The sequence below is a fragment of the Lytechinus variegatus genome, chromosome 3 (assembly GCF_018143015.1).
Source record: "Lytechinus variegatus isolate NC3 chromosome 3, Lvar_3.0, whole genome shotgun sequence".
Taxonomy (NCBI): Eukaryota; Metazoa; Echinodermata; class Echinoidea; order Temnopleuroida; family Toxopneustidae; genus Lytechinus; species Lytechinus variegatus.
The window spans coordinates 14,270,757-14,414,935 of NC_054742.1; the positions used below are offsets into that span (position 1 = coordinate 14,270,757).

General features: G+C 35.5%; 4 protein-coding genes across 11 annotated transcripts; 2 read left to right on the plus strand and 2 right to left on the minus strand.

The window, feature by feature from the left end:
- The first annotated feature begins 37,341 nt into the window (after positions 1–37,341).
- On the plus strand, positions 37,342–69,172 carry LOC121410283 (ATR-interacting protein-like). Of its 4 annotated transcripts, none has more exons than XM_041602267.1 (14): positions 37,342–37,457; positions 53,703–54,551; positions 55,050–55,220; positions 56,139–56,490; positions 57,668–57,781; positions 58,955–59,132; positions 59,532–60,060; positions 61,498–61,718; positions 62,245–62,387; positions 62,543–62,631; positions 64,612–64,698; positions 65,909–65,985; positions 67,168–67,325; positions 67,860–69,172. In XM_041602267.1, the coding sequence occupies exons 2-14, from the start codon at positions 53,721–53,723 to the stop codon at positions 67,940–67,942; spliced, it is 3,033 nt and encodes a 1,010-aa protein (XP_041458201.1). In that variant the 5' UTR covers positions 37,342–37,457; positions 53,703–53,720; the 3' UTR covers positions 67,943–69,172. The 4 variants fall into 4 exon arrangements, with proteins under 4 accessions (XP_041458201.1, XP_041458200.1, XP_041458204.1 ...); XM_041602266.1 differs by having other exon boundaries at positions 53,708–54,551; XM_041602268.1 differs by lacking the exon at positions 37,342–37,457 and adding an exon at positions 37,635–37,767 and having other exon boundaries at positions 53,708–54,551.
- A 3,634-nt stretch (positions 69,173–72,806) lies between these two features.
- On the minus strand, positions 72,807–90,132 carry LOC121410285 (nuclear envelope integral membrane protein 1-like). Of its 4 annotated transcripts, none has more exons than XM_041602275.1 (8): positions 89,974–90,132; positions 85,294–85,430; positions 84,622–84,838; positions 81,316–81,325; positions 79,857–79,950; positions 78,425–78,747; positions 77,710–77,883; positions 72,807–74,765 (listed from the first exon to the last, which is right to left on the minus strand). In XM_041602275.1, the coding sequence occupies exons 1-8, from the start codon at positions 90,029–90,031 to the stop codon at positions 74,597–74,599; spliced, it is 1,182 nt and encodes a 393-aa protein (XP_041458209.1). In that variant the 5' UTR covers positions 90,032–90,132; the 3' UTR covers positions 72,807–74,596. The 4 variants fall into 4 exon arrangements, with proteins under 4 accessions (XP_041458209.1, XP_041458208.1, XP_041458207.1 ...); XM_041602274.1 differs by having other exon boundaries at positions 72,807–74,744; positions 81,316–81,388; XM_041602273.1 differs by having other exon boundaries at positions 81,316–81,388.
- A 135-nt stretch (positions 90,133–90,267) lies between these two features.
- On the plus strand, positions 90,268–105,462 carry LOC121410284 (speckle targeted PIP5K1A-regulated poly(A) polymerase-like). 2 transcript variants are annotated; one of them, XM_041602271.1, is made up of 8 exons: positions 90,268–90,350; positions 95,422–95,612; positions 98,668–98,889; positions 99,545–99,820; positions 100,375–100,589; positions 101,775–102,007; positions 102,483–102,575; positions 103,588–105,462. In XM_041602271.1, the coding sequence occupies exons 1-8, from the start codon at positions 90,272–90,274 to the stop codon at positions 104,775–104,777; spliced, it is 2,499 nt and encodes an 832-aa protein (XP_041458205.1). In that variant the 5' UTR covers positions 90,268–90,271; the 3' UTR covers positions 104,778–105,462. The 2 variants fall into 2 exon arrangements, with proteins under 2 accessions (XP_041458205.1, XP_041458206.1); XM_041602272.1 differs by lacking the exons at positions 90,268–90,350; positions 95,422–95,612 and having other exon boundaries at positions 98,816–98,893.
- A 17,542-nt stretch (positions 105,463–123,004) lies between these two features.
- LOC121412179 lies at positions 123,005–125,818 on the minus strand. The gene has a single exon (XM_041605085.1). The coding sequence runs from the start codon at positions 125,801–125,803 to the stop codon at positions 124,274–124,276; it is 1,530 nt and encodes a 509-aa protein (XP_041461019.1). The 5' UTR covers positions 125,804–125,818; the 3' UTR covers positions 123,005–124,273.
- Positions 125,819–144,179: the final 18,361 nt, after the last annotated feature.

The window sequence follows — 144,179 nt, forward strand, 5'->3', positions numbered from 1 at the left end:
CTAAGTGTCGGCAGGATCATCATGCAATCCTCTATCCGAATCCAGTTCTCTATTATCACAGGGGTTATGATAAAAAATCATTAATATCTCTGACAGGATAATTAATGTTGCTCCGGAGGAAGTCTGTTATGTGGGCGTAGGAATAAAAAACATTGTCTGTGAAGTTTGAAAATCTTTTAATGATAAAGCGCTCACAGAACTTATAGCATGTTTCCATTAACAATCTTGAGAAGATTTGAATGTTTATGGAATGATATGAATTCTAGCTTGTGGTATCATAAACGAATAGAATTATGTAGATCCATATTTCTTGTAGTGTGTGATAGGGCTTTGGAAAAACCTAAATGTATTACTAGTAAAATAAAAAGATTTTAAAAATTCACTTGCATGTTATATGAATTCATCAACGGTACTCCTAGCTCTATAAACAGCATAATCCTAATTTCAATGAATATTAATGAAGGGATATTACAATTTCCTGAAGCAGGTTTTGCGGTCCCAATCCGATTGATGTAGGTTAGTACGATTGCTTTTTATGACATAACTCCCATCACGGGATTATTAATTCATTGGTATATTAAAAAAAAAGGAAAAGAAAATAGAAGGTAAGTAATTTCGGAGGCTGATAGCACCATTCAACAACATATCATTTTAATTGGGCTACAAAACACTACAAAAAATATTGGGTAAAAATCATCCATTAGGGCAATCATGTATCCAACCAAAATTGAGAATTTCTTTTGGGGCATTTTTATTTATCCAGTGTGATGAAAGATCTGCCCATTCTAAAGTAATTGCTGTTTATTTTTTAACCTTACTGGACAATATGCTTCCTCCATTGGGTAAAATTCTGCCCAAAATTGCTTGGACACATAATTGCCCTCGTGCTGGTTAATATTTTACCCAATATTTTTGTACAGTGAAGGTACAGCAAGTAATTATTATTTTTAATAATACTTAACAGCTCTTCCCCATTATCTGGGTTTTGGTATGACTAATTACATGTATTTTATGACTCCAAACACGAGACTCTAAAAGACTCTTCCTTTTTGTATGAAACATTTTTTTTCTTAATATACTACCGACCACTCCAGATTATTAATGCTTTTAATTACATTATAGGGTATATTTCATTATAATGCCAGAGAGCACCAGGTAGAATGTTCTCAAATTGGTGACACTATTGTATGTTTACGTGTAAGATAAGCGGCATTCGAGTTTTAGAAGATGCCAGAGATTTATACACTCTTAAAGTAGTTGGAAAAACATGCCCAACTTTTAACCTACCCTGGGTAACATACTGTCCTCACAACTATTGGTTAAAATCTGCACAAATTCGATAGTAGAAACTAATAATATGGAATTAAATTTGCTCAATTGGATAATAATTGGCCAGAATACATTTTTACCAAAATACTTTACCCAACACAGTGGACAGTAAGTTGCCAAACATTTCAAGTGTGTAGTTTAACAAAATTATTTCGTCTTATTCAGTCTAGCGATGAATATATTATGCATGATTGTATTAATGATGTGAATTCTTCTCATTCATCCAGTCGTGATCAATATTATCTCAAACATTATAAGGGTGTCCCTTCATCTGAATCGTCATTCGCCTGAACAAGTTAATTTATAATTGGCGAAACGTTGCAACAGTGAATTGTTTTTCAGTTCTTTGATTTGATATCTTATATCATAGTTATTAATATCTATATCAATATTTTCTAAATGATATTTCTATGGCAATAGTCCTATCGACATTGATAAAAGAAAAATTCCCCTAAGTTCGCCTTCAGGCTATTAAAGTTTAAATGGACTGTGAGGTACAGAATTCTCGATAGTCAGTGGGCAAACATACTAGATCCGTCTTTCTCACGATGTCGTTGTACTTTTATCTGGAAGCGAAAATAATTCCATATGCACTCGTCCATACGATCTGAGCTAGAAAAGAGGTATGAATCAACGCGCAGTTGAAATTATATCTGAAGTCAGCCATTAAAATACATATGCATGTGGTGTGATTTACATTTCGTTGTCAAATACACTTATGAATTATTAATGTCATAGAAGACTCCTTAATCATTACAACCATTCATCCCATTCATCTTTCATGAATATAGGTATGCATTTGAAATTAATTCTTCAGTATGATGTCAAGTTGGTAAATCGTGTTGACAATGAGAGAATTATGAAGCATTTCTGAGGGGAAAATTATTCTAAACGATATAAGGGAATGACCAGTTTTCACTTGTCTTGAATATATCACACACCATCAACAAGAATAAGAACATGCCTTAAAAGTTGATTTTATCATTCCAATTAGGCACATATTGATATAAAATATTTCGAAAGGTTATTCTAGATAGATTTTCTACATCTTATTTGATTACAAAATAGTAGAACATGAAATAATTTACTGCAAGATTAATCAATCAATCAAAATTTCTCAAATCAGTCTACAACAATCAAAATGGCACTATAACTCACATTTTCTTTTTTTACTAAAGAAGAATCACTATTTTAAATCGCGATTTTTTAATCTATCAGTGTATGACACATACTTGTACATGAGAATATAGCATAATCAAGATGTATTAAATTTACAAACATTTCATACAGATGATATTTTTAGTTACTTTACTTACATGTCTACGTTAAAATTTGATTTGTTATCTACATGTAGAAAACAAATATCACTTTGAACTTCTTCATAACAAATAAGCCATTAGGGGAAGGCGGGGTAAGTTGAGCATAGGGGCAAGTTAAGCCACCAGCCCCAGGCCAATAATGAATGAGTCAGACATTATGGTGGTGTCATGTATTGATGACCCATAGCATAACCCCTAACCCCACCACTTTTTTTCCACTTTGAAACAAAAAGTAGTTTTTTAGAGGGAAAAGTATGAATTTCAGTCAAAAAGTAAAAAAGAGTGTGAAATACATAAGTGCTTTATTCACACACACGTCTTTCAATATAGTAAAGACATGATGACAACATTGTTAGTCCAGGTATGGATCTTCATTCTTGTCACAGTCTTTTATATGATGGATGCATAATAAATGTGTGGATATAAAATTATCGCACGAAGTTCGGACTGGGGTAAGTTGAGCCAAACAGCATGGGGCAAGTTGAGCCATGGTAATTCTTATGGTAATGTATCATAAAAACCCCCATAAAAGTCGATTGAAATGCAGGCTGAAAGGAGCAAATGTACATGACTGCTCTTTTCCTTTTAAAGGATGTTAGTATTTATAGAGAATTAGCAAGTGAAAAAACTTTAAACAAAAAATTGACATGCTGGTTCTCCCCCATACATTTTGTACGTAGTTTTTGTGGCTCAACTTACCCCAGACGGTGGCACAACTTACCCCATATATGGGGCAAGTTGAGCCATTTGACTTCGGTTTTTTCGAAGGTCACGATGATTTTCAGTGTGGGGGTAGAAAGTTATATGTAGGTGAAAAACATTTCCCAAGAATCAAATTTAAAGGCAAGGTACTTATTTCTACAATAGTACTAGTCATATCAATTCTAACATGCAAAATGCAAGAAGTGTCACAACTTACCCCGCCTTCCCCTATATGTCAATATTTTTTTAATGATTTTCACATTCTGTGGACACTTTTCTATTGGCTTACAGAGGAGTCCTTTTTACACTGATGATTTTGTTCAACAGGTTGTTTGTACATCTTACTTGAGGTCTTCCGTTTGAGAGATCTCTTTAGAGTTCTTTGGAAGTTCCGATTACTCCATAGATATACATAGGGTACCAGTGATGGGAACAGAGGATAAAGTAACCCCAACCTAACCAGGCCATGAATATGAAGCTCCTTTAAATCAAATACATCGGTCATCATAATAAGTGTTGGTACCCACGTGATGATCAGAATGACATAGACTGATATCATCAGTCGGATAAGACGAAGTTCTCCGCGACGACGACCTAGCCGTGGTCGTTGAGGTCCATTTTCGACTTCATCGGAGCACGTGCAGAGCATCCTTAGAAGCCCTCTTTCACTCTTTTGCGGACCGGTCCTGTCTGCCTCTCGACCATTACTTGAAGAAGTCGGAGGAGGGTTGATGACTATAGCAGCAGCACGTAGAGATTGATTGACTAACTGAAATGTGGTTTCTACCATTTCTGCATCCGAACGAGAATACAAAAGACCAGATGCTGCAGCAGTAATTGGAATGCTGATGTCAAGATGTGTCCCCGAAGGAGTCTTCGACTGATCTTTAGCAGCCTTTTGTCGACTTGCCATGACAGCTTCGGCAGCTCGCTGGACACGTCGGGTACTTGACCTCATGGTATAAAGTGTAAGGGAATGCATGATCGGTACAACAATCATAGGTGGCACGAAGATAACCAGAGAGTAAATTACGACTAGTTCCATGGAAGTAATGCGGTGTTTGTGAAAATTGCACTTGGTCACGTGTTCATGATTAGCTCCAGTACGACTGAACCATGTCAATTGAAGCCACAGAGAAAAATGAAGCAAAAATGCAAGAAGCCATATTGAAATAAGAACCATGGCGATGGATCGGCCCGTACAAAACCTGCGAAACGTAGTTGTTGGACGTGCGATAAGTAAATACCTATTGACTGATATCGCTACAAGATTATAGAGAGATATCGTAAAACACATCCAGAAGGACATTGCCAGTAAACAATTTATGGTTTTGTTCTCGATAAGATCCGGGTCATAATTCTTCATCAATGCAAACGGGTTCGCAATACACACATGAATCAAATTTACAACGGCCATGTGAAACATTATGATATTGACAGTAACTCGTCGAAGTTTTGGTCCCCTGTAGAAGGCAACAATAATCAAACCATTTCCGATGATTCCGAAGACAATAACTAATATGTAAAATATTGTAACGAATGAAAGGAAGCCTGTCGACATTGGTGTTCCATATCGAGTCCTGTTAACGATGAGACAAGAATTGTTGGCGATCTTCGTAAAATTTAATGAGCTAAACGATATGACTAATGTGTCGCTCCCGTTCGAAATTCTTGTTGCATTATTCGCCATATTAAAGGTTTCAAAATTGTTTTTAGATATAAAAAATAGTCTTTCTGCCGATGTGACAAATGTTCAGAATCTTTACATGTGGATGTAAAGTCGCATGTGTCTCCACAATGGCTAATATGCGGTCTGAAATCCACTCGGACTAGAAAACTGGCAAGGCGTGATTCATACATCAAATATGACCTTAATATCTTGCTCTGTTATTCTTGAGACATTGCTCGTAGCCAAGAGATATTTCAAATCATAAATATTTATAGCATCCTACAGTTGAATTCACAATCTTGACATTCTGCAGATAGATACAGCTAATCCCTTGGTGACTCGTGATTTTAATCAAGCACGCAAAGTTTTCTTGATCGTGAAATCAAAGTTGGTATGAAAGTGATACAAAAGCTTTAAAACTGTTAGGTCCAATAGTAATTAGAATGAAGAACTGTATTTAGGTTTTATGTTTAGAGCTGGTCAGTATCTGGTTCTAAAGTAAAGGCACTGTCAACAAACATCAACACATTGTCATTTTACACTTTGCGCACTCGAGAAAGATGAAACTATAAAAATCCAACGGGACCGACCGTTTTGCATGTTACTCATTAATGGACCTTCAAATTATCCATTGAACAATGATCAACATTAATTGGCTGATTAGAATCACAATACCAAGAGGGGACTCATTCTTCTTTAATAAGGAGTCTATATTGATGTGAAGCCGAAGTAAAAACAGCTTTTGAAGAACGTTTTGCACATCGAGTGCAGCTTCTTTTCCTGAAAAGATTAAATATGTTACATTAATGAGCCTTCAATGAACTCCTCTATTCCAAAGCAAATCAATATTATGGTTTCTTAGATCTCCAAGTTCACACCGATATTAAATCCATTCTAGATCACAGAACTTTTTAGGAAGCGACGAAAAAAGATCAAGGCGTAATTTGACCATGTTTCGTATCACACCGCCAAATCCTTTAAGAGAAAAACCCACCTCTTACTAGTGCAAAGAGCAAACGCAAAACTGAGATGAGATGTAAAAGGAGAACGTTCGAGCGTTGTATTACCACAGCTGCGGTTTGGCACGATATTTCTACTTCTACACAAGACGAATAAAATGCAGCGCGCGCAAATTTCCCCTTTTCTCACCATCTCCTTCTTAAAAATGGCTGAAAACAGTCCATTTCCCCAGGGACTGTACTAGTTTTCTACAGGTACTGATAAACATGGAATTTTATTCAGTGGAAGATGATATTGTTTCAGATGCTATGAACATGATGAATTAACGGAGAGAGCATTTCACTTCAGCTCGGCGTATGTTAGATATCTTATTATCCTTTGGCAAGCTAGAACTTACTTTCCTATCTTGTTATTCCATTTGAAATTTCAATTTTTTATAGCAACATTGTTTCTCAGCCAAACAAATTAAAGAAAAGTTGTCACATCTGACAAATTGTAGGACAGAAATGTTGATAAAACGCTCCCTAGATCGTTGATATTCGTTTCTATGATCACCTCATTCAATTGTTGAAAAATGTCTCGGAAAATGACATTGATATAATTATATTTGAGAATTAATCGACTCGGGTGTATTCTAGGATTCAGGTAACATCGCTTAATTTTCGCTTTGATAGGAATAATTTTGATTTTTATTTTATGAGGCCGAACATGCCTTCCTCTTATCTTCTTCATGTTCTTTTCAAACAGCCTAAGGCTGATTTTGAATCGTCAAAAATCATTCTATTATCAAGTCATAAACTCTTTAAATATAATATATATATATATATATATATATATATATATATATATATATATATATATATATATTGTATAATTAAGGTCATAAATTATGCCACTGGTAAAAGAACTCTTGCATTATGTTTGCGGGGATGCAGTTTGGTGCGTGCGTCGACTTACAACGAAATGTCCATGGTGCATGTGAGTAATTTACCTTTAATATACATATCTCGTCAAACCAAATCTCTTCTTAATTACATCGCTCACGAACCCAATCTTTATTACCACAACCGAAGTGTGTATGATCATGATGATGGGAATAACATAATTATGGTTCTCAGTGCTTATTTAGATACTTACGGTTACGGTTCGGTGAGATTTAGATTATTCTATCGATCATTATTTTCTCTGCTTTTAATTCCATGTTTAATACTATCGCCTTACAGCTCTATCCCAGAATAGCTTCCCGTATTAACTGAACTACATCAAGTATCAACTATTTACATTATACATCAATATAATTTATCTTGAGGTTCATACAATTACAATGAAGCATATCGCAAACCATCTGTTCTGCCCAACAGTAGTGAACACCTTTAACACCTTAAAAATGCATCATTTAATGTGACAAACTATCAATAACATGATCAAAATGTGATCAACCTCTGCACATTATAGGCTCACATAATTAATGTCCTAAATAACAGTCTTCTATAGCGCTTGATGGTCATGCGGCGTTTGACACAATCGATTATTATAGTCTTCTTGAATAAGTAGGCAAAATACTTTGAATTTTGTGTCCTAAGTCAGTTCCTTTGTTAGACGAGGTGATCCTGTCTCATTGGCTGTAGTATAGAATTCGGACTTCGAGAGGGGGACACAAGAAGACATGCTTGCAAACAAGACTCCATTTTAAAAACTGTTATTCTTATTCTAACTACAATGATTCTGCTCTCACTTGTTGTGATGATATTGTGCATTTAAATGAATACTTTGTAAAATCGTTGGCTACTCGATGACAGAGAACATTATTCTAAAAAAATTATCGTTCTCATAAAATGATCACAAGTTACATCACAATAACACCAAACATGATAAATTCAAATCCCCTATTGTAAGGTTATTAACCATCTTGCCTTGAAAGTACATGGAATTATCATTGTATACACACACAGCTTTCAATCAATTCATTTTGTGAATCGACTTTTAAACTGATGGTGATCAACGATGTTGATCTTGGAGATCAAGCATCCATAGCACAGACAGGAGTTATTAGAAGAGACAGGCAAGCGAAACACTATTTATTGAGCACACACGAATTTGGCGCCATCTTAAAACATGACTTGAGCACGTGACTTCAATTTGTCTTGACAATAGGACAGAAACACCATCATGACCATATGGCAGATCAGCGAGAGCATCGATGGATACTGTGTTTTGTTAGCACGACTATTTTAAAGAGAGAGTCGAGTTTCAATAGTGGCTGGAAGTGTTTTCCACAACTTCAAGGAATTCAATTCAAACATCATTTCAGTGGACCATGATGAAATATTGAAAGAGACACAACTGGCGCAATTTGACACTTTTATAATTATCAACCAAAAAACTATTATGATAGGAGTTGATTTGGAAACACTGAACTCACAATTGTAAAGGAAATTGGTATCTTCCTCCCTCGATATTTCATGGTTACTTCCTGTGTGCTCTTCATAAGTGTCTTTACTATCTCTCGGGATACTGGGCATTGGGATCCATACTTACTAAAGTCGCCTTGATGAAGGATGAGAAGCATACATCCATAAATTCCAACTAAAAACATATCACACGGGGGATTTCTTTCATGCCACGGGTCAGCAATTTACCCGGTCAGCCCTGTTGAAATTACATCGCTCATCTTCATACTGGACGATGAATAAAAATGGATCAACTTTGACAGGATGATGTATAATAATAAGGGGTGTTAATTTCAATGACGAACGTTGGAAGATGTTCCTTTCAATACTCAACATCTCGTCTGTCGATATTAGAATCTAATGTAAAGCCAGCTATGTACATGCACCATTACTGTCTGTATAATTTAACAGACCGATACAATAAAATGCAGCTTCTACTGGTTATATATAAGGAAGTATAGTCTAGAATTTTTTGGAAGGGGTATAGGTATATCTCTAGAAATCTTTTCACCAATTAAAGTGCACCGTGTCCCTCTGCAGTGTATGTGTGTGTATGAGAGAGAGAGAGAGCAAGTGTGGGTGTGTGTGCGGAGGGATGGGGGGCGAAGAGGAGGCGAAGCGGGCTACTACATTACTTTACCGTAAGTTAAAGTTTATTCAAGTTCATCTGCATGGAACGATACCTAGCGATCAACATTTAATTATGCCTTGACTTGATAGACGTTTGAAGCTGCTTGGACGAACAGCGACAAATTATTCTCCTACTTTTCTCTCGACTTTACAGTCGAACATAATGTAATATACAATTCTTCGATGAAACATGGAACTAATATGGTTAGAATTTCCCGAAGGACTTCCGACAATATAGTCGTAAGACGGATAAGTTGTTTTTAGCCAACATGATTGCTCTTTGTTGAAGATTCTGTGAAATATTAAAAACTTTGATTTCAAGAAATGAAAAGTACAGTGATAGTCATTTTGATTACATCATTAGCCCGATCATTAGCCATGTTTGTATTTTTTTATCGAAAATTGTGCGCTACTCAGCCACCGGCTTCAAGGCATAATTCAAATAAACCATTAATACTAATAAGAAAAAAGAAGGAAATCAATAACAACAAAGTAAATACCAATTAATATAATAAAAAAATTAATGAACTGTATGACTCTGCAGGTTCTCTGTGGATAATCGAAGTTGCAACGACCGAATACTTTTATAGTTTTTATTAATTCTCAGACGTTTAGATTGTATTGAAAATATTTGATAATCCTCTTGATAAAACGGTAATGGTGTATTTTTAAAAACCCACCTTAATTCAACAATGTTTCGAAATATGTGTGTGAACAATACGTAGGATGTGAAAGAAGATGTGCCTATACATATATCCTCCATTGTTCTTTCTAATACAAAATGTCACTGTCGATAGACACATTTTCTTTGGTTTAAAACAAAGATTGCAGATTCGAAAATCCAGGGCGAAAACCTGTCACTTCTAATTTGGCGATTTTATATTTTTTAATCATGTTCACTGGGGTACGATGTTACGTATCATTGCCATTGATTCTCTTCTGTCTCAGGTTTGTGGCTCTTAACAGGAAACCGTTTTCCCCCATTATTTCTATAGCGGTCTGTATCCCTGCATAATATCCATTATTAAAATGTTTAAGGTGATAACCGAACTGTCACCTTAATTTGACAACTTCAATTTAGATTTGATTATTGAATTATTCCTATATTAAGTTCAGGGAATATGAAACCAAGTAAATGTAGGATGATGGCATGAAAGAGAGAGAGAGAAGCAGAGGGGTGGAGATAGAAAGTGTGCGTGTGTGTGTTGGTTTTGTGTTTGAGGGAAGGAAGAACTTGGGACGGACGGTAGAATAATTTAAATTATACATCAAGTACTCCGACCAACTTAAAAAAAACAACGTATGAACAAAATTATTTTTTAATTTTTAATCACGAGCATCAATAATGAGGCAAAACACACCATTATTTGAGGAAGCCATAAGTCCCAGACATATTATTAAAGACAATAACAAAAAAACAAAATGTGAAAACTTGGGTTGATACGATAGTCATTACAACATGAATTGAATATGCGGACTCTACATGTATATTATGCGAGAAAAATCTCACGATAATCTCAAGATATCTATTGACTTCTTGTTGCTTGGCGAAAATCCATCGGATTTTATATCGCTTCGCAGAGACAGTCCTGGATATTGAATCCTAAAAGAAGTCGCTTTCAACTTCGAAAATGATGTCTATTACAAGATTCTATATCTAGATATTATTCGACATCAAATGTGCAGGAAATATGGGATAATTTCAACGGATGGTATATGAGATATGTAATAACACACTAGTCGAAGAAGTTCTACAGATGAACAAGGGAAATCTGTTTAGTTCATCCCAACACTCTGAGGAGAGGAACTATAACTGTAGAATTAGGAAATAAGGTGTGATGGCGTCTTTTCACAGGATAACACGTAAATAAAACACCGGCCTTAGCCCAAGGGGTCAGTATACATTCAGGGAATTCCTCCTGACATGCACATACCCATCTACCTTACCTGTGTTGAGTGCAATATATCAGAATGCGGATGATATTCTTGCTGACAGAAGGCAGGGATTTGAACCTATGTTTATCTCGTTTATGAAGACAAATGTCTTTGTAATGTGTTTTAATTGTTTTATATAATTTAAACTTTTGATATGGACAATTATTGTTATTCTTTTTAGAGTAATTTGGGTCTGTCGTATATTACTAGGAAATTTTCTCCTTCTTGGCTGTTTCCCTCTCAATGTTTCCTTTTCTTGTAAAGTTATACGTCTTAGATGTTATGTATATTTTGTTCTTCATATATTTTATCATATGTTCATTTTATGCAGAGAGAAAAAATAAACCTGAATTGAATTTCAATAGGGAAAAAATTATAACTTCGCAAAATAGAAAAGCTATTTTTTTTTATTTAGAAAATCACCTAAATATTGATTGCCACAATCTAAAAATTCGAATGTTAAATCAACATTCGAAAGGTCGGAGTGACAACCTTTTCCAAATGTTACATCGAACCTTGTATAAAGCTGAATCCAACATTTAAGTGTTGGGTAGAACCATTTAAAGCGGTAAATGCAACATATAGAAAATGTTGTCACTCCTCCAACCTTTCAATGCAGCGGTATACGATCAAAAACATTAAGGTATTTTTTTTCCTTTTAATTTTTTTTTAAATAAATCACCTTTTATTCATATGAAAAAAGGGAATCGATTACAATAATGGGCCCAGGTTATCAGTTCTAAATGAACGTAATACAGGGCAAAATAAAATGATTACAGTGTAGTATACATTAACAAACATCAAACAAGAGATAATTATTTAAATATCAAACACGTCTATTCAATTCATAACAAAATTCATACTTAGAATGATGAGAAGGGGAAGGATGCATTGGCGGCGGAAGCAAACAATTTTAGGAGGGGACAACCAAAAAATTTTTGACAAGCCAAAAAAAAAAAAAAAAAAAAAATGGTTCTCAACCCCAAAATTTTAGGGTGGACGTAGGAATATAAATTGACAAGCAAAAAAAAAAGAGAATCAACAACAAATTTAGGGGGGACCGTCCCCCCTGTCCCCCCGCTTCCGCCGCCATGGAAGGATGGATATGCTATCTCGTACTTTAACTTCAGTTGTTCTGATTTTAAAATGAGTTCATTGTGCTAGCATACTGGTAATACAAAATATATAAATCATGCAATTATGAATATATGAACAGATAAAAGGTAAATCCACATAAGTTGGCCTAAATCTTACGTATAGAATAAAAGTTAGGGATCTTAAAACCAAATTTCATGAAAGTCATTACTCACTTGGAAATTGTGAGAAGAGTCCCGCAGTAAAAGGGTTGCAATCTTCAGATAATTTTATTCACAACTTATTTTCTTTGAATTTGGATTCGCCGTATGTTGGATAGGTTGTCACTATTCATTTATTGAACACCATCTGGGTGATTCGCTTCCGAGTGTATGTTAATGCGAAGCAAACTCGGTGAGTGAACGGTACTGAGAAAAAGGATGCGTAAATTCCTTCGCAAGGCAGTCAATTTCTTCGAAATATTCAGGCATTACTGGGAATGATGATGAGGCGATAAGAGTTGAAATAGAAATATTTGATACATCGAAAATCGTTAGATGTTTCTCAGAATGCATTGCAAACCTTAACATTTGAACATTGTCCTCAATCAGATTATAAAACAAACGTTTTGATATCGGTAAATAATAAGCATAAAAAGAAGAAAAAGTCGGTTATACGTGTGAGGGTGGGAGGTGATGTGTTCATTTTTTCCCTTATCCCTTTCCAATTAGCGAGAGTAAATTATTTAAAACTTACAATTACACTTATCACAGTCAGGTAGGATATATCTTTCTGTTATTTGAATGAGAAAGTCAAATATTGTTAAAGTTATTGTCGACAATTACTCCAAACATGAACAAACCTCTGGATGAAACTTCATCCGATAAAGATATTTGAATAGATATCACCTGCCAACTTATGACACTTTTAAGCTTTCATATATGTCAATGCAATTAGGATGTTATATTAATCTGGCAGCATTTCACATGGTTAGTCATATTATTTATTCATTACTGTAGTCATTACATACACGATTTTTTTTTCGATTCTGTAATAATATCTTGAATGAATTAAAATTCAGTTGGGAAGAGCTAATATTTTATATCACTAAATATTTACACAGGCCATAAGTTAGCATACATTTATTAATTTTCGTCACATCAGTTGTTTCCATCACAGAATGATCTAGAATCTACTGTAAACGAGGTTAAAATGGCAAGCCGTGACACCTGGGGGTTGGTAATACACTCTCCTTATCTTATACATCGACAGCTCTAATTTCACCTCAGTCACATCCTCAATCTTACACCGATGGATCAACATTCTCACCATAAATGGTCAATATTAATCTGTATTCATTCTGTGATTGGCCTTATCGAGTGTGACAGGGATGCATAATGGGTGTATGTGACTATAAATACCCCAAACTCTATCCCGGTCGCACGTGGATTAGACTACGGATATGCCATCTGGAAGAGGTGATGCCCTATAATTGAACGAGGCTAAAAACACGGATAAATATTAGATTACAAATTCATGCCCTTTCGATGATTCATTATTGTTACAGGCCATTTATAATATTACAACGGATCATAAAGCCTAGGCCTGCTCTTTTAAAATAGGCTTTAAAAACGCAAAATGCAATTTATACTAAAGTGTTAACTTATTCCCATTTAAGAGGTCACATAAATGTAGCATATTAATACTTTCTTTGTTTTAGGCCCAACGCCTTATGCAGAGATATGTTACTATGATGCGTAATTACATGAGTCAGACAACTAAGCAACAGAGCATTTTGAGATTTTTTTGTTATATTTTCCTTCAGAAATTTTAAGTAAAGATAATGGTTTTCCTATAAAATGATGTGTGGGGCATTACACACATACACCCTATACCCCAATGTCCAATAAACTGTAGTTCATCCCATTTAAATATCAGTTGCAAGATCTTGATAAAAATTCACCCGAGATATTGATAATTTCAAATCATGGTTCCACATCTACCTTAGATAGCAACTTGCTTCAATTCTATAAATTCTTGTTTTATTCAGAAATCATCACAAGAATAGTATACATTTTTAAATATTTCTTATACTTGGTGGATTTATAGATTTAAGATATAATTTTTTCATTGTTTCACATCTACCTAACATGGATAACATGTTTCGAATAAATTAGAATAATATTTAACACAGTTTGTGGGAAAGTTTCGATATCAAAATGCTAAAAAAACAGACCTTGTTCCTTTTCTTACTTCATCGGTTTTTTTTTTTATATATATGTGGTCATTTAGTGTAGAAAGTAACCAATTTTTCACTTAAGTTATGACATAGTTTGACGTACACTTTTGGCACTCAATGCCTCAGTCAGAACCATGGTGATGTTGACACACTTTTTATTTGATTAATTGATTCGAATTCAAGAAAGTGCATGAATTTCAGGTACAACATAATATAAATTATGTGAGATATTAAGAGAAGCCATCAAATATTATCATAGCAATATCATGGGAGTTCTTTAGTTCAAACTTTTTGTCTTTTACTATGATTTTTTTTCATACATCTTATATTAATTAGTTCACATCTACGTAAGATAAATGATTAATGTTCTAGATGTCACAATACCCCAATGTCCAAGGAACTGTAGTTCATCCTATTTAAATATCAGTTACAAGATCTTGATAAAAATTCTCCCTAGATATTGATAAATTCAAATAATGGTTCCACATCTACCTTAGATAGCAACTTGCTTCAATTCTATAAATTCTTGTTTTATTCAGAAATCATCACAAGAATAGTATACATTTTTAAATATTTCTTATACTTGGTGGATTTATAGATTTAAGATATATTTCTTATTATTGTGTCACATCTTTCTAACATGGATAACATTTTTCGAATAAATTAAAATAATATTTAACACAGCTTGTGGGAAAGTTTTCATATAAAAATGCTTGATTTTTTTGGCCTTGTTCAGACCTTTTCTTACTTCATTGTTATTTTTCAATTTCTTTAAATATACATTGCTATCTTCTGTAGAAAGTAACTAATTTTCACAAAAGTTATGACAATTGATGTGAATTCGAGAAAGCGCATATATTTCAGGTACAACCTCTGAATATAAATTAATATTTCAAATTATTTGGTTGTTTAACATCTACCTATAACAACCAAATCCCTTTCTAAAAGAGAAGCCATCAGATATTATCATAGCAATATCATGGGAGTTCTTTAGTTCAAACTTGTTGTCTTTTACTATGAGTTTTTTTTTGTCGTACATCTTATATTAATTAGTTCACATCTACAAAAGATAAATAATTACTGTTCTAGTGCGTCACAAAGATATAACACTACAGAGAAAGCCCATACATTTACTCCTTACAGAGGGACGAATTTCACATTAATCTTAGCCTCTTTCCCCTTTCTTACTTCACAAGTTCAAAGGATGATTCGTTTTCGATAGGTCATGATTGACGCACCTTTGCTTGAAATATGAATCGATTCGAGATCTATAGGGTAGTGGGTCGATAGTAAACAAAATCGTTAGTAAACAATGCCTTAAACAAATTAAAAACTTTTAAAATGTAATTTCAAACTGTTTGTATCCTTATATTGTATAAATCTATATAGTATTTCTTATGTATCTTAGCACTGTATATATAGTTTCTTAAGTGATCTATGCTTTTTAATAGATCACCTTAGTTCTGCATTTTAATTATTGTTAATTCATTCTTACTTCTTTGATGACATGTACATGTATAATGTTTTGCAGAATTGAAATTAACTTGAACTTGAATTCGGGAAAATTTCATGCCGTCGAATATTTACATATAGAAGTATAAAATCTGTTACATTTTTCTTTATAAACACATTCATTTAGGATCACACCTTGAATGCTAATATTTGTGAAAAATATATATGCTCAGCTTATACCGATTAATTTGTTTCAGAATTACGTGTTTTTTTTAAGGAAGGAGATATGACCCAATTAAGAAAACATCTTTGTATCATAAGTACGGGGATATAGGAAGAATATTAATACCTTATGTTTTGAAATAAAATCATAAGTTTTAGCCATAAATAATTATTATCTACGTTTTAAAAGTCGGTCAAAATTAAAAGAATTTAGAGCATAATGATTTCCATTACGATAAAATCTGTATTCAATCACCATGAATAAAAAGAATTAACATCCAATATTTTTTTTTGTTTATTACAAAAACACATTCAGCAATAAAAGTTTAAAAATAAATGTAGTAATAAATAAATAAAATAAATAAATCGAGGTATCTTAAGAAGACATCATAGAATAAGCCAGATTTCTTTCTTTCATCTTCCATCATGGATCCATTAAAGGCCTAGGTGCAAGCTGTCATTTCAACTCATCTGCCTGACTTAACACATGCGGAGCGCTGAAAGGAATCAACATAATAGGTATCTCGGAGTTTAAGGGGATGAAGAAATAAAGACTCCCCAAAATGGCTAGCAAACAAATCCAATATTATACTTCCATCATTTCGAAGTTTTCATTTTTCTACAATTCATTAAATTATTGAATGACACATACATTGACCTTAATACTGCCAGACAATACATGCCTAATTGTCTGATATTCTGAACCGGTCACCCCTTTTGTAATTTACTGGCGATGCCCGCGTGAAAGATTATATGCATTTTGGTAATCACTATAAGTGCAGGGCATTTCCCTTTCAAAGCGTGCTTTTGGGTGATTGGTAATACCTGTCATGAAACTTAGCAGGATGGCATTCTAGCCCAAGGTTATATATGGGGAGATTATAATTATAATATGGAGGTGCGAGTATCACTTACGCACAAAATATAATGATAATCAAATATTGTTTGCCAGCTATTTTAGAAATGTTGGTCGCATTCATTTCTCCCACACCTTCACCTCCGAAGTAATACTCCGGGTAATACTTTATACATCGGAACAGATCTTTAAGGATTATTACCGTGTATCTTTGTCATCGGATCCTTGCTTGCATCCACAAATTGTACTTTCTAATCTTCTGCTCACACCCCAGCTCAGCTAGGCGGATGAGTTAAAAAAAAACGTAACGCTCTCTTAATATCAATGTTATTTGCACAAGTGATTTTTCTCTATCATCCATAATTCATTATATCTCAATGCAGCAAAATATTTCTGACAGAGGTTAACATGCCTATAATTCCCAGTATCAGTTTTTCATCGTTTTAATAGATCGAGTAGTATACTCAGTAGTTAGTCTGAAAATAAAACAATGTACATGATCTAAGGTAAGTGCTGTTGAGCTATGTAGACCCATACTACATGTCTTATCTGCTTCTTTATCTGTTTCCCCACTTGATTTCTCACTCTTGATCGACTTAAAAAACATTATTGGGGTCGTTAATCTTGCCCATGTGAGCTATACCGTATACCCCAAACCAATATTACCCGCATGTATAGAAATGTAGTTTCTTTAACCTTGACATTGCATTGAAATAGATAGCTCTCTTGATATTTTTTACAAATTCTGGATTCGCCTCTCGCTGCAAGGTGTTGACTGACCTCATCCCTCCTCATGGGAGGGATTTTTTTTTCTAATCGATATAGTATTCAACATACCCTCTAGTTATATCTTCTGTGCTTAATAATATATTGAAATTCTAATTGGAAATTAGTAGGTAAGGACTGAGGCAGAGAAGAACGAGTCAAGGAGATTTAGGTAACAAACCGATTCCCCTGTTTCCAGTCGGGTGACTATGATGTGAGTTTTTCCATCATTCATAAGTTGCTTCTTAGATTCAGAATGTGATTAAGAATGATTTATCAATTTCATAGTCAAATATAATCTTAAAACATTTTTTATTACAATCCTGATGCTTAATTCTTTTATCGACTAGGGTAGAGTACAATCAAAATTCTAAGGATTTGAAATAAATTTAGATCGACTGTGAATAGTGACCAACCTAATATTAGATTAAGATTTAAACCTTTAGGATTTAAACATAAAACAAACAGATTTGAATTCAAATCATTTGAGATTTAAAAGTTTATCCTGAAGATTGAAAATAAATACAAAATTTGGCTGGTCACCATTCACAGCCGATCTGGATTTATTTTAAATCCTTAGAATTAATAATAATAATACTATAGGGTATTTATATTGCGCACATATCCACCTTGTTAGGTGCTCAAGGCGCTCCTATATTACCCGGCTCAGCTAGGCGTTATAGCGCACACAGCTTTTAAGGAATTACTTCCTACCGGTACCCATTTACCTCACCTCGGTTGAGTGCAGCACATTGTAGATCAATTTCTTGCTGAAGGAAATTACGCCATGGCTGGGATTCGAACCCACGACCCTCTGTTTCAAAGTCTGAAGACTAATCCACTGGGACACAACGCTCCACAATATTAGAGTGTGTATTAGAAGGTAATAAATATGTGGCGAAGTTTTTCCAAACTTTATGTGTTAAATGTTTCATATTTTATACGATAAAATACAAAAGAAACAGTGAATAGATGACATCATCAATCTTCTCATTTAAACATCGACTAGGATGTGCATACTGTTTTGTGAAATTAAACGAAACCTTAAGATGTCATACCTTTCTCATTTTACATCCGATTTCGATGAAATATTCTGTGTTATGTTAGTTGGATTTTTCTCTTTTTTATTGTGTTGGGGTGGATTTGTGCTTTAAAGTAACAAAAGGTATATAACTGATAAAATAGGTCTACATCCATAATCACAAGCATGCCAACCATTACGGAAGTTGAATACAGAAAACTTCTTTTGAATTGTAAAGCAGTGCTTTTGCCAACCCTCCACTTACAAATGCCATGACATTTTCTTGGAATCCCTCTCTAGGTGCATTTAGTACTTGGAGAGTCGAGTTAAAATGTCAGTTCTTTGTATAGTGACAGCTCTAGCATATTTATCTAAATTCCGGAAGAAAATATACCACATAATTAGTAAGACTTAGATAAGAACAGACCACACGGAGAGGGAGAACCCCATTTCTCTTATCGCTTGGAAGCACTTTTATGATTTACCAATTGATCGTTTCACCTGTTAACATTTGACAAATCGATTGTGAATTTACTTCCCTGTATAACGATTCAGAAAATGGTTTCGTCGACACGGACTTCCTTCCGAATGGTGAAATCGCCGGAGGCACATTTCTCAATCAAGAAGGGTGTTCTTCCCCGTTTCACGTCGTTCTTCTCTTTTATTAGCACCCATTTATTACCAGTGGAACTGGTTATAAAGAGGAAAATGGAAGAAATCTAAACCCGTTTCCAACTGTCCAAACGAAATAACAAGCACCTGACCTGTAGAATTGCTCTAAAAAATGTGACCTCTGGTTGAACGTAATATAAATGGCGCCTTATGAGACCGTATCTGTACATTGTGGATACAATCTCTCGAAATCTTAAGTTCAAACCTTTTATATTCAATTTACTGTTATTAACGATCCTCATAAAGTAAGTATAATCTTGCTTGTATAGTTTTAGAGAGGACCTGATGTGAAATTCCATTGCAAAGGAAGTATGTAAAATGTATAAAAATATAGAAATCATGGAACTTCTGGCCCCATCTGTTTAATGAAGCGAATTAACTTTAACTTGTTTCAAATTTATAGGCTATAAAACTCGAAATGTCCAACTGGTTGCGATTCCTCTTTTCATTAATTTTTGTAATTGATTTAATATTAGTCATTTTAGTAATGAACCTTTGATTTCAATCTTCAGCAGAACTTGTAATTGGCCTAAATCATATACATTTCATTTCAATGACAAGAAGAAAAAAAACTAAAATCGTATTCTGATACATGAACTTCAATAATTTATCAAGAATAGACCCTGTTTTATAGAGTCCATGTAGGCCTATGACCTGTCTAGCCTTCATCTTGTTATCATTAATATCCAATTGAATGGCTATTATGTTCGGGGCCGTTCCACAAAGCTATTCGTATATATCGTGACATAAAGAACGACTGATGATCCTTTCTTATGGAGCTTAATCATCCCCAGTGAACATCTTGGTGTATACCTTTTACCAAAAGGCAAGAAAGGATACCAGTCCGATTCGTAAAGTCGCTCGTAACTTACGAACAGCTTTATGAAACACACACCAAGTCTTTTCATTGAAATAATAGTAACTTGACATGAATAGGCTTCAATTTTTCAAAATTCAACATCTACACGGCTCGCAATCTACATGCCATCACCGGAACAATCATGACGCGAACCGACTTTGACAGATAATTATACCTCGAATTTTTTATTAAACACAGCCGTCTAGTTGATACCCCTACAAAACGGAAATCTGCATGTATATGGATGAATGATGTGAAGAAAAAAAATAAATAATAGGGAGCAATAGTATGCCGACATATGGAGAAGACAAAATATTGACACGATTCCGCCCGGCAAGGCTTTGTGAGGACAATGAAAAAAAAACGAAAAAGAGCTATGTTTTCGGTATTCATGTTTTATTATTATTCTTATTATTATTATCATTTATTTTGCTGCTTATTTTTCTTTTGTTACATGTATACTGATTCGATGTTTGTAAACCTTTGAAAATCAATCAAACATATTTTTTAAAAAGATCGGAATGGGAACGAGATATGATTGGTTTACCCCCGCTCCTTAACATCCATTGACTTTCGTATTCACGGTATCAGGCTACGTTAATACCTCTATTGATCTTTTTTTCAGAAGTGAAAGTCGTTTTCCAATAATAAGAGTGTTATAGGCCTATAATTCTCTTATTTATTACCTGTTTGATGTATCGGTTAAAAAGTAATCTTAATGTTCTAAGATACAAATTAAAAATTATTTCAGTTGATAACATTGCTGCATGCTTTATTGTACCACACGAATAAAATTGTTGATAGAGAATTTCTTACGCCTGAAATGTATAACTTCATAATGCGATTTGTTTTACGTATACAGTGCGTCCCAGAAAAAACGAAACCGAGATTTAGCGATCATTTATCATAACTTAATCATAAATAGAATAGACAAATGACCTCCAATTTAAAGCTTAGAATCTCCTCTTTCATCTGATATTATTTAGGTTATTTCTTAATCACGCATGAGTGAGCAAAAACAATTTGAAGAAAGGATACCAAAAACTCATTTGGCGGGGGGTATCTGGGTTTCAAAAGGAAAACCACATTTCTGAAAAGTTCAATATCTGCTCTTTAATTTGGTACCTAAATTACAGAAAATGGTCAAGAAATAAAAAAAAGTTCTGGTCATTTGAAATAAGGCTTGTATTTCCATAATTTCATGAGATAAACGTGTTTTCACCGGTTTCCCTGTAGAAGCTTTTGCATGGTGAACAAAAGATTTAATGCATGGCTGATCGTCAACAAAACGGAGTGTCGAGTGAGTTTGAAAGCCAGCCTGGAGAACCTCTTCATTTTATGAAATTATTGAAATTCAAGCCTTATTTCAAATGACCAGAACTTTGTTATTTCTTGACATTTTCTGTAATTTAGGTACAAAATTAAAGAGCAGATATTGAACTTTTCAGAAATGTGTTTTTTTTTAAACAAAGATACCCCCCGCCAAATGAGTTTTTGGTATCCTTTCTTCAAAATTGTTTTTGCTTACTCATGCGTGAATAAGAAATAATCTAAGTAATATCATACGAAAGAGGGGATTCTAAGCTTTAAATTGGTAGGTCATTAATTGTCTATTCTATTTATGATTAAGTTATGATAAGTGATCACTAAATCTCGGTTTCGTTTTTTCTGGGACGCACTGTACATACAACGTAAAAATAGCGTGTTCTTTGAAAAAAACTTCGTATAAGCCCTCAATGTTTTATTTGAAATACCCTTAAGAGGATGAGGGAAGGGGGTAATTTAAAAAGAGTGAATACGGCTTCCTGTCTGGTATCTAACTTTTAGAATTACATCCATTATGGTGCCAAATAAATGATGACAACATGCGTTTAAACGGACTTTGGTCCACATCTTATGTTTGTCAGAACCAAACGCTTTACAAAATGAAATGGTTGTTTGATGGGAAAACATATCCAGCTGCGTTGTCAAGCAACCACGCGATTTCGATGTCATATTCTTTGTACATACACTCTAAAAACAAATCAGTCAAACATGACTAGTTAATAGGGTCAGCTGGGTGCAACTGTTATTCTAGTCATATTTGACTATTTTCTAGTCATATTGTACTAGAAAAGAGTTATTTCTGACTAGAATATTATGTCAGAAATGTGAATATCAGTGATTGCCATATCAGTTGCTCCCAGCTTACTACTGGTCTAGTCAATTTGACTGATTTGTTTTAAGAGTGTAACAAAGAAGTAACTACTTAAAGCTCTTATATTGCTAAAATACTGAATCTACCTTTTGATTCTATAATCATATTGAAATAGGACTTTAGCTTACGCTAGACGAATTCAGTTTCAGAGAATTTTAGTTCAAGTTGATAGCCATAAATTACGTAAAAACATAGAAGACTACATGAGCGGTAGACTTTGCGAGGAGGGGGGGGGCTCCTATAAGGCTGATGATGGAGACATTGGACATTTTTTAAAATCATTAGATGCGTCTCAAAGCGCTTTCAATACTTCATTTATACGTCACATATAAAATTAAGTTTCAGTTCATGGTTGCTGTATTGCTAAACTCTTTCAAGAAAATTGCCAGCTGTACATTAGTTTACATCCGATTTTGATGAAATTTTCAGAGTTATGCTTCTTTGATTTTTCTTTATTGATTCAAATCAACATTTTTCTGTTCACTATACATTTAACAAAATTATTTTAGTGGTCAATGTACGAATACAAAAAAAAATTGGTTTCCAATCGCTTTAAAAATACACTAAGATGAAAAGTACAATAACAAAATTAAAATACTTGAAATGAACAATCAACTGTCTGCAATTACTTTAATATCCCTAACATTCATAATGCATGTGGATGGTGATCTGTATGCTGCTATAATATCCCATCCTTTATGCAGAATTTATTCATCATTAAATTTCAAACACAATCAATGTCGAAGAAATAGTATGCATATAGCACTTGTGCAAGACAATGGTGAAAGTAGGTTAGAGTCTAGAGAGGAGAGGAAAAGAGAGAGAGAGAGAGAAATAAGAAGATGAAGAAGGTTAAGAAAAAAAGATTAAAGATACAATAAGCATAAGGAGAAAGGAGAAGAGGGAAAAATAAGAATATGACATCATCGTTTTACTTTTGGGCATATAATTTATTTATATCCAGTGTGATGAAAATTTTGCCCATTCTAAAGTGATTGCTGCTTATTTTTAGCCTTACAATATGCTGTTTGCATCGGGTAAAATACTCCTCAAATTTGGCACATAATTACACTCGTGCTGGTTAAAATTTTACTTAATATCTTTTACAGTGTATATTCATGTACCTGGTCAATGATATTTCCGTGAATGCGGAATGGTTCGTAAATAATATTGTAGCATCCAGTGTTTCCACAGCTCAAAAATAAATTTCCTGAAACTGAAACCCAAATTTCCTGAAATTCATAGATATTTCCTGGAATTTTCAAGATTGATTTTACACGAAAATCGGGCAATAATACAGCAAGCCTAAATTCGGCCTAGGTGGCCAAAATCAAGGATTTTTTCAGTTTTTTGTTCACGCCCTCTTTAAAAAGGAACAAAATTACAAATGCGAGCGCGGAGCGCGAGCGGAAAATTTTGAGCTACGTATGGCTGTAAAACATTATTAGAATATAACCTGAATATCATGAATATTGATAATTTCTATGTTTAATTGTTGTTTAATTGTAATTTTCGGATTTCCCGGAATTTCCTGGAATTTTTTCATTTCCCGGAAATTACCTGGAAAACGTCTGGATTTCCCGGAATTCGGATAATTTCCTTCAAAGTGGAAACACTGGTAGCATCCTCCGAAAATCAATGATAATTTCTTTGGTATTATCGGTATTCAATATCAGATATTGGTCGTCACACCAACTGACAAAATCGTTAATCTGGGAGACAGGGGTGGATCCAAGATTTTTCAAAGGGGGGGGGGCATATTTTCCAAAGGAAAAAAAATGGACAAGCAAAAAAAAAAATTAACCAGAAATGATGTACAATTCGTCTACGAAGAAGATTGACAAGCAAAAAAAAGTCTTCTATTATAAATGGGAAAAGGGAGGGGATCACTTCTATTTCAACGGCATTTTTTAAAACATTATTTACACATTTTAATTGTGCCTCACAAAGTGAAAGGGGGGCACGGGTCGGCTTTAGGTTTGAAATTGATGTGAAGTAATATTTGTTACGCAATATTCAAGATGGGCCGGTGACCGAGTTTTTTCTGACCCAGTTTATGATCCAACCACTTCCCCAGGGTAGTATGATTTATTCTCTGTTTTCTCTATCAATATATTATGCTTATAATATCAAATTTAACAGTCAGATTAAAATATGCATATATTATGGCGACAATGCTGCATCATTTTGCCACAAAGAGGGGTTTCATTAGTTCACAAGAGCTTCACAATAAAATTATTGTATTAACCTTAAATGTAAAGACACTTTTGCTGATTTACTGATTGTAGCTTGACCAAAACAACGGACTAATGTTCTATGAACACGAATCAATCGAACAAAATAATTAGTTCCAATATATTGGTTTGATACAACGTTGGAAATTCTAAATATTCACTTCTAAACTTGTTTGTAATCAGTTGTAAAACCAAAGTGAGATTTATTTATGATGCATAATAATCATATTTTACTGAACACTATCAGATTGTAACGTAATGAAGGCAAAGTGCAATATGGAATGTTATAAGATCAAAGACCGGTATGCAAAAATAATGCTTATCGCAGATTATTTTATACACCTTATAAAGGCCTATCCAAGTTTTCTGAGCTTTACTGGCATAACATTATTCATCAAATCCCAAAACTATCGAATGGCTTGGAAAATGTAACCATTCCTATAAAAGTTTCTGTTCATTTCGCTTATTCTGCTATATAATTCCCCGTAAATCCTAAAACCACCGAAAACTGACTTTCTGATTCTAACGATTATGCTGCAGCTAACTCTCCACTGTGTTTTCATTATTACCGAGAGATAAGTTTCTGTTTCTACCCTTTATGCTACTTTATCCACACTATTTTGAACAATGCTGAGAACTGAGTTTCTGTTTCTACCCATTATGCTGCTAACTCCCCGGTATTTGTAACAAAACCGAAAACTGAGTCACTGCATTAAATGCTATAACATTTACTATTCATTGTAGGCAAAGTATAGGCTTTTTACTCTAACGTAGCTTTAACTTTTTGTTTGTTTCAATTGATCTGTTCAGTTCTCTATTCAAGGGCGTAGCTAGGCTGGTTTGAGTATTGGGAGGTGCACATCCTGATGGGGCGGTCAACTAAACTAAATCTCTTCGTGAATTCTAACTTTTTAGGGCAATTTATAGCGTTTATCGAAGCTCGCATTTTGTTCGTGAGATTCATGCCCTCTTCATCAATTCAACGGTGCTCTAAATTTTCAAGTTAGTACTGGAAATACTGTATAAAAGTGATATTTCATACTTATACAGCAACCTTGCCAACTCTTTTTAATAAAGATGTTTTGAATACAAAGAATGAAGCGAAAAATGGTAGACGTGTAGCTTTAACCAAGGTTCCCCAGATTTAGTCCAGATTTGAAGAGGCATAGAATTGTGTTTTCATGTATACAATATCCTTTGATGTTTTTTTTGGTCAATTCGATAGTTCTGCTTCCGAATCTGAATGATGCCACTCGTGTAACCTTGAACATTTTCCCCAAATTGACAAAAATCCAGTATGGCCGCCAAAATAAACCATATGAAAATCCTAAAATTGTCCATAATATTGCATGAGCGAAATTCTCTCTGAAAAAAGAAAAACTTTTTGACAAAATATTTATTTCATTGATAAAGAAAATGGCCGCCATTGGCCCCTACATACACTCTATTATGTAGTTAATTTTAAACAAGAGCGATATTATTGCATGTAATTTTGAGTGGACATGTCTGAAATATAATTGCTAACGAAACATTTGATATGTCATACATGTGATAAATGATATATTTTGATATTCAAAATGGCATCCAAACGCCTTAACACCATGCATTATGTGTATAGGGACTAAACCCCCCACAAGATCGAGCACTAAAGTGCATTTTATTAAGATAAACGAATGGAATACTGACTAAAAACATATTGTTAACGAAATTTATTATTTTATATGCCATTTGAGATAAATCCTGTATATTTTTTTTAAATTCAAAATGGCCGCCAAAGCCCTAACAATCACCCCAAACAATCACAAGAGTGAGCACTAAAATGTATGTATTTGTGGTATATTAGTGGTATATTAGTGGAATATTAGTGGTATATTAGTGGAATACTGCCTAAAATATATTTTTTAACGAAATATATCATTCAGGTTTCACGTTTGTGTTAACTACTTTATTTTCATTTTCAAAATACCTGCCTTATAGACATTGACTGTATTATGTATAATTGAACTCAAAAGCCAATTTTTACAGGAGTTCGCACCATGAGCACCTATGAGTAAAATATTGTCTGAAAACATAATTCCTAACAAGAATTGCCAGGAAGGTGATAAATACTGTATTTTTAAAGTAAAAATAGCCGCTACATGCCCTAACTGTATTATGTACAATGTGAATGGGAACAAATTAATTCAAATGGTCTTGTGTGAGTGAAATATCGTCAAAAAACATGATTAATATAATCAAATACTGGGTGATAATTGCTATATTTTAAAATTCAAAATGGCTGCAATCTGCCATTTCGTGAAAATTATCTGTCCCCATTCAAATTGAACACGATACGGGCATTATGGCGACCATTTTCAATTTCAAAGTTTATCACCGCATTTATTACTTAATACATTATTATGATATATTTCGTTAGAAACCATGGTTTTAGACATTACATGTATATGCAAAATCTATAGTAAAAAAAGCAAAATTCTGTGAAAATTATCTGCACCACTGTTACAATGTACATCACTTTTAGTGCCTATGGCAGCCAGGTTGAATTTCAGAGTACAGCATTATCACCTTCATTACCAATATGTGATGTATTTAGTTAGAAATCATGTTCAAGACAATATTATACTCATACGTCACAGTTACACGCATTTCACGGTTCTCATTCTGGTGAAAATTAGTTTTCCTACGCATATAACATAATTAATTAGGGCTTGTAGCGGCCATTTTGAAAGTCAAAATACAGCATTAATCACCTACATGGCAGAAAAAATCATAACAAGTGGGGCGCCTCTGGCTGTCTCACGTGCATCACGCGATTCAATATAGCAGCAGTGTTAACTTTGAAAACTACTATATATAAAATAATTATTCACAAAAAACACTATTCATGATAAAATACCGTACAATAAATGACATTTATAACCTTAATCATGCGACCTAAGACTTGTCAGTGATTCTTGATTACCCGGTATATCCACATTTAATGAACTATAAACTTTGAAAGTTATGTCAGCAGTCTAACAATAATTAACATGGCCAAAGTCCATTGACCTCTGACCTTGTTCATGTGACCTGACATTCGCACAAGATGTTTAACGATACTTGATTACTCTTATGTCCAAGTTTTATGAACTAGACCAATAAACTTTCAAAGTTATGATGGTAATTCAACAAATACCACAAACTTGGCCAAAGTTCATTGACCTTATATGACCTTTGACCTTGGTCATGTGACTTGAAACTCCGGCAAGATATACACTAATACTTGATTAACTTCATGTCCAAGTTTCATGAAGTATAGGTCCATATATTTTTCAAGTAATGATGACATTTCAAAAACTTAACATTTGGTTAAGATGTTGATGTTGCTTCCCCCAACATGGTCTAAGTTCATTGACTCCAAACGACCTAATGACAATAGTCATGTGACATGAAACTCAGACAGGATTTTCAGTAATGCTTGATTAATCTTATGTTCAAGTTTCATGAACTAGGTTCATATACTTTCTAAGTTATGATGTCATTTCAAAAACTTAACCTTCGGTTAAAATTTTGTGTTGACGCCGCCGCCGCAGCCGTCGGAAAAGCGGCGCCTATTATAGTCTCACTCTGCTATGCAGGTGAGACAAAAATTACGTTTTCAAACAATATTTTACTCTTACAACAGAATTATATGGATTTCATATTCAAGTAAATCCAAATTCTTACAAAATTATCTCTCCCCATTTACACAGCAGATAATAGGCCGACTGATACAGGTTATATACTAGGGGCCATTTTGAATTTCACAATACAGCATTTATGCATGACCAAAAAAAAACGATGTTTCGCAAGAAAACATGTTTTTACATGTTTTTAAGACAGTATTTTTCTCGTAGATCACGATAAAATGCCTTTTATGGTTCTTACTCTTTACTTATGAAAATAAGTTTCTTCATTCGCATTGTACATAATACAGATAGGGCCTATGGTGGCCATTTTAATGTCAAAATACAGCTTTAATTACCGAAATGGCAAATGAAATAAATGATGTATTTTCCGTTGGAAATCATCTTGTCAGACATTGTTACACCAATATTTCGCAATTATTGGCATTTTATGGTCATGCAAATCCAAATGTTGTCAAAATTATTTGTCCCCTTTTACATTGTACATATGACAGCCACTTTGAATATCATTATACAATATTTACCATTATAATATATGAAATGGCATTTTTTTTTAAATCATTTTTTTCAGACAGTACTCATATATCACAATTACATACAATAATAGTGCTCTTGTTTTAAAATTATTTTCCTCATTCATATTCTACATAATAGAATATACAGGGGCCTATTGCGGCCATTTTGAATATCAAGGAAATCTTAATATATATTGTCTTATTTATTTTTGTATTTTTTTATTTCACTCCTGCAACACAACTACATGCAATTTATAGTCAATATGCGTGCAATTTTATGATTTTCATGAGTAATTTGCATATTTTGGCCGCCATATTTAATTTTGTCAATTTGTAGAAAATGCTCAAGGTTAAAAGGGTGGCATCATTGAGATTCGGAATCATCACCCTCGAATTGACAAGAAATCCTTAATGAAAATTGTATATACGAAAAACAAGGTTTAGTCCGTTTTCTTTGAGGCCTAGCCTGGACTATGACGATCATGCTCATTGAGTTCTTATACCCGGGGGGCGTTTCATGAAAGGACTTGTCGGACGTTTTATCCGACAAGTCCCATTTTATCCGACAGTTACCATAGGAACAGTGCCTCTCAGCCAATAAAAATTATGGAAAGATGTCAGGTCTGACAACTTGTCGGATGAAAATATTGATGAAACACTCCCCCGTATACACTTCTGCTTATCAAGAATATGTGTATAGGATTGAGGATGGTAATAGACCAGTTCGTAGTTACTTCATGGGCAATTTTTGTCAAAGGACCTTTTCTTTCATTATGATAGGCAGATTTCAAAGCAAGATATTACGTAAGCATGCCTTGCATAGCAGTATGAAGAAATTGAATAGACAAGGTGAATAGAATAGCACACAAATGGAACTCTATAATAAAGGTATTGTGACATTTCTCCTTTTAATATACATTTTAGCATGTTGTACATTTTACTTGGCAAACTGCATACCAGTCGTTCGAGGACGCATTGTTGTTTTTTTGTGGATGAAAAACACAATGCAAAAGAATATATGAATAATCAAGACATCAAAGTTGGTGCTTATCTCATTAAATTTTTGTATGACCTTCCTCTGATCATGCCCAGAATCTTCTGATCATACGCAGAGAAGAATTACGAACTAGCTTATTGATTTTGAGCATCTTAGGGAATCCAGCCTTTGCCACACAGTAAAAACGCTGTTTAAAAATTTTGTACAACGCTGTTTACTATATTATGAACCTTACATTAATTGTTTAAACAGTTTAAACAAGTGTTTGAATCTTATACAACAAAGTTTAATTTTCAATATCTAATCTTCAATAAATTAGACATGATTGTTTAAACTGTTAAACAACTACTGTAAGGTTCATATACTAAACAGCGTTGTATAAAATCTTAAACAGCGTTTTTACTGTGCATAATGTTGTGTTGGGAAGGATAAAAAAACTAATAAATTTTACAGAATGGTGAAAATTTGAAAGAAATCGGACAAGCAATAAGAAAGTTATAGCTGCTTTAAAGGCTCTCGACTTTGGGGCACTCATAATACTATCAAAGATTCCCCAAGCCTAAATTCTTTTAAATTTAAGTTGAAAAAGTTTCTCCAAGATACTCGTTAGTTTATTTAACTCTTCATCACTCATACATTTACATTATATTTTCATATACTCAGCACTACGGACTGTGAAATATGATATTTTTCGTTTTATTCCTATTGATCCGTAATATTCGCTGTGAGTGTCGGGGCAAGAATCTGGAGACCATTGATCTCGCAAGTTCAAATTTCTATCATTTTGTATTTGTGTTTTGTTTACATTGTTGATACGAATATGTTATAGGAGGCTGCATTCTATAATACCTTGGTCACATTTGCTCTACGGCGGATGTCCGGCGAGTTGAAAACAGCCGTTTTCACATTTTATGTACGAGCTAATAGAGGTGGTTTGTTTAAAAATGAATAAAACGGCTGTTTCCGACTCGCCGTACGGCCACCATAGAATGTGACCATGGTATAAGCTTCGCTTTTTAGCAGCTTCTTCCTCCGTTTCCGACCTGTTATCTTGATTATTATGCATAACAAGTATCTTTGTTTTATTGATTATGATTATACCAAGATGTATGTAACAAATTTTATTGTAAATGGTTTTTGGAAATGGAAAATAAATGAATGAAATGAATGAAAATTGAGATCACTAATGCTTTGTAGATTTCAAATTGGCAACTGCGTATAAACTTTTATGATTTTGTCCTAAGTACCCATTCCCATGGGGCAGTAATCTAACTATAACACAGGCAGTATATTGTTTTATGTCCTCATGAACGAAAGATATACTTTGAAATAAAACTTGGGAAAATGTATCTATCATATTATGCATTGGAGTACATGGAAGAGTATATTGCCTTACATCTCTATTGGAGCAATGCAAGAAACTTGAGATCAATTATTGTAAGTCTGTTTTTAGCCATGTTCTACATGTAGAGCTAATTGATCTATCGATTACAAAATATTGCAACAGATAATTTTCGATTGATCGCAAATATTTTCTTACAACAGCCCCTATGTCATCTAATATGCGGCCAGTTTGAAGTCTTCATGGGTATAGTGATTATCAATATCTATAACTTAAAAAAATTAATAACTTTCTTGTTGTTTGTCCAATATTGTTCAAACTTTCACCTATCAACTTGACTGATTTATCTTTTTCTCATAGAAACAAGTTTTTATTTGGGTAGGATTCCCCTTTAACTCTTTGTTATTGAGGCTTTGTTCTGACACCCCCCCCGTGACTCTGTATTGCTTTTCCTCACCATTGTACTTGACTCGTGAGGGCGACTGTAAAGCAATGATTTATTGGATTTATTGACTTGATCCTTGTGCCTCTCATCGTATGCTGAGAAGGTCATACTAGTACATTCAAATTCCCATTTTCAAAAATTCACTAGTTCCTAAGCTGATCGGATATTATTTTTTGTATCTATATAAATGATTTGAGCTTTTCTTCATCCCTTTCTTTTTATAGTTTTTGCCGACGACACCAACTTAATTGCATTTTATAAAGATTTGAATAGATTCATATTACAGGTAAATCCGGGCGGTAAATATAGAATTAGAAAAGGTTGTAACAATGGTTTGATGCTAATGAATTAATTGTAAACAATTACAAAACTTGTGTACTATATTTCAATAGAAAATCCCACCCATACAATATTATTGTAATGATATTAGAATACTACCATGTTAATTTAAATGTGTGTACTTCAGTTAAATGTTTAGGAATAATTCTCGGTGATATTCTTTCTTTCCAGGACCATCGACTGTATATTGCAAACAAAATATCTAAAAAGATTGCACTGTAAAAAATGTGGTGTTAAAACTGACACCAATTGGTGTTAATAGAGGACCACACCCTAAGGTGTTAAAATAACATCCTAGAGATTGAACATAACACCAAAGAGAGTAAATGTAACAACCATAGGTGTTGTAATAACACCTATAAGTGTAAATCTAACACCACCAATTTAACACCGGTGTAAAATAACTGGTGTGGTCCTTTATGTACACCGGTTAACTCCACAGTTTTTGTTGTGTGGTATCCTCCGTAAATTACATGTATCCCTACCTCAAAATGTAGTTTACTGTTTAATTTTACCATACTTATATCATTGTAAAATTTCCTTGGCAGCAGTGGGGAAAACTAAATTAGAATTTATATAGACTGCAAAAAGGCTCTAAGAATATGTACAAATTATCATTCCCAAGCTCTCTCTCGTCCTTTATTTTTTAGGTAAGTAAAGGAACACTTACGATTTATTGATACATATACATTCCAAGTAATTTTTCAAATGTTTACTCTTGATAAATCTATCCATTGCCACAATACCCGCTCATGTATAAAACACCATTACCCAAATGTTTCATCTTAGTCCTATATCCCGGTTCTAATTCAACTCTTTCTTCTCGGTTACATTTCTTTTCGATTTCCATCCATCATTTCCGTACTCCATCCATAACAATAGCATTTAGGATTTTTTTCTCGTTCTTGTATTTATACTTGTACCTTAACGGTCTTTTAACTTATTCTTTGAGAAATCCACTCTCAGCAAGCCTTGCTTTTTAGTGGATCCCTCCTTTTGAATATTATTCAAATAGTAAAGATTAATAAAAGAAGTTATGTGCAAAATGCTTTATCATGAATATTCTACAGTTATTATTATCATGACTATTTAGTTCATTGTAAATATCACCATTATTGAATTGATTATCATATTCTTTAGTGTCTCTTGGAAATATTTATTTATCTATGTCAATATGGTTGACTTTGCCATAGCAAGATCGAGTTGTGAACATGGACATATTCAAATGAACAGCGAGACTTGGTGAATTAATTTTAATAATATTTACAGTCAAATTGAAGGAATTGGATAAAATTTTTACACTTATTAATAGTTATAAAGATATATCCAGAATTCTGCAATACTACGTTCATGAAACCACTATTCCCTGCACAGCAAAAACCGAGGTGTCAGCGGTGTACATAGAGGACCACACCAGTTATTTTACACCGGTGCATTGGTGGTGTTAGTTTTACACCTATAGGTGTTATTACAGCACCTATGGTTGTTACATTTACACTCTTAGGTGTTATTTTCAATCTCTAGGGTGTTATTTTAACACCTCAGGGTGTCCTCTATTAACACCAATTGGTGTCAGTTTTAACACCACAGTTCTTACAGTGTGTGTTGTATAGCTGTGTGTGTGGACTTTCGGACACCAAATGCACGCGACCAACCATTATGCTGTCATAACTTTAAAAGTTTATGGACATAATAATTTATGAAATGTGATAGACTATAGGGGTAATCAATTATCACTGACAATTCTTATCAAGGTCAAATATCATTTAGGGTCCACCATGAATGGTGTAGTAGGCCTATGTCGAATTCAGTGCTCCCCTCTATTGTCGTCCCCCTTTATCATAATAAATCATTGTAATATGGTTTCATCTCACTGTGTACAATATAAGTGATACTTCATGTTCTTATATATTTAATACCCTTAAAAACCGATTTTCAAACAAACTGCAAGTGAAGAACTTAAGAAGAAGAAGAAGCTAACGGCCGCTAATGAACATTTGAAATGGGAAGCTGCAAAAGAATTGAATGCAAAGTTTTGGATAGCAGTAAAATATACAATTTATGACTTGTCCTGATAAAATGAACATGATAATAAGAAAATGATCAAGATGTTGAATTCAAAACTCACAAAAAATGCTTCTTTTATTTATTTCTTGACCGATTTGATATTTTTTTTTTAGTATAGCCGAGAGCATGATGATTGTGGTTCTACACAGAATTCAGATATTTTGACTTGAAAATTATTTGCTTAATACGAAATTTATTCATAAATCACAAAAAATGCTTCTTCTCTCTGTCATATTTCTTCAAATCTTCATCAATTTCTTATATATTTAATACCCTTAAAAACCGATTTTCAAACAAACTGCAAGTGAAGAACTTAAGAAGAAGAAGAAGCTAACGGCCGCTAATGAACATTTGAAATGGGAAGCTGCAAAAGAATTGAATGCAAAGTTTTGGATAGCAGTAAAATATACAATTTATGACTTGTCCTGATAAAATGAACATGATAATAAGAAAATGATCAAGATGTTGAATTCAAAACTCACAAAAAATGCTTCTTTTATTTATTTCTTGACCGATTTGATATTTTTTTTTTAGTATAGCCGAGAGCATGATGATTGTGGTTCTACACAGAATTCAGATATTTTGACTTGAAAATTATTTGCTTAATACGAAATTTATTCATAAATCACAAAAAATGCTTCTTCTCTCTGTCATATTTCTTCAAATCTTCATCATTTCAATTTTGTTTCCTCAATTTACCGTAAGTCACCAATATGCAATATGCAGTGTCAAGGGTGTATCGGACTGAATTCAAGGGGAAGTTCACCCTGACAAAAAGTTTATCATAGCAGAAAAAATAATAAAAATATAGCCGAAGGTTTGAGAAAAATTCATCAAACAATTAAAAAGTTATTAGAATGTCAATTATTTGATTTGTGACGTCATATGCGAGCAGCATTCCTACATAGCGAATGGTAAAAAATCAATGAAATGTCATTTTCTCAGAAAATTGAAAATGGTTTTCACTGTAACTTTTGTATATCAATAGACAAATCATTTCACACCCGATCATGAAAAGAAAACAAAATTAAGTCATCAGGAACCATACAAAATTTGAAATTCATACATTTTATATTACATAACACATGGGGCAGCTGCTCGTTTATGACGTCACAAATCCAAAATTTTGAACTCTAACAACTTTCTTACTCTTTAACGGATTTTCCTCAAACCTTCACCAATATTTACTATTTTTTCTGCTATTTTTCCCGGGGGGCCACTTACATTGACGAGTGGATACCATGCGCGACCAAAAAAACACGTAAAAAGGATGTCTTTTTCACGATAGGGCACGTTACGTACGTAACGTGATAAGGGTGTCAAAAACACAAAAAAATAATGAAAAAAGGGTATCTATTTCGCTAGGAAAATTACGTGTTTATAGGGTCGAATTTGAGGGGATGATAAAACAAAATTAAATGTTTTATAAAGGATGTCCTTTTTGCCCCAACACTACGTGTTTAGAGTCCGATTTGCGCGAGGTGTAGAAGGTGGGGTCGTACTAAACCAAATAAGGTAAAGCCGATGATTTTTAATTTTTATCAATGATTTACCATATTGCACAGACAAACTCAAGTTTATTTTGTTTGCTGATGACACCAACATTTTAATCTCCTGTGATTCATTTTCTTCATTAAATACTTTACTTAATACTGAACTGAAGAAAGTCTCACTTTGGTTCTCTTCAAATAAACTTTTATTGAATACAGAAAAATCTAATTATGTATATTTTCATATCAACTCAAAAAATTCACCACAGCAATCTTTGGATAATTTTCAAATCAAAATGAATGATAAAATTATTGAACGTGTCCATCATACAAAGTTTTTAGGTGTTTTAATAGATGAAAAATTATCATGGAGTATTCATATTTCTACTATTACAAATAAGGTAGCAAAAAATGTTGGTGTTATCAGCAAACTCCGTCATATTCTCCCTCAACGAGTTCTTTTGACTTTATATAATACATTAATCTTATCTTACCTAAGTTATTGCAATATTGTATGGGCTAATACTTATCATTCAAAACTACAACCATTGTATCTTCTCCAAAAGAAAGTAGTCAGAATATGCACTCATTCTCATTATTTGGCACATACAAAAGATCTTTTTATTCAACTGAATGTACTTAATATATTTAATCTAAATGATTACCAATGTGCAATACTTATATTTAAAAATGAAAATAATATTCTTCCTAGCACAGTTTCATATATGGTAAATAAAAATTGTAATATACATACTTATAACACAAGAACTAGGGAAAATTATCATTTATACCCAGTTGCAAAAAATTATACACTTCAATCTTTTCGACATCGTGCCCCAAAAGTTTGGAATAGTCTTTCAATTGAAATTCGATCTTGTAAAACACTTAACGTATTTAAAAGGAAGCTTAAGAAATATTTGCTGACATCTTGAATATTTTAGATATGCTGCTTTGTATAGGGTTGTGTGGTATCTGTCCTATTCTTCTGTTAATTTAATTTCAATATAGTTTCATATCTGGTTTTATTTCAATATTGACAATAATTTATTTCCCCCTACTAGGGTAGCCTGCTCGACAAGCCATCTGGCTTTTTTTGGCTTTCCCCTAATTCCTGTAAATTGCAATATGTTAACATTATTCGTATATACCATGTATACCAAATTATTGTTTAATCCTTGTTTCTATTGTGTGTAGATATATGTATTTTCTTAATGTTATTTTTATATGGAATTTGAAATAAAATGAACTGAACTGAACTGAACTGAAGGACCCGTAACAATAAAACATTCCTGTACTTGTTTAGGGGTTCATTTCAGGGAATATTTGCCAAGAGTATCGTTTTGTGGGGTTTCACACGCCAATACTTGTTAAGGGGTGCATTTTCAGAATATGGAAATTACGTGTTTAGCCTTTAGGGTGTTTTTCGAGACCCCATGGTCGCGCATGGTGTCCACTCGTGAATGGAAGTGCCCCCCCGGGCTATTTTTACAACAAAGTTTTCTTGAGGGTGAACTTCCCCTAGAAGTCCGATACCACTCTAGCTAGCTCTATCAGAGCGCACGGCTGGTGCAGCTATGTTGTTTTGGTATACCCATAGAGTTATATATTTAACTCTATGGGTATACCTCGTACCTGTTGTTTTGACCAAAGTCTATTCCTTTTTAAAAAAGGGGAAGAGGGGGAAGAGTATGCTATTAAACCATGTAAACGTTTTAAAAGGAAACACAAATAATTACTGCGATATATATGCCCATGATAAATAATTATTGAATTGAACTATTGAACGGGGGAGGGGGGGGGGTGATTTTTTTCTCTTGTTACAACACATTTCCCCCTAAATCGCGCACCTCTTGCTTTAATTACCACCCCCATGTGTTAAAGTACAACCTCCCGACGTACGTCGATCTTCGAAAAACATGGCGCTGAAAAGCAAGTGATGTTGCTGTACGATTGTAACGTGAACATGTGACCAGGAACAACACCGCACTGTTGGTTCAAACCAAGTAAAACTGGTAAATAACGTGTGATTTTCATCCTGATTATTAGTGTGGTCTACTCGTAGAAAATAGCAAAATATTGGATTTGTCATTAGTCGGTTCATGCTGTTTCATGATTGATGAGGCTTACCGGTATACCGTACCTCAAGTTAACTCCTGCGGCTGCGAACGCAGCGAAGTGCGATGTTCGTGCAGGCTTCACTCCACTTCACTACCGTACGATACCGCTACACTACACTCCACCTACCCGAGCGTAGCGGTAGCTGTAGACTGTAGTGAAGTGGAGGGGATAGGAGGAGCCTGCACGAACATCGCTGAGCCTGAGGTATGATGGGGTCAGGGGGGTGGGGGTACTCGACCAAAAAAGTAGTTATCATGGATGGTAGTATGGTACTAGTCAGTAGTACGGTACCGTAAGGGCACTAGTATGGCAGTGAGTCCAAACTTCGCGCGTGTCCAAACTTCGCGGACGGTCATTATCTCCAAAACTAGCCAATATCCTTAAAATCTGACATCATCAATGTGAAAAGCGACCTAAAATTACCCTTCGCTGAAAGTTTCTTTAGGATTAGTCCAATATTCATGAAAATATTGGCAAAAGATCGGCAAATTTGTCACCGTTAGCGCCCGTTTTGAAGAAAGCAACAAGCATCACGATATCACCATTTTACAAGCAGAAATCATAAAAAATGTGAGTTAAATGTGGTACTAACTGATTCCATAGCATTTTGCCATCAATCTGATATAAATATTTCACTTTTTGAGCTTGAGTGTTTGTTTAAATCTCCACAAAAGCTTTGGTGCGCGAAGTTAGGTCACACTTTTTCTGAACGGTTTCCAGCACAGCCCGCATTCGCCGATCGGAATAGAATTTTGAGATCGCTATACCGGCGAAACCCCGTGACCTACTTTACATTTTCGTCCATGATTTTATAGTTTACGATCTTGCCGTCAATGTGGTAACTATTTCTTGAATTGGTTTTGTATAAATTATCAATAATTTGTGGACAAAATTAAGCCTGGTGAATATTTTTGAAAAGTGCGCGAAGTTTGGACACCCCATCATAGTAGTAGTAGTATTCAACCCGGCATAATTCAAAGATTTTGACATATTTCCAAAAATATTTAGAAATATGGAAACTATCTTAATTTCATACCTTCATAACCTTGGCTCACTCACACAATCAGTTTTGTGAATTTGATGCGTACTGGTCACTGGATAGATTACGGGACAAGTTTTCTGTTTTTCAGTGTTTTATCTTCAACCTGGTGCACTATTTCTGTTATAATCTGCTGATTAACACTTCATAGTAAAGACTGGTCACGAAATATCTGCAGAAAAGTAAGCTAAAATTGTGATTTTCAATGAGATTTATGAAGTGAATTTGTGTTATCTGTACTACGATATACGTAAGCCCATATGCAACACGTTGTACGGTACGTTGCATTCACGGCTTAGTACAGTTCATGCCCGTTATAGCAACATGGGTGCATTTGCATATGAATGGTAAACATTTCGAACAAGTATGATGATGGTGTCTTGGAAGCGTCCATGGCCGTGGAGCTTACATATTGCATGTTTCATGCTCTACATTGGCTTGTCAATAACTATTTGCAATAATTCAGATGGATTTCTTGCTCCAAAACCTAAAGCTCGATACTCCAATCTCTACATCCAGAAAGGATACTTGAAATCTCGTATCCCATATTATAGTAACGCTATCGCTAGTCTCAACATTAGGATCATCTGCTGTGGTGACGTGAATCCTAATCCAGGCCCATGTGTTAGATCACGTCTCTGATAAAACTCAAATTCGATCAACTAGTAAGCAATTGAGTTGCATTCTGCTAAATGCCAGAAGTCTACGTCAGAAAGTACCCGAGTTCGAATCATATATTTGCACTTCCCGACCAGACATCATATGTATTAATGAAACATGGTTGAATGATGATGTTTACGATGCCTCCTTGGGTATTCCACAAGATTACCTTATATTTCGTCGTGATCGCCCTGATAATCGGCGTGGAGGTGGCGTCTTGCTTGCTATAAAGCAGTACCTGATACCGGAACGGAAGGTAAACAACAGCTGTCTTGAAATCATCTGGGCCTCCTTCAAGAATGGTTCTGACTCATGGCTGATTGGTGTATTATATAGACCTCCTAATAGCAACACATCTTATTGGGATAGGTTGCAAGCTGAATTAGATTTGATCAAACCTGATGATTATGATGGATGTCTCCTTCTAGGTGACTTCAATGTTGATATGTCGCCAAATGTTCATTCTTCAAATCGGATTCACTTGTCATCAATGATGAATGAGCTTGATCTGATTCAGATGGTTTCCTCTCCAACTAGATTGTCGAATGGATCTTCCACTGAGGGATCAATCATCGATCTTGTCTTCACCAACCGTCAATACGCTCTTCTGGATGTTAATACCATGGCTAATCATGTGGAGTCTGACCACCTAGCAGTAAGTGTTCGCCTGCGATCACCGAAGCCTGCTCCGACGCCTTCAGTTCTCCGATCGTTTCTTCATTTGAAACAGGCAGACTTTGGTCATCTTCGGCATACTCTACACCTATTACCATGGAATTCTCTATTGGATCCGGCTGACATTGAGGAAAGCTACGAACTATTTCTTGACCTGTTTCATGCTGCCGTCAATGATGCTATCCCACGTACCTTGAAGAAGAAGTCTAAATGTTCACCTTGGATCTCAACAGAACTAAAGAAACTTGTCTTGCTGAAACATTCTTTGTTTAGAAACGCTAGATGGTCTAAAAGACCTGACGATTGGACTGCTTACAAAGCTCTTAGAAATAAGGTAAAGAAAGAAACTAGGAAATCTTACTGGACTTATGTGAACTCTCTCTTTACTTGTAAAGATAACAGGCGTAAATTCTGGTCATTTATACGTAATAAAAAGCATGCTGTACCACCTCCTAAATTCAAGTTAAATGATATTAACATGTGTAAACCTTGTGACATTGCTAATGCTTTGTGTTGTGCAGAGTGCTTGAGAAGATGATCGTGAAGGCTATTGATAATCATGTCGAATCGTTTGGTCTCCTTAATAGAAACCAGCATGGTTTTACGAGAGGGAAGAGTTGTGTTACTCAGCTGGTGAATGTGCTCCATAGATGGGCGACTGTCTTGGATAAGAGATCCCCACCACGAATCGACGCAGTTTTTCTAGACATGTCGAAAGCTTTCGACAAAATGCCTCACAATGCTCTTCTTGCCAAGCTATCCTCTCAATTCAACATTCAGGGTAACCTGTGGAGATGGATTTGTTCTTTCCTTTCTAACCGCTATCAGTCTGTTCTCTTTCAGGGTTCAAGCTATTCAATCTCTTCATTAACGACATCTCCATCTCCCTTTCTTCTGAAGCTGTTCTCTTTGCAGATGATCTTCTCTTATTCCGTGTTATTTCTTCTGATGCTGACGAAACCATAGTCCAAAATGACTTAGATAGCTTGATACAGTGGACTGCCAGCAATGGTATGTCCTTTAATGCACACAAGACTAAAGTTATGCATGTGACCAGGAAGAAAAGAATCCAAACTCCTCATTACTATTTAGGAAACGCATGCATATCATCCGTATCTTCATTCTTGTACTTGGGTATTACAATTAGTTCAGACCTATCATGGAACCCACACATTGATTCAATTGTCTCTAGGTCGAACCGTCTGCTTGGTTTTATCCGAGTTGTTGCACGTGGTGCCTCTACCAATGCCATATTTGCATTATATAAAGCTCTCATCTTGCCAATCCTCGAATATGGCATTCCTGCCTGGCACCCGACGACCTTAACTCAATCTAGGAAAATTGAAAAGATTCAGTGAGCAGCAACCCGCTTAGCTCTCAAGCAGAGGCGAGGCGAAATGCCGTATGATGAAAGACTTCTGGCACTTAACTGGTCATCACTCACATCTCGTAGGGACTACTTGTTATGCTCATTTGCATACAAGTGCCTGTCGGGTTTATGTGACTGTGAATCTCTTCTTGAAAACATACTCATTAACCCCCGTCATATGGAAGTTCTTTCCTTTCGACATCTTTCTTCTAGGACACAATCCCTCTTCTGCACCCCCTCCAGAAGACTACCTCGACTGTGGGACACACTACCCAACGACATCAAGGATGTTGCTGTTCTTTCTCCTACTTTCCTCAGTTCTGTAAAGCAAGCAATTCTATTTCCTGATTAAGACCTTTATGCTTTTCTACTTTTCCTGCTTAATACAATGATTCTGGTTCTGCCTTGGAGACATTTTCTTTTCATTATCTCTGCCTCTCTCTCTCTCTCTCTCTCTCTCTTCTCCTTTTTACTTTGTATAAATTATATCTTTCTCTCCTATCAAAATTATGCAATTATACATTATGCACTTAATGCATGCTTTTCTCTAGATTTTATCTTGTATTTTATCTTGTAAATTATCTTAATTATTTTAAGGCTATAGTACAGTGATATTCTTATCCTTTCTCTTTATCTCCTCGATTCGTTAATCCAATGCTTTCTTATCCCAATTTCCTATCCTGATAAGTTTTATCATGTTATGTTTTTTCACTGTACATGTATCGTTATGATAAATCAAGTGATTATATCCTGAAAAAGTTTTCGATATTAATTACATTTTACTTTGGACTTTTACCCCCCTTATTTTTTCAGATCTCCAGTTACACCAGATCTGATAATCATATATATTATTTACAATTGCAAGTTTATTTAAAAATACCCCTTTCATTACTGTTCAGCACCGAGGTGTTATTTTTTACTATGTTATATTTTTCCAATTTTGCAGTGGTATTTTTTTATGCATCTCAATACTATCTAATTAATTATTTTGGCACCCTTTTCAGTATTCCCTTTTTAAACGTGCAATATTTTGTGTAATAGTATTTATATATTTTTATTTATGTCTTGGGAGCGGCATGTGTGGGGGCTCATGCCTTCGGGCAACAGTGATGAATTTCGCTTTTGTGCCCCCTGACCCACATGCCGTTCCCGCATTCTTTGCATGTTAATGTACTGTAAATTTTCTAATGTAATGTGTATGTACTTTTTTATATTGGTCAAATAAATAATAATAATAATAATAATAACAACATGCGAGGTTAGTAATACTAACCTCGCACAACGCATGTGGTTTCATAGTGGACTTTGACGTTTTCATTCATCACACGAATGTGAGGGAATGAAAAACGCCAAACATTTCAGTATTTCTCCACTATGGAATTTTTTTTTAATCATTTAAGTTTGTGTTAAAAATGAATTGGAAATTATTTATAAAAGTGTTTTTATCGCTTACCTCCAAGTCTCAACCAGGATACTCCGTTCGATCCGTCCTTAATACTGCGGTGGAAAGTACGCAAACAACAATCGAAAAGCAATTTTTCGTATCGAACATTCTCAATTCAAGTCGTCAGCGCATAATAGGAAATTGTACCAAAAATCAACAGGTTGCATCTCATGTATGTACTTATTGGTAAAGTACGCCATCTTTTGACAAGATGATGATGAAAGTGGATTGAACGAGCAAGAAAATAATGCTGATCGCCTAGAATGCAGCTAGCTTGCAACACCGTAAACAAAGGTACCGTACGGTAGGCACTAGGCAGTTTTAAAAGGACACTCATAAAATTACGTCACTCTCGCGATGAATATTCATTAGATCGTGGTCGTGCGTGTTCAATACAAACTCTCTGCATGCATGCACTCAGTGTGTATTGAACACGCACGACCACGATCTAATGAATATTCATCGGCGAGAGTGACATAATTTTACGAGTATCCTTTTAAACTTCGTTCTTAAGTGCCTACCGGCTTGTGAATATCGCGCGCCCTCTTTAGGCAAAAATTGATATCCACGCTGAGCAGAAGGTATCTACGTGAAGATCACGAAAAATGCTCTTATTTTGTTAAAAAAAACGGCAAAGAGAATTCAACAAACGATCCATATGGTTCGGTAAGTGTCATAGCGTAAATGTAATGCTTAGCTACGATGTAAAGTCAGTTATTTTAGTAAAAAGGGTGTGAAAGATTCGCGTGCACCAGGTGCATATGAATCCTTCACACACGAGACGATTTGAAACCATGAGTGACCTTGGCTTTGTTATTTCCAGGGTCATGAGGGTAATCTGTTGTCGATATTTTCTTTATCAATCTGTCGACTGTATGCGCGTAGGATCGAATTATGCGCCGATGGCCTTTTGCACTGAATTGCACTAGTATTCAACCTAGTGAGGATAGATAGCAAATCTCAGAAGGGTTTATATTGGTAAATTAGATCTAGATCTATGTAAGTCTCTGGCTTTGATTAATTCCCTGTTTGGTCTCATCTCAAATGGTCTAGTCCATAGTCGGATGGGACAAGGGCAGATTGAGAGACAGGACCATCTTTCATCGCTAGGTTGAATACTAGTGCAAAAAACCGTCGCCGTATAATTCAATCGCCCGCGCGCACAGTCGACTGGTTGGAGAAAAAAATAACGGAAAAAGAATAACCAACATTTGCTCTTAGAAATATTATAAGACGGGTCTGAAATTCAGGTAAATTCTATGTTTCTATATATTTGAGGAAACTCTCCAAACAGGTTGAATACTAGTGCCCTTACGGTAGTAGGAATGTGCCGCGGGCGCGACAAAAAATGGGGGCCTAGCCCTAGATCTAGGCCTAGTTGGAATTGGAGCGGGCTTATTCATTGCAAAAAAAGGAACTGTTCTCGGAACGGGCGTCGTTAGGAACTAAAATTAAATTTAAAATGTTTGTGAAAACGGGTGTCCTGACCTTGAACGGGTCGCCTGAGTCTGCACATGCCATGATGAGTGCGTATTCATCCCTAAATACATGTATACCCAGTTGTGTATCCGGACGGGTTGTGTGTCCGGACGATCAATTTTAGAATGTCGTTTGGAAAAATTTACCAGCGAAGTTTCATCAATTTTTAGTACAAAATGTTAGGAAATATTATAAAGAACAAAATAGAAAATGATTACAAGTAATGAATTCATATTTTTAGTGTAATCCACAGACAAAGAAGGCTTCAAAAAGATAAGTGTCCGGCCCCCCATCCTATATCTGGCCATGGGCATGGAATGGGCATACGTGCATGAAGCTAGCCCGGCTGCACGGGCGCCGGTTGCGCTAGCGGAGAGGCGATGGTTGGACAGAGCTTTGTGGTTGCTTTTCACTGAAAATGCGGCTCATTGTAGCAGATCAATATGGCCGGAACGGCGTAACGGAAAATGTGCGAAGCTTTGGAGCAGATTTCTTTCTTTTTCCTCGATAAGTAGAAAATGCTTTGCTTTCGAGCGGCTTTAACTTTGTTCTTTTTCTCAAATAGACAAAAATGCTATGTCTTGGAATGGAAATTTGAGTGTAGAAATGGGGATCCCCTCCTGAGTGCCCCCCCCCCCCGGGATGTGGTGACCAAATTTTGATGTTCATAAATATATATTCATTTTGATGTTCGGCAATATATATCATATATATTCATGGTAGTAAAGTCTTCACTTTTATCATCAAAATATATACATGTATATATATGTATATGATATATATTGCTGAATCATAAAATGCCTAAAAAGATACCTATTCATGAGCATAAAGTTTTAATCTTTTGTTTGTAAACTGATTAAGCTTAATTTCTTTTCATGTGTTTGCATGCTGTAACTTAAGATTGGAAGAAATCATGTAACTGGTGAACACTTTACTAACATGAATATCAGTGTGTGGGACTAGAGTGAAATTTCATGGTATCTTTGGAAGAGTTTTTAAAGGTGAAGAAATAAAATATCATCATTGATTTTAACATATTTTGTCAATATCATACCAATAATTAACATACACGAAAATCAAGTAAAAAAATTATTTGTCCGGGGGTCAAAATCAAGGTCAAAGTTAAGGTCAAAGGTCATGACCTTATAAATTGCTCCAATACATTATTTGATGCATGTTTTGGATTTTGGATTCCTCTCTGAATTTCCTATCAAATGGTACCAGTTTCATGAAAATTGGTCAACACGTAACGACGCATTGAAAGTTGAAGGTCACGCCCATTTTTGTCAAAACAAGGAGAAAAGGACGGGCCGTAGCGCGAGAACCGACGGACCGATTGGACTAATTTTTTTGTTTTGTGCTTGGGCCATGGTGAATTTTATGTATACCAAATTACAACGAATTCCGAGATGGTCGGGTGCAAAATTGCACATTCATTGGGTGAATTGGCATGGAATGACCCTTCAGTGGAACAACCAATATAATAGAGATGGAAGCCTTTGGTCTAGGCGATGCCATAAAATTTTTGATAAAATGCGTAAATTCCATTGGAAACGTGTAATGTAGCAGAGCGATAGAACATTTTGACTCAATGACTGAGCGCAATTTCAATGTGCGCGGTCAGTCAAACTGTCGTATTGGCCATCTGTACTGCATTGACTTAGCACGTGAAAAGTGATACGTTTTGATTGACTGCGCGCATTGAAATTGTGGTCAGGGATGTTGTATTCCTATGATGGCATTTTTGTACAGGGGAAATCTAAACCGAAATAACCAGCATAGAGCTCTTTTGCAATTTTTTCTCTGATCCTTGGTTTTGTGTAAAAATAAAGATACCATAGTCAAGCAATTGTCTTGTTCTTTCCAAACATGTATTCATGATAGGACTATTTGGGGATTGTTTCATATTTGCGCAGATCTCGATTTATAGTCCTATCATGAATATTCTTATTTTTGAGCTGCGATTTCTGCACATGTGCAATTTGCATTTGCAATGTTTTGGAATCGGCAGTGAATTAATACGTGTGAGGAAACCGATACTGGCTCTAAATCACCAATTTTTAGACTAACCAGAGGATGGATATGGAGTGAAACTACATGTAGAATGAAAAGTAAGAATATTAGTTTTGTTTTTAAGGTCGTTTGCATGAGTTTTATATTTCCCCCCCATAAAATCCCACCTTTGTCACTCGGAGTATCGGTGGAGCCTACACGAACATCTCTTGATGCACTTGTTCACTGCAACCATCCTGCCTGTGGGGAATCTACAGGTAGGACTATGGTATGCCAATGTTGTACATAACACACACTTTGAAAAATCATTAAAATATCACTTTTGGGACCAAATTACTAATTTCCATACAGTTGCAATTTATTTTTCATTAGTAACTTGGGAATACTTTTTGTATTCACCAGAGCACTCAAAAACTTGAATTTTGGGCATATTTTGTGTACGCCCTCTATTGGTGGAAAGTAAGATGGCAAGAAAATTTTCATTTTTCAATCTCTATTTTCATTTAAGAAAAAAATAATTTAAAGAATCAAATTTACATAAGTGCCAAGTTATATGTTGAATAGCTGTTATGAAAAATGACAGTGTCTCATATAAAAAGAGGAATTAAGCCAAACATTGCCACACATGGGGATGTAACTGAGAACGGTTACACTTCGTAATTCCAAGGTTCTTTATTCCGAAGGTTCGTAATTCCGAAACACGTAAATTGCCTATACCTCGATGTTCGTTAATCCGAAAACGAAAAAGGGTTCGTTAATCCGAACATTTGTGGCATTATTCCGACGGTTCGTTATTCCGAAGGTTCGATAATCCGAAAACGAAATAAGGTTCGTTGTTCCGAAGGTTCGATAATCCGAAAACGAAATAAGGTTCGTTGTTCCGAAGGTCCGTTAATCCGAAAACGAAATAAGGTTCGTTGTTCCGAAGGTTCGTTAATCCGAAAACGAAATAAGGTTCGTTGTTCCGAAGGTTCGTTAATCCGAAAACGAAATAAGGTTCGTTGTTCCGAAGGTTCGTTAATCCGAAAACGAAATAAGGTTCGTTTTTCCGAAGGTTCGTTAATCCGAAAACGAAATAAGGTTCGTTAATCCGAAAACGAAATAAGGTTCGTTAATCCGAAAACAAAATAAGGTTCGTTAATCCGAAAAATGAAAACCGGGAAAGCAGAGGCAAGGGGGATGGGGGCGGGGGACACTGTTGCCGTTCAATTGTTATGAGGATGGGAAGGCAAGGGCGGCCAAACGAATTTTCGTTTGGGGGGTAAAGCCAAAAAATGAAACTCATACGTCAAAATGGACACTTTGGTGATATTTTCCCCTTAAGATTATCATCTGCTTGAAGTCATTATGTGTTTGATAGTGATTAAGTAGAGAAAAACCTTTTTTGAAGTGATTTCTTATTATGGCAAAACGTATATTTAGGCTTTATTTTTCGGGAGAGAGTGTAATGAGCGAGCGGCTTGGTAAAACAAATTCAAAGGTGAAGTTGTAAAACGTTTTGGGGGTCAATTATTCTTAAAATGGCATAATTGCGAGGTGTTGCGAGCGTGAATCACAAGCTAAAACTTTAGGGTATTTCAATAAAATAAAAATCCGAGCAGATTTCTGCTGTCATTAAAAAGATGTGCATCTAACTAAAAAATTAACACGAGCGCAAAACGCAGCTTAAACATACTGACAAGAAAAGGAACCTGTTAAAGAAAGCATTTAGTGACCTCTTTAGGATGCATATTTCACCAATCGAATGAGAGTGCGAAGCGCAAGCTGAAAATGTGCAATATTCCAGCCTGAAAACTTAACTTGTATACTTTAAAAAGAGTATTTTATTTCGAAAAAAACACGAAAAACGGCATATTTATTTTTGAAAAAGGAACTTTCCCATTTTGGAAAATATTCATTTCCCTGTTTTTTATTTCATTTTGGGGGTGCAAGTACCCCCTCCCTCCCGGCGGATCCAACTTTCGTCAAATAGGGGGGGGCAATATTTTTTTCAGCCACATTTTCCTCGATCGGCAGCTTAAAGTTGATTTTTGTTTGTTTCTTTGAAAGGGTAGTCCTAACAGTCAATAATTAGCTTTATACTTATAAAATAAAGTAAATATGTAATAACATGATAAACCCTTTTTAAATAATGCGAGCGCGAGCTATATATTTTGTTTAAATATGATGGGCAATATGTTTGTGATCTTCAAAACGAAATGCCTATGTAACTAACTTTAGATAATAACTGCGAGCAAGATCGCAAACAGAAATTTTAAATATATAAGCTCTGACCTGATCTAAAGGGGACATTTAAAGAACTTTTTGCAGTTAGCCATGAAGAAGATGCGTGTTTCAACCAGTGGCGGCGGAATATATTTTCCTGGGGGGGGGGGGGCAAAGCCAAAAAAGGGCCAATAGGGGCAATTTGGTGCAAACGTATATTTTCACCATGAGATTATCATCTGTGTAAAGAGGTTGTGTGTTTTGTAGTAATTGAATTGAGCAAAAAAATTTAAGTGATCACTGATTGATAAATTAAATAAATTTACGTTTCATTTCTGCGAGCGTAGCGAGCAAGCGGTTTGGGGGAAAGAAATCAAATCTGAAGATGTAAAATTCGCCTTTTTGGTCAATTACTGTTAAAAGGGCATCCTTGTGAGATGTTGCGAGCGAATCACGTGCTCAAACTTTTGGAAATTTCATGTAGGCCTAGAATGATATAGATATTATTTACCCAGGGAAGCCACTTCAGTTCTGAAAACTGTTCTCCCAGCTATTATTTTTTTTACAAGAATGCTTAGAATGTCCAGTTTTCAGGTTGGAAATCGGAAAATTTTGGCTCACGTTTCTCGCTCGCATCAAGTATTGTTTATTGAGGAACTCATTCTATTCCTGGTTACAAAAAAATATAAAATGTCCAGTTTTCAGGTGGAATATCACAAATTTTAAGCTTGCGGTTCGCGCTCTCATTATTTAGTTCGTGAGATATATATTCTATTCATGAGTCACTAAATGCAGTCCTTAAAACAGGTCGGTATATAAACAAATTACAGCTCACCCTCGAGTTAGAAATTTCTTTAGAAAGATACACATCTTTCTCACGATTAAAAAAACTGTTCAGAATGTTTAAGTTCACGTCTTGTTACATGAAATGTCTACTAGTTTGAGCTTGCGATTCGCGCTTTCAACATCTCACAAGGATCATTATTATAGTATTATTTTTATTACCAGCAGAAGCTGTTATTAAAAATGACATCCCCTCCAATACAAATCCTATTATCTAGAGGTTACTCGCACGCGACCAACACACTTGATCCCCTGCATCTTTAAACCATTTGCTTAGGCAGCAATTGCTCAGATAAAATCGAAATTAGCCTATGCTTGATCAGGGCGCCTATTCTTAATGAAATACATGCTTTTGGCCACAACACATGCATGTATCATCGATCGTCATTGCATAATATCGTGTAATCTTGTAATGACAACACCGTTTTTGTTACCAAAATGAATAATTTTTCATTTTCGGAAATACGAACCTTATTTAATTTTCGGATTAACGAACCTTATTTCGTTTTCGGATTAACGAACCTTATTTCGTTTTCGGATTAACGAACCTTATTTCGTTTTCGGATTAACGAACCTTATTTCGTTTTCGGATTAACGAACCTTATTTCGTTTTCGGATTGACTAACCTTCGGAATTACGAACCTCATTTTGTTTTCGGATTAACGAACCTTCGGAATTACGAACCTTATTTCGTTTTCGGAATAACGAACCTTCGGAATGACAAACCTTATTTCGTTTTCGGATTGACGAACCTTCGGAATTACAAACCTTATTTCGTTTTCGGATTGACGAACCTTCGGAATTACGAACCTTCGGAAATATGACTCTTAGGAAATACGAACCTTCGGAATAACCAAACCTTCGGAATTACGAAGCTTCGGAATTACGAATGTACGCGCTGAGAACAAGGTTATATCATAACCTTGTTCATTGAATGAGTGACTTGAGGTATGAGTAAACCTACAATGTATTGTCACTGCACTGAGTAGCAGTCGGCCTTCTGCTGAGTAGGTGTAGCGGGAATTAAGTGTAGTGGAGCCTACACGAACCATTGCCTGAAGTAGATCATGATCGGGGGGGGGGGGCACTCAAATTATATTTTGATGGGGATTTGCCTCACAAAACACTAAAAATGGGGTCTAAGGAATGGACCACAAGGGTAAAATATGGGGTCTTTCTTGCTAACTAAACAGATGCGCAAAGCCAATATTGGAGACTCTCTCCAATAATATGGGAAACAATCTCCCATATTGGAGACTTGCTTTATTTGGCCTTTGCAAAAGGACAAAAGAAACACCAACTAGAACATGCTTTTTTTCCATCCAAAATTTTGTCTCACTGAGTCTGAGGTCAGTAGCCCATTTGTTTAATAATGTGTGAATGACAACAAAAATCCGTATTAAAACAAAAGTAGATGGTGAACTTTAAAAGTAGACCGTGATAAGGGTATGTTTTGATGAGGGATCTGCTTATCACATTTCCATTTGCCACAAAGGCACTCATTCATTGAACAAGGTTATATATGATATAATATTGTTCTTTGTTACTACTCCATGTGTAGCAAAATAAGGTTGGCAATGTTTGGCTTATTTTCTCTTTTTCTTTGAGACAAATGCTTGATTTTTTTTACACTGTCTGTTTCCATTACAGCTATTCATCATATAACTTGGCTCCTTAGTAAATGATAAGGAATTGGGATAATATTAGTTGATATTCCGTTTATTCACATGGTATGCATGGAAAGTGACATGGTATTTTGAGAAGGCTTTTCACTTTTTTCATGAAAGGGGAAGTTCACCCTGACAAAAAGTTTATTGTAAAAATAGCAGAAAAACAAAAAATATTTCTGATGGTTTGCAAAAAATCCATCGAAGAATTAAAAAGTTATTAGAATTTTGATTTGTGACGTCATATGCAAGCAGCATTCCCATATAGCGAATGGTAAAATATCAATGAAATATTACATGAAATATCATTTTCTCAGAAATGGTTTTAACTGAACCGTTTGTATATCAATAGACAAAATCATTTCACACCCGATTGTGAATAGAAAACAAAAATAAGTCCTCAGGAACCATTAAAAATGAAATTCTTGCATTGTATATTAGTATGGGGCAGCTGTTTGTTTATGACGTCACAAATCCAAAACTTAAAATTTTAATAACTTTCTTAATCTTTAACAAATTTTCCTCAAAGCTTCGCCAATATTTTTAATAATTTTAATGCTATTTTTACAACAAACTTTTGTTCAGGGTGAACTTCCCCTTTGAATATAAAGTGGTACTCCTGCCAAATCTTATAACCCCAAAGGCAGCAAAGGACTGAAATATTTTTGGTTTGATATGGAAGCTTGAAAGTGCCATCGAGATGTTGAGATAATTATCTCGGGAAGTCGACATTTTGATAGCAAAAGATAAGATGACGAGATCCCAGATCTCATCATGTCGACATCTTTTAGAAGAGATGATGAGATGACAAGATCCCGGATCTCGTCATGTCGTCATCTTTTAGAAGAGATGATGAGATGACAAGATCCCGGATCACATCATGTCAACATCGTATAGAAGAGATGATGAGATGACAAGATCCAGGATCTCATCATGTTGACATCTTTTAGAAGAGATGATGAGATGACAAGATCCTGGATCTCATCATGATGACATCTTTTGGAAGAGATGATGAGATGACAAGATCCCGGATCTCATCATGTCAACATCTTTAAGAAGAGATGATGAGATGACAAGATCCTGGGGTGGTATTCTGTAACTTTGTCATAACTTTTGTCATAAATTTTGTCATTTCTCTTCGAGATGTGACACCGCTATGATTGTCACAAATCGGTATTCTGAACATTGTCTTTTCCCTGTCATATCTCTCAAAGTTCCCACCCATCTTTTCGGAAGCGAACCAATCAAAATCATCGTTAGTTCCCAGTTGGAGCCCTTCTAGCCAATAGGAAAGCCCCGTGGCAGGTAGGGCGTATCCCCAAAACAGTTGCTGGCATCGCGCAACTACGCGTATATTGATGCGCTTAATTACAAAGAGAGACAGGGAGCTGTGAAGAATTTTAGAGGAGAGGTAGAAAAGTAAGGAAAACAGAGAAAAAAAAGGAGGAATAAATATGTAGGGCCTAACTAATTGTAGCATGAAAAAATGATTTTGAAAATTGTCATGGAAGATGAGTGAAACTAATACCACAATCTAATCTAAATAATATAATTATTTGCTTGACATTCAGTCGGCAGGGTATCGGGATATTTGATACTAAAAGATATGACAAAATTTATGACTGCTACCCCCCTGTCATATCTTTTGCTTGTATAAAAGGATTACGCGCATTTAAAGCCGCGTATTTTTGCTGCGCGCTAAAGAGAAGAGACAAAATTTATGACAATTTTTGTGACAAAAGTTATGACATCCACCAGAATACCGATTTTGTCATATCTCTGAGATAAGATAAAATATGGAGAAAAGACAATGTTCAGAATACCGCCCCTGGATCTCATCATGTCGTCATCTTTTAGAAGAGATGATGAGATGACAAGATCCCGGATCACATCATGTCAACATCGTATAGAAGAGATGATGAGATGACAAGATCCAGGATCTCATCATGTCAACATTGTGTAGAAGAGATGATGAGATGACAAGATCCAGGATCTCATCATGTCAACATCTTGTAGAAGAGATGATCAGATGACAAGATCTTCGATCCATGATCATGTCATCTAATCATCTCTTCTTAAAGATGTAGACATGACGAGATCCAAGATCTTGTCATCTCATCATCTCTTCTAAAAGATGTTAACATGATGAGATCCGGGATCTTGTCATCTCATCATCTCTTCTACAAGATGTCAACATGATGAGATCCAGGATCTTGTCATCTCATCATCTCTTCTTAAAGATGTTGACATGATGAGATCCGGGATCTTGTCATCTCATCATCTCTTCTACAAGATGTCAACATGATGAGATCCAGGATCTTGTCATCTCATCATCTCTTCTACAAGATGTCAACATGATGAGATCCGGGATCTTGTCATCTCATCATCTCTTCTAAAAGATGTCGACATGATGAGATCTGGGATCTCGTCATCTTATCTTTTGCTATCAAGATGTCGACTTCCCGAGATAATTTTCTCAACATCTAGGTGGCACTTTTAAGCTTCCATAGTTTGAAGTTTCTTGAACTAATTGTCTATGCACTTATGAAAACTGAAAATTTCACCATTTGGTAAAAAGCACTCATTGCCTTTACTATTCATTTCTTACAGTACCATGGTGTTTATGAGCTTTCCTCTCCATTTCATTCATCCTTTCAACAATACTAAATCATTATGGCAATTAACCCTCTATTTTCTGGACCTGGTCAGAGTAAGAATCCATTCCCCTTGTTCACTTCTTCAAAGAACAGATCAAGTTTACCAATGGCATTCCCTGCCCCAAAGAAGAAAGCAAGAATAAGCATGGAAAGTGGATCATCTGAAGTTGATCCATTCAAAGATTTTGAGGATGAGGAAAGTTTCACAGCAGATGACCTGGAGCAAATTGACATTATCGAATCCCAAGCCATGAGCCAAATACCCAAGGAAGACTCCTCCCTTGCAACAACATCCACCAAACCACATGTAAATGGGGCAAATGTGGCACCCAACTTTTCATTCAAGCCTCTAACTTCCAGGTCGCCAAATGTTCCTAGAAAGTCAAGTGCCAATTTCCAACAGAAAACTTTCAACAGGCCTCCTTCGATATCTAGCCATGGACAAACCAAAAGACAGACAAACATCACCGTGCCTGTTGCCGGACTAAGTTCCTCTAAAATCTATACCGGGTATCTGCCCCCTTCTCAGGACAAGATGAGAAGTTCACCTCCATTCATATCCTCTCAGAATAGATTCAAGAAAGGAGTGGAGGCTCAACCCACCTGTAAAAACCCTCGCCTTCAGCAATCTAATGTGAGCCTACCACTTCACAAGAAAGAATCTCCACAATCTCAGGGATTTGGGGTATCTCACACTCTGCTGCCTCCAGACTCTGATCATCAGCAGCCAACCTGCAAACCATTCCAGAATGCTGTTCCTGCTAAAGAGTTACGTCACAGTCTTTCAGCCCAGACAATAGCTCAAGGAGGGGCACAGACCAAGAGCCTTACTCCTCCAAAAGGATGCACTTCTTCAGGTACACCAAGTCTTCCCATACAAGGCAATTCAGGAGATGCACAGAGGTTAGCTCAAGAGTTGGAAAGAATGAAGGAAGAGGCAAGTAAAATCAAGATTTGAGACCTATAGCATTTAACCTAATATCCAAACTACCTATTTATACTTTACATAGTCTTATTGAAATATTATGCAAGATGGTGGCACAGGGCATCATGTTGTATACAACCAAAGATATTTCTATGAATCTGATGGGTATTTTTTCTTTATGATATTGTTCAAAATAGCGTTATTCAAATGTTTATTTTCTAGGAATGAAAAGATTTGTTTAGAATTTAATATGAGATATATGGTCCTGAACGTATAAAAAAATATAAGTGTGCTGTGTAATTGTAGATAATTTATAGGCAGTTTGCTCTAATGTCAGTGTCCATTATCCTAATAATGGTTTCCAAAATTTGTTTTTACTCTTCCCATATGAAGTAGCCCCAAATAGGGAATTGATATATGTGAAACCTATTTTTGTTCTCTTTTTTTCTTTATTCCTCAGAAAGGGAAATAACAGATTTTTGTTGGGTCATTTTTTTTTGCACCTTTTAGCTAGAAACTTTGAAATCGGAAAGATTTTCCAAAGATGGTGAGATTCAAGTCTTGAGGCAGAACCTTGGAAAATACAAAGCTGAAGTCAGTAGGTTGAAAATAGAGAGAGTTGAAAATGAGGAGAAGCTAAGGAGGGAGCAGACAGAGAATGATAAAAAGTTGACTAAAGAGGTATGTTTTTCACAAGACATAGATTTCATTACAAGGAAAAATAATTTTTCCTTGAATTAACTTTTATTTCAGTTAGCTGTAAAATTTATTATCAAAAACATTTTTTTTCTGATAGACTTTGATATCATTTATATTGCTTTCAAATGTATGCAGCATGGACCTGATTAAAAATATATATTTTTTTTATCTGAATAGTGCAATTGCTTTATTAGACAAAATGTGTATTTATTTTTCTGTAGCAATATTTAATTGACATTGTGATTCAAATGATTTGGTTTTGTTTATAAAAGTGGTATGGTAATTTCCCTTATATTTGAGCCTGATGATCCTGTATGCTATAAAGGCCCTTGAAATGAAAAGAAGAAACCCTTAATATCAAAGGCAACTTTTGTGCTTAATAAGGCCATTTAATGAGAAAAAGTTTGTTATTTCCACAATCTTGAAAATTCACCTGTTTCGTAAGCTCTCGGTTGCGAGACTGCAAGCTTTTCCAAACATTTGTCATAGCTTGCGTGGTTGCTGGGGCAGCATAATGAAGCATTAGAATGAGATCGTACATGGAGGATAGATTGTATTGTTCATTACCAGTTAAGACGAAGGTCTGACAAAGCTTGCAGCTTTGCAAGCGAGAGCTTACCAATCAGGAGATGAATTTTCATGATTGTGGAATAAAGAACATTTTTCTCTTGTCTACACATCAATCAGATGAATCTTTTCAGAAAACCATTTGAATGGATTTATTTTGATAACTTGTTTTCATTTTGAATCTGTGATATGAAATCCTGTTTATTTATCAATCTGTCAGAACTCAGAAGAGCTTTACATACCACCAACATACAAATTCAGCAACCAATTTTCTGAATCCTTGATGATATTTCAAATGAAATAAATGATGCAATGGATTTGAATTTCATATAGGCAGAGAGTCTAAAAACACAACTTCAGTTCAAGGAGAGGGAGTTGGCAGAAGCTCAGAATTCATTTCGCAGTCTAGAGCAGCGCCTTCAAACCAATAACAATATCACAAGCAAGCACCCTGTTACTCCACCTCGTAACAGCCCCCATTTAAAGAGATCCTTGATGATGGAAAGAGAGCAGGCCTCTTGTACTACACCTCAACAAGAAGGGGGATTCCCCACCAGGGAGAGTTTCATGCAGACAAACCCTGCTCTGGGCTCACCAGCCAAGGTCAAGATGAGGCTTGTCGAAGAAGGTTGCACAAGCAAGGGGAATCTACGCAGCCCCAAACGTGTTGCAAGCAGAAGTCCAGGTATATGTGCTTGGAAGTTTTGAAATCATTAAGTAATTGAAATTCAGTTTTTAACGTCTTTTTCAATTTTCACATTTTTTTATTGACAGAATATTAACAGATTTTGTTAATGCCAATTTCATTACAAAACCTGAGCCATGAAATATTAGCCAATAGAAAATAAAAAATAAACTAAGATTAGGAAATTTGCAAGTATATTATGTATAGATGATAGCCCATTTTGGATATAACACTGACCCTACAGTGACTAGTGACTGGCAGGTGCACAAAATTGTAACGTTAATAGATTATGTGTGTATGTGTCCCATTGCTACTTTTGTCATGAACTGAAACCTTAGCATTATGTGAAAATAATAAATATGAGCAATATTAATTTAAGTGAATATTTGGTCTCAAGCTCAGCAAATTTCAAACAATTGCTAAACTTTTTAACCACTGGTATGGGTATAATGAGTTTGGTTGTCATTTTTGTCTCACCTGCATAGCAGAGTGAGACTTTTGATGGCGGCGGCGTCAACATCAAATCTTAACCGAAGGTCAAGTTTTTTAAATGAAAGCATAAGTTAGAAAGTATATGGACCTAGTACATGAAACTAGGCCATGAGGGTAATCAAATATTACTGAACATCCTGCCTGAGTTTATACTCACATGACCAAGGTCAAAGGTCATTTATGGTCAAGGAACTTTGGCCAAGTTTTTTTTTTTGTTGAATTACCATCGTAATTCTGAAATTATATTGGTCTAGTTCATAGAATTTGGATGTAAGAGTAATCAAGTATCACTGAACATCCTGTGTAAGTTTCAGGTCACATGACCAAGGTCGTAGGTAATTAAGGTCATTGAACTTTGGCCATGTTGGAGGTAATTATAAAATTGCTGTCATAACTTTCAAAGTTATTAGGTCACATGATCAAGGTCAAATGTCATTTAGGGTCAATGAACGTTGTATTGTATCATTCTATGAATATCGTTTTTTTGTGAATAATTTTTTTATAGTAGTTTTCAAAGTCAGCACTGAATTAACTAATGCAGGTGAGACTGCAAGAGGCGCTCCACTTGTTTAATTTAAATTGTTTGTTTGTTCAAATTGCTGAGAGTTGATATAAAGCTACCTTTCCTAAACAGTGAAGGTATTTCAAAAAGACAATATGCTTTATGCTCTTATTGAACTTGTAGCCAGAAGCCCCAAGGTTGTTATGAAGCAGAGGAAGGTTTCATCCAGCAAGACCAATCTGAGGAGAGATATTGCTGTCTCCACCAAACTTACTCTGACATCTAGATATCCAAGTGGTAAATTATAATCCAGGGGCAGGAAGGGTGTGATAGAAACCTTATGCTATTATGTTATGAGTTTTAGATTGTAAAAGTGATCTTGGTATTTGTATGATATCACAAAATAAATTAAGAGTTCAACAAGCAAGGCTAGTCTCAAGAGGGTTGACATCAGTTTTAAAACCAAACTCTTACCATGAAACAGATATGAAAAAAGGACCCATTCCACCTTTAAGCCTTATTTTTTTTTATTTTTTTTTTTTTGGGGGGGGGTCAATTCATCTGAAAAGAACAATAAAAAACAAAGGTTTGAAAATGCATAGAAATACATTGGAATTTAAAAAAAATATATATATAAGAAAATAATCAATATTTTGGCAAGTTTTTTGTAGATATTTGTTGGAAATGTAAAGATTGATACCCTTACCAAAAATTTGCATTCTACCAGCAATTTAAAGTGAGTTAAAGGCAAAAGCTTACACAAAAAGCAGAGTTTAGGGCAAATTTCCTTCGCTTATTTGCATAATTATTAATTAAAAAATGTAAACAATTTTTAAAGATTTAAGTATACAGTCTTGTAGTTTACAACCGGCTCTAGGCACATGCATTTTTTTGCAGTGATTGTGCAATCAGTGGCAGAGATGTGAAGGGGCGGTCAAATTGACCTCCCCCCAGTATATCCTAGTCTAATAGCCCAGTTAAAATAGGGTTATAAAATACACATTGCACTCCTTGTCATATTTTTTATGCCTACACCTTGTGGCACTGGAGCATTGTGATCTTACAGAATGTAAAAAGGGCAAGCCATTGTGTGTCAACAACGGTCCAAATCCCCAATTCTTTGTTTGATCAGAATATTCTGGCACCTTTGCCTCCACCCACTGCAGTTGGATGCTCAGCTCAAGGCATTATGCTTTTTTACCTGTTGTACATTTGTTGTTATTTGCTTTTGCGATAGGAAAAAAAATTCTTGACAGATAAACTATAAGCTTTGCCTATGTATACATGAGTCAAGGGTGTCTGTTAAACATTTTGAATAAATTCTATCTGCAGAAATGTATCCAGCATTAGCTCCTACAAAGCATTTCATTGGTCCAATTGTCTCTTGACAATAGTGATTATCAATGAGTGAAACTTTGATTTTGTGACCAAGTTAAAACTTAGATTGTCTTTTCCCCTTTCTATCTTCAGGTCATATTTCTTCAAGTCAATTAATTGGACGGCTCATAGGCCAACCTCATCCCCAGGATTACAATGCTTCATTACTTACTCAGGGTTCTCTCATCAGTACTCTTCATGCAGCTGAGTCTAAGAGCTGCCCAATACTCAGGAACAGTGAGGACAGTTCAAGCATCCCAGCAGCTAAATTGTAAGCTAACTGCTTTCCAGCTTTTTATATTCAATTTATTATCATTACACAATGATACAATATTAGGAATGTGAATAGGGATGATAAATTCATACTTTATATGTATAACAAGGATTGTATGTTCAGTATCAAATGCTAATACATATCACTATTTATCCATTCATAACATGGCTGGAATTGAAAGCTTATTCAACCAGTGTTCAGTTATAAAAATGCTCTGACTGATTGGATAAAAACGTAAATAATAAATGTTATAATGCTGGGGAAAAATGGCTTGTCTCAAATAAGTTAAAGATAGCACTCTGGATTTCTATCAAATTGTAACAGAAAAAATGTTTTAGAGTATAGATATTTCATTAGCATGTTGTCAGTTGTATTATATTTCTTTTGACATTGCAGATTACAGACTGGAGAAGGAAACGGTACATCTTCAAAACCAAACAAGAATCATGAATCTGCTATAAGAGCATTATCTTCAATCTTGAACTTATCTTCCTCATCTACCAATAATTGTGCTAACAAACCTACCTCTTCCAAAATGGAAGATTCTGAACAAGAGCAGATTGAGATCTTCAATGTGAACCATTCCAATGCAATATTAGGGGTGCTTCCTCTTCTGGAGGACCAGCTTACAGAATACATAGACTTGATGCATTTAATGAGCGTTTGCTCCTCAAGTTTGACATCTACCTGTCCCAGCAGCAGTGGAGAGGGAGCTGGGCGATGCTTGAATAGTTCTTTTGATACTGTTGCTAAAGATGAACAGCTACAGTTTGAGATGAAAGAATCGCAAGCAGTAAATGCTTTACATACCTTGCACTGTTTAGTGAGCTACAGTCAAATTGCAGCTTCTCATGTCATCCACGGTAGTGGAGAAAGTGGTGATCTCTCAATAATGGAAATAGACCCCTCAGCACCTCTTATTGATGTGAGTTTTTGTCTCACCTGCGAAGCAGAGTGAGACTATAGGCGCCGCTTTTCCGACGGCGGCGGCGGCGTCAGCATCAAATCTTAACCTGAGGTTAAGTTTTTGAAATGACATCATAACTTAGAAAGTATATGGACCTAGTTCATGAAACTTGGCCATAAGGTTAATCAAGTATTACTGAACATCCTATTAGAGTTTCATGTCACATGACCAAGGTCAAAGGTCATTTAGGGTCAATGAACTTAGACCATGTTGGAGGAATCAACATCGAAATCTTAACCTGAGGTTAAGTTTTTGAAATGTCATCATAACTTAGAAAATATATAGACCTAGTTCATGAAACTTGGACATAAGGTTAATCAAGTATCACTGAACATCCTGCATGAGTTTTACGTCACATGACCAAGGTCAAAGGTCATTTAGGGTCAATGAACTTTGGCCGAATTGGGGATATCTGTTGAATTCCCATCATAACTTTGAAAGTTTATGGATCTGATTCATGAAACTTGGACATAATAGTAATCAAGCATCACTGAATATTTTGTGCAAATTTCAGGTCTCATGATTAAGGTCATTTAGGGTCAATGAACTTTGGCCGAATCGGGGGTATCTGTTGAATTACCATCATAACTTTGAAAGTTTATTAGTCTAGTTCAATAAACTTGGACATATGAGTAATCAAATATCACTGAACATCCTGTGCGCGTTTCAGGTCACATGACCAAGGTCAAAGGTCAATGAACTTTGGCCGAATTGGGTGTATCTGTTGAATTACCATCATAACTTTGAAAGTTTATGGATCTGATTCATGAAACTTGTACATAAGAGTAATCAAGTATCACTGAACATCCTGTGCGAGTTTCAGGTCACATGATCAAGGTCAAAGGTCATGTAAGGTCAATGAACTTTGGCTATGTTGGGGTTTTTTGTTGAATAACCATCATATCTCTGTAAGTTTATTGGTCTCGTTCATAAAAAGTGGACATAAGAGTAACCATGTATCACTGAACATCTTGTGTGAGTTAGAGTAGTATTCAAAGTCAGCACTGCTGCTATATTGAACCGCGTGATGCAGGTGAGACGGCCAGAGGCATTCCACTTGTTTATATTATGCACCAAAATTAAAATTATATGTGGACTGATACACTTAAAATTTGAAGGAAATCAATTCACTCTCAACATCTTGCTTAGGATGATCCCTTTGTAATTGTAAAATTTATTTTTTAAACTTTCTGCTGAGATTGTTTTTTTAGAACACCTTTTGCCCCTCTGGTTTTAATTCCATTATTTTTTTATGTAAAATACTTAAATTGGTTCTTTGTTTTATCATTTTGTATTTAAAGCTGCTGTCAATCTTTGAAATTTATGAATATTTCTTACATGGGAAAGTAGGTTCCTTTTCCATTGAAATTGAAAAACTCAATTTTTCTCTTATAGCCCACACAAGCCCCTGGGCGATCAATATCCCAGCAACAGATGTCCTGTCCTGCTAACATACCATCTGCATCGTATAACCTTCCAAGATGTCAGATCTTGATGAGACTGATAAAGATTATTAGCATACAGCCTTCAGAAGGACAGGGACCTTTGGTGCTAGATACTGCTATCAGAATACTCTCAGAACTTACTAGAAGATTGCCTACAGAAGATGCTTTCAGGTATAATGTCTTGATAATGATGTAGCGGAATACTATTTGCTCATGGGAGGGAGGGCAGGCTGGGTGGGGCAGAGGGCAGGGAAACAGTACTTTGTATTTAGTGAATAAGGGCATGAAATTGTTTATTTAAGGTATGAAAATGTGTGATGTACCTATCTCACTCTTAACCCTTATAAGACGGGGGGGGGGGGGGGGCTGTATCAGCCTCCCTTAACATATTCTCGATAAAAGGTTTTTTACCACGTCAGTCACTGACTTTTTATACGCCCGTCTAGATGGGACGTATTATGGTATCACGTTCGGTGTCTGTCCATCCGTTAACTTTTTCTTGTAAATGCGATAACTTCAGATAAACTTAAACTAATCTGATATAATTTTGTATACATGATACTAGCATGGACCCCAGGAACCCAACCGGGCCAAAAAAAATTTGGCGGCCAGATTCTCTATTTTGGTTGCTCTGGGCCACCAGGCCACAGCTAATGTCGAGTTTGCTTATTTCTGTATATGTGTGTTTTTTCTGCAGGTTATCTGAACTATTGCAATCAGATTTCCTCCATCCACTGTTAACGTGTGACTATCCTAACACTCTCTGTGCTGTGCTTACAATACTCTCATCACTTGCCTCCAAATCTTGGAACCTTGCCCAGAAACTGTGTACACATTCAGGTATGCCATTTTCTAATCGTTCTTGAAATGTAAAAAAAAAATTTTGTAACTAGTGAATGAAATAAATTTAGTAATGATGATGTGTTGGTAATTTGCCAATTTTATTTAATTGATTTTGGATTAAAACATGATTCTCTTTCCACTTTGTTTCTCAGACACTTGTTTCCTGCTTCAAGTATATCAGTGTGCTAGTTGTGGACTGAACAAATGTAATACTGTAGACAGGATTCAAATAGTTGGCAAGGTACAGTTATATATAAATCTTAAATATATTCTCAAGGCAATAAAGTTAGTAGATGGTACCACTCCAGTCATACAGCATGAACTTACTTACAATTTTCCCCATTAATGTGCTGTTGTATCTTACTTTTTATACGCCAGTCCCAGATGGGACGTATTATGGTATCACGCTTGGTGTCCGTCCGTCTGTCCGTCCGTTAACTTTTCCTTGTAAACGTGATAACTTCAGTTTTACTTAACCTAGACTCATATAATTTGGTGTGTATGATACTAGCATGGATCCAAGGAAACCTATGGATTATGAGGTCAAAAGGTAAAGGTCATAGTGACATATTTTCATCTTACCCTTCTGTAGTCCTTGTAAACACGATAACTTAAGTTAAACTTAACCCAGGCTCATGTAATTTGGTGTGTATGATATTAGCATGAATCCCAGGAGGCCTTTTGATTTTGGGGTCAAGGTCAGAGTGACATGTTTTCATCTTACCATTCTGCAGTCCTTGTAAACACAATAACTTCAGTTTAAATTAACCTCGGCTCATATAATTTGGTGTGTATGATACAAGCATAAATCCCAGAATTCTTTTGATTTTGAGGTCACAAGATCAAAGGTGAAGTCGCTACCTTCCACTTTTCTTGCTTGACCAATAACTCCTTTTTCTGCGTTACAGATGGGCGTATTATATGCTCGCCTTCGCGACTCTCTTTTGTTCTTTGTAGAGCACCCGTCCACTTACAACTTTGTTCAGTTATTTTTATCGTACATGGTCATGCATTTATCAGTGAATTCAAATTTCTGCTTACACTCCATGATCTCCTATTTACGTTCCTATCTCCATACTGTTTGAGAGATCAGCGTCATACGTGCCTCGCTTCTTAGCTGGTCTCTCTTTTCATTTCTTTGCCTTTTTTTATGCCCCCGCAGACGAAGTCCAGAGGGGGCATTAAACGTTGCCCCTGTCCGTCTGTCCACCCCGTTGGTTTCCGCGCAACAACTCTAAAAATATTTGATGGATTTTAAATATTTTGGGTGTATAGGTAGATGACACCAAAATACAGGATAAGTTCGAATTCGGAGTCCGCAGGTGAAAGGTCACAGCTCATTAAATCTGCGAGTTGGTTCAAAGTTCTAAATTTGTTAATTATATATATATATACATGTATGCATTTTGGTTTCTGCACGATATCTAATTCAATCATATTGAATGAACTGATCTGATCGCGTTAAGCGGGGGCATCTGTGTCCTTTGGACACGTCAAATTTCTAGTTAAAGCATACATACATGTACAATATTCATGCTCTTTAAAAAGGTTTGATTTATCTATGGTGTTTGTTTATTACCTATTTTCAAGTGTAAGCTCTTTTTTATGATTGATTCGTATTGATTTTGTATTTATGTTTTTCTCATTTGTATTGTGAAAAAATGGATATAGAAATGAAATAAATCAATGAACTGAATTAAATTGAATCAATACTTTTAATCAAGCCCTAGCAAGTCTATTAGTCTTTTGAATTCATTTTCAGCACTGGATTTAGATGTTGAATATCATAAAACAGAATGACAAAACGCCACCTTATGCTTCTGTTTTTAATTTCTTGCCTATTTTAATCTGTTGAAGTATTGTGTGCCAAAATTTACATGCAATATTCAAAATGAACTTTGATGTGTATCTTACCTTATTTATTTTAAACACAAAAATTTACAGCATGCAGAAATGACTTGAAAGCAGATAATATTCTTGTGTATCAGTCTGTTTCTGTTTCAACTTATTTCAAAGACCAAATGGCCACATTAGAATTAGCATTTTAATCTTAGAATCAAAATAGATATCACTTTTGTCATTTAAATGAACAGTTGTAAGGTCAGAATAGGCACTAATCTTCACAACCATAATCCACTAGATAAGACTTGCAGATGTCTGCCTTTATATCATCCCATACTATGTAAATTGTTATTTGTATTTGTTTCTCCCATTCATTTAGATCATTGATCTTCTGACATGTATAACATCTGTGCATGAGGATGGAGCAGCTTTTTTACTTGATACTGATTGTCAGTGTAGTGAAGAGGTAACATTTTCTAGATTTTCATCCCTGGCCCCATTGAATAAATATTGCTTCTATGATAAATTTGCCATCAATTGTCTCGCCTGCATAGCAGAGTGAGACTATATGCACCGCTTTTCAGATGGCGGCGTCGGCTTTAACATCAAATCTTAACCTAAGGTTAAGTTTTTGAAATGTCATCAAAACCTAGAATATGCACCTAGTTTATGAAACTTGAACGTTAGGGTTATCAAGTGTTAGTGAACATCCTGCCTGAGTGTGAGGTCACATGACCAAGGTCATTGGTCATTCAGGGTCAGTGAACTTAGACCCTGTTGGGGGAAATGAACATCAAAATCTCAACCAAATGTTAAGTTTTTGAAATATCATCATAACTTAGAAAGTATATGGACCTAGTTCATAAAACTTGGACATATTTGTTGATTTCTATCATAACTTTGAAAGTTTATAGATCTGGTTCTTGAAACTGGGACATACGTGTAAACAAGTATCACTGCACATCTTTTGTGAGTTTCAGGTCACATGACCAAGGTCATTGAACTTTGGCCTTGTTAGGGGTATTTGTAGAATTGCCTTCATAACTTTGAAAGTCTATGAATCTAGTTCATGAAATGTGGATATAAGTGCAGTCAAGCATCACTGATACTCATGCACAAGTCTTCGGTCACATGATCATGGTCAAATGTCATTTAGGGTTGATAAACATAGTATTTTATTTTCATATGGATTATGTTTTTTTGTTGAATAATTATTCCGTAGTCTTTTTCATGCATGCCTCAACCAAACAATCTCAATTTTTTTTTTACAGAAACTGGTTAATGGGTGTAGAAAACCACCGGTGAAATTATGTCAAAAGTATCTCAAAATCATTTCGCTCAAAAAATACAATATTTCAATTAAGGGGAGACTTCCTTTTGTGTTGAGTATTGTTGGTTTGTTTAATGGTGTAGTGGGGTGCCCAGGCCCTCAGTTATTTAAGATTGATGCAAAAGTTTTGATTTCTGCACCAAATTGTAGGTAAGGGTCTGTAGAAAAATCAGTTATCATCGATCATCTGGTACAAAGTGCAATCACATGGTCAGGGGCAAAGGTTATTTGAGGTCAGCAAGCATGTTTTATTATTATTACCATGACAATTTTTTTATCATTATTATTTTTACAAGAAAGAAAAAAGTCCTTTTATGTTGATTTGCATTATGTTTTTGTTTGGCAGGTTGTCTCTTCTATGGTAATCATGTTATCAAGAGAGTTCAGATATATTGACCCAGACTGTGATCTTCAAAGTCATAGGTAGGTCTCTCTCTCCCTCTTATTACCACACAGGATGGTTACATCAATAGACCCAAGGTCCAACAAAAATCCCTCTCAGTTAAGATAATATCTTTTGATAATGTGTGTTTGCATTTCTTGACATGGTTTAGGTCTTGGTATGCTGGAAAGTATTGTAAATCAATTCTGCATAATATGCCCAATGATATGATTATATCATCACAGATAGATACAATTAAGTATTTTTCACAATTCTTATTTCATTCTGGTGGTAAGATTGTAAAATAGTCCAATAGTTTCTGTTTCTGCCTTCTTTTTCTTCCAAACTGCCTTGATAAACTCCTGAAATGATAAGCATTTGAGTTGAAACCTGAATCCTAATATCCTGTGAAAAGTATTGATTTGTATCAATCACTGTTTATTTAAGTACATGGTCCACATTTTAAGTACATGATATTTTTCATTGCCAGGTTTTTTTGGCTGCTTGTCAACAATGTAGCATCATAAATGTGACATCAGTCTTGGGCAGTTTGCTCTTTGCCTCCGGAATGTGGGATGCCAAACAAAGGATGATGATGATGATGGTGGTGGTGGTGGTGGTGGTGATGATGATGATGATGATGATAAAGATTTGTATAGCGCACATATCTGTCGACACTCAAGGCGCACAATTAACTACTTATACAATACAGAAAATGAAATTGATAATACTAAATTGACGAGAAATAAATACACAATCAGTTTAAGTTGGTATTCGAAATAACAAGTAGGCCTAATTCCACAACAATTAAGGGAATGCTTCCTTTATGAGGTTAGTCTTCAATTTGTTGTGGAATATCTCTCTCGACTGGCAAGACTTAATGTCCGATGGGAGTGAATTCCACGATCAGGGACCAGCAACAGAAAAAAAAGATCTGTTACCCCATGACCTCTTCACGCTAACTTGTTGGAACTGGTTAATATTCCCTGAACGAAGACTGGGCTACATGATCTCTTCACCTCTAGAAGATCTTATAGGTAAACTGGTGTCTGGTTGGTTTTAAGTTGAAAGACCAAGGAAAGAACTTTGTAGTCTTTGCCTTTTAGGCATCCAGTGTAATTCCTTGAGAATTGGAGTTATATGATCCTACAGCTCTGAATGATAATGATGATATGAGTATTTTTGTACTTTTTTTGAGAACAGTTTTCTGGTTATCATTGCAGAATGTTGATAATCCGAAAGGGACTCCTTCCACTCCACTCTCTGTACATGGATAGTAATTTCACTGACCATCGACTGGAAGCAGAACAACAGTACAATCATCTCATTACAGAAATGAACAGACTGTTATCAACCCTTGCAGCGATACATAGGCATGAAGGTAAGAAACATTCACTTTTGCTGGGAGAACATGTGGGGTTACATGTACATATCAAATGACCACTGTACATTCTGAGTGAAATAACAATAACAAAAAAATTCCTATGCACATAAACCTAGAGGAATGAAGACTGAAGCGAATAAGTGTTCCAATATTTGCCCTATCGAGAATTGCTAATGTCTTGATTTCTCTAAAGGTGTGTAGGGTTGTGAGTTTAATAGGTATATTTGGTTTGGAATAACGTGGGGATGAGGATTATATGTAATTCTCATTCCATTTCAGGTTGGGTCTCTGTAAGGATTAGTATATTTTTCCATTGACTTTTACTTGGTAAATGTCTTGGGTTTCTTTGTGTGTATATCACTCTTTTGTGAGTATATATATATCATGATGACCCTCAAATTGCTTGTATTTAAAATGAATTCATTGGAGATTATGAATGTGTATATTGAATTAAGTATATTGTCTATGTGTGATATTAACAAGCATAAATTTACCCCCCCCCCATTCTCTTTCCTTTTTCGCTCTTATTAGTTGGGTTCCTCCAAGACTTTGAAGGGTCAGATGAAGATGATTTGGATCAAGATAGTCAAGAGCAGCAAATGGATGTTAATTAATTAAAAACTATACAGAGTAGTTTCATGTTATTGTCGGATCAAATCATTTGATGGATAATATTCAAAGACTGCATTTGTAACATTAACTTGAAAGCTATTAAGTTGAACAAATTTGCAATTGAAAAACAACTTCATTGGAACTAAATCAGAAACAAAATATGTTGCTGATCAAGAGAAAGAATGGTTCATGGTATTTAGGTAATAAAATGAAAGTGAAGATTCTCTTTAGCCCATGTCTGTGGAGTTGAATGTAGGTATGTAAAAAAAACCCCTGTAGATCTGACTATTCAACCTAAACTATAGATCTAGAGCAGTGTACTTTTGCATTGTGCTGTGGAAGACATTGATGGGGAAAAAAGTTTGATTAAAAGAATAAAAATGTTATTGGAAAGTTACTTTTGGAGGTACCAAGTACACATTTGCTCTTCCAAAGGATGGCATTTCTCTGTCATACTTAACAATCATTCAGATTAAAATGGAATGGTTCAGATTTGATGTTATAATTGTCACAAAAGCAGAACATCCTTTTGTGGGAGTTTTTTTCTTTCCAAATGCCAACCAGTACGATTTTATTGTTTTTAAGTACTAAAAAACAAGTGAATTACACTGTAGTAAAATTGATTAGACACTCAAGATCTTGTAGTGCTTTAATATAATATAAGCCCTACAGTCAATGATCTACAATTGAATTGTACTAGGTTGGTAATAGGACTGGGGTTTTCATAATCATGTATGTAAATTGTGTACAGTAGACAAAGGAAGATGGAAGACCTTTTTTAAAGATCCATTGTGTAGGTGATGTAGGCAATTTCTATTCAAGTTATACCCACTGTAAGATTTGAAGTATCACATTCATTGCACCATTTAATTTTTTCCCCTCAAATTGCTTTTGCCATTTCTTTCAAATATGTATTATGTATGAAGCAGCAAACTAATCATTGCAGCAAGTTATTAGCATATTACAACTGTATCATATTAATCTCCTAGTACACTGTAAAGCACCTATTCACTTGACATCATTCTGTCTTTGTTTAAAAAAAAGTACTAAGAGGGTAAGAGCATACCTTGACTGTTGATGAGATAGCATGTGTTATTACTGTTCAGAAAAAATGTTTCTTTCTTTTTGTTTGTTTATCCAGCACAAGTATTCATTCATTAGTCTTTGATTTGTAATGATTTTGTATTTTGCATGAGTCATGCTATGGGATCAAATCCCTGCACCAAACTAATCCTTAACCCTAAAAAGACTGGGGGGGGGGGCTGATTCAGCCCCCCCCTCGACATTTTTCGCGATAAATCTGCCGCGCAAAATTTTTTGACCGCGTCGCTCGCTGACTTTTTACTTTCAAGTCTCGCGCAACTTTTGAGATCAAAATTGTGACCCCCGGGTACGCGGTTCCAAAATTACGCAACATTTCGTAAGTGCATGCAGACCCAAAATTACTCAAAAACGTGAATTTGTGTACAAATCCAATGCAAATAGTGTTCTTAGTCAAAATTCATAAATGTATCATTATTTTTCCTTTTACTGCTTAAAATCAATTAATTTTATCTTTTTTATGGTAGAAATAAAGTCCCCGACAATTTCCATTGAAAAAACAATAAAAAACAAAAAAGTCGAAAAACAAAGAAATACATAAGAAATTTAGAAAACAATAGAATACATAAGAAAATAAATGTGATTTTGAAATTTTTTAAAAATCAATTTGATCAGATGCCTATCTAGAGTATGTGAAACAAAAATGAGCATTTCAGGGGCATTATTTTATTAATTAGAGCAAACTTATGATTTTACGCATAAATTAGCATAATTAATGAGACATGAGATTCTTTGCAGAATTTGATGTTATAGTTTTGTAAATAATGCCATGGGTAACGCATGTGTCAATTTTTCGTCGCGATCGCGCGATCGACGGCCGAGATCATAGCCCCCCCCCAGTCTTCTTAGGCATCGAAATAGCCCAGTCTATTTAGGGTTAAGTCACCTTTCATACTAGTCATTAATGGCTGAACTCTAACTGAACCTTACCCATAACCAACCCTCTTATAAATAGCGCAGTGAACCATGTTTATGTAAATGGTAGGGCTGGTATTCAATTCAATACTTGGATTAGGCAAGAGTTTTATTTTGTGTTTAATTTGAATAAGAAATCTTGCATGTATTTGAATAATTACTGTTACTTATAAAATGTAACCCAAATTCTTACAAGCTTTGTGATGCTATAATGGGTTGCAGCTTATGGTTGCACCAAAGGAGCTACTTGATAATTTCGGGACAGCCCAACTCGGGATGATTGGGCACAAAAATATTTACCTGGCAATAAAATATCTGGGGACCGTTTCATCAACATTTTAGTCTGACAAGTTGTCAGATCTGACATCTTTCCTTGATTCTGATTGGCTGAGAGGCACTGTTACTATGGTAACTGTCAGATAAAACGTCCAACAAGTCCTTTCATGAAACTCCCCTGATTTATAATTCTCTTCCATGAGTGCCTAGTACCAAATTCTTGAATATGATATTGAAAAAAATCAAAGTATTGAATTGATTACTAGCTCAGTTCTAGAAAATGTTGGAAAAAAATGTTACGTGGGCCAGCCTATATCCATTTACTTGTTTTAGTATGTGCAGTGCTATTGTCTATTTCATTTTTATCAGTGAGTTCCATTTTTGTTTGATATTGCCTGTATTAGACACCAGTGTTTGTTTTGAGTTGATGTTTAACTTTTCCAATTATGTTGCAATCTGACAAATCTTGAAGGAAATTGAGTTGAGCAAAAAATAATCTCTTTGGATGCATTTCATGAGAGGACTTTTCAGATGTTTCACCTGAAAATATTTGTTTTATCTGACTGATACCTATCCTTCTCATCCAGAAAGTTATCAGATCCAACAGATTGTCAGATTACAGATGTTGTTGAAATGCTACCCTTATATTCACAATCTTAAAACATTGAATTAGAAAAATACATATTGTCACTGGAGTGTTAAGCCTTGTTTCTTAAAATATGAACACTTTGAGGACAGCTCAAAACAGGGTTAGTGGCAATCTTCTTTTGCCCTATGAGATTTATCCACAGGAATTAGATTGTTTTTATACAATGTAAGGTTGCCACATTTCTAAATTACAGCTTTTTCTGAGTTGCCCCGAAAATATACAATTATTGAGGTAAAAGGTTAGCACCCCAGCCACGATTTGATATGCCTACTAGTCTAGCGTTTGCATATTTTATGTGATATTTTATCTCTAAGATCTAATCATTAGAGTTTTGATTCACTGAGACCTCACTGCTTGTCACCTGTAATGTAATTCACAGATTTGTTAGGTTGTTTTCGATTATTGCGAATTTTGTTCAGCAAAGTTTCACTATTGTGATTTAAAGTTATATATAATCATGTTTACAGGACAGGTAAATCAAATCTTTTGAGACCACATAATTCTGTTGGACTTAAGGAGAAATTTGACTTTGGTGATTATTCGAATTGTGGAAGGTTGACTAAAGGCAGTAACCTTCACTACACTTCCCTGTAAATCTCTTTTTCCTTGTCCCTTCTCATGCAGTCTATCTGCCTCTCTCTCTTTGTTGCTTTCATGTTTCTTCTATATTTCTAGATTGAATGTGAATGCCTGAATGTATAACAACCATCACAGAGTGTACAATTTTCCAACCAATTTGCTTCAAAAGTAAACTTATTTCTCTATTGTACAGGTAGACAGTCCAACTATGTGTATATATAGATTGTATATATTTTGTATATTTCTACATCACACAGTGCCAATTAAAGTTTATTTGCTTTGTACAAATCTGTGTCACTTGTGCCATAGATATTTGAAAGCAGAAGTATGATTGCTGACGATTGGTGTTGACTCGGGTACGTGGTTACGAAATTATGCAATATTATGTAAGTGCATGTCAGACCCAAATTTTCAAAAACGTGAATTCATGTACAAATTCAATGCTTATTGTGTATTTAGCCAAAATTCATAAATGTATCATTATTTCTACATTTACTGATTGAAATTAATTTTGTCGTGTTTATGATCAGAATTGAGTCTGCAACAATTTCCAGTAAAAAAAACAGTAAAAACAAAAAGTAAAAAAAAAATATATAAGAAAACATTTGCGATTCTAAATTTATTTTGATGTATATTTGATCAGAATCTTACGAAGAGTCCAAATAACATGGCTCTTTTAGGGTTAAGGCCAAATCTTGCTATCCCAAGTTGATATGGATCAATAGAGCAGAATCAAACAAGTATATAACTCAGAATTTCATAAAAATAAGCTACTAGTTACAAGACTTTGCTCAAAGATTTGATGATTTGGGGGATCTCCACCTAATCAAACATTTTTGTAACAATGTATTTTTCATGAGGAATTTAACTTGGTTCAGCATAATTTGAGGCAAAAAAAGAATAGGGATATGTTTTATGTTATTACAAAAAATATTTTGCAACATTTGCATATCACTGTTTTGTGAATATTTGCAAAAATTCAAATGACGGTTTATTTTCCATCAGATTTCAAAGTAATAGTTTTTTTTTTTACGTCTATTCAATCATGTTTTTGTAGGAATGGTCTTGACCAACCACTTGTGTTAATACAGTCTTATAAATGGTATATAATCTCTCTTGGTAGGATGACTGTTCTTGTGCAAGACATAACTTGTCTAGTGTTCCTATTAAAAAAGAACATTACTTTGTGGGGGGGGGGGGAGGGGTAACAAATAAAACGTCAATTTAACACATTTGTACCTATGATGAGATGTACATGTATGAAAAACAACAGGGAAGATGCAATTTAAACAAACATTCTTACCGGTACTACACCACATAATGATGAACCTACACACAGTAAAGTCTAAAGATTTTACAAAATTTATTTATTAAAAAAGTCATCTTTGAAAGACTCATGATGAAAAACATTTGCAACACAAAAAATTACATCATTAATAATTAAAAAAAACTGTAATACCGATAACTTGCATCCTGAATAATATACTTGGACTGCATGACCTCACATTGGCTTCTTTGACCTTTGAAGTTTATATCCTCAAAACTAATCCACGGCCATATTCTCAACTGAAAATTGTCTTAAGACAAATTTTTGTGTATCTTTAGAGTTACAATAAAATCTGTATTATGAAAATTCTCTTGTAACTTTCACTGAACGTGCATGGTGTCAGAGCTAAAATATGCATAAAGCTTAAAATTGGCACATAAATACTATGTACAAGATAACATATTGAGATAAAAGGTTTTCTGAAAATGTTAATATTTTTATTAAGTTAACTTCCTTGGAAAAAACAATAAAATTTACAACAGGTAGGGGGCTTTTGTAACTCGATGTTGCATGCAATGTTTATTGGTCAATAATTTCTTGCTGGATTCCACCAGAATATCTCGCTTCATAAATGAGACATTCCTAAAACCATAGAGATGGATTGGCAGACTTATCAGCAATTTAAAAGATCTCATTCAAGTAAATCTTTTCAAAGAAAGTAAGACTGGGAAAACATCCACATTTTTGGGGGTTTTTTTCCGAAGAGATGATTCTATTAGTTTACCTAAGCATATAAAACCTTTAATGATTGGTTCATAAAATATTGGCCGTGTCAGAGATAAAATATGCAACATAATTGCTGAGTTGTGAGAATATTTATAAAAAAAAGTTCAGAGAATTTTCAGTATACCATCCAAGATCATTATCACTCATGCAAACCTGGACCAAGTTTAAAGTTGATCTGTCAAATGGTTCTATAGTTATCAAAAAGAAAATGAGACAGATGGACAACCCTACCCCCCCTTAAATAAAAATAAATAGACTGATAATAAACAAATTGAAAACAAAAAATTTAAACAAAGAAAAAATAAAACAAATAACTGAATAAATAATAATGAAAAAAAATCTAACCATCAAAAACCTATCATGTCCTGCACACGAGTGATAGATTTCATTGTGCACCTTGAGCATCTCTAAAGAGATGGATATGGCACCTAATAAATAGCATTTATCATTATTTCTTGGTGTTTACAGAAATTTGAGTTTGTATCTTAACCAAAGTCCATCAATCAATAAATCCAACACAAATACCTACAGAAAATAACGCTGTTTAAATGTTGCAAGGATCAATTGTCTTTGCTAACACACCTTTTTGCAAATATGGAACATTTTAGTATGCAGCCTTCATAGTGATGTGAATGCTGTTGTATCACTGTAGGAATCGTAGTTCCAACCACCTCCTCTAGCGGCCGTACATATTTGTTTACCGTTTTCCCCAACAGTAATACCTCCTTAATATGACGACATTGATTGACCCATTGAGTTTTTTGTTTTAAGCATCTTTGAGAATACCCAGTCACCTTGACTTGACATCCTAACACTACCATTGTGCAAAGAATGTTTGTGGCACTCGCACGATTGGCAACCGAGATCTTAGAATCCACCCTCGACAATAAAACAGCCAAAAAATGCCCAGCCTTGTAAGGGTTTAAAGTCTATCCTTGGTATAATGTCCAATGTATTCCCAACACAGTACTGATCTATGGCTGTTTAAAATCATTGAAAACTGCACTGTTCCAGTTGGTCATAACATCTTCTGAAGCGATGCTGACGACTTCTCTCATTTCAATGTTCTAGAGTGCTCTTAGGTCACCTGGAATCCTCTTCATCTGAACTGATAGCACTACTGCTATCACTGGTCAGTATATCATCTTCTGATATCAATGTAATATCTGATGCATACAGATCAAGTTCATCTTGACTGACATGGCCCTCGCCTGATACAAACTCAGCAAACCTGAAAGAAGATGAAGCACACCTGTTTGGTTATGTAAAACTTCACTATACATATGCAGTAATAATAGTGACAAAGATGAAGGGTATACATGTATTTCAAGAAAGGGCAAACATTGTAAATTCTTCTGACAGCAAAGACAGAGAATAGGAAGAGACTTCAATGTCCAATGCTATTCATGAACTATTAAATGGGCACGTATTCTGAATTTCTTTTGTTTATTTTATTTTTTTCTCCCTATGCTCTATTCGTGAAGAGAATTATTCTAGTTATCATTCCCAGACAGTTACGGATGATTTGACACCAAATGTGTTGATAAATTAAATCTGTAGGCCTACTGTTGGAGATGTACATGTATGTCAAAATTGGCTTTCAATAGTTAATCCACAACTTTAGACCAGATTTGAAATTAAACTGGAGTTCAGAGTATGGACCATAGTAGGGAAGATGAAATCAGTTTTCAAAAATTGTGCAATACTAATAAATTGACAGAAGCCTGTATATAAACTTGCATTGATTAATCAATTTTCCCACTCCCACTTGAGGAACCATTCTTAGACAAGTTTTTAGTTTCTTTATTAAAGCCCAGCTCACACCTTTGCGTTTTTAGCTTGCGTTCAGCTGCGTATTGCCCGAACGCAGATAAACGCAACACAACGCGATTAAACAATAATACGAGGTCAATACGCAGACCAACGTAGAGGCATTGCGTTCTAGCTCGCTAGTTTGAATTTTTTTCAAACTTCCGCAACTGAACGCAAGAGAAAAATCCATACGAGCAAAGACGAGTGGCAACCAGCTGATGCGAGCAAGGACGAGCAACAGCGAGCAGCTTAACGCAGGCCAACGCAGCGCTACTTTGAGCTGCGTTTCACTGCCTAAAGCTGCGTTACCAGCTCGATTTACCTCAACTTACCTCGCTTTAGCTCGCATCAACGCGTATCTCGTTGCGCTATACCTCGCACGCTGTTCGCAACAACAAGGACCGTTACGGATGTAGCTCGGTGCACTGCGTTCGTCTTGGATCTTAACTGCGAGTCTAGCTCGTCTTTCGCTCGTTTTACCTCGTTCCTGCTCATTTTAGCTCGTTCCTGCTCGCTTTGGCTAACCAGCACTGCGGATATCTGCCTTTGACAGAGAACCCTCACTCATGAATTATTATTCAGTTAGTTCGTAGGCCGGGAAATAAAGATGCCGAAAATTAGAAAATCCATGACAAAGGCTTCAGCAACCCGAGGCCTGTCCCCCATTCCTGCTCCGGAGTCACCAGGAGTGGCAATAGCTGAAGATGCCGGGGATGACGAACTCGTGGAAGTTCAGCAAGAAATCAAGAGGCATACACATGCTTGAACGATTAATCTGACAGTCGCAGGGGTTTGGCGGAGAGTGGAAAGCAGGCACTGGAATCGATTGGCGAGAATTCCGAAAGCGTTCTCGACCACTCTCCTAGCCCGAGAGAGCCTGTAGTTAAAAACTCTCTCTTCTCTAGCCATAGCTGTTCTAGCATATGGCTTCATCAGCCATGTTCTCAACGGGAATGCCTCGTCTGCCACGATGTAGTAAGGGGTGTTCTCGTCGTCATTTGGCAGGGGCTCTGGAGGGGGTACTCCAAGGGTGTCCGATTCTAGGCGTTGCCTTAGTTCGCAAGAGTTAAAAAGCTGCGCATCTGACGTAGATCCCTCAGCTCCCACATCGATCCACAGGAACCTGTACTGGGCATCAACTAAGGCCATCATAACTAGCGAATAAAAGCCCTTGTAGTTGTAAAAGCGGGACATCGGATGGCAATATGTTTGCCGTCCAAGGCTCCAATGGTGTGAGGAGCGTTCCACCGATCTTCGAAGCCCTGTGCAACCGTTTTCCATTCTTGAGGACTGGTGGGGCACCTAACAAGCTCGTCTGAGAACTCCTCGATGATGGCAGAGCACACTTCACGGACTATGAGTGAAATTGTGTTATCGGCTACCCTGAAACTATACATGAGCGTTTTTTAACTGTCCCCAGTGGCCAAGTGTCTAAGGGTGACGGCTAGCTTTAGTGCAGGTGAAAGAGCTTCCCTGAAGGTGTCCTGCTTCTCCAGTCTCCCATGGAGTCTTTGATCTAACTCACTGAACATTGCAGGACTTATTCTCAAATAGTTTGCGAATGCTTCTTGGTCTTCAGCTTCTAGTTCCCTCATCAGCTGGTTGAAATGGCCCTGCTCATTCCTCCTGCAGATCCAAGACCGAATCCAACAACTTCGAGGCCGGATACGACTTCGTCGATGCAACTCAAGCAGCAATTCCCTTGCGCATAATCGTCAGTGGCCTCTTCCTCTTCCAGCTGAAGCAAAAGCTTAATTTTTTGTATAGAAGAGCTTTGCAGAGAAGTCATAGTTCACAAAGCGATGTTTGCCTGTAGATTCGTCAAAAGATTATGACTAGTACCACAAAATGATCATCACCGCTGCAATATACGACCACACGTGTACGCAGCAGAGCGAACTGTTACGCCGCGGAACGAGCAGCAGTCGAGATAAAGCGAGTGAATGAGCAGTGAGTCGAGGCGAGACGAGGTAGGGCGAGCGGCTAGCGAGCAACAAACGAGTGGCTAACGAGATAAACACGCAACGTGGCGAGCAAACTTCGTATTGCATCGTACTGCTACGAGCAAAAGCGAGCTAGAGCGAGGTAAAACGCAACCAAAAGCGGCCATTTTTCGAAAAAAAGTACGAGCTATAACGAGCTCCATACGCAACAGTGTGAGGGCTGCCGAATGTTTTGCTGCGTCGTGCTGCTTAAGGCTGCGTTTAGGCTGCGTTCGGCTATCGCAGCAATACGCAGCTAAAAACGCAAAGGTGTGAACCGGGCTTAACACAAGACTTTGCATGTGACTTCTGATGCCGTACCATTTGGAACACCATTCTTAACATTAAATGTACATCAATGACCTTCCCAAAAGTGGTGGATATAAATCTCTGGCCCTTTACCTTTTTGGAGATTCCAATCTCGTCACCTCCTTCCAGGCATTGCATTTAGGACTGCTACAGTACTGCCTCAATTCCTCCAGAGCATTTCTTGTTTCTTCCCTTCCCTGTTCCTCAAACTCCTCAACAGTCAGAAGCCTAGGTTTGTATGGACGTGTCCAGATATTTATACTCTTTCTGTTTATTAACACAATAATCAAAGTCAAATGATAAATATACATTCAAATGTGTTTTGTTGTAATAAATAAATATTGATTTCATGAATAGCTAGCCATCAGAGATTCAAACGCATCATATCTGTGGCAATAGAACGCATTCAGCAAGTTGAAACTACACGCATTTATCACCTAGCGGCACAATAATGTAACCACATTGCAATGCACCATTAAAGAGTGCAACAGTACATTTTGGTCAGTATGTGTGTGATGGTACAAGTCTTGCACATTCAGCCTCCCTTCAGCTTGCGTACAATTTGAGAATGCGTTGTTAAATACTCTTCATATATATATATATATATATATTCTAAGGGAGTGGTACCCAGCAACAGGTACCTGGTATGATTAAGTTACAAATTTAAACAAAATTATAATTAGGGAAATTAATTCAAAATATATTTTCTTGATGACTATACACAACATTCTTACTTCAAAATTCAATTCCTCTCAGTATTTTAAACAGCTAAAGAATTCATAGGGATACTTCATACAAAGCAACTTACAATGCTCCAATAGATCCTTGAGGTATCCATGAATACACCAATAAAATTGTGATGATAGCTATAGAAGCACCTTCTAACTGAGAACAGTTGTAGATGCATGTTAGTCCAATAAGCTGTAAGCCCCATTGTAAGAGATTCTCAGTGCGCTTGTCAGTGACTGGACCATAGCGGTAGCAGACAGCAAAGCTGATCATTGAGGCCAGGATTATATAGCCAATGATGTAGCCTTTGTACTGGACTGATAGAAAATTGTCCACTATCCATCTCATGAAGAATCCAACCAATGCCCATCCTCCTATCAAGATAGACAGGGCACCAGATTTCTGGAATGGGAAAATATTGGAGAACATTTCATAGTTTGAGGTACAGGCCTACCAACTTGCACACATACAAAATAGGAGTGATTCATTTTAACAAGTGGAGTGCCTCTTGCAGTCTCACCTGCATTAGGCGATTCTATATAGCAGCAGTGCTGACTTTGAAAACTAATAAAATAATCATTCACACAATACATAATTCACATAAAGTTACAATACTACGTTCATTGACCCTAAATGACATTTGACCTTGATCTTGTGATCTAACATTTGTCAGTGATACTTGATTACCCCTATGCCCACAATTCATAGCATAGCATATTTCCCATAGATGACTGTACGTAATATCTGGATAAAAAAAAGTTTTATTTCCCTATATAATATAATGTATATAAAAAATTCCCCCCCCAAAAAAAACTTTTAAATAGGATTAGTTGGCAGGCCTTTGGGTACTGAGTACCCAGGTAATAATGTTGCATTGCGTTTTAATAATGTGGATGGTAACAAATATCCACTGCCCAAGTTTAGTTGGAATCAGAGGACTGAGATGTTGCTGCATGAATTCAATAACTATTAAACTCCTTGGAAAATGTTAATTAGTGTAGTTATAATCCAGGCCATTTTAAACTGATTTCAATGGGGCTAAAAGTAACAAAATGTTTGTATGGCCATATCTTCACCAACTTTGAATCAATTCATATCAAATTTGGTGTGAGGGGATTTGTCATCTAGGTTACCATGAAAATGCTGGAATGAAAAAAATGACATCACACTTAAGAGCTTCATAAATGATTCCTTGTTAAAGTAAAATCTCTTTGAATTTAAGAAATGTGCCCCACTTCAGAAAATTTGATATCTAAAAACGACTTGATTTTGTTTTCTCTTTCACTTCAACACCTACAAGATATCAGTTGACAAATGTTTATATACTACATACATGTATGTTAAGTGATACTGTAATTTGCACAATTCTGTATGACTAAAATGTAAAAAAATATATATATCAATCAGTAAATCATTGATATTTAAAATACCCTATTTGAAAGATAATTATACATGGATTTTTTTTGTTTGGGTTTTGAAAAAAGAGGGAGATTGTAAAAGTTGTCTATTACCTTTGGGACAAACTTGCTGAACACATAGATGAGAATGAGAAGAGATGCCAAAACTCCTATGGTGACTCCAGATGAATAGTGAAAGATGTAGTTCCTGATATAAAATTAAACATGACAAATAGTATCAGTCAATGCATACACTACTGAAATCAAACTCCCTTTTCATGTCCAAACTTGAAATGAAATTTTACTAATCAAATTTGTGGCATTTTTTATTCTGTATTAAAGGGGAATCTAAACCAAATTTGTTTTTATAGGAAAAAAGTAAAAATTAAACAATATTGAACAAAGTTATAATTTTCAAAAGTTGTAAAAAGTGGCAATCACTTTGCCAATGGAGATATCATATTGGCCACATTGTCATTGGTGATGTCATCATCATCAAGGACTACTTTTCCATTTACTCCAATTGATGAAGCTTGTAAACCTGCTATCCGATCTCTAGTGTTTATACATGAAGTAGGCTAACAGATCGTGAAAGGTTGCAGCGCATCCAAAATCGGGCCGCTAGTATCATCTTGAAAGCACGAAAGTATGAACGAGCCACTCCTTTGTTGAAACATTTGCACTGGTTACCAGTTGACAAAAGAATTTCTTACAAAGTTGCATTGTTAGTTTATAAGTGTATGCATAAAATGGCACCCGAATACCTCTATAGTTTACTTAGAGCGCCACACAGGCCACAGTACAGACTCAGTTCTAGCATGTCTAGTGAAGACACTTCAATTTTACACATTCCTAGAGTTGTTTCAAAATGGGGAGAAGCTATCTTTGACTTTTGTCGAATCATTTAAGAGACATATGAAAACATACTTATTTTTTGTTGCAGTGTAATTGCAATATTGGAGAGTAATTTGAATATGTAAAGTGCATAGAGCAGTTTTAATTGATTATGCGACATATACATGTAAGCACCAATGTATTATTATTATTATATAACCGCTCAAAATTATTTTCTTTACTCAAATTATCATTATTTCATGGGAACATCAAACAATATGCTACCTTGGTTACACATGTATTTTGATTACTGCCCCAAGGGAATAGGTAGATATACTTAGGAGAAAACCACAAACCCTGATAATTAAGTAACTGGTACATGGCATGTGGAAAGTTGTCCCTCACATTTGTCATAATTTCATTACCAATTTGCCGATTGAAAAATTACATAGTCTTAGGGATCACAAGTTCAATACAGCCATAACTTTCTTATTGCTTGTCCGATTTCTTTATCAACTTTCACCACATTTGTTTTATGTATTTTTTTTTCTCTCACACAACATTTTATGACCAAGTTGGATTCCCCTTTAAAGATGAGTTTTGAATAAGCATTTGAAATGACCCAGAATTTATATAGAAGACAATCCTGAATTTATAAATAAGGAAAGAAATCTTAACACAACCCACAAATTATCATTTATCACTATGAAGGTATTGAATCATAAAAAGAATGACATACCTACTAAGGGCTGGTGATATGAGGAAAAGTGTAAGACCAAGCAACAATAAACCCATATACAGAACATCAATATCTGAGAATGAAAAAAAAAGTTCTTAAAACCAAAACAAAGAAAATTATAATAGCTAATCCTTAGTGATATATAACTTGGGTATACATCTACAATGCACTCTAAAGATGGTGAGTTTTGGTTTCCCCTACAATATGTAAAAAACAAAACAAAAAACAAATAAACAATGGTGGATTATGCTTTCTGCTGTCTCATGAAGATGTGAACTAATTACATAAAAAAAAAACATAGAACATATAGAAAAACAGAACCATGGTATTTTACTCAGTGTCAAAAGATCCTGAAAAAGATGAAGATAATAGCATTCAGGTATTTTTTTCCTGCATAACTACTTGATCTACATGTACACTGAATGCAAAAATACTCCGTAGTCAAATGAATGATTCTGACTAGTCTACTCTATTATTCACTATTATTCATAAATCATATACCGGTATCTCATCTCTTCAAAGCTTATATCAAGTAACAATATATGTTCAATTTTAGCAAAAATCTATAATGAAATGTGTATGCATTGTTATATAGTATGCTTGATTCTTAAATAATCCATTTATTTATGTACTCATGTCTCTCCCCTTTTGTTTTATTCATTCTTAACTATTTCTTGCCATTTTGATATAATGTAAGACACTCACTACATATACATGGTCGCATGTCATAAGGTGGTCCAATTTCGTGAACAGGGTAAAAATGGTCAAAATTTTTATTTTTTGATATGTTATAGCTATTACCATTCTCTAAATAATGAAAAAGTTTTAAGTCTCGAATACCTTTATTTTTCCTTAAAATTACTAATTAACAGCTAATTATTACATAGACGTCAATGTAAATGTGAATTTTGAAATGTGTTTTTCTCAAATTGGACCTGCTGCATATAAAATGGTGTCAATAGTTAATGCAACATTGGATCACCCTAGTATTTTGCAGTTATAATCTTTAAACATCAATAATTAAATCTGTACCAAAAATCAAATAATTATCTATTATTGTATGCATATTAATTATACTAATTAATTAACAGTATTTAATTTCACATTTTTGCCCCAAAAATACCTGTCACTGTATTTATATGCTTGGCAAAATGACAATATCATGGGTAGAAATGTTTGTTGCAATGATACACAACATTTGTAATAAAAATTAAGATTACAAGTTAGATAATTAACCAAATCTCTCTGGTTTACTAATTGATTAGGTTGCAGATCCGAGCTGACATACACATGTATTCCATTGCTGCATATTTTCAAAATTGTCAAATTTTTATGACATTTAGTTGTTCCCTGCTTTAAAACGCCCCAAAATATGAGGATAACAGTCATATTACATATTATAGTAAGTTGTTAATTAGGTTTAATTAATATTTTATCATTTACCACATCCACCGGCTCCGCCACCCCTGTTACTTCAAACTTAATGTGCTATACCGGTAGTTTTTGTTCCTGATATTGTATTGATTTAATTCATAGTAATATATTTAGCCTATAGTTCTAGCTTCAAAATGAGATATTACTCAATAAATTTGGTCAAGATGCTGTGATGTAGCAACAATTTATCCATGGCACCGTGCGGAAAATTGTTCATACGCCACCCTTTTTGCATACCCAACTTATGAAATGCGACCACATGTAAATAGGAGCCTTCAACCAATCAGCTTTGCTTTACGTTTGGCTCCTCCATATCCACATCTATAAATTTCTTTTTTCAGTCATTATTTCAGAATAAACTATAAGATTATAATTAGTATTTTCTTAATCAATAATTCTTTATTTTATAGATTCATATTTTATGGATAATTTATTTACAATTGTCTATATTCCTTAGACATTATTTGTATTCAGTTGTCAATGTTAAATGTTGAACAAAAATAAATCCTTGAACTTCAAACACTGCAGTCCAAAACATATATTAAAGCTAGATACAAGACTTCCATTCGGACTCCTTTTCTATGAATGCCCCATCTGGACTTACTATGTATATCATTAAACAAGTGGAATGCCTCTGGCCGTCTCACCTGCATCATGCGGTTCAATATAGCAGCAGTGCTCACTTTGAATACTACTCTAACTCGCACAAGATGTTCAGTGATACATGGTTACTCTTATGTCCACTTTTTATGAACTAGACTAATAAACTTACAGAGATATGATGGTTATTCAACAAAAAACCCCAACATGGCCAAAGTTCATTGACCTTACATGACCTTTGACCTTGATCATGTGACCTGAAACTCGAACAGGAAGTTCAGTGATACTTGATTACTCTTATGTACAAGTTTCATGAATCAGATCCATAAACTTTCAAAGTTATGATGGTAATTCAACAGATACACCCAATTCGGCCAAAGTTCATTGACATTTGACCTTAATCATGTGACCTGAAACGCACACAGGATGTTCAGTGATACTTGATTACTCTAATGTCCAAGTTTAATGAACTAGACCAATAAACTTTCAAAGTTATGATGGTAATTCAACAGATACCCCCGATTCGGCCAAAGTTCATTGACCCTAAATGACCTTTGACCTTAATCATGAGACCTGAAACTTGCACAAAATTTTCAGTGATGCTTGATTTCTATTATGTCCAAGTTTCATGAATCAGATCCATAAACTTTCAAAGTTATGATGGGAATTCAACAGATATCCCCAATTTGGCCAAAGTTCATTGACCCTAAATGACCTTTTACCTTGGTCATGTGACGTGAAACTCATGCAGGATGTTCAGTGATACTTGATTAACCTTATGTCCAAGTTTCATGAACTAGGTCCATATATTTTCTAAGTTATGATGACATTTCAAAAACTTAACCTCAGGTTAAGATTTCGATGTTGATTCCTCCAACATGGTCTAAGTTCATTGACCCTAAATGACCTTTGACCTTGGTCATGTGACATGAAACTCTGATAGGATGTTTAGTTAATACTTGATTAACCTTATGGCCAAGTTTTATTAACTAGGTCCATATACTTTCTAAGTTATGATGTCATTTCAAAAACTTAACCTCAGGTTAAGATTTGATGTTGACGCCGCCGCCGCCGTCGGAAAAGCGGCGCCTATAGTCTCACTTTGCTTCGCAGGTGAGACAAAAAAGGAATGGGTCAAGTCCAGGGGAAGAAATGAGAGTATGAATCTGTCATTACAGACATAAACTGCCTTATCAAGTAACTATTTCCTGACTCAAACATGGGTGTGTCATAACTTTACTATGGAACTAATAGCTTGATTTGTCAACTCACTTCTCTGATTGGTCACAATCTCAAATCCTCCTGATGTTTCAACCCCTACACATGTATCTTTGAAAGGTGAAAGCCTTTGCTTAATTGATGACCATGGGGAGAAATACTGCAACCTCTTCAAGATACCTGCAGACTCTCTGGCACCCTCTACGGCTGATGAATTATTCCCAATGTAAAGGAGCAGTGTTTCATCGGCATCCAGAGGAGTGAACATAATCTTGGTAAGAGAAATTGGTGGTAAAACAGTTTGAATAACTATTTATCTGTGAAGAACATATCTTTCAGATTCTGGACAATACAATAACAGCACAATATCATCAAAGATAAACCATCTAAGTCTTTCAAACAATGTGTTACAAAGATACAATGCATTCTTAAAAACTACATGGGAAACAATTCTTTTTAAAATTGACAAGTTAAAATAAGCTAAACAAAAAAAATCTCATAGTTTCAAACAAACAAATGAATTTTCCAATTATAAGTAACTATGTTGGTAGTTTGTTTATTTATGTAATTTGTGGAAAATGGATCTTCATTTGAAAATAGAAAGAATTTTTGTACTGTATAACCCTCTATCCTCCCCACACACAAAAAATATTAAAAAAACAATCAAAACAAACAAACACAAGCTTACTCAAAATTTCAGGCTATCATTCAATATTATATACTTACTGTGACACTACTGAGAAATTTGAGCACTTGCCATTCTTTGAAGCCACTGTAGCAATAGACGTGAAACCCAGCTGATTCCTTTCGCTTTGTTTCCCATGGTTGAAAGGCCTTCTCATGAGAAGAGCTTCCTTCTGCTCCTGGTCTCAAATTAAAAACAAAAATATATGTACTAAAAAATTACATGATAGACTCATGTACAATTCAATTTCAGGCTGCGACTTGAAGCTGATTTTGACTTTATACTCTGATCACAAATCTTGCACCGAAGCAAAATTCTGGTTTTAGTATTTCTAGCATTCTGCCAAAACTCCGCTTAAAATAGTTTAATTTCACTTCTTGGAACTTTCACATTTAAAGCAAAATGGGATTTGTTAAAAACTTGTGTCAAACCGTGTATTGTGCCCAGGCTAAAACTAAGGGGAAGTTCATGCTGACAAAAAGTTGATTGTAAAAATAGCAGAGAATCTAATATCAAAAATATTGGTGAAGGTTTGAGGAAATTCCATCAACTATTAAACAAATACTTGAAGTTTAATTCTTAAATTTGTGATGTCATATGCAAGCAGCTCCCCTATAGTATCAAATAGATTCTACATGTAGACTGAGTAAAAATGAATTTGAAATGTCATTTTCTCAAAAAATTGAAAATGTGCTTTACATTGTAAGTCATCATTAACCATTATATGATTTCCCAAATCACTAACTTAAATTTTTAAAATTAGAGAGTCAAAAGGGGCCTAAGCTTTCGATCCTAGCAGAATCTTCTTCTGATGGATTTCCCGCCAACCTTCACCCATATTTTATATCATTTTATCTGGTAGGCCAAGTCCTATGGTAAGGTGCCCCAAGTCTGTGCAGTGCCCTTGTCTGTGCACACACAAACCCGCATGATTCTAGTAAAAGATGCCCAATGACTACAAACTTGAAATAATTAGAAAGATATTCATTATTGATCTGAAATGTGAATTTTTTCAACATTTTGGCAAATTATAGGGAAGGACTTTTTCACACATTTTTTTCCAGATGTATAACTTTTACCGTTTTCTTATTTTTTACACAGTGGTTAAACCATTTATACCCCTTCCCATTGAATATCCATGATTAAAGAAAATGTTTCTACTGAAAACAATACTAATAAAAGGATATGAAAATAGAAATGCACCAATCCCAAAAGATAAATGAAAATTATTTGCTCGGGTCTTAATTATATTCCAGTCAGAATAGACTTAAACAAATATTTGTAATGGCTTCTTAATTTGTCCCTTTTCCCATTTTCATATTAATTTTGTTTTATTCATTTTCTTGTTTCTTTTTTTCTCTAAATTTTTCTTTTCTTTTTTTTAATTTTTCCTGTTCTTTGTTCTTCCTTTCTTCATTTTCTTTTGTTGTATTTCACTTTTTTCTTTTATTATCTTTGTTCTTTTTGTAATATACTTTTTGAAAATTATTTTTGCTTGTTTCCCCCTTTTATGCATTGTCCTAATTTTGCAGCATATTTTTCTGTGATTTTCTCCTGCTATAATATGCTGCAAAAGAGAAAATAAAAATAAACTGGATTAGGGGCCTGCATAATCTAGGTTTTAGGATTCAAAGAGGAAGGAAAAATCATTGTTTCTGAATTCGCGACGTACTATTTATTAACTTTACCATTATGAGTGTGTCTATATGGAGACTAGAAAAAGTCCACACAAACTGAGAATACAATTAATTTATTCTCTTTCAATCATTTCATATTTACAATGATAGAACAATTTTCATTTTACCACTAATCAATTAGCAAAGTAAAATAACAAGGTTTACATACACGATGTACAAAGTGAAAGTAACTAAGTGGTAATTGCTCCAGAATTAATATTTCAGAAGTTTTTTTTCTTTATATTTTTCAGGCCACCAAAAAAAAATATTTGAAGGCTTTGGTGGCCCGAATGGGCAACCACGAAAAAAAGTTAATGCGGAGCCTTCAGAGATGCCAAGTTCAAAGACCAGCTATGCGTGAGATTTTCTGTGAATCTGAGTGAGATCACAGACATTGTGTACAATGGGGATAGGCTGTGATAGTTGCGCGAGACAGAGATTTGAGGGGATGTACAAGAGTCCAAAATGCTTGAGTCTCATAATGCGTGAGACTTGGCTCTCTGAGCCTTGCTTTCCCATTATTTTTTCATTCCCTCCCTCCCTTCCCTCCAGTTTTTGTCTGTTTTTTAAAGAATGAAGGAAACATTTTCTTTCTTTCATTATAATTCTTTCCGCCTCCTTTTTTCTTACTTTCTTTTTTTCATTTCTCTCCCTTATTTTTTCTTTCACACATTCATTCATCTTTCCTTCCTTCTTTTCTTTCTTTTATTCATTTCAAAGAATGACGGAAACATTTTTCTCTTTTATTTTCTTTCATCCTTCTTTTATTCTAACATTCTTTATTTCTTCCCCTTCATTATTTTCTTTCTTCTCAATTCGTCTCTTTTCTTTTGTCTTTTCATTCTCTTTTTTATTCTTTCGTTCACTCTCCTTTCCAATTCTTTATATTTTCTAACAAGTCTAACAGTTAACACTGTGACCGTGTAACGTTTGTTGTTAGCCATTTTTTTTTGGTTGATTTTTTTTATTAAGACCAGGCTCGGTCGATCCACTCATATGGTCATGCAACATATTTTGTCGATTGTCCCGTATTTCATTTTGTGAAATCTGGTCACCCTGAGCTGGCCCGAATGCTATTACGACCCCATTCTTCCCCATTTTGGAGAACATACCGTATGTCTGCCCAGTATACACGGACGACCTAGGCCTGGGCATAGTACGTATTTAACTCTATGGGCCTGGGTTAGGTCCCCCATCCAGGGTGACCAGATTTCACAAAATGAAATACGGGACAAAAATTATCGACAAACGAAGATTAACAAAGAAGGCTACACAAAGTGTTAGACTTGTGAAAAAATATAAAGAATTGGAAGGGAAGGTGAACTAAAGAATGAAGGAGAGAAAGAAAAGAGATGATTGAGAAGGAAAGAAAATAAAGGAAAACAGAAAAAATAACAGAAAGTTAGAATAAGATGAAAGAAATAATAAAAGAAATTAAAAAAAGTTTCCGTCACTCTTTTAAATGAATATAGAAAGAAAGAAAAGAAAGAAAGAAAGGAAGGGAAGATGAATAAATGTCTGAAAGACAAAATAAAGGAGAAAATTAAAGGGGGAAAAAGGTAAGAAAAAGAAGGAGAAAAGAAATAATGAAGGAAATGAACAAGTTTCCTTCATTCTTTGAAAGAAGAAAACTGGAAGGAAGGAAGGGAAAGAAAGAAACAAAAGAAAGAATAAGGGAAAAGAATAAGGGGAAAATATAAAGAAAGAAACAGTGGAAGGGAAGAATGAAGAGAAGAGAGAACGAAAAAAAGAGAAAATAATGGAAGGAGAGAAAGAACGAAAAGAAACAGGAGACGAAGAGAGAAGGAAGCCAAGGTAATTATAAGGAAAGAAAGAATGAAGGAAATAAAAAAGGATATTTGATAAAGAATAAAAGTAAGAGAAACTAAAAAGGAAAGAAAGAAAAATGTAAAGAGAGAGAGAAAAGAAAATGTCTAGGAAAGAAAGATAGGAATATATAGATAATGGTTTATTAATAAAATCAAGACATCATCGCGGCTAAGGCCAAACTGCTAAGTATTCACAAGGTAATAAAGACACAAAAAATATTCAAACAATAACACAGATAATTACAAAATAAATAATACGGATAAAGTATGGTATTGGAAATAAAGATAGTTGGAACAAAACAGGGCAAGCAGAAAGGATATGGTATATATATAAAAGAAAGAAAAACGGAAAAGTTCAAACTTCAACTAAACAGAAAAATCCATTCATCTAATAAAAATCATAATTTCATTAGGTGTTTTTTAAAATGTGTTTTTAAAATTTAAAAAATAAAATGTTTTTGAAAAGGAATAAAATTTCAAAGTGAAACATATTGTCAAACTTAAAAATTAGATGAAACATCGCGGCATAGTGCACACCAAGACTCAAAACGAAAGCTGAAACAACTAGATCTATAAAAGGTCAATAACTTGTTCTTCCGATTACATCTCCAAATCATTAATCTGAGATAGTATAATTATAAGAATTTCCCGCCAATTTTGTGATTATTTTGATGAAAAACTGTCTATCATGTGAGATTGTTTTCACCATTGAGAATTTGCTTCGATCCTACTTGCCTAGCTAGTAGCCTGCCACACACAGGCAGGAGGCCAGTTCGTTTGTAAAACAATGGGTTTAGCAAGAAATCACCGTAGAACTTGCAAAAGTTTACAGTTATCGATTTAATTGTTGTCCCTGCTTCGTCAGCTGTTTGTTATTTAATGAAAATTCGTCACTTTTAAATGTATTAAGTTAACTACATTTTGTTCAATATTCTGAAATACGGGACAAATAGGCGTCCCGGGAAGGATTTGTCGGGACGCCGGGACACGTACAGGAGCAAAATACGGGACAATCCCGGGAAATACGGGACGTCTGGTCACCCTGCCCCCATCATGCCCAAGGCGGTACCGTATTTCGACCCGGGATTTCGACCGGTTATGCCCGCCAAAATCATTCCCATTCATTCAAGCTGAAAAACAAAATCGCTGACCAACTCGCACTTCCCTGAATAAAAAACAGTAACATCGGAGTTTTAAACATGCAAGGGATATTTACCGTGCAATAAACTGCCATGAAGCAGAAAAAACAAACTAAATAGATATATGAGTCCCATGATCCGCCAACCAGCCTGAGAAGTGGAGGTCCTGATTCAACCGATCTGACGTTGTGTACTGACTACTGTGTCCATTGGATCCAAAAGATAAAGGCCCTGCCACAAAAGATTTGTTACACATTGATCAAGCACACATTAACCACGCAAGTGTACTACATAAATATGATGAGTAGCCAACCTTTGCTATAGTCCTATACTTGTCCGCCGGCGGATGTTTTGAATCTGGAACGGGGGATCATCATGGAGCCGGAGCACACAACGATATCATCAAGAGGGAAATCTTTCCATTGTGACATCTGCAATGTGAAAATCATGTCAGGTATTAGAGCTGAGGTCTACAAATGCTAGCGCCTTTGTTCAATCACATACATAACAATTTAACGTAACAGTTAAACTAGTACGGTACGATGTGGTCGACAATTTTGCTTTGCGATGGCGAATGATAATGATGTGCGATGTTAATTCCGGTCATGAACAAGATGAGGGTGGGACATGTGGGGCGCCCAAACAGTAAAACACCTGACACTGCAATTTGAATTGAAGCCTTCTTTTTTGTCTTTTGATTACACAAAAAAATATGAATTCAAATGTTATGATCTTTGAAGGCTTACGGGTCATTCCCGAGGAGGACGGCCAATATGGGAGACTAGCTCTTAGTCTTATGATGGTGGGCCCCAAGTCTGCGCACCTAACAATTTGAGTTCAGATTTAACATGATTTTTTTTGTTATTACACAAAATCTTTGAGTTGATAATGTTCCTTATATTATTAAGAGTAAGTGTACCAAATTTCTCATTAAAAAATAAAAGAAAATATAGGATTTTCTTGAAAAAACTGCGGGCAGTCATTTTCAGATTGAAAAAAACAATGGTACCCCATGTCTGCGCACTCATTCACTTTGCACACGTTTCGGGGATTTTGATGACAAAGGCTGCATTTATGAGGCTGTCACATGAAATGCCCTGAATTCATTATTTTTCCACCATTTTGAGTCGGATTTTTTCATGAATACCTGTACCTGCCTATGTATTGCATTTGTAAAGATCGTGCTCGTTGCGTATCTTCTTTAATTAGAATCGCGCAGATACGCGGGTGCGCAGACTTGGGAGACCGCGCAGACATGGGGTAACTGACCATACTCTTACTCTTAGCTAGATCTAGCTGTCTCCATATTCCATAAATAATGAGAGAGATAATAATAAGGCAGTGTATACAGCCACACGCGTGTGTCTTTACCATCCAGCCACATGCGTGTGGTTATATCCAGAACACCTATCTGTGGATACCGCCACACGCCACCAGTAATAACAGTAAAACACGTATGTAGGTCTGACCGTCTATATCACGATCAAAATAACCTCATTTCTTCATTAAATTCTTACATTCTAAACCCCTTTGATATCCTTAGGTCGTTTCAATTTCATTCTCACCGTCTTCTCTCCTTGCTTTTCTTGTCTTGTTACAAACGGTCGTCTGTTTAACAGCAAATTCTCTTTTTCTACTTGTGTCGATTCTGGCTCCCTTCGCGGTGGCAGACCCATACAGCGTCAGCGCAGCGCGCAGTAGTAGACATACACAGTTTGGGTTTACGTAAACGTAAACGTTCCTCCCTGAACACATGGAATTCCATTATTTTAACATTTTGTGCTTCAGGCAATGAGGTCCTTATCATCAAATTTGTAAAAATTGAAATATTGTATAATTTAAACAATAAAAAACAAAAGAAATAGTGAGTGAGTGACATCATATGGATCTGATTCATGAAACTTGTACATAAGAGTAATCAAGTATCACTGAACATCCTGTTCCAGTTTCAGGTCACATGATCAAGGTCAAAGGTCATGTAAGGTCAATGAACTTTGGCCATGTTGGGGTTTTTTGTTGAATAACTATCATATCTCTGTAAGTTTATTGGTCTAGTTCATAAAAAGAGGACATAAGAGTAACCATGTATCACTGAACATCTTGTGCGAGTTAGAGTAGTATGCAAAGTCAGCACTGCTGCTATATTGAACTGCGTGATGCAGGTGAGACGGCCAGAGGCATTCCACTTGTTTCCTTTTCTAAGTTTATTCTTGGTGGAGGAACTTCTCTCTCTCTCTCTCTTTTTTTTGGGGGGGGGTTCTGATATTTGTAAAGAGGTAAGAAAGAGAACAAATTGCAACAGAATTTATTCCAATGCAGAACATTTCTTTGATGTCCATAGAAGACCATACTAAAAGTCCCAGAAAATCCGAATAGGGGAAAGTGTTCTAATTTGCATAAACATAATGGTTAATTTTGGCCATATTCGCTCATTAAGTTTACGTAGCAGACGACGATAGTGTATACTATGTACTCAGACCCGATTACATATATCAATTCCGGCCTCGATATACTATAAACATCGACTTCCTCAAACTATCGCTATATCATAAATATCAGTAAGCAAAAATTGATACTACAAGAACATTGTTACTATTAACATTAAATGCAAAAATTCGATTCTGTTTGGACTCTATTAATTGTTTAACATGAAAGGGTCTACATGTAGGCACGGAAACTATCATATGCTAGTCACGTGACATTGTACACCAAAATAATGACATTTACTGCTTGCTCGTTCAAGAGAAAAATAAGATGTAGCTATTAGACCTGCCACATCCTATCATACTACTATTAAACTATATACCGAAGTCACACTTTTTCCGTATTTTGCCAATTTATAGGAAAATCTGTCAATTTGGAGCCCCCGAGAGGGAAGGGGTCGATGCGCCGTATTTTGCCAATTTATGGGGAAATCTGTCAATTTGTAGTCCCTGAAGAGGGAAGGGTTGATGCGCTGATAATCTATTAACCTACTCATCTTTAAGTTTCAAATAATAAAAGTGACTTAACAATATAGCAGAAATACCTTTTGCCTGAATAGGGAGGGGGGGTCAAACACTGCATTTTTTATTTAGGAAAAATAAGCACAAAAGGGTGGAGAGACTTCGGACCCCCTAAAGGATGTAGGCTTTGATGTGCCAGCACTTCTTTATTGTAATTGATAGAGGAAAATCTACTTTTTTTATCTCCAAGTGGTTTTAAAACAATAAAAGTGGCTTACACTGTAGCAGAAACATTTTTTTTGCCTCAATGAGGGCTCCGGATTTATAGATTTTTCCATAAATTGGCAAAATATGGAAAAGGGGTGATTGACTTTAGCAAACCCCGTAGGGGATAGACTTTGCTGTGCCAGACTTACCTGATAGAAGAAAATCTATTTTGTCATCCCCGAGTGCTTACAAAACAATTAAATCGGTTAAACTGCAAAGGGGAAACGGCTTTTGCCTCAATGGGGCTAAAAATTGTGCGAATTTTTCAAGAAATGAGCAAAATACAAAAAGGGGTTTCGTGACTGCGGAAGACCCCTGAAATGGTAGGACTTGCTGTACCATTATTTCTTTATATATAACTGATAGAGAAAAGCCTGCTCTTTTGCCTCCAAGTGATTTCAAGACAATAAAAGTGTTTTTCTTTGTAGCAAAACACCGCTTTGTCACATTGGGGGCTCCAAAAAGCACGATATTTTTAATAGTTGAGCTACGGATAAGGGTGGTAACTTTGACAAGCTATTGTGGGGCTATGCTGTTATGTTCTTGAACGTAATTGAGAGCAATGCATCCTCTAACTTTTTCTAAGAGATTTCATTGACATAAAAGTTACTTTAATATGCAGAAAAAGCCCTTTGTTCACACATCAATTTATCACCTTTCTATCGCTATACGTCATTGTATTTACGCGTGTTAGTCACACCAACAAAGGCGAGGCTAGACCGATTTAATGTATTGTACTATCTTCAAAGGCATGCCAGCGATCGCGTTGTAGTCGATATAAAAGAATGACTGGGACACGGAGGTTGGTTTTTTGGTCTCACTTTGTTGCAATATCGCATAATACATTCGGATGTATTTGCGCTAAATCTAAGCAAGTTAAGACATTAATACTGTTATGAAGCATATCAATTTTCACGTTGATATATCCCCTTTCTTGTTGAATGCTGATATTTTGCATTAGTTGTTGATGCTAATGATAAAACAAAGATTTCAACGCACATGCAATATTTATGACCGAAAACATGGAAATTTTGACATAATTTCTCACATTTTTCGAAAAATATGAACCGGACAGTCCCGGAAACGATTGCAGTCGATTTATGATATCTTAATCATAGTTAATTGCGTATTCATTTCAAGATTTTTTCATTATCTGTACAAAAATATTAAAGATTAGGCATATCAAATAATTTTGGCAGCCATCTTGGATTTATGCAAATTAGATCCCTTTCCCCTATTCGGAAAGATTGGGACTTTTATGTTGTACTAGAGACCTCAAAGAAATGTATTGTGTTGCAATTTGTTCCAAGTTTGGTCAAAATTTGGGCTAAAATGACTGGGCTATATGTGCCATGTATGCTGCCTAAGCATTGATGGCTCATTGTTCCATGTATCAAAAGTTTGAAATGCCTTGGCCTAGAGGTTTTCAGGCCTTGGCCTTGGGTTTCCATGCCTTGGCCTCGGGCTTGGGTATTGAAGCCTTGGCCTTGGGTATTAAAGCCTTGGCCTTGGAGGTTTATGCCTTGACTACAACACTGCAAGGTACACTTACTACACTAGTACTTCTAACTAAGCCTAATGTGAGAAGGGCTTATTTTTCGGCCCTCCTACACAGACGGAAGACTTAGCCTTGAAGACCCCATGATGATATTTTTTTTAATATTTTGACATGTACTTCTTCATCATGGAGCCTTGAACTGCCTCCCATACATGTATAAGAGACACATGTAAACAAAGATGGATTTCCCTAGAAAATCCATCGTTGGAAGGTAGAAATCACATAAATGTTAGTGATTTTATTTATTTTTACACCTTCATATGCCTAATGCGTATGAAGGTTTCAAAAATTGGTTAATAAAAAGGTGAAAAATTGAAGGTTTCTTTATACCAGACTGATCTCGTGTAGATCCCTCGATCTGTTTGTCAACAAAGCAAATACAATAGGTCTGAACCTTGAACCGCTTCGTTATGACATACTTTTGATTAGCAATGTTACAATTTAACAAATACTAAAATTTAATACGTGATTATAAATAATTATTATTCTATAATAATTATTTATAATCATGTATTCAAACTGCAAACATACTGTCCAACATTCTTGCTATATGTACATTGAAGCTATTTCTTGATTCTTGTAGTCGTTCCCTCAATCTGTATAAAGTTAGGCTGTTGTCAACATGGCAGAGCAAAGGCCAAGAGCCAAGCAAATGAATATTCTGGATTCATTTAAAAGGGCTGAAAAGTTTCAGAGAAGCTAGAGTTGACTTTCTGTCAGGTTTACATCCTTAGTGTCATATTTTCTGATTGCAGGTAAAGCTGTTGAGGATCATCTTCAAGGAAAGAAACATCAACGTCTGATTGCAATCCAGGCTTCAAGACAAAAGCAAGCAGAATGTAGTATATTTGTTGGGGGACTTACCAAGCTTGTCTCTGAATTAGAGCTCACAGATTACTTCTCCAAATTTGGCCCTGTTGCTCAGGTCATTGTAGACAAGGATAAGGTGAGATTAATACCATGGTGAAACTTTATGCTTTCTTCAGTCCACCAATTTTTATACCACAAAATGTTGGTATATTCGATTTTGATTGATCATGCTCATCAATGATAACTGAAATAATACACATTACAATGGGCAATAGTTAGAATAAAAAATATTCTCTAAAGTTATTAAAGAATGTTGAATAATCCAGCCCTCTGATTGGTCTAAAGTGATGTTATGTATTCGACCAAGTCTACAAAATAAATAAAGGAAACAGGCATATTTAAAGGAGAATGAAACCTTTGGAACAAGATAGCTTGTGTGAAAACAGAAAAATCAAAGAAACAGATAAAAATAGTTTGAGAAAAATCTTACAAATAATAAGAAGGTTATGAGCATTTGAATATTGTGATCACTAATGCTATGGAGATTCTCAAATTCGCAATGCAACAAAGATGTGTGATGTCACTTGTGAACAACTCTCCCCATTACTTTACAATATATTTCACTTAAATTGCCTCTTTTATCACATCTATCTGTAGATCATGTGTTCTTTCTATAGGAGGGCATGTAATACAGATTTTTAAAGAATACATCACGGATAAAGAGGCAAAAAGAGACATTTTGCGGGGGTATTTTATAGTCCATCAAAGGGAAAGTTGTTCACCTGTGACATCACACATCCTTGTCGCATTGACAATTGGAGGACCTCCATGGCATTAGTGATTGCAATACTCAAATGCTCATAACTTATTATTTGTCTGATTTTTCTCAAACTTTTTTTGTTCTTATTCTTTGATTTTTCTGTTTCGACACAAGCCCACTTGTTCCAAAGGTTTCATCCCCCTTTAACAAGATTTATCCCCACTGCAACCTAATAACAGGTATAGTTTTGCTGAGATCCGCATTTGATTACGTGGAAAAGTTGCTTTGTTCAGTGATTGCAGATACCATAATATAATGCATTTCAATTGATTTTTTTAGACAACTTGTGCATTAACATGCTTATTGCACGAGTGCAGGTAACAGAGATGACATACTGATGGAACAATACAGATTCTTGACTTCTGCTTGTTCTATCCCCAATATTTTCTTGAATATTCAGAAATAAAGACATTGTTGGAAAGAATCTAAAGCAAGAGAATTGTGAATTAGCATGATCAAGTTAGGGCTCGCAAAAAGTAAGGCCTAAGTAGACTGTGAAGTTATAGTTAGGTCTAACATTACCCTTAAAGTTAGGACTTATACTAATGTCACTCATGCCTAATTGGGTCAGCCTAGACTTAATGTTGCACTTTAGATCATACCCAGTGAACTATTTTGGAGATCTAGTATGATTATTAATTTGATTTATAAAAGATATATGGACTGGTTTGATATTAGAGATGGTTTTTCTTTTGACTCATGGGCACCACAACAGTCAGACCATGCCCATTGGGGAAAGCTCTTCGACATACTTGCATTGCAGTCTTCTTAACCCACTAAAAAAACATGCTGCTATCAAGTGGATAATACAGATATTATCCACCCGATAGTAACATTAGGACAGTCTGAAACACATGAGGTGGAGCCAAGTGTGTTTTGGACTGTTCTAAAGTTACAGAGGAAAGCTAATTCTTACGTCCAACCTCGTCACGTACATTATTCCAAAATGTTTAAGTGTATTGAATTCCAAATACTTGAAAAGTTTGAAACATCAAAGTCCATACATGTGTTAAGATCACAAGTTTTAACCTTGCTGGAAGTAGGGCCTGTGTAGATATTGACCACACAATTTGGAAGGTATTTGCAGTTTGCATGTGAAGAAATTGCTGATTTCCCTGCAACAGACAGATGTGTGAATGCAGATCAATATATACAGAATTATGCCAGGTTTCCTGAGCATTGCTCTCGATATTAACTGCTCTGTGGCCTTTTTGCTTGGGCTGGTCGTAGAAATAACAACCTTGAACTTAATGCTCCTATGTTTACTTTTCTAATCTCACCAAAATGGCTACCAAGAGAAGGAGCCATTTGCATCTTCTTATCATGAGTTGCCTTATGATAGTTCTTGGAACAAATGTTTACATAGACATTTCTAACTTCATGGAATTTCATGTAAGATGACACTGCTTTCGGAAATCTCACCAACATATCCACTATTATTATTGTCAGTTGATCTTTTATCTTGTTAAGCACAGTGCTAAATGGTTAAAATATTAATGTTTTGCTTATAGCCTGGGGTGGTATTCTGAGATCCATTTTATCTCAGATAAAATAAAATATTTTATCTCCGTTAAAATCAGTGAGATAAAATACCCTTAAAATCTCTCCGAATTGGTATTCTGAGAACAATTTTATCTTCATTTTATCTCTGTAAGACACACCTATTTTTTTAATCAATATCCAATTAGAAACGCGTTTTTATAGCTCTCTGATATCACTCAACCAATGGAAATCCATTCCGCTAGGAGGTGTGACAAAGAAGTGAGATTGCGTCAATTTATTGACTTTACATACGCTTGCACAATACGTTTACGCGTCTTTCAGAGATTTCTTTTTAACAAAAATGACAATACTCTCATCTTTTTTCGATGTCTATTTCGCATCTTTTCAAGCATCGTTTCAAAGACAATATTAGTCAAGAAAAGTCTTATGAAATACTTCCTAATTGTACAGGAATAACTTTAAGGTGTTGCTCTCAATGAATATATCATTTTTCTTCATTTTCATGTCAATATTTGGGGTTAATTCATGTAGAAATATTAATGAAATCAACATCGCGGAGATAAAATAGCCCCTACCCTTTTTTAAGTTTTTTTTATTTTTTCTTCAAAGTAAATTGGGCGCAAGCACATCATCCGCGTTGCAATGTCCAGATACGCGATGGGTATGTCTACGCTGCCACCGCTCTGTTGCGTATCATCATAGATACGCAAGATAAAATTTGTACTCAAGATAAAATTTTTGATTTTATCTGAGAGATAAAATGTCATCTCAGAATACCAATTTCATTTTAAGAGATAGAATAAAATATTTTAAAGATAAAATGACCTCAGAATACCGCCCCAGGTTACCATTTTGATTTATTTTTCAGGGAAAGTATGCCATTGTAGAGTTCAGTCAGAGAGATGATGCAGAGAGGGCATCAGAAGAAGAGAAACAGAAAATGAATGGAAAGAAGATCACAGTTAGACCTAGAGAACATAAACCTTTAACTCTCAAAGGCAAGCAACAAACTTCTGCAGGGAAGAAAGCCAAGACTGCCAGAGATAAAGAGATGGAAAATATCTTGGAAGGACTCCTGGAAGCAGAAGATGTTAGTATGTAGAATGTCACATCAACCAAATTAAAGGTTGAATTCATTGTCAGATCAAGATTGTCTCACTAGCGCATTCATTGTTTGAAAAGCCAAATCCACCCCCAACAAGTTAAATTTTAATATACAGTGTATAAAATAGCAAAATCAAACTGACATCAATATGGAAACTTCCATCAAAAACTTGTAAAAAGGAAGAAAGTTCTGAAATTTGTAACTTTTGCAGAACAGTTATATGCACATCCTTGTGGGCATGCAAATGAGGTAGACAATGATATCAATTTCTTTTTAGATTTTCAAATATTTCTCATAGTTTTGATGATAATGATTCTCAGCACACTGAATAATGATGGCTTGACATATTCTTGAGGAATCAAACCAGAGTTTTGTAGGAAAACTTGTATATTTTAATGGTATTTCATTACAATTAGATAAACAAATTGTTCAATAAAAATTGTGTACTGTATCTAAAATTCTAAATTCTAATACATATATATATATATAATTATTGTATTATCTCTACAAAACGAAAATCAAATTATAAAAGAACATCTGGACATTTGAAAATGTACATTTTATGTGAGCAACGATCTGAGTTATGATAATATTTGGTAAATCTTATCTCACTTTATGGTTGTATATCTATTCCTTATAGGTTTCTTCTCAAATGATAGCTCTTGTAGAGGAAACCTGCCTTGATCAACCCGACCTTCAGCTTAGGTATCTCATCTGTGATTTACTTCAAGAGGTCTTTGTGGAAATGTTCCCTAAGTGTAGAGTCTTCCCTTATGGCTCTTCTGTCAGCAGGTTTGGGGTTAAAGGTTGTGACCTTGACCTTCAGATTGACCTTGGTCAAGATGACCAGCAATATAAGTACCAATTTGCTTCAATGTTCCCTAATGATGATGTCATGGACACCAATGAAGAAATGGTAAGATTTTCTTTTATCTCTATACCTTCTAAAAATAATTGGATTTTTCATGTTTGTATGAGGGCGATTGATGAATAAGTCCTCAAGAGAAAAGGCATGTCAATAATGTTTCACAGTACCTAACAAATTGCACTACTTAGATGATTAACCCCTGATTTATGTTGTTTCTATGTTCAGCCCTTGTATTGTTGTCCATATCCAAGTTGTTTTCTTAAATATGTGTGAATGTTTGAACCAAAAATTTCAGCATTTTTAAAGAGAAAAATCTACATGAAAGAGAACATGTAAATACTGATTTGTTGATTGAATTATATTAGATATTACACTGTTACCTTTTGGTTTATTGGGGAAGTAGATTGGTTCATATTCTAACTGTACATCATGCGAACATCCAGAGATGAAGATATCCATCAGAATGTGCACCTTCTTTTTTTTTTAGCAATGTTTCCTGCCAGAGATTATTTCCACTACATTCAGACATACAAAGACCTCAATTTGTTCCATTAATAATAATACTCTATAGCATTGTTACCTAACTCGTTATCTCTTTGTAGGATGCTGGTCCATCAAACTCTGATGTCCAATCTAGTGAAGAGCCAGATACAAGTAAGATGACACATGAAGAGATTCTTCAAGTCCTATGTCGTTTGTTGAAGCAATGTGTGCCATCCTGCCAGCATGTCAGGGTCATTCCTAGTAGTCGTAGACCCGTCATCAAGTTTATTCACAAGGAGTCTAGCTTGCACTGTGACTTGTCTTTAGATAACAGGTAAGAATCAAGTTTACTAGATGTATTATCTGCCAACAGCTTTGTGATTGTAAATGTCAAGCATCAATTAAATAGCATTCATGTGTCATCGTTTAGACTCAGATGAATGAAGAACAATTATTTATGGGGAAATATCCTTTTGGTTTCATCCCGAAAATGGAAAATGATCGTTAAAACGTTAACCCTATTTTAACTGGACCATTTCAGACCAGGGTATGGGGGGGGGCAACTTGACCCCCCTCAGATCTTGGCTGCTGATTGCGCGATTGCTGCGGAAATTTGCACATGTGTAGAGCCGGGTATAAGCTGTAAGACTGTACAGTAGAATTTCCAAAAAATTAATTGTTTTTAATTTTTATTAATTGTGCAAATAAATTTTTGAAATTTGCCCTGAATTTGTTTTTGTGGATGTTTTTGCCTTTAACTCACTTTATGTGGTTAGTAGAATGCTATTTGTGGTGAGAGTATGAATTTTTACGTTTCTAACAAATTTATAACAAAAAAAATGGCCGAAATATGATTAATTTCTCATGTATTTTATTGTCTTTTCAATGAACTTTGTTGGGGACCCTTTTGCGATCATAAATAGCATAAAATAAATCAATTAAAAAAATAAAAATAATCATACATTTATGATTTTTGGTTGAAAAACACAATTTGCATTGACTTTGTACACTGAATCACGTTTTTTAGCAATTTGGGGTCTGACATGAACTTACAAAAGGTTGTATAATTTCGGAACTGTGTACGGGGGTCGCAAATTTGGTCTCAAAAAGATGCGCAAGACTTCAGAGTAAAAAGTTAGTGAGCAGTGCGATAAAAAAAAATTGCGCAACGGCGTGGTGACAAAATTTGTCGAGGGGAGTCAAATTGACTCCCCCAGTTCAATAAGAAATATACAAATTTCAATTTTGCTATCTTATTTAGCCTAGAGAAGATATTTAAACAATTCCTCTGAGTGTGAAATAAATCTAGACACATGTGAAATTGTGGACTAAAGTGGATGTAATAACAACAATACTTCTACAACAGTGTGAAAAAAGTAATATTGTGCAAGTTTTGCAGTTTCTACAGAGCAGTTTGTGAAACAACGATATGGATAATACACAGTCATATTCATTTGGGCAACACTAATGTGTATATGATATTTATTCATGTCCAGAATTTCATTGTTTTTCTTTGTAGGTTGGCCCTAAGAAACACTGAGCTCCTTCACTTCTACTCTCTGCTAGATGACCGTGTAAGACCGCTCATATGTTGCCTTCGTCAGTGGTCAAAACATCATCAGCTGTCAGGGAATCCACAGGGTCCAGGTCCTAGATTGACTAACTATGCTTTGACACTTTTAGTTATTCACTACCTTCAGAACACACAACCACCATTGCTACCAACTATTCATCAACTCAAAGAACTTGCAGGTACATATTTGCTTTGTTCAAATCTTTTTTCTTTACATCATTCTCAGAAATTTATTTCTTTGCTTCAAGGAGAAAGAAACATATTTGATATTGTCTTAGGATTTTGTAATCAAAGTTTCTGTAGATTTAATTGTTTTGTGAACATTTAATCCAAACTATATATATATTTTCATATTGAAGAGATGTGAGGGACATATGAATATACATATGAGAGCCTTAAGGGACACTTTTAAAGGTTTTTGCATTTGAAGGTTCCAGCGAAATAGTATATTACAGTTTATCTATTAGCACTTTAACATTATTTCATATTATAAATATTTCTGTAAACTTTGTATTATTGATATATACTGTCATTATTGTTGGGTTTTTTTTTAAAGAGATTGACCCAAAAAGACTGTGATAAGAGGTTACTCTCCTCAGGCATTAAATACAATGATTCTTTATCATTAATTCTGTAATATTTCCAATTTCACAGGGCCAGATAAGAGTGTGATCCTTGGAGGATGGGACTGTTCTTTCACAACAGATCCATCAAAATTCAGTTGCCTTGACAACACAGAATCTCTAGGTAAGTAATTATACATATTCCTGCCATTCAGGTGGTGATAGTTCTTATTTTCAAAAGATTGCTCTCATATGAGGACATGGGATATTTTTATGGTGCACATATTCAACTGGGAAAGGTAGGCGTCCTTATGACATACCTTTGCTCAACCGTTTCTCACAGCATTTAAAGCTTTAGGCCCATATTCTGAAGTCAGATTTAATTTAAACTTTGGTCTAAGGTTTTGGTTTTAGTATGGATAGCCAATAGGTGAATAAATCCCTAACAGTGGAGGTTCTATGTATCAGTTCATTTCACTCCCATATTGTACTGAACTGTTTGTGAAGGATAAATAAGATAGTTATCTTCACCATCAAAGATGTAGTAAAGAGCGCAGTAAATATAAGTAACATGCAATTAATATTTGGCTTCCCATAATTTTAGCACAGACATTGACCATTGTCTAAGTTAAACCCAACTTCAGAATACAGGCTTTAGAGTTATACAATCATACCAGGTCTGGATATATTTCATATATTGATGAAGATATGTATGGTGTCAGGGTGAATTGATAAAATCATAGTGAATGTTATTTTAAATGTATTTACAAGCTAAAGTTGAATTTGCAGATATAGGTTGAAATCATAATTTTCAACACATATTCATCTCAGAATTTTATATTATAAATTCATGCAATCTTCATAAATATGTCAATGTAACTATTTGGCATTCCATTTGACACTTAAGTTTCACATTCTATTATAAAGAGATTTCTGAAGTAACCTCTTTTTAATACCCATACACCATTGGCTGAAAAATGCTCTTTATTAATTAACGTATGAAGAAATGGTCTTGACTGTGTAGAAGATCCTTTTTTTATAGCTTGAAGTTTGATACTTACATGATACCTACATTGGGTGTTTTATTTCTTACTATGTTCATTTTGTATAATGATGTAAATTCTGAATTTGACTAGTGGAATTGCTTTTAAGGTGTAAGGGAGTGAATATTCCATTTAACTTTCTTTTTGTTATAGAATCACTGATGAAGGGTTTTTTCTGCTTCTACACCAAGTGTGACTTCGCTACTAGTGTTCTTTGTCCTGTATCAGGCACCATCATCCCTCTTACCCAGTTTAAGACTCAGATGACTCCAGATTCATCATCCTCTAAAGAGTTCAAAGTGGGGCCATTCAACATCCAAGATCCGTTAGAGCTAACACACAATGTTGCCATGAATGTCAATGACAAAATTGCAGTTAAGATGCGAGAGGAGCTGCGCAAGGCCAGTTTGACCTGTATCTCATTGAGGTACAGGAAGCAAGGGGAGGATCCAGAAACGGGTAAAATACCACGATGGGGGCTCCTTAGCCTCCTGGAAGAGAGAGATGGAGGAAGGAAGAAAGCAGAAGGTGGCCAATCAGTTGTCATCCCCTTGAAAATGAGCCAAGTGACTCCTGAGTTTATTAAGCAATTTGAGGATGCAAGAGATATGAAATGGGCCTGGTGTCAACATGCAGAGAATTTTGCTATGAGCCTGATCGAAGATGTGCTGGGGATTTTATGTTCTGAAGAATCTCAGGATGATCATACCACTGAAATGGAAGATGATGTTCACTCACTACAACCGCCACAAGGAATGATAGAGCATCCTGAATCTTCTTGCTCAATCAGTGATTGCCACACTAGCACAACAAAAGACATTCAGTTGAGGGATACAGTAAGTGATGAAGATATTGAACCTTCACGGAAGAGACAAAGGATTTCTTCCAATTTAGATGATGATGATGAGCATGAAATGTCTATGACCTCCAGTAGTAGCATGAACTCTCCAGTTGTAATCACATCCCCAGGTTCCTCTACATCTCCTTCTACCAACCATGAGGGCAGCACAATCAGCAAGGTCATTCACTGTAAAGCCATGCATAATGTCTGGGTAGGCCGTAGGAAATTACGACGTAAACTCCAAACAGAGAAGCCATGGGGAGATGCACCAATTGATGAGCTCAGCAAAGAAAAGCTTGTTACTCATGAGATAATGAAGTCCTCTACTACTCCTTCTACCGTCCTTACGGAGTTTAAGATTGAATTCAGAAGAAAGCTAGCAGCTGATTGCACACTTGTCATTATTGCATTTCATACTTCAAACAATGATGTAAATGCAAAGAACTTTGCACATTTTTATGATGAATTTGTTGCTAGAATGCTGTGCCACTTGAAAGTATGATTTTATTAAGATTACTTATTGGTGCATTTTTCTTCACAGGATAATGAAAGTATGTATTGTTATGTACTTCAAAAATACCACTATGCATGTACTTGTTACTTTCAAACATGTTATCCAGTTATTACTCTGCAGCTGTACTAAGACAAATAATATGTCTCTAAATGTGTTTTGTGTGTTTCAACTTGATTAAAGAGGAAGTGTTGTCAAACAAATAATTCTGAATGTAAATGACATTACAGGTGAAATAAAATAGAATAACAAATCATTTGATGATACCTTAGTACCTTAACTACTTTTCAGTTAATGCTCCAAAATCTTATTTAGATACTTTGTCAGGAGTATCCAAATGTGCATACTTTTGCTGAGAGGCAAGCAACTGAAAGGGAATGCACCAGGAATTCTTCCTTATCCAGCAATTTTATTCACTTGTGCTGAAAATATTTTGTTTAAAACTGTTTTCATACCATGTTTTATATGGTTCCAGTCACGCTAAGTCTTATCTTAAAACTCCTAGAACTTTTCAGTGGTTGAAAGAGATATGACTTTTCAGCTAAGATGTTTTGTTTTTTTCTGTCCAGTATTGTCCTTATTACAGACTTGTCCACTTTATCAATCATTGCAAAAAATTACATGTATTTTAGGAATATAAGGAAATTGTTTATAGAATTTAACATCTTGAAACTTCTATCCTAGTAGATTTTTTTTTTAAATACATGTGATGAGTAAAACTTCTGGTTGCCATGAATCCTCATTACTTTGTTAATATGATCTGCATGAACCTGACTCTATATGTATGCCATATAGTGTATGGATGATGGCCGCAAAACAAATCATGTCAAAAGAATCATTGTGTATTTTTCACATTGTCAAAATGTGAAAGTGTCAGAAATTGCCAGACCTGATTTTCCCAATAGATCGTGGTGTTATATTCTTAACTGAGAACCATTTCATGAATTGGACTATTGAATCAAAATATATCTTGATAATACCTTTATATAAAAAAACTTTCATATATCTGGTTCTTTATCTTTCTGTCTGACCCTGATGCCACAAAGTAAATTATTCCAGCTTCTGCAAGCTTCTTTTGATATTATAGAACTGTTTTCATTTATTACATTGTTCAAACTACATGTGTAAAAAGATTATAAAGAGTGTCATAAAATTGGTGAAAGAGCTCTGTATGTGTAGGTAAGTGCTAAATTTTGGAACATTTTAGAGATGTTTCAGAGATGAAATGTTTGCCCACGTTGGATCAAGAGGGTAATGAGGAAGATGGATCAGGCCATTGAGGAATTGGTATTGAATTGAAGTTTCTTGTCATGTTCACATTTATCAGTTTTGTTTAGTCTTAATCAGTCTTTTTCATCGGATGATCAAGAAATATTCAAGGAGATTTATTCTTGACTAAACCTTCAGAATACATTCCCTGCTATGCAGATTTGCCATGAAGAATTAATTAAAGGGGGAAACAGTAGATGTTATTATTGAGTCTTCTTTGATTACTTCTTTATTTCTTTATTTAGGTCTACAAAATGATTCATATCATCTCTTAAGATTTATTTCTGATTTTGTTTTTGAGAGATAAAAATATCTGAGAAACATGGTGCATTTACAATTGTATTGTTCTACACTATGCTGTAGGCACACATACTTGTATGTGGCCGCATCATGGTCTAGCGATTCTGACTCTCACCTTTCAAACAGAGGGTCGTAAGTTCGAATCCTAGCCATGGCGTGTTTTCCTTCAGCAAGAAATTTATCCACACTGCTGCACTCGACCCAGGTGAGGTAAATGGGTACCGGCAGGAAGTAATTTCTCAAAAAGCTGTGCGCACCAGAATCGGTAGACTAGCTTAGCCGGGGTAATATAAGAGCACCTTGAGCACCTAGCACGGCGGATACGTGCGCTATTCAAATCCTATATTATTATTTTCATTATTTTTTTTTTCTTAAGATACTAACTACAGTATAACTTACATCTTTCAATAGGGTGGAGTTGGGTTGAGTCTGCCAACAAAATTAAAAAAGACAAGATAATTAAATGGATCCCATTTCTTAAAACTTTCAAATTATCAAATTATGCAAAATTCTATGACATTGTTTTTGTCAACAGCCAATCAAATGCTGTTTTTCGAAAGCTTATAACCATTAACTTTGATGGTGTCACACTCATACACTATGTAACATTTCTATCGAACGTTGAATCCAGATGCACTGCTATGTCAGGGAATACATGTATGTGAAGCCCGTAGAATATCAATAACATGAAGAAATAGGACAAAAATCTATTGATTCATTCAAAATGTTAGATACTACTTTCCATTTGAACAAAGTTATTAATATTCTTTTTGTTTAAATTTAAGTATCTTCCAATCATTTTTTTAGCTACCCCTGACTGTTCTGCTCTTATAGTAAATGATAGCATACACTGAGCAATGTCCTTTTTCTCTTGTGTTATGTTATGTTCTACCTACCAATCAGAGGTCGCATTCCTTAGTTACCCATGTAAAAGAGTGGGTACCTTGTAGGAGATGAATTCTTTATTGGTCAGTGTCTTTAGTTCATTCTAGGTAGTTAAGAAATTACTTAATTACTTAGAAATACTTCTATTTCTTCTATATTTCTATGTGACTGCAAAGGGGAGAGGGAGTAAAATTAATTATATGTACAGTATACGTACATACTTTTGTACATATAGGTATATTTCAGTGGGGTTTTTTTTCTCACAAACACAAATTTACTGTTTATGAGGATGGAATCATATGCTTCCTCATAACAAGCCTAACCCCAGTTTCTGCATTGAAAAGCAATTTTTTTTTCTACTGGTAATTGCATGTAAATACATTTTAATGCTTTTATTCCCTTTTTGCTACTTGGATGAGGGCATATCTTTCCTGAAAAGTAAGATTTGATTTATCTCCTGTCTCCTAAAAAGGAAGATTTGATTCATCTCCTGTCATAGATGTTTTAGTTTGTCATTTATAAATAATGATATTTTATATGCTTGGTTTATCAAATTCTATTATTTTTCAATATAACCCATCGTGATGAAATTTTGTTCAGTTTTGTCTTGATTTTCCATTGAAAAAAAGAAATCTTAATGTGGTGTAATGCAGGGGGGGGGGGGGCTGTGGAGAGCCTTGCCTCTCTTTCCCTATTAGGTGAGACTGCCAGAGGTGTTGGAAGGAGAGATTGGAGTAATTTCCAATTGAATCAATGATTTCTTTTCAATGAAGGAAGAATGAAAGTTTGTGACTTGAGTTGTGAATAACACGTGATTATATCACTATTGGTGGTAATTGAGTATATGAATATAAGGATGACCCAAGTACATGATAGTTTTTTGTGAGAAAATCAAGAAAATTAGAATTATTTTGTATTTGTCCAATGAGGGGAAATTTGGTCAGCTTTTCGTTCATTTTGAACTTTTGTGAAAGGAATTTTCTGGGATATAAATCCCTCATGAGCTGAGGTATAAGAAACAGATTCTCTTCTTTAGCTCATTTTTGGCCAAGAGATGGTCTTTACCATTCTTATACATTTATACTCAATTGAAAATTGGAGGCTAGGGATGCGATTTCTTTGTGTCCATTGGCGGCGGAAGCCAAAAATTTTAGGGGACAACCCCAAAAAAAAATTGACAAGCAAAAAAAAAAAAATTTTAGGGGGGACACGTAGGAAAATAAATTGACAAGCAAAAAAAAAAAAAAAAAAAAAAGGTCATCAACTACAAATTTAGGGGGGACACGTACCCCCCGTCCCCCCCCCCCCCCCGCTTCCGCCGCCTATGTTTGTGTCCCTCACATGGCATACTTTTTATGTATACATTTGCCGTGACTATGTAAGCGAAGAAGGGCACAAACTTGTTGGTAGGAATGATATTCCAGGAAATGATCGTTAATGCTAATGTTAATGATCGTTAATGCTGATCACTGACATTCTTTTCCTGTTCCAACCAAAGCACTGCACAATGTTTATCCCTAGTATATGGATATTAATAACAATAAATATAAAAAACGAAGAAAAAAGAAAAGGATTGAATGAATAAAAATCAATTGATTTCCTTATTTCCCATGTAATTGGTCAACAGCTCCTTGTATATTCTAAATTAATACCTACACACGGGAGCGATTGCTTCTCGAGCGTTTTAAGAAAATGCCCACCTTATTTAGAAAGCAGTGAAATTGTAATTGTAACTTAATGTTTTCTGAAGAGAATCCAACTGGGTCAAATTTATAAGGTACACAGCGTGGATTTATAAGAAAACCTTGCTTTCTTCAACGTGCCTGGGATTTCCTCAAAGACGTAAACATGCTTCTATTTGATCCTACTTAATCTCACTTGTCAAATCTTGATGGAATGATCATTTCCAAACAGGTACTGTTTACCTCTTCTCCGCTTCTCGATTTGATACCTCTTAAATAGCGACTTTCCAGATTAATTTGCATTTTGATTGCATTCTCGTGTTTCCAACGTGCGTCTGTGGGATTTACCTCATGAATATTTCATTGAAATGAAGAATTATCTGTACCGGAGATCATTCCCTTCTGCTCGCTTCGGATAGATTTTACAATCTATATCTATGAATCCGAGAGAATTATTCGGAAGAGATATAATATTACTCATTCAAATATATTAATTGTTGTATGCTATGACAGGGCCGTTGTGGAAACCAGTTCTGAAACTGACAATGCCACCCTGTATGATTAAAATTACAAATAAATCAAATAAATATATAACTAAATAAAGGGGTAGCATATATACATTCTCGGTCGAGTTTCATTCGGATCAACCCAACATTTGCTGAAAAAAAAAATCATCGCTACGCGGGGCACACGGTTCGGGAGTTTCACATTATTCCGTAAGTGCATGTCAGACCCAAAATATTGCTCAAAAACGCCCGCAAATACGTGATTTCAAGTTCAAATCCAAAACAAATTCTGCTTTTAGCCAAAATTCAGAAATGTATCACCATTTGACAGTTGGTGATTAAAAGCATTTGATTTAATGTTTCTTATGACTGAAATAGTGTCGCTGACGATTTCCGTCGAAAAACAAAGAAATACTACAATTTATTTGCATTTGGGTATACTCTATAATAGCTGGTGACATTGAGCCCAATCCAGGGTCGCAACAACCTAGCATTGTTCATTCCGATCATAACACCACCTTACACCATACTGATCATGTAAATCGTATCTGTTATAATGTCAATTATTTATGCCAACTGAACATCCACACCAGCTGTTAGCTCAGCCTATATCAGGAATTCGGTTTACGATCTTGATATCAGTCGGCGACGTCGCACTCATCGCGGACGCAAGCTTAGGATTCCAAGATCGCAATTGCTGGCACCAACTTCTTTGCTTTCATATGACCTCCATGTTGGCTAGTTGTAGATAATTAGCTTGATATTTTAGTCATAACTGAATCATGGCTCTTTGGGGACAGCAGTAGAGATGCTTACACTTTGGCAGATAATAATTATAATAATGATAATAATATAGGTATATTTATACCCAGGGAAGCCACTTCAGTTCTGAAAACTATTCTCCCACCGGGCCCTGCTATTATTATTACCCCGGCTTTAGCTGTGCTGCCTAGGCGCTTAAGCATTCAAGGAATTTCTTTCTACTGGGTACCCATTCACCTCACCTGGGTTGAGTGCAGCACAATGTGGATTAATTTCTTGCTGAAGGAAATTATGCCATGGCTGGGATTCGAACCCACGACCTGAATCTGAAATCCTTGCCAAATTATGACTTCACATAAACTGACCCCGTAAATCCTCAAGGTGTGATGGACTACTTGTTCTTTATGAATCAACAATACGGTGTACGTACTGTAAATCCAAACCACAACTTTTCCTTCTTTGAGTTATTAGATTTAATTCTAAATATCACTGCATCCTCTGCTATTAGGTTATTCTTGTTTACCGCCCCTCCTTCCACGAGTAACAACTTCTCCAATAGGACCTTCTTGAGAGAGTTTTTAACTCTCTTAGAAAGTGTAACTGACGTCTTTCCTTTTTTTCTAGGGGATTTTAATGTACACATAGATAACCCCATAATTTTGAAAAATCATTCTTGGATGGTGTAGATTTTCTAGCGATTAAGCAGCATATTCAGGGAGTCACACACCGTGCCGGCCATACCCTGTACCTACTTTTTACTAGAGACTCACCGTGACACTCCGATGACATCCACCATGTCAATGTGTTGTCTTCGATGCCTTCGGATCATTCTGCGCTTGTTGCCAGAGCCAGGCGCGGATCAATGGGGGGGGCGAGGGGGCCTTGCCCCCCCCCCTTCGGCAAACAAAAGAGAGAGGGAAAGAAAGAGAAGAAGAGGGGAAGAGGGGAAAGAAAAGAAAAAGAAGAAAGGAAGAAGGGAAGAAAAAAAGAGAGGAAAAGGGGGGAAAGAAAAGAGAAAGAGGAGAGGGGAAAGAAGAGAGGAAAAGAGAGAGGAAGAGGGGGAAGGAAGAAGAGGGGAAAAAAGGGGAAAGAAAAGAAAAAGGGAAGAGGGGGAAGGAAAAGAGAGAGGAAAAGGGGAAAGAAAGAGAAGGAAAAAGAGAGGGAAAGGAAAATGAGAAAAAAAAAAGAGAGGAGAAAGAAAAGAAGAAAAAGAAGAGGGGAAAGAAAAGAAGAAAAAAGGGAGAAAAGAAGAGGGGAAAGAAAGAGAAAAAAGAGGAAGAGGGAGAGGAAGAGAAGAAAAGGGAGGGGAGGGGGAGAAAAAAAAGAGGAAGAGGGGGAAAAGAGAGGGGAAAAGGAGGAAAAAGGAGAAAGAGGAAGAGGGAAGAAATAAGAGGAGAAAGGGGGAAAGAAAAGAAGAAAAGGGGAGAGGAAGAGGGGAAGGACGAGAAGAAAAAAGAGGAAGAGGAGGAAAGAAAATGATGTTCGAACCAAAAGGGCGCTGAAATGATGTTCGAAGGAATGTCAAAATGCTGTTCGAACTGGAGGCAGGATTGATGTTTGAACGGGGGGGGGGGGGGCGAATTGATGTTCGACTTAGGGGCGCCAAATTGATGTTGGAACTAGGGGGCGCCAAATTGATACTCGAGCTAGGGGGGGGGGCGAAATGGTATTCGAACTAGGGGCGCCAAATTGACATTGGACCTACATGTAGGGGCGCCGAATCGATATTCGAACTAGGAGGGCGCCGAAATGATGTTCGAACTGGGGGCGCCAAATTGATACTCGAACTTGGGAGGGGCCGAATCGATGTTCGAGGTAGGGGGCGCCAATTGATACTCAAACTAGGGGGGGGGGGCTCCGAATGGATGTTTGAACTAGGGGGCGCAAAATTGATACTCGAGCTAGGGGGGCGAAATGATATTCGAACTACGGAAAGCAAATTAAGTTCGAAGGGATGCCGAAATGATGTTCGAAGTGGGGGCGCCAAATTGATACTCGAACTAAGGAGGGGGCCAAATCGATGTTCGAGATAGGGGGCGCCAAATTGATACTCAAACTAGGGGGCGCCGAATTGATGTTCAAACTAGGGGGGCGCAAAATTGATACTCGAGCTAGGGGGGCGAAATGATATTCGAACTAGGGAAGGCAAATTGAGTTCGAAGGGATGCCAAAATGATGTTCGAACTGGGGGCCGAATTGATGTTCGAACAGGGGGGGGGGGGCAAATTGATGATCGACCTACATGTAGGGGCGCCGAACTGATATTCGAACTGCCGCCTTGTTGTTGATGGCTCATTAAGACATTATATTGAAAGTTTGAAATGCCTTGAGGTTTTTAGGCCTTGGGTTTCCATGCCTTGGCCTTGGGGATTGAAGCCTTGGTCTTGGGTATTAAAGCCTTGCCCTTGGAGGTTTGAGCCTTGACTACAACACTCGGACGGATATATTGATAGATATTATTTACAGAAATTTTGAAGTTTACTTGCACACACTAAGAAATAAATGTTCAGAATTGAACCCCGAAAGGTTGAAGCAAAATCAGCACCCTATGGGTTCAAAAATTGAACCCCTAATTTGGGGTTCAAAAATTGAACCCTGCGGTTGAGGTTCATTTTTGCACCCTGCGGGTTCAAAATTGCACCCCTAGGGGTTCGATTTGAAAATTAGGGGTGCAGTTTTGAACCCGCAGGGTGCAAAATGAACCCCAACCGCAGGGTTTAATGTTTGAACCCCAAATCAGGGGTTCAATTTTTGAACCCATAGGGTGCTGATTTTGCATCAACCTTTCGGGGTTCAATTTTGAACCTTATTTCGTAGTGTGCAATATGTAAAAGAATAAATGAAACTTTCATTGTAATGGTGAAAGTTTCGGATGCGTTTTTTTATCTTTGCCGAATCGTCAAATACTCAAATAACTGAAATAACTCTATGGTTTATATCGTTCCTATATTTTTGTTTCATGTAGTAATGCGTAGTAGACAGCTATATACAGTTGATGATATACGACACCTTTTCGTTTCCAACCTACAGTGGGAAATCACGTTTTCTTTTTTTAACGAATTCCACTGAAACTATTACGTGGATTTACTTAGGCCTAAACTGCATTGCTATCTTTACAATTTGAAATAGTTGATGTATACAAGATACATGGGACCTTCGAATTCATGTTTCACTAGTATTGTATGAAAGAGAGAGATATGAAATTATCGTCCAAAATTATGCGAACTTAAGAGCATTGTTTTCATATTTATAAAGATACTGACAATAAAGTATATTGTTACAGTATATTTATCTTTGGTATCTTATATTCTTTTATATACACCGTTTACACGCATTCTGTTTCTTTTGAAAATCTATTTGGAGTATATAAAATTTGAGCAAGATTATAAGATACATAACCTTTTGATACTTTATATGATTGTTGCAAGAGCGGAAGAGCCAATGTTTGTTGTATAGAATTGACAAGACAATTACTGTTTTGAATGGATTTCAAGCGAATAACAACAGATTATATAATATATCCAAACACTTACAGATCTAAGTAGGCAGTGCACTCCCAATTAGTAAATGCTGAGTGCTGACTACTGAGTCTACCTCAACTATATAATAAAAAGCATGTAAATTTATATATTTTCAAGAATATCTTACCCAAAAAAATATTAATTTTCTTTCATGCAGAATATGCAATTTAGTTATTGCACAACCAGTTTTCATACGCGGTGATACAGGGGCGTCATCCCCATAAGATTTTTCAACCCCTGAAGCAAAAAGTAGAAAAGAAAAAAATGGGAGTACCCACAAGAACGAAGAATGCCTACAATGCAAGAGAGGATTCTGTGAGAAGTAACTGAACTAGAAATTACCCATTCGGCAATGGCCGGGAGTCAATATTTCGGCACGATTATTACTTGACTTGAAATTAGGACCCCCTAAGAAATCCTGGATCCGCGCCTGGCTCCCGCTCACATAATTCTAGCAGGGCCTACTCTGATGAGAAGTTAAACGAAATTGAAAGCATCAAATGGTTAAAATAGAAATCGCTCGAGTTTCCCGCTCGCATTGATTATTTTTTAAAGTGATATTACATTTATTAATGAACACATCATTATAAAACCATTATTCAATTGCCTCTTCTTCATGCATAGGCGGATCCAGGAGGGGCCCCGGACCTCCCTATTGGTAGAGCAAAAAAAAGGGGGAAAGAAAGAAAAAGGAAGGAAAGAAAAGAGAAAAAAGAAAAAAGAAAAGGAGGAAGACGAATGAATAAAATAAGATGAGAGGAAGACTTGGAAAAAATATTTGATATTACTATATAAAATTTTCGCTCGCGCTTCGCGCTCGCACTGCCTGTTAAGTGATCCACATATCTTGTTCAACACGGAGCTCAAATATCAAGTTTGGAAGTCTGTATACGAAACATATTTCTCCTTGGAAATCGAACTTTCATTAATTTTCGTGATTTACATATTGATTTTTAAAAAGTGCTCTGAAAAAATGTTAGTTTTATGGTGTGAATATTAACATTTTCCAATTGCGCTGCGCGTTCGCGAATTTTGATTTATCAGGTACCTATTATTTTCATGTATTCCATAAAGTTTTCAAAATATCCCTTTTCAGGTCTGATTGTCAAAACGCATCAGCTAGCGCTGCTATGCTTGCATTTTTGATTGTCGGGTTATGTATAGCTCAATATTGATTGTAACAAACTACTTAAAATCCCCTTTTCATGAAAGTTTATCAAAAATTTCGGCTCGCGATTTGCGCTCGCATTAATGGTTAAAAATATATCAACTAATTAATGATGCATTCTATTCATAATAAAAAGGTGCTTGAAATGTTGACTGTTCAGGCCATAATATCATCAGATTTCGCGCCCTCATTATGCATTAATACTAAGATATCAATGTGATAATTAAATTGTCACTTTTGTTTTATCTCGCGCTTAGCAAGATGAATAGGAAGATATATAGTCATCATATTCATATGATAACATGTCCTAAGGATGTCAAGGTCCTATATGTCTCAAAATTAAAGTAATAATGAAACATATCAGCTCTTTATCAAGTGCGATTTATATCCACCTTACAAGTTTCCTACAAAGTGTTTGAAATATTAGATCGGAATATCAAGTATTTTAAGCTCGCGCTTCGCGCTCGCTTTTATTTTCATGATAAAAGATTGTTTAGAATGCTTAGATTGTAGGTCTAAATCTGAAACATGCGCGCGCATTTTCATTCAGTTATCCAGTTTCAGATCACAATATCAAAAAATTCTGCTCGCCCTTTGTGCTCGTATTATTAATGTAGGAAGATCCCCTTTCTCATCCCTTTCATGATTAACAAAACATGAATAGAGTATCCCGGTCAAGGTCGAAATCTCGATTTTTTTACGCTCGCGCTTCGCGCTCGCATAATTTGATTGTGAAATATGTAATGTCTTCATGGCTAAATGCAAGCAGTCCTTAAAAGGCACTTTTCGATCAGTTCAAAACTTATATAAACATTTTCTGCTTGCGCTTTGCGCTCGCATTATTAATGTAGGAGGATCCCCTCTTAGTCATCTTTTTCATGATTTAGGAAACATGATTAGAGTGTCTCGTTCTAGGTCTAAAACTAGAATTTTTCCGCCCGCACTTCGCGCTCGGAACAATTCATTTTATTTGATTTGATTCATTGTTTTCTTTTGCATCCATAACATTCGTATAATACATTTTTCACAACATGATAAACATAATATATTAGCATTTTTGGCATGAATCATAAATAAAGAGTACTAAAAAGATTTTTCCAAACCAAAATAATCAACTATATGATATTCACAATTTGCAGGAGAAGAATTGTCATCATAAGCAAATTGCTTGAAAAAATGACAATCCCAAACTTATACTAATTGAATCAATACATTTATAAAGCAGAATTGGCATATATTTTCAAATAAAAAACCATGAATTCATGCAATATTATAGTATGAAGATGAAGATGATAAAGCTGAGGGTGACGGTGATATGATGATGATGATTATGATGACGATGAAGGCCATGGAGATGATGGTGGTCATGATGAAGATATTGGTAATGACTAAATCGAAGGAGGAATAAATTCACGATAAAAAGGATGCGACACAGAAATTTTACTTCAAATATTCTGATGATAACATAGATTTAACGTTTGCCTTAAATGAGTGAAGAGACGAAGATTGTTTTACAGACTGCTGGTAGAGAGTTCCACAAATCTGGACCATGGTGTCGTATGGATCTCTGCGCAATAAGCAGTTTGGGGTTGATTAAATGGAAATTTGAAGAGTTACGGGTAGGGTATGAATGAATAGATATATTCAGAGAATAAAAATTGTGGAATGAAGGTAGGTGGGAGCATGTTATTTACGTACTTAAACATAAGTAGTAAACTTTGAAGTGTATTTATGTCAAATACTGTTAGTCTTTAGTTTATGGAATAATGGATTTGTGTGTGATAAATATATTGGGAATCAGTACAGATTCGAATTGTTTTTTCTGTAATTAAGTATATTGTATTAAAGTTTTCCATTCTTTATGTAGAAATGTCAAAAATTTTTAGCTCGCGCTCGCATTATTTAATTTAAGAAATATGTAACGTCTTCATTGCTAAATGCAAGCAGTCCTTAAAAGGCACTTTTCGATCAGTTCAAAACGTTTATAGACATTTTCTGCTCGCGCTTTGCGCTCGCATTATTAATGTAGGAAGATCCCCTCTTACTCATCTTTTTCATGATTTAGGAAACATGAATAGAGTGTCCCGTTCTAGGTCTAAATCAAGAATTTTTCCGCTCGCACTTCGCGGTCGCATCAATAATTGTTTAGTTATACTGTATAGCTATCCTTTTCATGATTACAAAAACTGATTAAAGTTTTCCATTCTTTATGTAGAAATGTCAAAATTTTTCAGCTCGCGCTTCGCGCTCGCATTATTTGATTGTTGATATATATAATGTCTTCATGGCTTACTGTATGCAGTCTTTAACGGGACTGGTAGGCCTACCTTTCCGATCAGTTCAAAACGTTTATCAAATATTTCTACTCACGCTTCGCGTTCGCAGTAATTATTGCAGGCACATCTTTTTTTCAGAATGTTCAAATTTTAGGAAAAAATACATACAATTTAAAAAAAATTGCTCGCGCTTCGCGCAGGCATTATAAAATAAGGATTATGATGTTATACATTTATTTTATTTAAAGAATAAAGCTAAGAAGTGACTTATAGGACTACCCCCTTCAAAGAAACAAACGGAAAAAACACATCTTCGAGCGGCCGATCGGGGAATATATGGCTGAAAAAAAATTCCAGGCCCCTTTATTGGCGAAGGCTGGATCCGCCCCTGATTCATGTGCCTATGAAATAAGATAATTTAACATGCATTTAAGGCACTTATGATTGCCTGGGTGGAGGGAGGGGCCGCCATTTTTCCGAAAAGTACACAGGGGCGCCCAAATCAGGTCGAATTTGGGCCCCCCTCCCTACGAAATCCTGGATCCGCGCCTGGCCAGAGCTATAACCTCACCAAGCCGCTGAACCCCGAGAAGCAAGTTACAGCTACAGGCAGTATCGCAAAATACTGACATGGATTCCCTGTATGACATGATTGGTTCGCTTCTTCACCAGAGTTGTCTCTCTGAGATTGCTGGTTATCATAATGCTCTCCTCGATCAGTACTTTGCTTGATAGGCATGCTCCTTCCCAGACAAGAACCATCACAATCATGACAATGGTTCACGGATGAGATACTGGAGGCAAAGGAACTAAGACGTCTAGTTGAATGTCGTATGAAGTCTGGACTTTCTTCAGACAAGGAACTTTATCGTATCGAGTGTGAATCCTACTACGAATGCATCTTGAAGGTTAAGTCAACCTACTTTTGAGACGCACAATTAGATTTCCAGGGGGGCTGGAAGATTTCCCCCCCCCCAAAAAAAAATGGGTATCTAATGGTGCGTCCCTTAATATCGCCGATGCCGATATCATGACGCTCTTCGGTCTTGTGAAGTCACTCTCACCGCATCACTCGCTGATTCTTCCTGATTGCTCATCTGGCTGAACCTGCCAATAAGTTTGTTTATTTCTTTGCAAAGAAGATATCGAATGTTGTCTGCTTTCTCTGACTCATCTATGATCTTCAGCACCAGCATCCACTCCTCCAGTTGGTCCACCTCAGTGCAAATTTTAAGAATTTCGTTCTGTTTCTGACCTGGAAGTTAGGAAACTCATCACATCACTATCATCAATGCACTGCAAATTGGACCCAGTCCCGACCTGGCTACTTAACGATATCCTGCCTCTCATCACTAAGCTGTTCATCCCTTTCTTTGTCTTCCGGTCTCTTCCCCGAACCATTCAAGTCATCTCTATACTCCTTCCTCTCTTCAAGAAGCCTGCACTCGACCCAAATTCACTTAATAACTGCCGCCCCATCGCAAACCTTCATTTCCTGGGTAACGTCTTTGAGAGAATAGTATCGTCACAGCTCAGTGTTCATCTTGAGGGGTATTTCCTGTGCCTCAGTTTCCTTATCGGAACCATCACTCGATAGAAACTACGTTTGTTAAACTTTTCAACGATTTTCTACAGGCTGTAGACAAGGGTGACGAAGTAGCATTATTCCTTCTCGACTACACAGCCGCTTTTGACACTATCGAACCTAGTCTGCTACTCAATCGCATTGAGAAGGAATTACCCATCACTGGAACTGTCCTGGAATGGATCCGCTCGTAATCTTCATGGTCGGTCCCAACAAGTAATCAATGATACGATTTCTGAACCACTCCCTCTTATTTCCGGAGTTCCACAGGGTTGTGTAGAATCCTAAAGAGTATTTGGACCAAAATTTAGCAGTTTTGGGAGCAATATTTAAGGATTTAGAGCCAAGTTCATTAGCATGATTAATTACTTATAAATGAATTTAATAATTTTGGTATAATCCAATACGGGACATTTACGTCACTAGGGGCGTGCGTGCCAATTTTCAGCGCGATCGCACGATCAACGACCACGATCGGTGGGGGGGGGGGCAAAAACAGCCCCCGCGCTATGCAATTTCAGACTAACCCCGGGCTATATGAAAACAAATTTAATCTTATTTATGAATCATTATGTCCAGGGCGACGCTACAGAGGGGACAAGGGGCTACCTGACCGCCACCTTTGTGATTGTAAAGTGGGGGGAGTTCTATACACACAACTCTCGAACAGATGGCATGAATAACAAAATGGTTAGGCCTAATTGATTTTTACTACAGCTCGTGTTCAACGTATGTACATAATAAAACAAATGCAGAACTAAGTAAATTGTAAAAGAATGACATGCGCATTGTCAAGATGAAATAACACCAAGGGCAGTTCCACTACCTTACAATGCAGTGGTATTTAGCATTTTTCCTTCTTCTTCATCTCCTCATTTTTCGTATTTTTCTTCATCTTTATCTTCATCTCCTTCATCCCTTTCTTTATCTCCTTCCTCCCTTAATTTCTTCTTCTTGTTCTCTTCTCCTCCTCCCCCTTCTTCTTAATCTTCTTTCTTGTTATTGCCCTGTAGGCCATATTCCTTTCTAACCCTCATCCATACCCGTTTGCCTGTAAATGATTAGCTTGTTTTCCATATCTCTCTGTCCCTCCCTCATCCTTATTTTATTTTTTCTCTTTGTCTTTTTTCTCTCGATAATTCAATCTTTCTGCTCCGCTTTCCCTCGTCTCTGGCCAATTCTTTCTATGTTTTGCTGTCATTGTTCTTTATCCCTACCCATTAATCAACCTTATACAATCTGAGAAACAACAACAAAAATCTTCAAAATATAAGACTATCATTTAAAAAAAAAAGTCAACAAAGTGTTTAACACAAAACATTGCGACAGTTGCCTTCAATTAAATAAGTTTCTGTGTAAATGTGTTACTGAACATTGAGTGTGACTGAAGATATTAATGGGCAGGTCAACCACAACAAAAACTTGATTTGAATAAAAAGATAAAAATTTATTGAGCATAACACTGAAAATTTCATCAAAATCGGATGTAAAATGAGAAAGTTATGACATTTTAAAGTTTCGCTTCATTTCACAAAACAGTGATGTGCACATGTCAGTCGGTATGCAAATGAGGGAACTGATGACATCACTCACTCACTATTTCTTTTGTATTTTATTATATGAAATATGAAATATTTTGATTTTCTCGTCATTGTCATGTGAAATGAAGTTTCATTCCTCCCTGAACACGTGGAATTCCATTATATTAACATTTTGTGCTTCAGGCAAGGAGGTCCTAATCGTCAAATTCGTAAAAATTGAAACATTGTATCATTCAAACAATAAAAAACAAAAGAAATAGTGAGTGACATCATCGACTCTCTCATTTGGATGTAACTGGCTCGTTCATATAACCATTTTGTTGAAAATAAGCTAAACTTTGAAATGTCATAACTTTCTTATTTTACATCCGATTTTGATGAAATTTTCAGCATTGTGCTTGTCTGGTTTTTCTCTATTGGTTCAAATCAAAAATTTTCTGAGGTGGATTTAACCTTTAATTGTCAATTTTCAAAAGTTACAAGGGCTATTGAGATTTATTTGTGATACATTTTTTTCTTTACTGTCATAAATCCTTAAACCCTCTATTATTTCAGACATGTTCTCACATTTAAACAATTTATTCTCATCCTTGCTAGATTTTGAAATGTAGATTTTTTTTGGAAAAAATAGAATCGGCTGCTTTAAGCAAACGTTATTTTTACATGTTAAAAGAACGTAAGAGTTATAACCGCGTCGTGGCTTAGTAGGCACACGTTATACTTCAAAATATTATTCATTTTCTTTTTATGCCCCCGCAGACGAAGTCCGAAGGGGGCATTAATCGTTGCCCCTGTCCGTCCGTCCAACCCCCCCCCCCCACTTTCCGCGCAATAACTTTACGAAATAAGCCAACTATTCATAGCTTCAATAGAGCACTTAAAAAAAATCTAACCAATAACTATAACACTCACATCATTCATCATACTTAGGATATCTTATGGATCTTCTGTTCCCCCCCCCCCCACCTCCTGCCTTTATTTCGTTTCTTTTCCTGTCTCCTTTCATTCGCTCTACCTGTGCAGATTTGTTTTTTTTTTTTTTTTTCTTTTCTTTTACTCGTTTTTGTCCTTTGTTGTTGTTGTCTTTTTTTGTTCTTGTGATATTTCGTCTGTCTTGTTTTGGTATAACTTTTTGTCATGTCTTGTTCTTGTACCGTTCTGTCACGTCCTGTTTTCGCAACGTTTTTGTCTTGTGTGTCCTTTTCACTTTTCTTCATATCTTGTAATATAATCCAGCCTTGTTTATCTTCTACTTGAAAGAATATGTAAAAAATATACATATTTAACAAGGATTTACATATAATTTTTACAAGAAAGATATGATGACTTGTATATTATATATATTTTGAACTTCAACAAGTACGATATGATTTGTATATTATATATAGATATATATTGTTTTTTGCATTAATATGTCTTATTTATTGAAGGAAACCTTCGATAACAAGCTTTGCTTTCCAGAAGGTTCCTATTTCATTTCAAAATGTTATATTATATTTTGCTTTACTTTGTAACTTTGTTAAAATTTTGGAATGAATAAATTCGTTATCAATCAATCAATCAATCAATCATTAATAACTCGAAAATTATTTAATGGATTAAAAAAAGATGGTGTGTAGGTAGATGACACCAAAATACAGGCCAAGTTCGAATTCGGAGTCCGCAGGCCATAGGTCACACACAGCTCATTGAAATTTAGTATGCGAGTTGGTTTCCGCATGATAACTTTAAAAATATTCACCAGATATTAAAAATGTTTGGTGTCTGGGTAGATGACACCAAAATACAGTCAGGTCACATCAAATGACCTGGCTGTCATATTATGTCACATCAAATGACCTGGCTGTCATATCTTATGTCAGAGAGTTTTATGGAAAAGGTGAGTTTTTAGGTCAAAGGTCTAAATTTGTTCATTATTGTATGCATATTGGTTTCTGCACGATATTAAGTTCAATCATATTGAATGAATTTCTGATCGCGTTAAGCGGGGCATCTGTGTCATTTGGACACGTCAAATTTTTAGTTTTAATAAGAAGTGATCCCTGTGACCACATTTTGAAAAGATTATCTTTTATTTTCAATTTATCCTCATTCAAGTTCAATCAATCCCTTTTCACACAAAAGTCAATGAATGTAAGTGTAGAAACGAGTAAAATACCTCCTAATGAAATACATAAAATTCAAATGATTTTCACATATCAAATATATATCTTTTATTCAAAATCCTGCTTTGATCATGCATATGTCAACAAAACCTCATAACACTTACCAACAATAGGTCCCATAGAATCCAGTTGTAGAATGAACCATCTCTAATGTTTTTTTCCATTGTATAGATGCACTTAAAATTTGATAACAATAGCTTTGTTTTAGTAAGCAAACTTAAAGAGATTATTTTTGCCCATTTTTTTATTTTTGGTAAATAGTATGTCACTCACAGAGAACACCAGTGGCGTACCTGGGATTTTCCACGGGGGGGGGGCAAAACTGGTCGAAAAATTTTACAAGCAAAAAAAAAAAGATTGTCAATCAAAAAGCTCTTCAATCGTATCCGAAAAAAATTGACAGGTAAAAAAAAAAAAAAAAAAAAGGTTTTCAAGCTTGTCAGGGGGGGGGGGCAAAATACGTATTCAAGCTCGTCAGGGGGCAGGGATATGTCTTTTGTTTGGGTTGTGACTCGTCGGGGGGGGCAGACTGCCCCCTTTGCCCCCCCCCGTAGGTACGCTAGTAGAAAACACCATTTTTTTCTTTGGGATCAGACACCCGATCAAAATAAATGTCCATGTAAAATCACAAAACTCATACAATACATACAACACGTGAATTATCCTTCGCAACCATATCTGGTTTTAAGGCGTATAATCTAAGAATGAATTGTTATAGTGATCAGAATATAGGCCTAATAAACGATGATATGGGGGGGGGGTAATCTTTACACGGAGCAAAGTGACCAGTACCGTGGAAGGGTAGTGATTAGAGCTAATCAAATAATGCGAGGGTGAAGCGCGTGCTTTACCTGATAATGCTACATTCATATGACTTTTTGTAATCATAAACATTATCCGTATCTCATTTAACTAATAATGCGATTGCGAAGCGTGGGTTCATATTTTCCCCAACTCATCTCCTTTTCCCCGTTTTCTTATTAATTTTCCCTTTTTCTTCATACTGTCCATTTTTCTTCTCTCCTTGTTTTTGCGCCGCCATTATGGGGAGGTGGGGGGCTTCAGTTGTTGGCTCCGTCTTGGACACGATTGATTGCATCTCTGTAAAAGAACACTATTTTCGACTACTTGGGCAAATCTCAGAATATTCATTATCAAAGCTCCATTGTTAGAACAGATAATCTTAGTGCTATAACACAAAACACATTTTGTGCATGTTGTAAAATGACCTACAAAAATATACATGTGTAAAGTTTTCTATTGAAAATGTATATTTTCATTTCAGTAGAGTTTTGGCAGAAATATTGACTTCACATTATAACTAATAATATAAAATTATAAATCAACCATGATCAAACTTTATTCGGGGACTGTATGCATGGCACCCCCAGTCTCACCCCCCCCTCCTCCTCCTACACCAGTAGGCCAGTGATATTCACTCTTGGGAGGAAATCTCTAAAACTGAAAACAGACTTTAATGTACATTTAACAGGAATATGGTGTGAATAGTAGCAAGCTAAAGACCTCAAACCTTTATGTATTCTCGTTATGACCTGGTTTGTAGTCCTTTTATTTCATAAACGACAATAGGATGTCATAATTAAGCGATTACAAATTCATCAAAGGCCACATAATTCATGGGAGTACAGTGTGACTACATTACACATTCCTTCAAAATACATATAGCACATTTAATTTCTTAAATTGAAAAAAGGCAACTTGGCAAACTGTGTGCCTCCACCTCTGATTATAAAATTCGTTTTGTGCAGTATATTCACATAATGTATACATATAATTAAACTTTTCATGAAATAAAAAATGAGTTCGTCATCGCCTTGTTGTGATTCCCGTCTCTGGGTCTCTTCCCACGTTTTGGCCCGCAAGACCTACACCATTTTTCTTGGGTTTATTCCTTGAGCGTGTCTTAGAGCGATTTGAGCCATTGCTACTCAGCTTGCCAGTCCGCCATCCGCAAATCAGACGACTGAAACCTAACCGAAATTTTCTATTCATCAACCCGTATATCACTGGGTTAACAGCACTACTTAAGAACATCATAAACACTGCAAACTTATCGACCGGGGCCGGAATGCTCACGTTTAGTACTGCGATGAAACTGACAATAGTTACAGGTGCCCAGCATAGAACGAATGAAATCAAGACGGCGCACACCATTAGTGTCATTCTTAGTTCGTCATTATTTGATGCAGTTGTAGAGTTTTGTGATGTAAGAGTCTGTGAACGGCCACGTGCAGACGAAGGACGAAATGAATGTCGTAGAGATCGTACCGATAATCTGCGGATGTTATTGTTAATTTTATCAACGTCATAAAATCCAGCCGTTTTGGGTCGTTCCTGCGACGATGCCGGTATTGGACGTAGATCACGGCGCGAACCATTAGATCGATCGGAATTTAAGGCCGCCTGTACTTGCAGAATATTTTGTCCTCTGCTGCTTTCAGCCAAAGCGATGCTCAAAGCTCCTACAGGACTGGTCTCAAAATTGACGGGATCAGTTATGGGTCCTTCCACCGATGTGAGCTGGATGGCTACTTTTCCCGATGCTCCCCTAATTTCACGCCTTTTATACAATCTTGATGCGCGGATGCTATCTTCGGTAGATTGTAAATCACTGGTTGCATTTGGTGTGGTACTACAGGATGGGTCCTGCACCAGGTAATCAGATATTCGTCCAGAGGGCTCCAGTGTTGGCGATTTCATTTTTCCCCTCTCTGGTTCTTCTTCATCCTCATGATGATCTAAAGTGCTAGCGGATGCACATGGGCTAATGGCTAAGACATCACGATCAAGTGACAACTGACGGGCAAGACTCGATGCAAACAGACTGCGACCATCGCCGCAAATTTCGCTTGAAATATCACTAACAGTCCGCATAACTGGAGTCCTTCCATTCATGGTAACTTTGTTCACCCTGTTCAAGCGGCTGTGCATTGGCGGTAACTGTAGATGCTGTGTAGTAAATTCATTCCTCAATGTATCCGCATTGTTGAAATTACTCCGTCGACTTCCATTCGACCAAGAGGACCTTGCAAAACTTCCTCGGCTCCCCATATGACCACTAATAGTAGGTCTGCGTGATGATCCAGCTCCAACCTCTGACCTCGGATACACCTTACCGCTTCCACGATGGGATCTCATCCTTCGGAAATTAGCTCGGACAGTTCGGAAGATTCGGAAGTAAGAGACAAATATGACGATGAAGGGGAAGAAAATCCCAAGAGAGAAGACGAATACCGTATATGAAATGTTGGTCGACCACTTGAGTGTACAGATCGCTCTGTCAGGGACAAACTCATATCTTGACCATCCTACGGCTGGTGGTAGTGCAAACAGCATTGAAACAAGCCATACTCCTGTAAAACAGAACAAAGAAAGAAGGTGACAGAACATCACAAAGTCATCGTAAAGTCAATGATATGATGACACTGGTGATGAGATTTCATAAATAAGATGCCTAATCACATTAAAAGAACAAAAAGGTTTTTGTAAGTAAAAGCCACTGATCCCATTAGAAATAGTTTACAAAGAATTACATTCTTCTTTTTCTCGAAATAGATTGCAACAACAAGATAAATGATGAGCAGCCCTACAATACAGTACTTGAGCACCAAGCATCAATTACTTTAAAAACGTGTAAAATGTTGTGCGTAAAAAAAACTTGGATTATATGGATAAAAGTACAATCACAAAGAGAATATCACATACACGTTAGCTAAAAATGTTGATTTGAATATGCATTTTTTCCTTTTCTAAATTGTTTCCTTGGCCAATAAATTCCCTCGAGCACCTTTGCCCCCCCCCCACACAAACACGCGTCGACCACCTCGATGGTATCTGCTTTACATGAGTGACCCGCAGCAAATATGAATTATTTTGTTATTCTTTGTCATGCCTTGGAAAAGTGGGGATAAACAAATATAAAATGAACACTCACCGACTGGTCCACATATCGAACCAAAATAAAATCATAGAATTTAAAACAAGATGGAAATAGTAGAAGCCTTCAAATCAGGTGTATATATGAACTGGCGAATGAGAAACCTTTCGCTGATTGGTAAGATATGTGTAATCAAATCTCTTATCCTCCCTCAATTGTTATATCTTTTTTCTGTTCTCAGTATAAAGATACCACAGTCATTTTTTAAGGAACTTAATAGTCTGTTCTTTAAATTTATTTGGAGTGGTGGTAATGATAGGGTTAAGAGATCATTTATGTGTAATGATTATACTCAGTGTGGACTAAAGATGATTGATCCTTATTCATTTGCTCTATCCCAAAAAATGACATGGGTCAAACACCTACTTGATGATAATTTTGAGTCTGTTTGGAAATCAATTGAAATCTCAGCTCTAGAAAAATTTCATAGTGATCCTAATATTTTGTGGAAATCATATGCCCCAGAAACCGTTTTACAATCTTTAGGTAATTCCCAAATTGCAGATTCGCTTCGTTCATGGTATTATTTCAGAGAATATGCTTCTATAGAATCATTTCATTGTAAATTTTCTGAGATGGGGCATTGCCAATTCTTATGGTTTAATAGATTAATTCGATCAAAATCCAAAAAATACTTCTATTATGAATCTTGGCATGAGCAGAATGTTTTTGTAATTTCAGACTTATTGAATCCACCTCATCCTGGACATAAACTGTTTGAAGAACTTATTTTAGATTTTGATATTCCTGTGTCTGATAGGAGAAAATACAATTTTTTAATGAAAAATATTCCAATGGAGTGGTTTAATAGAACAGTTTTGACTGATGTACACGTTCATGATATTTTGATTACTAAACTGATTACTGCGAAAAAAAGTACCATGTTATGCTTATAAAATTTTGAATGTGCAATATCTTCCAGATAGACGGTACAACTACTGGAATGAATGCCTATCAATCCCTGTACCCACTTTGTGGGAAAAGGTACATAAAGCCAATTTCTTTTGTACTATCGATACTAAACTCCGTTCCTTTTACTTTAAGATTTTTCATAATACTATAGCTCTAAATGCATTTCTGTATAAAATCAAAAGGAAAGATTTACCAAACTGTACATTTTGTGATAATGAAGAGGAATCAATAATTCATCTGTTCTGTGACTGTGATAAGGTTACCCCAATTTGGAATCTTCTATTGACTACGATAAAAAAACATATTTCAGATTTCAATCTCACTAATTTTCAAAAATTGTTTGGTGTATCAACGGATAGATTTGTTACTTACCTTTTACTATTGGCCAAATATTATATTTATATTTGTAAATTCAAGAACACCTTACCAAATGTGGATTTATTTAAAAGTTTTGTGAAGAAACAAAAGGAAATTGAGCATCACCTAGCCAAGAAAAGAAACAAACTCACTGTACACTTTAAGAAGTGGCGATTTGATATATGATTTTTATTTTAGATACAGGTAGTTCCCCCTTTTTCCATTATATTTGTTTTTGTATCTTAAATTGAGACTTGTACAATGCACAGAGTAATATGCTACAATTGATTATACATGTAAATTTATCTCGATGTGTATTCCCTTTAGAGTAACCTGTATCGTCCAATGTTTTATTTTGATTTATGTCACCCTTTTTATTTTTTTTTTCCATTTATTTTTTTCTTTTTCATCTTTGTTTTGTGATTTTACTGCTTTTGAACTGTTTCAAATCATTCCAATTACCTGTAAATATTGTGATTATATGTGATTTTGAATACCAATAAAACACATAATTAAAAAAAAAAAAGTGTATATATGAATATGTAAGGAGACAATGATTAGTTTGTTGAAGAGGGTGGGTTCGTGGGGTAGTTAGGAATAGGCCACTGCCGTAATCATGGTGGGGTGAGTATACGATTGGAATAACAACCTTTTAAAAACAACACCGACATCTCGGCCAGACGAACTCTTGAATTGTGAAAGGACTCTCGAGTTCCTGTCGGATGAAGTTCATACACATACTAGATCGTCCATATTCATCATCTCGACAAACTACTCGTTCCAAAGGCACGTGATGTGAAAGATAAGGAGAAGCGATATTAGATCCTTGTCACGTTTTAGGGACGTGTTCTATTCCATTGTAAACATTCTACACTCGCTTTGGATTTTCTTCTTCTTTTTTTTCAAAGATCGATCAAACAACAATAAATGAATTATTTATGTTTCAATTAAAGAATCATTAAGGAATTCATAAAGCATGTTCCGGCGATTACTGATATAACAATTAAATTATTAGGTTCTTAAATTACACGTGTACTTGATTCTCGGTCAAAACAGTAGACATCCACGAGATCACAGACGGGGTATGGTATTTTCAAATTCAAGGGGGCAAAATGACAAATTACACAACCAGGTGCAATTTTTTTTTATTCTGTGTTTCTTACCCTCACCCCTCTCTAATTTTTCTTAATTTTTCAAGTCTACTCACACACTCTTCAGCACTCTTTTCTTGTTTCAATTTTGAAAATAAACCATGCTATAATAATTATTATCACTGGATAGTAGTTAGAACCATGTAAATGTCGGTCTATATTGAAGTTGATGAAACGCCAAAGATGGATTGATAAGAGTACGAATATAAAAAAAGAATTACCATGAACTTTATCCGTTTCCATTGACCATTTTGCGCATTTTGTAAATACAATATTAATTCATTTCATCTCTACCTTTCTTATTCCAAGCGGATGTGCATTGAACTACAAGGAAATCGTTCAAGGATTTTATATCTTTGAAACTAATGATGATCGATGGTCATCATGGTCAAACGAAGCAATGCAGGTGACATTTTGGAAGATTATGAAAGACTGGACAGCTTGATTCTTATGTCGGGGAGGAGGGGGGGGGGGTAAATTCATGGCGAAAATTGGCAAAGGAATATTTGAGAGAGTGTTTGATTCGCTGAACTTTATTTCAAGGCGAACAGAGCGAACCCGTCGATATTTATTTACGATCGAGCATCATATTAAGATGGTTCATAAGACAAGTATGATAAGGAGGGAATACAAGATGATGATGATGGTGGTAGTATTAATTGTATACACGCATGGTGACCTTTTTTTTCTTTTCTCGTAATTGTCTTATGTGTATGGTTATAGAATGGAACCATTCCTTTCGGAGATTGTTGGAAACAGAATGATGGAGAGAAAAAAAAATCCATAATTAAATGGAGCATGTTCATGTTTGTATTGTTGACATTTTCTCTCTTTTTTTTCAAATTTGCCCCTCTCCGAAATCAAGCACATGGCTTGTGCCCCATTTATTTTACCACCCTTTATAATATATCACTTCATATTTTGTTAGATTTTTTGTTTTTATTCAGGTTCATGATGTAACATCAGTGGAGAATATACTGAAGAATTGATAATTTAAATCTAAAAGAGTGTATAAAGGAAACAACCGTGAAAAACCGACAAGACTCCTCAAAATGACTAATTTTCAGGTCAATTGTTTATTACTTCAGGTCGCGCATGGCGCTCGCATTATTATATTCCTTATGAAGTACCAGATCCTATTATGTACACAAAACTTCAATCTAAAAGACAACCCCCTGGTAAACTATACGTGGGGCTTGTGGGTCATGGGCCTTAAACGTTTCAACATCAAGAAATAAGGAGATACGAAAGAAAACGAAAAGAAAGAGTTAAGAAATTTGATATGTCAACGTCTATAAACAAAAAACTTGTATTAAAAGAACGAAATATTTGCTGGCTCGTTACATTCGCTCACAGCTTTTAATATTCTTTGTACTTTACGCCATGTCTGACCCCTTAAAAATAGATTCTTTACGCCCCCCCCCCCCTCAACTAAATAATAAATCGCTCTCAGAGAACAATATTTGTGTTTGTCAACCCCCCCCCCCCGAACACTAATCGACAACAATGCTATAATATTATGTTTATTAAAACTTTTTTTATTTCTCATCTTCACAGAAAGGTGGTTGATCGTGGCATTATAAAAAAATGTATGTGGCAGATATTCATATAAAGGTCCCGCAATTTCCAAATATTACTTGTCGGATACAATAGTACTATTCCAGAAAATTAAATTTAGGTCAAAGCGATTTGATACAAAAGAAATATTTCTAAATAGGCCTTCTCGTTCGCTCACAGCTTTTAATATACGTAATCCCTTCTATAATGTGTTTTTTGTTCTGTTAACCCGGCTGCATATGACCCAACATTCCCTATACCGTAATAACTTTCTATAATATTATTTTTTAAACAGATCAGTTATTCCAGAAATAATTAACATGTAGTGAATGAGATTAATATATCAGTTTGAAATACGATAGTTTACCTTAGTCAATCGAATAACATTGAATAACATTATCAATTCCGATGATTTTCATTTGATGCTGAGCAAATTTTACATGGTATCTTAAGATTAGATTTTATTTAGAATAAACACAAATTCAGTCAACTTGAGCAAACTTTACTAGAAATCTGATCACTTTGAACTAGAATTGTTAAAATTCAAGAGTATATACATTTTTCATAGTTTCTTTGTTTTATCAATGTTTATATCATTTTGTATTATTTTTTTCATCACTCGATTTGGAGTAGTGCAGGTGTTTCAAGCTCCTTTATCGTTGACTACATCACATCGTTTTGCCAAGGTTAGTTATCTACTAATTCCATTCTCAACAGCCTCATAGCTAACAACGATTGCATAAAAACATCTATGGGAGATAATGGATATGGTAAAATGGCCTGTCTTGATAGGAATTATCCTCGTCTCAATTCGTGAATGTTGTTGCTATGACACGTTATCCTTGGCACATTATCATCCAGCTTGCATGCATGCATTTTTAAGGTCGCAAAATTAAAGATATAATGTATCGGAACTCGTTAATATACAAAGTGACGAAGAAATGGACTCGTAACCTCGTTAAGTATCATTGTTGACAATATTTAAAGTCAGATAATTCCAAGGTAGTTTGTTTGAGAGTGAGATTTAATTGTTTACCCCACCCCTCGCGGTTTTCCAGGTTTTTCCAGATGAGTATAAAAGTGCATATAGATGCGCTCTTTCCTGCTTTGTGATTTCTTTCAATTTTTTAACATTGAAATCGTATTTTAAGTCTATCAAAAGTGATATAGTCCTTTTAACTGTTGCCTCTGTGTCAATTTGTTTTCCGAAATTACCTACGTCATAATGCCTCTGTTGGCGCATTATCTCCAGATCGAATTTCCCGTGCTTTGCGTCTCTAACTTGTTGCTAAAATTTAAATCATCAACAGCTCTTATTTCAAGCCATTTGAAGTTCTCATGAGAACTCCACAATCCTTCATGTTTCCCATGTACATCTTCTCAAAAAATTCTCAAAGGCCACCGATAGAGTTGAATAAGCAGAGAATTTAAAAGATACTGCACAGGTGGTATATGAAGAAAATGATTTCCTAGGGACATATTTGGATAACACCTCATCTAAATTGTTGGTTTGAAGCATCAAAAATTTCTTTATTTCCTTCGAAAAATATATCGGCAATAAACAGTGATATTTGATATCAGAATTCAATTAATGTTATATTCAGTCAATAGGTGAAAGGGTTCTTTAGTAACAATGAAATTATCTTCTTGGTTTGAGTGGCGATTCGTCATTATTTGACTATTGTCGCCATTGACTTCATCAGAACTAATCACTTCTCACATAATAATATTACAAATTTTATCTTCATCTTTACCTGTTGCATCATTTCAATATGAAAAGGAGAATAATTTCACAATGAAGTTCATTTTTATGAATATTAATTATTTTGTCTAAATTGGTATAAAAAAAATCTCACCAAGATCAAATCACTATCTTCAGCCCAGTTCCAAACGAGTTGCGCTTGCCCTGCTTTCAAGATGCATGTTAGTTTCAAAGACACCTTAGAATGCCCCCCTTGGTAGAAACATGGACCTGTTAGGTCCATGGTAGAAATGACACTTACCGTTCATGACCTTCATTCTTTTTAAACAAATAGTCAAACGAGGCTATTGAATAAGAGTCAAATGTGCACTGCCATTATACTTGAGTAGATCTTACCAGGCATTCATAACAGGTGAGAGAAAGGGGAAAAAATGGTTTCTTATTGCAAGTCATGGTCAGGTCATTCGGAAATTATTCTCAGTACATCAAAATTATGGAATTCATTATTTTGGCATGTGGTGTGGCCAGGTTACCTGAAAATCTGCTTGTAATGAGAGTCCCATAGCTTATAATCCAGAATGATCAGTACTCAGGATGACCCGACCCGTTTAAATTAATGAAAAAAAAATCTATCATTCATTATGATTCTCTTTTGATGCATGTTAGGACATGGGCGGAAATCCCAGGGGGACCCTTCCCCTGCCCAAAATAGATGGGGCCGGGGACACAATATCAAATGTCCCCCTACTATTTTTTGCCTGTTATGATGGAAAGAAATACATCGTTCTAAATCGAAATAAAACATGTATTTTGGACGAGATGGCCTTACTTTTTGGGTGATGACCTTTTTTTTTTGCTTGTCAAATTTCTTTTGGTCGAAATGACTTTACCATTTGGGGTGATAACCTTTTTTTTTGCTAGTTGTTGGATAGGGATTTCCGCCCGTGTGTGAGGATGAAGAATTATTGCTCCATATCAAGTAAGGTGCAGCGAAAGATAAAAAAAAATAACAATTTTGAAACTGATCTGTCACTAATTTTGTCATGCCAAATTTTGCCTGTAAAAATCTCGTATGGCCCAGATAATTTTTATTAAAAGGTATTCAGTGCAAGTTATGCCGACAAATAAAATACAGTTAGTCATAAAAGGATACCAAAGTAATTTATTTTGGGTATTGATTAATCCATTTTAATCTGTAGATCGTTATTTCGTGAAATAATGCAAGATCTTAAAATATATTTGATTTTCCGCCTCATTTCAAAAGAATTGCTGTTATTGTGATTGTTAGATTTTCTAAATTTCATTTAACTATACTGACATTAACTAAGCCTTTATCCTGATAAGTAACTATCTTTTTATTCAGCTCTTATTGAAAATAGAGAGTAGGTACATTCAGTTGAAAAAAAACGCCTCCTCTCCCCCCCCCCCTCTTTCTCTAAAATGGTTAAAAAACTGCATATTCCCCTGTTGCTGGAAATAAGCTTTACAGTATTATACGGTCCATTTTCTGAAGGACCAGACCAGTGGCCCGTAACACAAGTTTATAGCAATCATCGTATATAGAGCATTTTTCTACAATTGATTCCATTGACTAATCTTGAAAATCAAACGAACGATTAATCGCTAACCTTTGTGTTACGGGACCCCGGTTCAGGATAAGTCGCTATATCACATGGACCCTGTTAAACATCATCATGATTATTGACTAATCATTGAAGGCTGATGACGATCAGCGAGTGAATACGACCCTAGAATTCTTGTCAAAATGATAACTATTAATCACGTGTTTTTTATGAATAAAGTACATTAATCATGACACGATCGATACTCGATTTTTTTCATGAATCCGTTTAGAGGAGGCAATAATAAGCAATCACAATACACATTTAAAATAAGTACTTTTTATATCGAATTTTGATCAAAGCTTTTAAACAAAAATTGAGGCATCTCTATTACTTTCGATTGAAGATCATCATTAATTACGCTCTCATCTGGGAAGCTCAGGGGTTATCATAAACCTGTATTAACTGAAAACATTGAGGTATTTCCACAAGGTAAATACAACCGAAATGCGAGTGACCAAAACATGCACCTTTTTATCACAAGGTATTTCCATAGACAAAGTAATACTTATACCCCGGGCTTATACCATGTCTACTGTCACTGGGATTGAAAGAATCATATAATTATGATTACATGTATATTCAAGAAAAAAAGTTAGATATCCTATCATGCTCATGGAATATTAGAAATGTTGGTAGGCCTATTGAAATTCACGGATTTATCATTTTTGTGTTGCATTTTATTACTTTTTGCTAAACTTACTTTGATTATTTCATTTGGCATTACCAATGTGCACTAATGTCTTTTTAATAGGAACATTCGTGATGGAGGCTACAAATTAAGGAAATTACTAACATGTCTATGTTCTTTCTGATAATGATTTTCGAAGCAAAAAGATTATATCCTACGCTTCCAAAACCACATTGATTTTCACGTAGAAATGAGTCATTAATCATGAATGACAGTCGTTAATGTCTGTATCAATATGTGACCCCCCCTCCCTCTTTTATCCCCTGGAAAGGATCCACACCGGTAAAACGTTTTTACATATATAAAAAAAAACTCATGTGAAACGAAACCTTTAAACAGCAGCCGAATAGTTTGTACTTAACATAGTAAACTAGATAATTTGTTTCATAAAACTGTACTTACGTACGATTCATTTATTTATTCTGATTAACAAAAGTTTAAATGCGATCTTTGTTGTCTTGGAAAATTCAATTTCTTTAAAAAAATGAATGCATTGCATGTTAAGCTTGTTATAATCATTAAAGCACAAGAAAGGATTATTGTAGAGTTAAATACCCCGAACATGACTGTGCCAGGGTCAAATCGTGTGTAACTTTCGAAAAGCAAGTTGAATAAATTAAATTCACGATCATTATTTTTTTGTTTAACATGTTTACCGCGCAGTGACTTCTTCACAACGTCGTATGGGATGAACATGTACACTTGCTCATTCCATTAAATTATTGAAAATAATATGCTAAACTAACTATTGGGAATAAATAAATGTAGGTAAAATCAATTTTGATAACGAAGTACGATGTCTGATATGATATTAAGATTTTTTTTCAAAATACTTCGATGAAATTCCCTGCAAAAGAAATTTGTTTATACATCATATAGCAGAATAATTTTGAAGTCGAAAAAGTGATAGAAAATTTTTGAAAATATAAAAATGTATACAATTTCTCTACCCCCCCCCCTTGGGTAAAGGCACGGCGTTGGTGTAAAATTGACAAAAGCTATATAAAATAACTGACTTTAAGACACTTGCTTCTGTAATTATGCCTATATTTCTCAGCCTCTTTTGATTCATACCCAAATATATTATAAAAACAATGAGCTGTAGAATATGTGTTTTGATCTATTCATAGTTCCTCAGAAGATCTGAGAAATAGTGTTCGTATTGTTTTCAATCGTTCACCATTTAGATTGGATCAGGAGGCAGTAAATACCCATAGTTAGATGACGTCATCAAGGGGGTTGGATTAGACATCCAGGGATGCCTTCGACTAATGAGAAAACTTGGCACAAGTTATTATGAGCCCCATTCAGGATCCGACTTTACATTGTCAGGTCTTGTTGCATACTGATATTGATTTGATACTTTCATTTAGGGGAAAAAATCAAAATGTGAGTCTCTATTCTGGAAGAAAGTTTAATTTTTAAAGGGTTTTTCTTTAATCATTGTATTTGCCATATTGTTTTTGAATGAACAATTTTGTTCCTTAATATTAAACATGTCGAAAATATTAAACTTTTAGATGATAGGAAAAAATGAAATACGATATAAAATAATTTTTATACATAATGTTCTTGTATCATTTTCATCATGGCCGTAGGCTAATTTTTTTTGCTGGGGATAGGATAGGACGCATAAACTTTTTAAAAATTGAAAGCGAGGGAGCAAAGCGATTGAGCTTTTTATTTGTGGCTTTTGCATTTTGTAAAGTGAAATTAAAGGATTTCATGCATACGTTTGGTGAATTTTGTAGAATTGTCAGTTTTCCAAATTTCTGAGGAGGGAGCAATTGCCCCCCCCCCCATCGCTGCGTACGGCCATGATTGCCATGAAAGTTGATGATTCTTCAGTTGGCCCTTTCTCCGGGCCTTTTGGAATAAAAAAATCCTTTTTGATAGATGTTGGAAATGCAAATCTACATATTAATAATACATGATGATAACAAGACTGTTATTAGTGGTTAGTTGGCAAGGGAGCGTATATTGTGGAATCATATACCAATAAAGCTTATTCTTTATCATTTAAAAAAACATAGGTCTATGTACTGTTTTAACCCTATCTAGGCCGGGGTATTTTGGGAGATCATAATGGCTCGGGGGCTTCCCCCCCCTCCAAATCTCGGTCGTCGATCATGCGATCGCGCCGAAAAATGGCACGCACTTTGTCTGGGACAAAGTCATAATCTACAAAATTATATAGTAATTCATTTCATGCAAATTGCGATTGATTATGCTAATTGGTTTTTTTATGAACTTTGTCGGGGAATCTTTTGAGATCATAAACAGCATAAAATAACAAATGACAAGCAAAAATGAAAATAATCATACATTTAAGATTTTTGGTTGAAAACACAATTTGCATTGACTTTGTACCACGTATTTTCTGGCCTAATACAATAACAAGTGAAGAACTTAATGACAGATGCCAACAAGAAAGTATGGAAGACATACTTATGAAAAGAGAATGGAGTTGGATCGGATATGTCCTAAGAAAAGAAGTGGATGACCTAAACAAGGAGAGCTCTACAGTGGACCCCAGAAGGAAGGAGAAAACGAGGTCTGCCAAAGAACACCTGGCGACGGAACGTGGAGATTGAAATATCTAACCTCCGACAGACCTGGGGATCTGCAGAAACTGGCCCAAGGCAGACGGGAGTGTCAGCTTTTGTCAATGTCCTTCATGCCAGGAGGCATAACGGGCAGTAAAAAAGTAAGAAAGTTGTACACGAAATCAGGTTTTTAAGTAATTTTTGGTCTGATATGCACTTACAAAATTTTGCGTAATTTCGGAGCCGCTTACCCGGGTGAAAAGTCAGCGAGCGACGCGGTCAAAAAAACTCGCACGGCAAAAATATTGCGCGAATTGTTGAGGGGGGGGGGGCTCTTAGGTCCCCCGGTCTAGATAGGGTTAAAGGTGCAGCATTACTCGTAAAATGATTATTTGCATTGGTTTCAAAAGCCAATAATACGTTCGGAATATTTTCACTATAAACCATTTACTAATGCGATTACTTTTCACTGGGCCATGAACGAGTGTGACTGGAGACTTTCTCAGGAATTTACTTATTTTACTCAAGTTAATCAAAAGATTAAAGGTCAAGTCCACCTCAGAAAAATGTTGATTTGAATCAATGGAGAAAAATCAGACAAGCACAATGCTGAAAATTTCATCAAAATCGGATGTAAAATAAGAAAGTTATGACATTTCAAAGTTTCGCTTATTTTTCACAAAATAGTTATATGAACGAGCCAGTTACATCCAAATGAGAGAGTCGATGATGTCACTCACTCGCTATTTCTTTTGTTTTTATTGTTTGAATTAAAAAATATTTCAATTTTTACGAATTTGATGATTAGGACCTCCTTGCCTGAAGCACAAAATGTTAAAATAATGGAATTCCACGTGTTCAGGGAGGAATGAAACTTCATTTCACATGACAATGACGAGAAAATCATAATACTTCATATTTCATATACTAAAATACAAAGGAAATAGTGAGTGAGTGACGTCATCAGTTCCCTCATTTGCATACCAACCGAGATGTACATATAACTGTTTAGTGAAATGAAGCAAAACTTTAAAATGTCATAACTTTCTTATTTTACATCCAATTTTGATGAAATTTTCAGCATTGTACTTGTCTGATTTTTCTCTTTTTTTCAAATCAAGTTTTTGTTGGGGTGGACTTGTCATTTAAGCACAAATTGCCAAATACTTCTTGGGGACTCGCCCATATTCCCTTCCCAATGGATGACCCAAACTTGGCATAGTCAAAATCCTTACCTTATCTTTTTCTAATTAAAATCGTCAAATGTAAATGCACTCTGTCGATTTCACCGATTTTACTTCAATTTTACATGTACTGCATAATGATGTTATTTTTACAATTGAGGTAATAAAAGTGATATTTCATTAAATCTCAATACGAAGGAATAAACCCTCCCGTTTTATAGGTGGTCCCTACTTCAAAAATCAAAGGCAATTAAATCAGATGACGCGTCTACTCGAGCAGACGGTGATTACCATGGTAACGCGTCTATGCTGCCGAAGAGTGTCTAATTTTAGCTTCTTCCTAAATGTGAACATGTTGATCGAATTTAAAACAACAAGTGGGAAAGAAATGACTAGTACTAATTTGATAGACAAGAAGATGCCTTGTTTATACTAATGGGAATTATCTATTATCAAAATTTTTCCCTTCAATTACTGAAAATTAAAGGTCTAGTCCACCCCAGAAAAATGTTGATTTGTATAAATGGAGAAAAATCAAACTAGCTTAATGCTGAAAAATTCATCAAAATCGGATTTGAAATAAGAAAGTTATGACATTTTAAAATTTCGCTTATTTTTCACAAAAAGTGATATGCACAACTCAGTGACATGCAAATGAGACAGTCAATGAAGTCCCTCATGCACTCACTATTTCTTTTGTTTTATACTATTTGAAGTATACAATAATTCAATTTTTACAAAACTGCTGACAATTAGCACCAACCATATGTTATTTAACAATGCTAATTCCACATGTTCAGGGAGAAATTGTTTTTTTTAGTAGACACTGTTGAGGAGAAAATTACAATATTTCATATTTCATGTAATAAAATACAAAGAAATCAATAAGTGGATGACATCATCAGTCTCCTCATTTGCAAAGCGACCAGGATGTGCATAATTTTTGTGAAATTAAGCGAAAATTTAAAATGTCATAACTTTCTTATTTTCAATCCGATTTTGATGAAAATTTCAGTGTTATGCTTGTTGGATTTTATCTTTTTATCAAAATCAACTTTTGTTGGGGTGCACTTGTTTTTGAATAATATATTATGTAGGTGCATACTGGGAGACTCAAATAGGTAGAAATAGCTAAAAAAAAATGTTTATGAATTCATATCCTGGAACATTATATATATATATATATATTATTGGATATATTATTGGCTATTATTACTCACGTATTTATTTTGCTTATATAGTTTGCCACTGCATCTGTTTTTTATTACTTTGTCTTATCCTTAAATTGTTTTATGTCTAAATTTTGTTACCACTCTGTTATAAATTTTGTCACATTGCAATGTACTTTAATGTCATACTACGATTGCGTTTATAAATTTATTTTGACTTTACAATAAATGCAGAAATTCCTGAAAAAAAAGGAGAGGGGGGGGGGGTTATTTCAAGTTATAACCGAATTTCTTTTAATAACATCTAATTTAGTACTAACCAATGGGATTGTTGGCTCCACTACAAAATGTAATACGTGGAGCTATATTGGAAAATTTAATTGTAAACCTTGTATTAGAATTAATGTCCTTTGGGAACACTGATGTTAAATAAGTGAGGCTCTATATGGTTTCATATGGGAGGTCTAGAGGTGGTCGCAAATGTCGTTGGGATTTATTCAACATCTGTCCTGCATCGGTATACCAATGGTATCATAACAAAATTAAGTTGTGGGGGAACTCAGGCCACTTAACTGTCTATCATTTGCTAGATTGAATGGTTTATTGTTTATTACACTATGGGTTAATTAAAATACACAATCATGTATAGACAGGTTGAATAATTTTTTTTTTTTTCAGGTTGAGTTTTGATCGCGGGAAGGCTGGCTCCTTGATATTTGTTAAAGAAGAAATTTAACGATTTGAAAAAAATGAGTGATCCAGGGGTGATTTTCGTTTCTTTTTAAAAGATCAATATTAATATTCTATAAGCTTAAGGCGTATAGGATCATTAAGGTCTATAGTAATTATTGTAATTTTGCCCTTAAATCTTTTGGGCTCATATAGTACATCCCGAATAATTGATTTAATGTCCAATGAATTGTATTCTGTATCTGACAGACAGACAATCAGACTATTCTACAAGATATCGATGTCTCCATGCAACATAATTATGGGGTACTCATAAATGCGTAATGTCAGGTCGAAAATCATGGACGAAAAAGCGGAGACGTGAATTTTAATCGTTTACTGGTCCATCAATATTAACAAGGAGTTACCTCCTTTATATTAGCACCCAAGTAGCAACAGATATACATTAGTAAATCCGTCGGAAATTTTCATGCAGAAGGAGAATTTAGAACAAGTTGGACATAAAAAAAAATCTTCTTTTGAATTCACCTTTATATTTTGCTGATCAGAAATGACATTAGTGCAACAAACCGATTAACATCGTTCTCTCAGATTAGCTATGAATAATAAAAATCAGTTCGGAATACACCTCTTCGACTGACTCCACTAGTTTATAATTTTTTTTTCAAGTTTGAACTCTGGGTTGGTAAGTGGGGTGTTCTCAAAATACGTATATATTTTAATCATAGACATATCTCTACTGCAGTTGTCACTTGTCTACTTTTCCAGAAAAAAACAACAAATGAAATCAAAGACTTTTTAAATATGAGTCGGATTCCGATTTTATCATATTGAGGTAATTTTCAAGACTCAAACTATTCCACAAAATGTTAGCCTATTAATGCAAGGTGCTTCAAATTATGACTGGAGAACCCTTTTTTTACATTAAATTCTTTGCATTCTATTGACAAGTTATTTTGCAAATCCTTAAAAGGCGGAAGGGAGAAATACGTTTGCTATGCATTATTCACTTGGCTGACGTCACTTTAGGTTTTATTCTCTGTATTGATGCATAATTGAAGACACTTATTATTATGGCACTATAACTTTCTGGTCTTTAGAACAAATCAAGGTAAAGGTAAATGGGGGGGGGGGGCAAATGGGAAGACAGGGAGGGACTGAGGGGTAGGATGGAGGGCGGGGTGGGCTCTATAAAAATGTATTCATCGAAATTATTACATGAGACTGTCCGCCGTCATTATTCTTTGTACTATGTTTGTTTTGCATATGATATCAAAATTCATAACGGCAAAAAAATATAATTTAACTCTATCTGAAAAGTCCCTGAGTCTGAGATATCATAAAATGAAACGAGCGTGCGTATACAGTTCCAATGTGATAGCCCAATTGGTGAATATATTGATCAATGCAATCTTCAGAAAAAAAGAATCGATAAGAACGGCTTATGAATCCAGATAGGAACTGAACACCTCTGTCCCCTCCCCCAAGTTTATCATACTCAAAACAAAACAAAATATTTTGTAAAATTTGAACCCCTTTGGAACAGGCATGTTTGTTGAGTAAAAAAAAAATAATAAAAGATATTTTGTAAATTTTACGCAATGTTGCGTTGAAGTTTACACTTAATGCATTTTAGCCAATATTGGAGAGAAAAAAAATTCCAGTAAACATGCATGTTCCCTTTCTGTCCGATATTGGGTAATTTTTTACTCAATGTTTTTAGAGTGCCATGATAGAGAGACGTGGAGTCATAAATTTGGCGCACACTCCACATGAATCGAGAGGATAATGGAGTTGAAATTTACACAGTAGTGCAGATAAGATAGCAGCGAGATGATAGCATCTGCGAGATAGAATGTAAACAAAATGTCCACTCGAAATGTAAGTAGGATTCTTGCTCCTGATAAAAATATGAATTAGTCATGACAATCAATGCGAGAGATATTAAAACCACTCCAAAACAAATAGTAGACCTTGTGAGGGAGAGGCGCCAGCATGCATTATTATATCAATTTCATTCTGTCCCTTCCAAATTTTCTCATTTCACCTCTCCTTTGTTCTCTTCTACACAATTAACCCATATTAGCCCCCTTTATCCCAGCGCCTTCCATAGCTCCTTATGTTAATTTTGTAGTCCTTGTGTAATTATTTCTCTTCCTACATTACTTTCAGTACTTAACCATCTTTTTATTTTTATCGACATCCATTACTTATTTGTTAATATTTCCTATCATACAGTATAACTGACCTGGGGACCAATTCATAAAGGCTTATACGATTATGGCTACTTTTATGGTTACTACCATGGAAACCTTCATTTTGATCGACTGTTGAGCCCTGTTACCATGGTAGTTAGTTAACATAAATGACAAAGACAAAAGCCATTTACGAAACGACCCCTCTTGAGTTACACAAAACTGCTCGCTTAGGACATCTTGCATTCTTCCTTTTACATCTTTCTCAATGACATACATCCAGATGAAAACATACCTTTTTTCTATATCTATGTATATCCATGTGCACAATATCCATCTAATTTACACTTACATATTCATCTATCTATCTATCTATCTATTTATCTATCTATCTATCAGCCTATTTGCCTATCTATCAGCCTATTTGCCTATCTACCTATACCTACTCATTTTTAGGTCTTGTTTCTTCTTCTCTACCTAATTTTCCATTCGACCAGCATCATGACCATGAAATATTGAGAAGGATCACTTTTTTACCAACGGGTTTCTTTGTTTCTTGAAATACAACACTCAAAAAACATATTCATCTCATAATCTGAATATTTTGCAATCACCCCCTCCCTCTCTACCCCTCTTTCCCTCCCCCTCTCTCTCTTTCCCTTTTTCTCTCTCGTTCTCTCCTATAGGCTTTTCATGAGAGAATGCAATGAATTCGTAATAAATACTGTCCTCAGAATTCAGACATCTATTCACATAGGTGTGTATTTTCAAACTACTTCTCCTCACCTTTGTCCGTACATTACAAAATACCCGTTGAGATAGAAGGTGTCGCAACTTTTCTCAACACCTCAGCTTTATACATACCCGTGATTGTATCAATAATATGCATAATTGATATCACCGGAGGGGATATAGGAGAAGATTGTGATCGAGCCTACTTGTTGCCATGGTTGCTTCCAAGAGAACTCGAAAAGTACGAATCATCAATAATTTTGAGAAAGTTTATGGCTGTGGAATTATGTAGTTCAGTATTTCAGCCTTTTGTTAAAAATAGAGATGTATGTTATGCGTGTTATTCAATTGTGAAATAATATACTTGAAGGTTTTTGTCATACGAACGATAATTTTCCTTGCAGGTTAAAAGTGTATAGGACTTTTTTTTTCTTTTTTTTTTTACTTCTGCATACAGAACGAATTGACTAATTGCATTTTCGAATTTAGATGTTGCTTGAATAAAAGTTAGCTACTGGATTGTATAGTTGCCTCAAACTCTCGTTGAATTCCTACTACTGTTGGACACAATAATTATGGTAGTAACCATATTATGGAAGGGGGTGGGAGGTTCTAAACATACGGGGAGAAAATGTGATGGAAGAACAGAGAATAAGTTGTTATCACTAAAATCACAGTCACCATCTTACTTCACAAAACCATCAGTAAGAAGATGAGGGAATGAGTCATAACATTCAGATCATGCTCTGTTATTAATCTTTGCCACATATGTTGATTGAATTACAGTCAAGCTGCAAATATAGGAATTACTCACAGTCATGACAATTTCCATCGTAAATTATTATTTTTTAAATGGTATCTGTAAAGAGGCGACGGTAATTAGGAAATTATGTGTGTTTGTTGCCAGCGATAAGTTTAATTTCAATGACTATTTTTTTTAGATATAATTGGAAAAAAAAAGGAGTTGACCGAATATTGAATCTCCGGTGCTGTCTTGCTGGGGCGGGGGAGGGAAATAAACCCTTTTAATCACAAAATTTTCGCCCTTCTCGAGCTCTCAGTGCAAAACCAATCTCAAAACCCTTATATGTTTCGCTTCTCATTTCAATTATTTAGGTTTATTTTATTTCTGTATTCCTTTCCATCTTTTTATTTACTGTCGGATTTTTATTCTTTCGCTTTCGTTTTTAACAAAAGTAATATAGGACATCTGACGTAGGGATCACCCTTTTTTGCAGATGATTCTGGATCTGCCGATGAACTGAAG

Bases quoted from the DNA above. Each gene is read 5' to 3' on its own strand.
- LOC121410283 (XM_041602267.1), top strand. From the start codon at position 53,721: ATGGCATTCCCTGCCCCAAAGAAGAAAGCAAGAATAAGCATGGAAAGT. The intron at 59,133-59,531 runs GTAAGCTAACTG...TTGACATTGCAG, and splicing joins AGCATCCCAGCAGCTAAATT to ATTACAGACTGGAGAAGGAA. The intron at 62,388-62,542 runs GTATGCCATTTT...TTTGTTTCTCAG, and splicing joins GAAACTGTGTACACATTCAG to ACACTTGTTTCCTGCTTCAA.
- LOC121410285 (XM_041602273.1), bottom strand. From the start codon at position 90,031: ATGGGACTCATATATCTATTTAGTTTGTTTTTTCTGCTTCATGGCAGT. The intron at 81,389-84,621 runs GTGAGTTGACAA...TTTCATTCTCAG, and splicing joins GATTGTGACCAATCAGAGAA to ATATTGATGTTCTGTATATG. The intron at 77,884-78,424 runs GTAAGTTGCTTT...GTTAATAAACAG, and splicing joins CAAGGATCTATTGGAGCATT to AAAGAGTATAAATATCTGGA.
- LOC121410284 (XM_041602271.1), top strand. From the start codon at position 90,272: ATGGAGCCGGAGCACACAACGATATCATCAAGAGGGAAATCTTTCCAT. The intron at 90,351-95,421 runs GTATTAGAGCTG...TTCTGATTGCAG, and splicing joins CAATGTGAAAATCATGTCAG to GTAAAGCTGTTGAGGATCAT. The intron at 98,890-99,544 runs GTTAGTATGTAG...TATTCCTTATAG, and splicing joins GACTCCTGGAAGCAGAAGAT to GTTTCTTCTCAAATGATAGC.
- LOC121412179 (XM_041605085.1), bottom strand. From the start codon at position 125,803: ATGCTGTTTGCACTACCACCAGCCGTAGGATGGTCAAGATATGAGTTT.